General features: G+C 45.6%; 2 long non-coding RNA genes and 1 pseudogene across 2 annotated transcripts; all 3 read left to right on the plus strand.

The window, feature by feature from the left end:
- The first annotated feature begins 1,087 nt into the window (after positions 1-1,087).
- On the plus strand, positions 1,088-1,659 carry LOC147982352 (uncharacterized). Its single transcript, XR_015600040.1, has 2 exons — positions 1,088-1,248; positions 1,395-1,659. It is a non-coding gene; the product is annotated as an uncharacterized LOC147982352 (long non-coding RNA).
- Positions 1,660-17,572: 15,913 nt separating this feature from the next.
- LOC147982353 (putative protein phosphatase 2C 69) lies at positions 17,573-89,801 on the plus strand (annotated as a pseudogene).
- A 30,797-nt stretch (positions 89,802-120,598) lies between these two features.
- Positions 120,599-121,791, plus strand: LOC147982354 (uncharacterized). Its single transcript, XR_015600041.1, has 3 exons — positions 120,599-120,709; positions 121,002-121,381; positions 121,527-121,791. It is a non-coding gene; the product is annotated as an uncharacterized LOC147982354 (long non-coding RNA).
- The last annotated feature ends 22,388 nt before the right edge of the window (positions 121,792-144,179 follow it).

Consider the following 144,179-nt stretch of genomic DNA (forward strand, 5'->3'; position numbering starts at 1 on the left):
TTTTTAAACACAGTACAGATGCAAGCAAAAAAAAGGAATTCGCATATCACCTGGGGTTGGGATCATGGGCTGGCTTTCACGTGGCACTCCCACCGGTTGTTGCTGACAGCCTCCTGCAGACAAAGGCATCCTCTACAGGATCGCCGTTCGTGACCAAGTCCATTATTCCAGCTCCTCGGAGGGCAGCACCGAGCTTGTCGGAGGGGACAATGAGACCGTGCCCAAGCCCAAGAGTGCCACATCCAACCAAGCCCAGGAGCTCTTCTCTGTTCTACCATTGAAGACACTAAACTGAAACTTTCTCTCTCTCTGAAAAAAGACTAAACTGAAACTGCACAATCATAAGACATCCAAACAACCACAGTGTCGGTGCCTGGTCATAGTCTATTTGACACAAGGGGTGGGAATCAACAGCAACAGATGGATCAATGAATGATCTGCCTACCATGTGTCAGTTTCGTTCTATATTGCTTTTGCCATATTTCGGCAGAATATCCAACCATCCTTTAAGAATTTTAGATAGACTACCGCTTGAGTTGGACTGATTCCTCTACAGGGTCTTTGATTTTTTTTTCTTTCGGTGCATAATTGCAATGTTAACTGCATGACTGCAAGTCTACAAAACTACAACCCAAAAACTGGGATCAAATATTCCTTTCACGTATAACTATCTGTGTAAACATGCCAGTTCAGTGCATGATTTCCCAGTGTAAACATGCCACACTAATACCTACAGGTTTTCCATGACATCATTTGTGTAGAGAGCTAGATTTTTGTGTGTGCAGAATTGACAGGTGATGGTGTAGCAACATCATCCCATACAAGAGAAAACTGGCAGGTGATGGTTAGCTGTACTCTATACCATGTCCAATGTGCTAGTACTCAAATGATATGGTATTTAATACTAGATTTGAGATGATATCGCATTTAATGACACAAACTTAAGAATATCTTCTAAATTTATATTTGCATAGATGGAAAGATAACATCCATGAAATGGATACCATCTTATAGATAGAACCATATTTTACAAATTAAGTATAGTGAGACGGCCAAATCTTTGTGATCTCATTTTGAGTAAGATGGGAGTAAATATTCTCTAGCCATTAGTCTATATATAAAGATACAATGCTTCTAGATGCCCAAACCGAGTCAGGAGTAAGAAGTTTGTGTCTTCTCTTATGGAAGGGAAAGCTATTCTTCTTTGCCTTATGGTGCTTGTGCATATAGGAAATTCCATTCATATTGGTAAGAAATCGATCTCCCCATCCATATATATGTTTCCGTTCTCCTATCAACCAAAGTAGGATAATAATGTCACTTAAACATCATGAATATTTTCATATTTTTTTCCAATTTGGACTTCTTTTTATGGTGTGTGTTTTTCTTTACAGGTAAATGCAAGTATCTAGTCCACCCGCAAAGAACAACATGCAAGGATGTAACTGCTTCTATCGGCCGTGAGTGCAATCTGTCAAAATGCTAGGGGACCTGCAAAGATTTGTTTGGAGCGGAACTCACTGCCTCATGGTGTATCAACCCCGTCCCATACTATTGGCATTGTAGGTGCCGTATCTGTTTGTAGAGTTGCACTGAACAATCATGTCGAAAAATGGACAAATGATGTGATCCAATAATAAAATCTTCCAGTGACATGCATCTAAGAATACATAACGATTGCCAAATTTAGGTCTTCTATTCGATTTTGTCATGTGCAATATTGATCTGGTAATTTTAGGTTTGCATGGCCTCGTGATTTATAAGTTAAAAAAAACAACCTTATACGACATGAATGAATCGACCTAACTGTACCGGCAGTCCCATTTTTGATGGGCCCAGAACACAAGGAAGTAGTATACATTTCTCTAGTCGGTGAGTATGTTTAGTGGTAGAAACTTGTAGGATCAGATATCGACCAGAGCAATGTCCTAAAAAATGATCTCGACCGAGGGGGTGAATGTGAATTGAATAATTTTAGCAATTTCTTCAAAACAAATAGAAGACCAAAGACATAGATTATTAAAATCAAAAGGATATTGGCGCATGGAATAATAACTCAATAAGAAACTATACAACTTAGTAGCATGCGAGGCAAACTAGTAAGATACAAGTGCATAAATGCCAACTAGCGGCGTTCAAAAAATGTATTTAGTGGCAGTAGATGCCGTTGCCGCTAGTGTAACAGCAGTGGTAAGTTGGTACTAACATCCACACCCAACGCCAGTTGCATATCTCTCATCTGTGGCGTTTGGCATGCAACGCCACTAACTAACAAATTATAAGTATTGCACCATGGACAGTAGATGCCAGTAATAGAAGTCATGTGCCATGTGGCTGATGCTGGCTTTGTCCTGTGGGTCCATATGTCAGTAAGCACCTACTGTCAGATAACCCCAGCATGTTACACTAATCTAGTTAAAACATTAATTAAACTAAACCTTACTCAAACATTAATGTTAAACTAGTTGGCATCCACATTTTACACAGATTTGAACAACAGTATTGAAATCACAAAATTAAATCTAACTAAAACTAAAAGGTGCGCCCGATTCCTCTCTTGCACATCGTCATCCGAGATGACGACAACGGCTTAATGGTCATAGATGGAGCTTAAGTGCACCACATTGGATGGAGGAGCAGCCGGAGCAGGAGTTGGCTGGCTCAGCTCCTATAGCATCTTGTTGGGAGGAAGCGACTTGAATATCGCCTGAACCTAAGGAAGTGTGGGCGACATCGACAGCTCCTTTGCATTGTGGCATGTTGGAGCCTGTGGCGGAGGTAGCACTGCTAGGAAAACCCCTATAGGAAACCACTTAATAGTGCTGCGGGTTAGTAAGGCAGCGCTACTGCTACTTAGTAGTAGTGCCGATAAAAACAGCACGCTATCGGTAGAGAATAGTAGCAGCGCGGGCACAGATAAACGACGCTACTACTAAGTGATCCCCACCGTGCCCCCAACACAGGTCAGTAGCATGGGCTGTTGAAGACCAACAAGTATAGGGGATCAATTGTAGTCCTTTCGATAAGTAAGAGTGTCGAACTCAACAACGAGCAAAAGGAATTAATAAGTGGTTTTCAGCAAGGTATTCTCTGCAGGTGATATAAAATAGTGGTGACAGATAATTTGATAGCAAGATAATTTGTAGAAACTAACAAGTAACGATAGTAACATGGTGCAACAAGGTGGCATAATCCTTTTTATAGCAAAGGACAAGCCGGAACTGTTTCTTATAGTGAGCAAAGTGTTCTAGAGGACACATGTGAATGTTGTCTAGTCAAGTTCATCAAGATTCACACGCGTTCACTGTTTTGATAAGTTATTATGTGGGTAGACTGGTGGTAGTGTGTTGTTCTTACTTGAACAACCCACTTATCACTACTAGCGAAAACTTTATACACAGAACTTTAGCAGTAGCATTGGTTAAAAAAGGGCACTACTGCTTCATAGCAGTAGCGCGTGCACATGAACCGTGCTACAGATACGGATGTAGCAGTAGCATTTCTTTAGGGAAAAGCGCTACTACTATAATTCCCACTACTAAGCCGATAGGCTAAAAATAGTAGTAGCAATCTTAGAAAAACCACGCTACCGCTATGATTATTGTAGCAGCGCGTTTACCATGAAAAACGCTACTGCTAATGAAAATAAAATAAAATGAAAAACAAATAGAAAAGGAAATGAAAATGAAAGATATAGAAAAAGGAGAAAGGAAAAAAATAAAATGTATAGAAAAAAAGAAAAACAAAAAAAAGGAGAAAGGCATAGTAGTAGCGTATCTTCATGACAGTCGCTATACACAATAGACAGCAGCGCGTTTTTTAGACCACCGATATAGGATGGGGAAAGGAAATAAGAAAAGAAAAGGAAAATAAATAGCTATAGCAGTAGCGTGTTTTCTAAAAAGCGATGTACCTAACTTAATAATGGCGCATTTTTACTTCCAGCGCTACTCTACTTGACTTAACCCCCGCGCGATTCCCCCCAGGCCAGCACTTCTCCCAAATCCCTCGCCACACTTCACCACCGTCTCCTGCCGACATCGGCGCCCCCGGAGCCACTAGAGCCGCGCGCCGTCGACACCACCGGAGCCGCGCGACCTCATCAATGCCACCGGAGCCACCCTCGACGCCCCTGCCTCCCTCGCTACAACTTCCTCCCTCGCCGTCACCGGAGAGTCCCTGCGTCCCTCGCCACCACTGCCTCCCTCCACTGGTGCACGTCGGTCCTAAACAAACAGTTTTTAACCCTTTCCGCGACGGCATTTGGAACCGTCGCCAAGTGAGTGTGGGCAATAGGGGGTCCTTCCCACACGACCCAGAAACCGTCGGGGTTAGGGCCCCTATAGTACTCCTACTCGCTTATGCTCGCATTGCCACCGCAGTCGGTATTCTGTGGTGCTACATTTATGATGCGCGGCCCATCACAAACGGTTCACTATTATAGAACGTGTATGATGCACAGCTCATCACAAACGGCTCACTGTTAATAAGATTAGCTAATCGTCATACGAGTGTCAGATAGGATTACCAAACGTCGGACCGTCATATACGACAACTATCACACACGCTATTCTGTGGTGCAACGTTTACGGTGCATACTTCATAAGAAATAGTTCATGGTTGCGAATCATGTACAATAAGGAAACTAACACAAACATTTAGTGTGCCCGCACCGTTTGTGATATTGTCTGACATCGCACACTCTTTATAAATGGCAACTGTGTGCATGCTTGCACACGTTTCCTCTCTCTGAACCGTCTCGGACTATGGTGTATATCGCAAACATTTGTGTTTCACCAATCGTCTGTGCCGTAACAACCTGGAGAGCGTAATTTCATCGAAATTTAATTGCTGCTATTTCAAATTGTACTGGATTTGAATTTGAATTTGAATGTATGCTGCAGCTTTATTCATGTCCATCAGGTTCAAACAACCAATGCATTATTTGATTCATGCATACATATGTTCAAGAATTACATAGGAACCAAATAAAGAATGATGAATCACAGTTGTATAATTGTACTATTAAAGACGGTAAACAAAGATGTGAAATATATTCTGGTGGCTGAACAAGGTGAAGCAGAATGCCCATATTGTGCCCTCCTCCATGCAGAATGCACGCATGACTCTAGTCCAACCCCTTGTGATGGGCGACCACCCATCCTTCATGGTCTTTATGAAAACATCTAGATAATCATCATGTTCTGGTAGAAATACTTTAACCTTTGCATGCCACCAATCATGTAGTTTGAGATGTAATCTTGAGTAAACTGCTTTGGCAACCACTGCTGAGGAAAAAGATTCAGACATTGTCCTCTAATACAACTCATTATGGACGGTAAAAAGAAGGTTGCAGAGTTCTTACTTACCATCCTGCAGTTCGATGTTGTCTTGGATAAAGTGTAAATAAATAGTTTAATTGCCATCTTTGGACCCAGTTTACTAAGAATCTTTATAAGATTCCTCACTTCATGCTAGTTCATTGATATCTCATTGCCCCATACGTAGAAAGGGTCGAAGCGTGGATCTTTACCAAAGACATATGTACCTAAAAGCACCAAGTTAATGTTAGAAGTTAAACAGCAATGGCACAATGATGTAGTACAACACTCTTTTTATAATATGTCTATATACATCCATATGTGGTAGTCCATTTGAAATCTCTAAAAATACAAATATTTAGTAACGGAGGGAGTATCTTATAACATCCAATATACTCGCATATTAGATGACTTAACATATTATATTATGGGCCGGAAGGGGTTTAGTGCATTCTTACAAATTATCGGCTGATTAACTGTTGCTGTATCTATGGGTTACAATTAGTTTGAGCTAGTTCGGGCTCAAATAGCCCTAAAGTATATCTAAACATGAGGGCTAGTTTGATCTAGTTGAATCTATAACCCACCCAAAAAAAATATCCAACCCAAGAGGTGCTAATTGGAGCTAGTTCTCCTATTGCATTTATTGTCAATCTAACCCTGCCACCCAAACAACTCTTTGGATGGAGTTAGTTCATGGTTAGTAATGAGCTAGAAACTAACTATACCCTCTAGCTAAGTTGAGTATCCAAACATGGATGTGTTGTTCTTGTTGCTGCTGCTACTCTTCTACGTATATCTAGACATCATTAGGACATTAATTTAACACTCTTCCTTGTTGCTATGTAGCCTAGGATTGCATATTTAGACATTAAGTACAATGCTTGTTGCTATGTAGCCTCAGATATATTACATATGATCCTAGTTAACCTAACAATAAATGGTTTGCAGATATATTCAGTTAAAAGTCTGATTCACCGATTAGTCCCTTATCAGCTCCCGGCCTATATGGTACCAGCTACCAATATCCTGAACAGTGAGCAGATATAAGACATGGGATGAAACTAACCTCGATGGAAAACAACAGTCGTTCCCAAAATTGTCCTGTGTAGGTACATCAAGAAGCATGTTGAGCACAACAGGCTAAACATCGACCAAAATTATACATGACAGACAAAATAATCTCCAAAAGATAGCTTTAGTGTGCAGGTTTAAGCACGCTAGTAAAGCAAAACAAGTGGAAAGGTGTACTAACTGCAACAGGCCTAATGTTTAACAACAAGCAAACATAGTCATTCAAACTGGTACTGTGCCAGTCTAAGTACACTGGTTATTGGTAAATAAAAATGGAAAGGCGTGTTAACTACAAGATGGAGCAACCAAATGTAGTCATTCATAGTGGTATTGTTGAAACTTGTACTGATGAAATTGAACGCATAGTTCGTACTTGCACATATAGAACATCACGTTGCAAATAATTGGAATAAACAAGGCATACTACGAACAACCAAAGATAGCATTTGAATCTGAACATATGCTAACTACAAACAATCAAACAATCAAAAAACTTTAAAAGAGGCATATGCTAGCTATAACAAGCTTAACAGCAAGCAAATATATGCATTCCAATCGGTATGTTTAAAAATGGATTGATGAAATGTACTGCACAGTAAATAATTGCACATATAGAGCATTACATTGTGAACAACTGAAATAAAGAAGGCATACTACAAACAACTAGATATAGCAATTAAAACTAGACATACTCTCACTACACTACAAAAGGGACTTGACATAACAAATCATGGGTTTCCCCCTGTGAAGAGGCATGACAAAAAAATCACGGGTTTCCTCACTTGTCACAGATGGGCTCGTTTCCGTGGGAAGAGCACGAACCCTAGATGCGCTCCATGTTGTCGCAGATGGGCTCCTCCCTTTGGAAGAACACAGCTGTAGGGTGCCCTCCCTGATGTCGCGGACGGGCGGTATCCCCTTGGAAGAGCAGATGGGCTCTTTCCCCTTAGAAGAGCCGGAGAGGGTGCCCTCCTCGTGGTTGCCATTGATGAGGTCTGACTTGGAAGCTATGGATCCCAAGCCAGCATCGCAGAACATGTCCTTCAGAAATGACAAAAGGGGCTCAATGGCGATGTAGAATGGCAAATTGTTGATAGCGAGCCAAAGGAGATCGGCGGCGGGGCCATGGATGAGATCGACGGTGGTTGAACCCAAGGGGTTGGGGGTGGGCCACTTAACCTGTGACATAGCCTGCCTCAAGCCGTCTCTGTCGATGACCTCGATATCGTAGCCGACGGCCGAGACATGCCTGCATACTCTAGCCTGCTGCTTGAGTGCCTGCCGCCAGTAATGGTCGTCAGCTTCCTCGGCGACGTCGGGCGAAGAGACCGCTATACACCTCTTTTGGGCTAGTTGCTCCTCGAGCTCCACGGGTAGCGTAACCGGGCTTAGGCTGCGATGCTCATGAGTGGGGGATGGGGATCTGTGGGAAGGGGGCGTTTGGCAGGCATCATCTAAGAAACTCAGGGCGGCCTGGGTATGGAGATCAGTGGATAAGCTGCACGGGCAAACCGACAGATGTTGACAATGGAGGCCTTGTGGTGGTGGCGGGGACCTTGCTAGGGTTTCGAGCGAGGTTTTAGTGTGTGTGTGTGTGTGTGTGTGTGTGGAGGGGGGCGGGGTGTTTGAGGAAATTAAATGACACGGGTACTGAAAATTTTAGTACGCGGGAGTGAAATGCCGGGCTATTGAAAATTTTGATGATAGTGCATCGCACATGGTCCGGAGATAACAACCGCGTGTTATGAAAACAGAAAAACCCTCGAGGCGTGTAGATATTTTCTAGGGATGCAGGCGGGATTGGGAACAAGAAACATCACACACGGTCCAGAGATAACAATCGTGTGTTATGAAACAGAAAAACCCTTGAGGCGGGCAAATATTTTTGAGAGGGGGAGCCTCGTGGAGCCCAATGTACTGTGCGAATGTGTGCGTGACAGGTGCACCGGCATGGCACACTGTTAGTTTGAGTGAACCGTATCTGTTGCGTCATCCGACTTGTCTACTGTTCATAAATTTGGTGAAAAATGACGCGGGAGAGGGTCAGAATACAAACACACTTGCATGTGGACCAAATTTATGTATCAAAAGGGTGGTTTGATTTTTAAATACCAAATGCAACTTCAATGTGGCACCTCTCTCGCAAAGAGCATGGTATTGCTTGCTCCCGCCCCTCCTCATGTCTGCATGAAGTGAATCCTAAGCTATGAATGCATGCCCCCTCCCCCCACCCCCCAACCGAGGTTCACCTACAAAGTGCGAAGTAGCTAGCAGCCCCCCTCCTCCCTCGTGTCGGCACGAAGGGAATTCTAAACTATGAATGCATGGCCCCAACCGAGGTTCATTCACCTAGCAAAGTGCGAAGTAGCTAGCAGCCCCCGTCCCTCGTGTCGGCACGAAGTGAATCCTAAGCTATGAATGCATGCCCCCCCCCCCCAACCGAGGTTCACCCTAGCAAAGTGCGAAGTAGCTAGCAACCCCACTCCTTCGTGTCGGCACGAAGGGAATCCTAAGCTATGAACACATGCCCCCCCCAACCGAGGTTCACCCTAGCAAAGTGCGAAGTAGCTAGCAGCCCCCCTCCCTCGTGTGGGCACGAAGGGAATCCTAAGATATTAATGCATGCCCCCCAACCGAGGATCGCCTAGCAAAGTGCGAAGTAGCTAGCAGCCCCCTCCCTCATGTCGGCACGAAGGGAATCATAAGCTATGAATGCATGCCCCCCCCAACCAAGTTCACCTAGCAAAGTGCGAAGTAGCTAGCAGCCCCCCTCACTCATGTCAGCACGAAGGGAATCCTAAGCTATGAATGCATGCCCCCCCCAACCGAGGTTCACCCTAACAAAGTACGAAGTATCTAGCAGCCCCCTCCCTCGTGTCGGCACAAAGGGAATCATAAGCTATGAATGCATGCCCCCCAGCCGAGGTTCACTAGGAAAGAGTGAAGTAGCTAGCAGCCCCCTCGTGTGGGCACAAAGGGAATCGTAAACTATGGATGCATGCCTGATACATATCTAACATATCTATAATTTTTTATTGTTCCATGCTATTGTATATTCTGTTTTGGATGTTAATGGGCTTTATTTTGTACTTTTACATTATTTTTGGGACTAACCTATTAACCCAAGGCCTAGTGCAAATTGTTGTTTTCTTGCCTATTTCAGTGTTTCGTAGAAAAGGAATATCAAACGGGATCCAAATGGAATGAAACATTCGGGACAGTTATTTTTGGAACAAACGTGATCCAGGGGACTTGGAGTGGACGTCAAGAAACAATCGAGGAGGCCACGAGGCAGGGGGAGAGCCTACCCCCTAGGCGCACCCTCCACCCTTGTGGGCCCCTTGTTTCTCCACCGACCTACTTCTTCCTCCTATATATATTCATATACCCCGAAAACATCCAGGAGCACCATGAAACCCTATTTCCACCACCGCAACCTTCTGTACCCAAGAGATCCCATCTTGGGGCCTTTTCCGGAGCTCCGCCGGAGGGGACATCGATCACGGAGGGCCTCTACATCAACTCCATGGCCTCTCTGGTGATGGGTGAGTGGTTTACTTCAGACCTTCGGGGCCATAGCTAGTAGCTAGATGTCTTCTTCTCTCTCTTTGGATCTCAATACAATTTTCTCCTCGATATTCTTGGAGATCTATTCGATGTAACTCTTTTTGCGATGTGTTTGTCGAGATCTGATGAATTGTGGATTTATGATCAAGTCTATCTATGAACAATATTTGAATCTTCTCTGAATTCTTTTATGCATGATTGGTTATCCTTGCAAGTCTCTTCGAATTATCAATTTGGTTTGACCTACTAGATTGATCTTTCTTACAATGGGAGAAGTGCTTAGCTTTGGGTTCAACCTTGCTGTGCTCGATCCCAGTGACAGAAAGGGAAACGACACGTATTGTATTGTTGCCATTGAGGATAAAAAGATGGGGTTTATATCATATTGCTTGAGTTTATCCCTCTACATCATGTCATCTTACCTAATGCGTTACTCTGTTCTTATGAACTTAATACTCTAGATGCATGCTGGATAGCGGTCGATGTGTGGAGTAATATATAGTAGTAGATGCAGGCAGGAGTCGGTCTACTTGTCACGGACGTGATGCCTATATTTATGATCATGCCTAGATATTCTCATAACTATGCTCAATTCTATCAATTGCTCGACAGTAATTCGTTCACCCATCGTAATACTTATGCTATCTTGAGATAAGCCACTAGTGAAACATATGCCCCTCAGGTCTATTCTCCATCATATAAGTTTCCAATCTATTTTACTTTGAAATTTTTACTTTCAATCTATATCATAAAAATACCAAAAATATTTATCTTATCATTATCATATCTATCAGATCTCACTCTCGTAAGTGACCGTGAAGGGATTGACAACCCCTTTATTGCGTTGGTTGCGAGGTTCTTATTTGTTTGTCTAGGTACGAGGAACTTGCGTGTGTATCCTAATGGATTGATAGCTTGGTTCTCAAAAACTGAGGGAAATACTTACACTACTTTGCTGCATCACCCTTTCCTCTTCAAGGGAAAGCCAATGCAGTGCTGAAGAGGTAGCAAGAAGGAATTATGGCGCCGTTGCTGGGGAGTCTACGCACAAGTCAAGACATACCAAGTACCCATCACAAACTCTTATCCCTCGCATTACATTATTTTCCATTTGCCTCTCGTTTTCCTCTCCCCCACTTCACACTTGCCGTTTTATTCGCCCTCTTTCTCCGTTCACCTTTTCTTTTCTAGTTCGTCTCTTTTTGCTCGTTTCTTGTTTGTTTGTGTGTTGGATCGCTTGCTTGTCACGATGGCTCAAGATAATACTAAATTGTGTGACTTTGCCAATACCAACAACAATCATTTTATTAGCACTCCGATTGCTCCTCTTACCGATGCCGAATCTAGCGAAATTAATGTTGCTGGCCTGGGAAGCAGGGGAGAACCCTCGTTGACAAGCCACGCGGGCTGTGATTCTCCGGTGAGAGCATGCGGCATGGGCAACGCCCCCACAGATGGGGGTGCATGGGGTCCCGGTGGTGGTGGTGGTGCCGGGTGATGCGGTCCCTCCTTGGGCGGCAGTGTGTGGAGCACGGCGGTGGAAGGGTTTTCGATGCCGAACCTGGCGGACAGAGCAGACGAGGCCGAGGGAGATGCCGCCTAACGCACATCATCGATATCGGCTTGAGTGATACTGATCTGTTTCGACAGACTCTGCAGCTCTTGACACACCTGATGATTGAACTTGGTTTGCACATGCGCATTTGTCTGCCTCCGCCTTCTCCTCGTCGAATCGCGAGAGGAGCATCTCCATGAGATCCGTGAGGTTGGATGTCTGATTCTCTATGGCGGCCATGAGTTGCCGCATCTGCACAGAATCCTTGGACGGCGCAGTTGCTCCCGCTCTGAGCAAATCGAACCCTGCACATGATTTCGTGCGAATTCACTGAAGCGAATCCGCACCTGATGCGGTGGATGTTACCGATTTACCAAGAGGACACTACTACGGAAAACTCTAGTAGTAGCACGGGTTTTGAGGCTATCAGCAGCGCGGGCAGCCACGCTACCAATAAGGCGCTACAGCTAACTGTTAGTAGTAGCGCGGTCTGTACCCGCGCTACTACTATGGACTGTATCAGCAGCGCTTTTCCGGAACGCGCTACTATTAATTAGGTGTAGCGATTTCCTGGCCCCGCGCTACTGCTATATCTTTCATCATTTCCCCCCAGCTTCCTACCCCGTTTCAGCTTCAATAAATAGCAATTTCTAGATACTAGGTACTACTAGATATCAATTTCATAAAGCATTATAGGTACTAGGTAGTACTCCCTTGGTTCCAAATTACTCGCCGTGGTTTTAGTTCAAATTACTAGATAATAATTTCATATATACTCCACATGCATCCTCAAGCAGTACAAGGTGATATCGATGATGATCATCATATGTAGTTCTAGATAATATCGACGACGATCATCATATGTAGTTCTACATGATATCGACGACGATCATCATATGTAGTTCTACATGATATTGACGACGATCATCATATGTAGTTCTAGATGATATAGCCACACACACACATATGTAGTTCTAGATGATATCGACGACGATCACCATTCTCAAGCCTGGATGGTGGATGTTCCTGATAGTAATTAGGATGTCCTGTCCAACACGATGATTCTTGTCAACGAGGAATCTCTTCCACCCAACCGAGTTTAAGTTTGTGCGACCGTCTGTGTCCATGCGGTAAGTACAGATGGTGACGGAGCCCCTTGCGGTAAGGCGTAGTCCAACTGAGCCTTCGTCATCAGGCTCGATACCACAACTCACAGATAGGTTCTTTGGCAATTTCTGAATAAGAAAAACATATCAATTAATTAATAGCCTAGCACATACACTTGGAAATATATTTCTATTAAGTCTAGATTTCTACACTATCAAAAGACACAGTACTATGCATTTGTACTAACTAATCATGAATTCTACTAATAAGTATATATGGATTATCTACACTATTAATAGTTTCTTGGATTCTACACTAATAAGAGCATGTGATCAGACTCTACACTAAAGCATATCATCGACTAGATTCCACAAAGCATATCATTGGACTCTACACTAAGCATATCATCGGATTCACTAAGCATATCATCGAATAATTTGCATTTGTAAGTATAACAATAAAGCATATATATATATATATATATATTATATATATATATATATATATATATATATATATATATATATATATATATATGACTACAATATGGGACACCTAGGTGCCTGGGCACCTTGCCTATAAACCGTCGGATTACGCTGAGATATGTGCACTTGTACTAGTACTAGAGTGTTTCATTAGGAAATAGTTATTGCTAATTATTGCCCACATTAGAATGGAAAGCGAGACTGAACAATTAATGGTCACATGCATGGTACGTGCAGTATTCTACAGAGAACAAGAATTCATATTTTATTAATGTTGTATACCTTTTTGGAGAAACGTATGTCACATGGCACCATATTCATGTTATACTTTTGAAGAAAATAGTTTGTGCGTATAATATCTTAGGTACATATACATACCAAAAAAAGAGAGTATATAATTATTAGGTATGTCTCCATTAAAACTATATTATTTTTGGATATGTCATCAAGGCATATACATGTACTAAAAAATGAGTTTGTGTGTACAATATCTTAGGTATATGTACATACCCTATATATTAGGTATATGTAAATTATACAATTTTTGGGTATATCTCCAGTATCAGTTACAGGTATGTCTCAACAGAATATACGTGATAAAAAATATGTTCGGGTATGTACCGTCCAAAGTATATCAATTTTGTTTATATCTACAAAGCATGCGTATAATGAAAAAGGGTATGCGGGTATAAAATCCTAGGTCCACATACACATGGGAAAAATCATGTGTGGGTATTGGCACGCAATGTGCATTCCTAAAACTAAAAATAATCGTGTATGGGTATGCATCATATTTTCCTAAAAGTAAAATAATAATTTGGGTCACATTTTATATTATATGGTCATCTTAATTTGTATAAAAACATTAGGCATTAAAAAGTGTGACCCGGCCTTATATTATTTGGTGGTATCTGATACCTTAAAAATAAGAGCATACATACATACCCTCTTTGTTTGGAAAGAAATCATTGCTAGGAAACAATAGTATATTTGTTTTTTGGAAAGCAATCAATGACCGTTGATGGTTGTAGTGCATGCAAACAAATTTGGAAAGTCATTTTGTCGTGCATTCTACATCATGCACTACAAATGTGAGTTGCCATATAATGGGTCTAGGTGCCCCAAACAATTTACCTATATATATATATATCATCAAATTACTACAGGTAGTACGTATAACATAACATTTCATGCCGATCGACCATGGTACTTGTCAGGTGGGTCACGAATGGCACCCCGACAAAGTCATCACATGGCGGAATTATGTCCCATAGGTTGCACACCTCCTCCTCGCTCAGCCTCATTCTTTGAGCTACGATGGCTTCATGAAGTGGGTTCTCATCATCTTCATCGAGTGGGTCCTCATTATCTGCATCATCTTCGTCACCTTCATCATCTTCCACCAGGTTGATATAAATGACAGCCAGCTTGGGTCTTTCTTCTCCGAAGGAGAATCTGATCAACTCACCACCAGTAAGACCCATGCGGGCGAGGAAACAGGCCCATCCATCTCCTCCAATCTGTGACATATTGCGTCCTTTCTCGACCTCCATAGTGTATGGGCCCCAGGAGCCTCAAATGTCACAGTGTCTCTTGTCAGCTTGTTGAATTTCAACCTCACATTGCATGGGACGATCTGTGTAAAAAAAAGCAAAATGACACAATGCAGTAATGCCAACACTAAAAATTTCAACCTCACATTTTATTTAATTTCTTACCGCCGCATGAAGAAAACTCGGCTGGAAGTAGATGCCGAACAGCTTGCTAGTTGCAAGGCTGCTGGCGCACCTTGACTTGCACAGTCGACATAGTGGTAGTGATGGTGGTGCCATTTTCCTAAAGCAATATGAGCAAAGGATTAGCGATTCACTTCACGGGAAAGAAAAACAGTAGCATGTGATATTTTTGGTTCTTCCGTGAGAAGCAGTTTTATGGACAAAGCATTTCGGTGGCACCTATTGACAAAAAAACTTTTCACAAATATGTACCAAATAAGGGTACCACCTACCAAGACATTTCATCTCATTTAGCCCCTATTGCCTAAGATAATTGATTAAAAGAACAAGTGGCAAAATTAACTAAATTGGCACCTACATTTTTCCAAAAAATATCTTATTACAAAAACACAATTGGATCTACCTATCCATGTACAGAAAAAATAACAATAAAATGGTGGATACTAAATCAATTAAATCAACTAGCATACTAAATCAACAAAATCAAAATGTTTTAAATCAACTAAATCAACTAGCCTACTAAATCAACTAAATCAAGATGTTCTAAATCAACTAAATCAACTACATAATAAATAAACTAAATCCAACTAGATGGAGGAGCGAGGAGGGAGAAGGAGGGGTGACTCGAGGAGGGAGAAGAGAGTAGGACGAAGGAGGAATATGGAGTGAGGAGGGGCCAGCCAGCAGCGAGTGGAGGGAGGACGGAGGAGGAAGATGGAGCGAGGAGGGACTGGCCAGCGGCGACTAGAGGGAGGACGGAGGAGGAGGCCGGTACCGAGTCCAGCGAGGAGGAGGAGGTGGTCGCGGCGCAGACCGGGGTGGGGGATGAGGGCGAGATCGAGCGAGTGTGAGTGTGAGTGGATCGGATAGGTCCGAGAGTGGGGGAGATGGAATGGCTTAGCAGTAGCGCGCTATATCAAAAGGCGCTACTACTAAACGACCTAGCAGTAGCGCCTTTCACAAAGAGCGCGCTACTGCTATGTGCCAGCATGTAAAATTGACATAAAAAATACATTGACCATCAATGATCTTTTTGTATACAATCTGATTTGTCAATAGAGTTCAATGAAGACCAAGTGGTTGTGAAAGTTTGAGAAGTAGCATATTTAAGGTGGTATAAACTCTCTTCACGAAGCGAGGTGGGACTTAATTTTTTAGTAAACTTAGCAGTAGCGGTTATTGTGTAAATGCGTTACTGCTATGGTCCCTAGTAGTAGCGTTCTTCATATTAGCGCGCAGCTACTAGAACTAGCCTCGCGGCGGCGTCGTGGCAATTATAGTAGTAGAGCGTCTTAGAGTAGGCGCGCTACTGATACATTTATTTCAGCAACAAGGTTCGTGCGAGCGCGCTACTGGTAAGATTCTGTGTATAGGCTTTTCCCTAGTAGTGGGATGTGGGCGACGGCGCTGATCGGCAGTGGAGAAGAAATTTTTTGGGGCCTCTCATACCAATTGTGACGACCGATGAACCCTAGGAAAGGGGATCGATCGCACAGAGGGGAAAATGAGTAGGTGAGGAGAGCAGGAGGGAGATAGACGAAGGAAGATGATAAAGAGTTGTTGAGTATTCTCTCATTGCATAACCAGTCCATTGATACAGAGGAAGTAGTATACTTTTCACCCCCAAATCCTCTTCAACAGAGCCATAACACCCTCAACTCGAATTTGGTATGATTTCAACCCTAAAAATGTCAAAACCGGATAATCAAGTCCTGAGTGGTTTCATGCCACATCAAAAGTGGTTTTGCAGCTCATGGTGTTGATTAGGCACTGATTTTTCGTGACGTGCCACTGAGGTGGTAGTAACTCGGAAATAACTCTGTACGGTCCCTTATATCGCTACCTCTAGCATACCTTGCCATCACTGCCTCCTCCAGTGTTCAGATTGCCACCATAGATCGTGATGATGAAAGCGAGTTGGACCAGTACCCTGGCACGATGATGCCGTACACCATTGAAAACTACTCCATCTCACGTGATGATCGGACATGGTTCAGTTGATATGGATCACGTGATCACTTAGATGATTAGAGAGATGTGTATCTAAGTGGGAGATCTTAAGTAATTTGATTAGTTGAACTTTAATTTATCTTGAACTTAGTACCTGATAGTATTTTGCATGTCTATGTTGTTGTAGATAGATGAGGCGTGTTGTTGTTCCGTTGAATTTTAATGTGTTCCTAGAGAAAGCTAAGTTGAAAGATGATGGTAGCAACTACACGGACTACGTCCGTAACATGAGGATTATCCTCATTGCTGCATAGAAGAATTATGTCCTGGAAGCACTGCGCCTGGCCAGCCGGGCCGGCTGCCTCTCGGGTTCTCAGACCCCCGACTCCACCTATCCACGCACGCATCCAGCTCGTGCGCACCTAGCCCCACCTTGCCCGGAACAAGAGAGAGAGATACACAGCAGAGCAGAAACTAGCGGAACACAAACAAAAAAGAGCTGGCACGAGTCAAATCATAACTGCACTGCGCGTCTCTGCCCCGATAAAATCGCAACGCATTCGTGCCTCTTCCCTCCCTCGATTGCCCCCTTCTGCATGGCGCCCACTATCGCTTGTGGCCCATCGGCGGCGCCATTCCGCATGGATTTTTTTCCTCCCTCCCTCCCACTTTCCGTTACGGGGGCGAAGCGTGGGGGGCGAGCCGTTGGATTGAGTGGTCTTGCTGGGAGGAGGAGGGGGAGGGTTTGGGGGAGGCAGGCGATCGGTGCGGCGGTGCCATGGCGATGGCAGCGGTGCCGCTCGGCGTGCTGCAGCGGCGGGAGGTCACGAGCGAGCAGATGGAGCGCCCGGACGTGCTCCGCGGGGAGGCCAGCCGCAGCCGCAAGGGCGAGGACATCACGCTGCTCCTCGCCGACACCGGCCAACGCGTCGCCGCGCCCGCTTCCCCTGCCTTGTCTCTCGAGAAGGTTCTAGAATACCCAAAAAAGAGAGACAGAAAGTTCTAGAATACGCGCCTGGAATTGTGTGACATGGAGGCCACTCCTCCAATCTCCTGTAAATGATTGACACCCACCCAGCATGTTTTTCTCTGTCGCGCTTGGTAGAGCGGCGATGAGTTTTTGGTAGGGTTCAGAATATTTGTTGGTTATCTGCACGTAGGTTGCTAGTTCATGACCAAGAGTGTTGGGAGCCTGCTACGTATGAAAAATTACTCGTAGTAAGAAACATAGTAGGAACGAAATATTACCTTTGATCCAAATGATCTCGTGTCTTAATCTTGTTGTCGGGTTGACCGACTCTATCTGAAGGAAATATGCCCTAGAGGCAATAATAAAGTTGTTATTTATATTTCCTTATATCATGATAAATGTTTATTATTCATGCTAGAATTGTATTAACCGGAAACTTAGTACATGTGTGAATACATAAACAAAGAGCGTGTCACTAGTTTGCCTCTACTTGACTAGCTCGTTGAATCAATGATGGTTATGTTTCCTAACCATTAACATGAGTTGTCATTTGATTAACGGGATCACATCATTAGGGAATTATGTGATTGACTTGACCCATCCGTTAGCTTAGCACGATGATCGTTTAGTTTGTTGCTATTGCTTTCTCCATAACAATACATGTTCCTATGACTATGAGATCATGCAACTCCCGAATACCAGAGGAACACTTTGTGTGCTACCAAACGTCACAACGTAACTAGGTGATTATAAAGGTGCTCTATAGGTGTCTCCGATGGGGTTTGTTGAGTTGGCATGGATCAAGATTAGGATTTGTCACTCCAATTGTCGGAGAGGTATCTCTGGGCCCTCTCGGTAATGTACATCACAATAAGCCTTGCAAGAAACGTAGCTAATGAGTTACTTACGGGATGTAGCATTACGGAACGAGTAAAGAGACTTGCCGGTAACGAGATTGAACTAGGTATTGAGATACCGACGATCAAACTCGGGCAAGTAACGTACCGATGACAGAGGGAATAACGTATGTTGTTATGCGGTTTGACCGATAAAGATCTTCGTAGAATATGTAGGAACCAATATGAGCATCCAGGTTCCGCTATTGGTTATTGACCGGAGATGAGTCGCGGTCATGTCTACATAGTTCTCGAACCCATAGGATCCGCATGGTTAATGTTCGGTGACATTCGGTATTATGAGTTTATGTGTTTTGATGTACCGAAGGTAGTTCGGAGTCCCGGATATGATCATGGACATGACGAGGAGTCTCAAAATGGTCGAGACACAAAGATCGATATATTGGACGGCTATATTCGAACACCGGAAGTGTTTTGGGTGATTTCGGAGAAAACCAGAGTGCCGGAGGGGTTACCGGAGCCCCCCGGGGAAGTATTGGGCCTTAGTGGGCCTTAGGGAAGAGAGAGGGCAGCAGCCCAGGAGGTGGCGCGCCTCCACCCCCCCCCCCCCCCAAGGGGAGTCCAAATAGGACTAGGGGAGGGGGGCACGGCCCCTCTTTCCCTCTACCTCTCCCTCTCTTTCCTTCCCCCTCCTTCCTTCCTAGTAGGACTACACTTGTAGAAAACAGGGCTTTGGTCCAGGCCAGGTCAGGCCATTAGTCCCGGTTCAGTCCAGAACCGGGACCAATCTGGGCATTGGTCCCGGTTCGTGAGCCCAGGGGGCCGGCCGGGCCACGTGGGCCATTGGTCCCGGTTCATCTGGACATTTTGGTCCCGGTTGGTGGGATGAGCCGGGACCAATGGGCCTCGCTCCTGGCCCACCACCATTCGTCCCGGTTGGTGGCTTGAACCGAGACCAAAGGCTCCCCTTTAGTCCTGGCTCAAGTCACCAACCGGGACCAATGAGGTGCCTATATATACCTCTCGCTCGCGAGCAGAGCACCTCAGTGCTCTATTTTTCTCTGGCCGAGGGGGAGAGGGCTTGGTGGTGCTCTAGCTCACCTCCTATGCACACAAGGTGTTCGATGGAATGCCCGAGCCACACTACTTAAGCTTTATCCTCTCCAAGCTCGACCTCCAAGCTCCATTTTCCATAATATTTGTCTAGGTTTAGCGGTCTGTCACGCACCGTCCCCGTCTTCACCGCCGTTGATCACCCGCGCCGAGCTCATCGCCGGCACCACCGTGGTGAGCCTCTTGTTCTTATCTTCTTTCTGAAAGGAAAAATATTCTTACTTGTATGTTTACATAGATACTTGTATTATTTTCTTACTTTTATTATTGCATCTTATATAGTGAATTGGTTTTGGTATCCGCCCCCGTCGGCCCTCGTCCTGTCTATGATTCGGATGTGGTATATATATTATCTTTATAACTATTGGTTCATTTATTGTTTATGAAAATTATGCCGACCAACGTGACATAGATTTTATTTATGTAGGATGTATGTGAATCGGAAATGCCAACCGACCCTATTGTCGAGAGGTTAAATTTAGTTGAAGAAGAAAACAATTTGTTGAAGGAAAAAATAAAAAAATTTGAGGAGAATATGATATTGGAGTTGCATGTTGCGGATGTCGTCGATGATCACAATATCAAGATGGATGCAATGCGCTTGAAGATTAGAAAGATTAAAAAATATGCCATTCATACCGAGGCTTGGTATCATTATGCCATTGGATCAATTTTTACCTTGGTTGCGACTATGATCGCATTTGTTTTTGCATTGAAATGTTTTACATAGTTTCAATGTATGGTTTAATTAATTAGATGCTCTGGAGAGCTATATGTTGTTAGATGAGAACTATGTATGTACTTTGGTTTTAATGTGATGATGAACTTCTATTAATTTGGACACTTAATTATATATAATGCACGCAGATGAACCGGCAATGGATGTACGGTGACAGACACACCCGCGAGTACATTAAGGGCGTGCATGAGTTTCTCGATGTGGCTGAGGCAAACAAGCAGAATGTGGGAATACGAGGTATTACTCTAACCAGAAAATCCTTCACTCCCACCTGCTTTACAAGGGTTTCATGCCACACTATAATGTTTGGACGAGGCACGGAGAAATAGGGGTTATGATGCAAGACGGCGAAGAAGAAGAGTATGATGACAACTATGTGCCCCCTGAATACGGTGATGCTGCAACGGGGGGAGCTGGTGAAGATCAAGAGGAACCAGACGATGTGCCCAATGATGCTGCAACGGGTGAAGCTGCTGAAGATCAAGAGGAACCAGACGATGTGCCCAATGATGATGATCTCCGCCGGGTCATTGTCGATGCAAGGACGCAATGCGAAAGTCAAAAGGAGAAGCTGAAGTTCGATCGCATGTTAGAGGATAACAAAAAAGGGTTATACCCCATTTGCGAAGATGGCAACACAAAGCTCAGTACCGTACTGGAATTGCTGCAGTGGAAGGCAGAGAATGTTGTGGCTGACAAAGGATTTGAGAAGCTACTGAAAATATTGAAGAAGAAGCTTCCAAAGGATAATGAATTGCCCGACAGTACATACGTAGCAAAGAAGGTCGTATGCCCTCTAGGATTGGAGGTGGAGAAGATACATGCATGCCCTAATGACTGCATCCTCTACCCCGGTGCATACAAGGATCTGAAAGCATGCCCGGTATGCGGTGCATTGCGGTATAAGATCAGACGAGATGACCCTGGTGATGTTGACGGTGAGCCCCCCAGGAAGAGGGTTCCTGCGAAGGTGATGTGGTATGCTCCTATAATACCACGGTTGAAACGTCTGTTCAGAAACGAAGAGCATGCCAAGTTGATGCGATGGCACAGTGAGAACCGAAAGAAAGATGGGAAGTTGAGAGCACCCACTGACGGGTCGCAGTGGAGAAAAATCGAGAGAAAGTACTGGGATGAGTTTGCAAAGGACCCAAGGAATGTATGGTTTGCTTTAAGCGCGGATGGCATTAATCCTTTCGGGAAGTTCATTATGATGCCAGTTCTCATCCAATGCCCTAAGCAACCCGGCAATGAAATTGATGTGTACCTAAGGCCATTAGTTGAAGAACTTTTACAGCTGTGGAATGGAAATGGTGTACGTACGTGGGATGATCACAGACAGGAGGAATTTAACCTTAAGGCGTTGCTGTTCGTGACCATCAACGATTGGCCCGCTCTCAGTAACCTTTCAGGACAGACAAACAAAGGATACCACACATGCACGCACTATTTAGATGACACTGAAAGTATATACCTGGACAAATGCAGGAAGAATGTGTACCTGGGCCATCGTCGATTTCTTCCGACCAACCATCAATGTCGAAAGAAAGGCAAGCATTTCAAAGGCGAGGCAGATCACCGGAAGAAGCCCGCCATGCGCACCGGTGATCACGTGCTTGCTATGATCAATGATTTACACTACGTAATCTTTGGAAAGGGTCCCGGTGGACTAGCTGTTCCGAATGACGCTGAGGGACACGCACCCATGTGGAAGAAGAAATCTATATTTTGGGACCTACCCTACTAGAAAGACCTAGAGGTCCGCTCCTCAATCGACGTGATGCACGTGATGAAGAACCTTTGCATGAACCTGCTAGGCTTCTTGGGCATGTATGGGAAGACAAAAGATACACCTGAGGCACAGGAGGACCTGCAACGTTTGCACGAAAAAGACGGCATGCCTTCGAAGCAGTATAAAGGTCCTGCCAGCTACGCTCTTACGAAAGAAGAGAAAGAAATCTTCTTTGAATGCCTTCTTAGTATGAAGGTCACGACTGGCTTCTCGTCGAATATAAAGGGAATAATAAATATGCCAGAGAAAAAGTTTCAGAACCTAAAGTCTCATGACTGCCACGTGATTATGACGCAACTGCTTCTGGTTGCATTGAGGGGGCTTCTACCGGAAAACGTCTGATTAGCCATTATGAAGCTATGTGCATTCCTCAATGCAATCTCTCAGAAGGTGATCGATCCAGAAATCGTACCAAGGCTAAGGAGTGATGTGGCACAATGTCTTGTCAGTTTCGAGCTGGTGTTCCCACCATCCTTCTTCAATATCATGACGCACGTCCTAGTTCATCTAGTTGACGAGATTGTCATCCTGGGGCCCATATTTCTACACAATATGTTCCCCTTTGAGAGGTTCATGGGAGTCCTAAAGAAATATGTCCGTAACCGCGCTAGGCCAGAAGGAAGCATCTCCATGGGCCATCAAACAGAGGATGTTATCGGGTTTTGTGTTGACTTCATTCCTGGCCTTAAGAAGATAGGTCTCCCTAAATCGCGGTATGAGGGGAGACTGACTGGAAAAGGCACTCTTGGAAGAGACTCAATAATATGCAGGGACGGATATTCTTGGTCTCAAGCAAACTACACAGTTCTACAGAACTCTACCTTGGTGACCCCGTATGTCGATGAACACAAGAACAGTCTGCGCTCCAAACACCCGGAGCAGTGCAATGACTGGATTACATGTGAACACATCAGGACTTTCAGCAGTTGGTTGGAAACACGTCTCAGAGGTAACAACACTGTTTGTGATGAGTTGTACTTGTTGTCCAGGGGACCATATGTGACTCTATTGCCTTACAAAGGATACGACATAAATGGGAATACATTTTACACGATCGCCCAAGATCAAAAGAGCACCAACCAAAACAGCGGTGTCCGCTTTGATGCAGCAACCGAGAGCGGAAAGGACACATATTATGGTTACATAGTGGACATATGGGAACTTGACTACGGACCAGATTTTAAGATCCCTTTGTTTAAGTGCAAATGGGTCAATCTGTTAGGCGGCGGGGTACAGGTAGACCCACAGTATGGAATGACAACAGTGGTTCTGAAAAATCTTGGGTACACTGACGAACCGTTCGTCCTAGCCAATGATGTGGCATAGGTTATCTATGTGAAGGACATGCCTACCAAACCGAGAAAAAGAAAAGATAAGGAAGCGAATACATCATACGATGAGCCAAAGCGCCACATAGTTCTTTCAAGAAAAAGGGACATCCTAGGAGTGGACGGCAAGACAGACATGTCTGAAGATTATGAAAAGTTTCATGAAATTCCTCCCTTCAATGTCAAGGCTGACCCAAGCATCATGATAAACAATGAAGATTATCGATGGTTACGACGCAATAAGCAAATGACACATGCGAAGAAAAAGTGAAGACTTTCTCCCGCAACTATTATGGTGATACCATGCCAACTTTGTAACACACGAACATGCTACCATTGTCCGTTTTATACATGCACATGCTATGTGGGTGAAATTATGATACCATGCCAACTTTCAACTTTTTCAGAGTTCATTTGAAATGCTTTCATGTCTTATGGTTCGGCCCTCGTAATACCATGACCATTAGTCCCTGGCCCATGCCAACTTTCAACTTTCAACTTTCTAAAACTAATGGCACTAACAGAAAGTTTATAATTTTGCTCCTCGCCCCTGGCCCATGACCATTAGTCCCGGTTTCTGCCACAAACCGGGACTAAAGGGTTGGTCCTCGTTGCGGGCAGAGTTTAGTCCCACCTCGCCAACCGAAGGGGGCTCACACCGGTTTATAAGCCCTTCCCTCTCTGCCTTGTTAAGCTCCTGTCAAAGTGAAATAGATGCCTTGTTGAGCTCCTCTTTTCAGTAGCCCAAAGGGCGGGAAGCGGCAGCCTTTGTCCCGGTTGGTGGCACCAACCGGGACTAAAGGGGGGCATTGGTCACGGTTGGTGCCACGAACTGTGACCAATGCGCTGTCTATATAAGCAAGACTTGTGAAAAATTTCGTTCAGTTCTTCCATCACGCCCCGACGACGCTGCCCGGCTACCCCTCTGCGCCTCGCCGTCGCCGTCGTCGCACTACTAGGAAAAGGGCTATAGATAGGATTGATACTAATGGCGCACCATGGAAGAAGTGCGCCACTACTATATACTAATGGCGCACCAGAAACAGGGTGCGCCACTAGTATTAATTTTTTTTCCATTTTCCATACAAACTAATGGCGCATCAGGTCGAAGTGCGCCATTACTAGTTCTAACTAGTAATGGCGCACCAGGCAGACAGTACGCCATTACTGTAATTTTTTTATTCTTTTTTTTGCAAAACTACTAATGGCGCACCGTTTCACAGTGCGCCATTACTAGTTTAAACTAGTAATGGCGCACTATTACCCGGTGCGCCATTAGTATATATATTTATTTTTTTACTTTTTTGCAAAACTACTAATGGCGCACCACCTGCAGGTGCGCCATTAGTAACCAGGGTTACTAATGGCGCATTTGCTGGTGGTGCGCCATTAGTAACCCGGGACCCCAACAAGATATTTTGGACAGCCCCACACCTACCCACTCACTTTCCCCACTTCATTCCCTCCACCTCCTTCTCCAACTTTTGGCTGCCTTCTCCTCCTCACCTCATTTCCACCATAGATTCATCAAAATTAAGTGGTGAAATTACCTTTTTTTTGATAGGTAAGTAAGGGGAAAGCTATCTTCATGATGTAGATCTACTTTTTTTCTCCCTAGCTCGCTCCAACAACGTGCACATGCACTTTTTGTGGCCTAGCTAGATCTATGTATGTTTGTGGTGTTGCATGTGTTTGTGGTGTTGCATATATGTTTGTGTTTGAAGGTACCGGTATTTGAAATGCGATAGTTGCCAATATTTTGCCAGAATGTTTTGATTCATTTCCGTTTCGGCGAGAATTTTGGCACTATGCATTCTTTTTGGTCCTATTTTTAGGGAAGGTCATGCCAAATTTTTTCTTGGTTCTAAAATATCGTTTTGCTCTACCCCGCAGGCGATCATGGTCCGCACGATGACTGAAGGCATCGTGAATAGGTTTTTGAGCTCCGCGAAGGCCGAGATGCTTCAAAAGAACGAGACAGAGATAAGATGTCCATGTCGAAGATGCAAGCTGAAGAGCCTTATTGCGGACCCGGATTCCGGGCAGGTGCGGGACCACCTGCTCTTGCGTGGTTTCATGGATGGCTATCGGTGGCAAGGTGATGAAGATGACTATGAAGTTGTCCATGGGGGCCGGGCAAGAAATGAGGAAGGACAACAAGACAAGTACCACCACGGCGAGGGCGGGCGAGAAGACGAAGAATCTCCAGGACATGATCACGACGGTGATGCTGTACACAGTCATCATGTAGAAGATGTCGTACATGATGATGAGGAAGATCAAGACGAAGGGCATGATCATGAAGATGAAGATGCCGAAGCAGACGACGATGGAGGCTGGGTGCAGGACCCTCATATTCAAGAGCTGCTTCTCAAGTAGACGGATAACGCAAGAGCTGCCGCCCGAGAGAAAGCCAAGTTGGATCAACTTGAGTTAGACGCGGTTACTCCATTGTATGAAGGATGCAGGCCCGAGGATACCCGCCTGAAAGTAACGCTCATGGCTCTGGAGATGAAGGTAAAACACAAAATGACCGACGCATGCTTCGACGAGAACATGTCATTCTGGGACGAACGTCTTCCCAAGGGGAACAAGTGCCCGACCAGTTTCGAGGAGGCGAAGAAAATCGTGTTTCCTCTGGATTTACCGCATGTGAAATACCATGTGTGCATGAACAATTGCATCATTTATCGGGACGAGCACGCGGAGTCTACCATATGTCCGGTGTGCGGCGTCACTCGATACAAGAAGAGGAAGAAAGCTCCTCGAAAATCGGTGTGGTACTTTCCGATCACTCCTCGTCTGCAGCGGTATTTCACGGACCCTAAGTTAGCAAAGCTCCTGCGTTGGCACGAGGATAGGGAGGAGAAGAAGCCGGAAGATGACGGAAATGATCCGGAGATAAATAAAAAAGACAAGATGCTGAGTCACCCTAAGGATGCGAGCCAGTGGCAAGCGTTGAACTTCGAATACCCAGAATTTGGGAAGGATCCAAGGAACATCGTGCTGGGCGCGAGCACCGATGGAGTCAATCCGTTTGGCAGCCAGAGAAGCACACATAGCACCTGGCCTGTGTTTGTGTGGATGTACAACCTTCCCCCCTGGTTGTGCATGAAGAGGAAGTACATTCACATGAGTATGCTAATTGAAGGGCCGAAACAACCAGGGAACGACATCAATCTGTATCTGGGGCTGCTGAAAGAGGAGCTAGACACGCTGTGGAAAACACCAGCCAATACGTGGGACGCCGCATTGAAAGAATATTTCCCTATGAGAGCCGCACTGCTCACGACGGTGCACGACTATCTCGGTTACGGATATCTCGCGGGGCAGGTAGTCCACGGATTTTCTGGATGCGTAAGGTGCATGGATGACACAACGTATCGCCAGCTAGATAGAGATCCCGGGTCTACGAAAACCGTGTTCATGGGACATTGAAGGTGGCTTCGCGACGATGACCCGTGGAGGAAACGAGGAGCGGCGAGGAAATAGACGAGCTGTTGAAAAATTGGAAAGATTCCCCACTGCCGGGAAATAAGCAAAAGGTGCCAGAGCCGGGAAAGAAGCGAAAGGCGCCAGAGCCGCTGCTGAATTTATGGAAAACGAGGTCTGTTTTCTGGGACTTGCCGTACTGGAAGATCCACCGTGTGCCTCACAGCCTTGATGCCATGCATATCACCAAGAACGTGTGCGAGAGTCTGCTTGGTACCCTACTCAACATGCCAGAGAGGACCAAAGATGGGCCGAAAGCAAGGGCAGACTTGAAATCAATGGGCATCAGGTAGGAGCTTCACGCTAATGATGATGATGATGATGAGGCGAAGCAGGACACAGAAACTCGTCGCAAAGGCAAAAAGGCCAAGAAGACCGGAAGTGACTACCCTCCCGCGTGCTTCACTCTAAGTCAGGAGGAGATCGAGCAGTTTTTCACCTGCCTCGTAGGAGTAAAACTTCCTTACGGTTACGCGGGGAAGATAAGCAGATACCTAGACCCAGCGAAGCAGAAGTTTAGCGGGATGAAGTCTCACGGCTGTCACATGCTGATGACGCAGATACTTCCAGTTGCAATCCGTGGGATCATGGACGCGCACGTCCGTGAAACGCTATTTGGCCTATGCAACTTTTTCGACGTCATCTCTCGGAAGTCGATTGGCGTGAGGCAACTCAGAAGGCTACAGGAAGAGATTGTGGTGATACTATGCGAGCTTGAGATGTACTTCCCGCCCGCATTCTTCGACGTTATGGTGCATCTGCTGGTCCATATTGTGGAGGATATCATCCAACTCCGGTCGACGTTCCTGCACAGCATGATGCCGTTCGAAAGGATGAATGGTGTCATCAAAGGATACGTTCGCAACATGTCACGTCCAGAGGGAAGTATAGCCAGGGGCTTTCTGACCGAAGAGTGCATCTCCTACTGCACGAATTATCTAGGCATCGAGAATCCCGTTGGTCTGCCCGTCAACAGGCACCTTGGCAGGCTCGCTAGATGGGGTCACCGTGGGGGTCGCCGCGAAATGCATGTCGACTTCGAGGGTCGACTCGCCGACTTTGAAAGAGCAAACCTAGTCGCGCTACAACACATAGACGTGGTCGATCCTTGGGTGGTAGAGCACAAAACCTTTATTGAGAAGACGTACAATGACCAAGGCCAACAGAGGACGGACGGATGAAAGTGCAACTATCCCTAGGTGGTTTTGGTAATTCATAACAACATATAGCTCATTGAGCTAATTCTATTCCAAGGTGATTATTCCAGGAAAGCTCAATGATTGGCATGGCATGGATGTGAAAGTGGAAACCTCAAAATGCTAAGGACAAAGGATTGGCTCAAGCTCAAAAGCTCAAGACTCTTCATTTTATATTTTAGTGATCCAAGATCACATTGAGTCCATAGGAAAAGCCAATACTATCAAGGAGGGATGAGGTGTTGCTTAATGAGCCTCTTGCTTCATGTGCTTAATGATATGCTCCAAAACCCTCAACTACTTTCCCATATCCACATATGACCTAAAATCTAAGCCAAACTCGCTCCTACCGATTCTTCCTATCCGGCGCCACCGAGTTTCACTTGTCATTAGCCACTGCCAAACCCTAGCAATTCGGTTCTACCGATAAGGATCTCGGTCCCACCGAGATGGGGTTGCAAACTCTCTGTTTCCCTTTCGTAACTTTCCGGTCCCACCGAAAGAGCGAATCGGTCCCACCGAGATTGCAATGTAAACTCAGTGTTTCCCCTTTGTAACTTTTCGGTCTCACCGAGTTCCACTCGGTCTCACCGAAAGAGCAAATCGGTCCCACCGAGTTTGCCTGACCAACTCTCTGGTTAGCTAATTACCAAATTCGGTCTCACCGAGTTTGTGTAATCGGTCTCACCGAGATTACGTTATGCCCAAACCCTAACCGAATCAGTCCTACCGAGTTGCATGTCAGTCCCACCGAAATTCCTAACGGTCACTAGGTTTACTACTTCGGTCAGACCGAGTTTTCTGATTTGGTCCCACCGAGATTGGTAAATTGTGTGTAACGGTTGGATTTTGTGTGGAGGCTATATATACCCCTCCACCTCCTTCTCATTCGATGAGAAAGCCATCAGAACACACACACCATTCCAACTCATATGTTCTGAGAGAGAACCACCTACTCATGTGTTGAGACCAAGACATTCCATTCCTACCATATGAATCTTGATCTCTAGCCTTCCCAAGTTGCTTTCCACTCAAATCTTCTTTCCACCAAATCCAAATCCTATGAGAGAGAGTTGAGTGTTGGGGAGACTATCATTTGAAGCACAAGAGCAAGGAGTTCATTACCTACACACCATTTGTTACTTCTTGGAGAGTGGTGTCTCCTAGATTGGCTAGGTGTCACTTGGGAGCCTCCAACAAGATTGTGGAGTTGAACCAAGGAGTTTGTAAGGGCAAGGAGATCACCTACTTCGTGAAGATCTACCGCTAGTGAGGCAAGTCCTTCGTGGGTGATGGCCATGGTGGGATAGACAAGGTTGCTTCTTCGTGGACCCTTTGTGGGTGGTTGCTTCTTCATGGACCCTTCGTGGGTGGAGCCCTGGGTGGACTCGCGCAACCGTTGCCCTTGGGTGGAGCCCTGTGTGGACTCGCGCAACCGTTACCCTTCGTGGGTTGAAGTCTCCATCAACGTGGATGTAGGATAGCACCACCTATCCGAACCACGGGAAAAACATCCGTGTCTCCAATAGCGTTTGAATTCTCCAAACCCTTCCCTTTACATTCTTGCAAGTTGCATGCTTTACTTTCCGCTGCCTATATACTCTTTGCATGGTTGCTTGAATTATGTGATGATTGCTTGACTTGTCCTAAATTAGCTAAAATCTGCCAAGAACTAAAATTGGGAAAAGGTTAAGTTTTTATTTGGTCAAGTAGTCTAATCACACCCCCTCTAGACATACTTTCGATCCTACAAGTGGTACCAGAGCCAGGTTTCCATTTGCTTGATCTCCATAGCTTTTGGTGGTCATAGCCTTGGTTTCACAACCTAGGAGAGTATGGCGTCTAGCGAGGGAAATTATCACCGTAGAGGTCCTTACTTTGATGGTACTAATTTTGCTAGTTGGAAGCATAAAATGAAAATGCATATTCTTGGACATAACCCCGCCGTTTGGGCTATTGTGTGTGTTGGTTTGCAAGGTGACTTATTTGATGGGAGAGAACCAAACCGTGAAGCTACCGCGGATGAGTTGAAGATGTTGCAATACAATGCTCAAGCTTGTGATATTCTCTTCAACGGATTGTGCCCCGAAGAATTCAACAAAATCAGCCGCCTTGAGAATGCAAAGGAAATTTGGGACACTTTGATTGATATGCACGAAGGTACCGACTCCGTCAAGGAATCCAAGTTGGATGTGCTTCAAAGCCAACTTGACAAGTTCAAGATGAAGGATGGTGAAGGTGTCGCTGAAATGTACTCTAGGCTTGCTCTCATCACAAATGAGATTGCCGGCTTAGGAAGTGAAGAGATGACCGATAGATTCATCATCAAGAAGATCCTAAGAGCCTTGGATGGAAAATATGATACCGTGTGCACATTGATCCAAATGATGCCCAATTACAAAGATCTCAAGCCAACGGAGGTGATTGGAAGAATTGTTGCTCATGAGATGTCACTTAAGGATAAAGAGGAACTTCACAACAAGTGAAGTGGTGCCTATAAAGCCTCATGTGAAGCCCCTACATCATGAAGTGAGAAACAAGACTTCAATGAAGAATTGAGCTTAATGGTGAAGAACTTCAACAATTTCTACAAGAGTAGAAGCAAAGATAGAAGCTCCAAGTCAAGGTCCTACGGTGATAAAAGATCTTCTAGTCGAGAGCGAAACTGTTACAATTGTGGAAGACCCGGAGACTATTCCAATGAGTGTACAGCTCCCTACAAGAGAAGAGAAGATTCTCCAAAAAGAAGAAGCAAAGGATCACCACCAAGAGAGAGAAGGAGTAGAGATGATCGTTATGAACGAAGATACTCACGGAGAAGCAAGGATTCGGAAAGGAAGGAAAAATCATCAAGGAGCTATATAAGACGAAGACATCAAGCTCATGTTGGTGAATCGGTATCCGGCTCCGACTCCGACAGCCACTCCGGGAGAAGTTATCACTCCGACTCCGAAGATACTCAAGATGAAGGTGTTGCCGGTCTAGCACTTGTGTCAACCAACTCCTACGACATATTTGACTCACCAAATGAAGGAATTGGAAGATGCTTCATGGCCAAAGGTCCTAAGGTAACACACCCCGAGTATGTTGATTTCAATAGTGATGAAGATGACTTGTGAGGTGATGATTTGCTTGGTGACAACTCTAGTGATGAATACTATGATGAAAGACCAATTAATCATGCTAATCAAGATAAAACGAATGACAATGATAAGGAGAAGATTGAGGCTCTAACTAAAGAACTAAAAACTCTTAAGTTAGCTCATGACACTATCTTCGAAGATCATCGAGAACTTTTAAGAGCTCATGAGAAGCTACGCTTTGAAAAGCTCAATCTTGAGCAAGAGCATGAGTTCTTAAAGGCAATCAATGATGATCTCCGCAAGAAAAGTTCTTCTTACATTGCCAAGCGTTTACTCTTATCCACTTACATGCCTCAAGTCAAATCTAACAAGAAAGATTCTTCCTCTAGTAGTAACAATGATCATGCTAAATCCAATATTGTTGCTTCTAGTAGTTCTCTTGATTCCACTAATGACTCTCTTAGCCAAGTTACACTTGAGCAAGAAAATAGCTTATTGAAGGGAATTATAGAGAAAGGAGTGTACGAGAGCCTTGCCGGGAGTAAGCAATTCGAGGAAATTGTGCGCAAGCAAGGAATGCACCGGAAGAATCAAGGTGTTGGTTTTTAATGAAAGTTCAATGCCAATGGAGTTGAATGGGAAGAAGATCAATACCCCAAGACGAAGTTTGTCCCTCAACAAGAGAAGTATACTTCTTTCAAGGGGACAAGCTCAAGATGATCTTCCACCACAAGACTACGAGCAAAAAGGCAAGGACAAGCTTCAAAAGGAAATTGATGCATTTGAAGAAGCTCCTAAGACCTTAGTCAAGTGGATTCCCAAGACTACTTCAAGTTCCACTTCATCAAGTACGACTACAACTCCAAGGATTCCCATCAAGATGATGTGGATCCAAAAGAAGAAGAACTAGAAAGTTCTCGAGGGTGACTCCGCCAACATACTTCATTCTTATCATTTTGTCAAGAACAAGTGCAATAAACTTCCACATCTTGCACTAGTTCAAGGAGTCACAAACCCTCTTGTTGGTAAGACAAGGGACAAGGTAACCTAAAAGTTTTCATGGACATCACCTTTTGTGTGCATCACTCTATGTCTATGGATATCCTTGTTTGTTCCTTGTGGGACTAACCCATGTAGGTATTGAAAGTGCAATTCACTCAAATGGATAGCTCCAAGAGATCTACATCAATATTGAGCATCCACATCTTCAATATCTACATGAAGTCATCATCGACAAAACCCAAGGTTAGTTCATCCCTCTTAGGGGGGATATCACATCTAGGGGGAGCTTTACTCTAAGACTTGACCTAAAGCAACTCTAAAGATGTGAACAAAACAGTGCTTTATGTAAAAGTGGTAACCCCACTTGAGCTTAAACGATGAGTATGACCTATGATCAAGTGTTCTCACTTGACTCCTAAGTCAATATACTCATATATAGATGACCTAGTCATCGCAAATTGCTTGATAGATGCTAGAATTGGTTGTGCATGCCTTGCCACATATTTCATTTGCCATCTTATTGTGTGAGCATGCTGATTGCATATTTTACTCATTCGAGGACATCCACTTGTTGTTTTGACTGTTTGGCTTTATGCTCTTTTGCCAAGTGGATGGACAAGAATGCCTAAGAACCTCCTCTAGCTATCTATGCTTTTCTCGTCTCAAACTCTATTCATGCTGCATCACAAAATTTGATCAAGTCAGATTCGAACCACTCTGTGTGAGGAGCGCTCGGAGTCCCCGATTCGTCATAGACTTAAACTTCCAAAACCTCTTTATGAATCTCGGTCTGACCGATACTCCATTTTCGGTCCTACCGAGTTCATTAAGTTGATCTAGGTTTTCGATCTCGGTGCAACCGATTTGAACTTTTCGGTCACACCGAGTTGCAATAACTGCACACAGTTTTGCATCTCGGTGCCACCGAATTGATCCACTCGTTCACACCGACAGGGTCGGGCTATATATAGTGACGGGCAAAATTTTGGAAATTTCTCCGAAACCTCTTCGCCCGCGCGATAGCCTGCTCTGCCTTCGTGGTCTCCGGATCGTCTTCTCACCGCCAGCAGCCTCGAGTCGCTGGTCTCCGCCGCCGTCAATGGAATTCTGCCCCGCGGTTGCCGCCGTAGCGAGTCTCCGCCGAACTAGGGTATGGACTCGATCTTTGTGCTATTCTCCACCCCGATTCCTAGCACATTGTGATCATCATGATTCTTGCCACGATTGAAACACTCCTATCCAGTCAATGAACTCGTAGATTAGGCTTAATTCGAAACTTTTAGGGTTAGGTTTCCGCCGAAACCATCTCGGACCCATCGAGTTGAAAAACTCGGTCCCACCGATCTGGCTTTTGCCATTGCACAAGTGAAACTCGGTCTGACCGAGAATAACTTATCGGTGCGACCGATTTTGGAGTTCTGTGAAACCCTAGCAGTCTCGGTGCCACCGAGCTGTGACTTGGTCTGACCGAGTTCACCAGTTCTGGTGCCAAAACTGCTTCGGTGTCACCGAGTTTGAAAATCGGTAGATCCGAGATGCTTTCTGTGGAAAACTAAAACTAAGTTTTTGAATTAATCTTTTGCAAAAATCTCTGCTTTTTGTGATGCTCATCCACTCAATCTTATCCGTAATCTATTCACAGGGTCAGCAGTCAGTTTGCAACATGTCTGATCAAAGTGACAGCCAGAATGTGTCTGAGCAGCAAGTTGTGATGAGTGAGGGCACTAGCCCCTCAAGTTCTTCTGATGATGGCAGCAGGAGCACCCCCAGCAATCTGCCTAAGGCTGCCACATGTCAAAGGAAGAAGAGAACGTCTGATTCTGAAGATGAGGACTATGTGGCAGAGAAAGAGGCCACTTCCAAGAGAGTTGAGCCAGCTTAAGGCTCAAAGCCAGGCCTGAAAATCAAGGGGCCAGCAGGCAGGCAGCCCATGTCAAAGGCTAGAGCCTCAAGTGAGAAGCCTGCTCCCATTGAGCCCGTTGCAGCTGAGAGCAAGAAAAGGAAGGAGAGGGTGAAAAATACTGTGGCTAGGGTGCTTGGCAAGGCCTCCATCATGGTAGAAGAGGATGAGGAAGAAGAGGCAGCTGCACCTGCGCCCAAGGCAGCCAAACTCATGGGAGATGCTATAAGGTCAGGAACAGCTGCATCCAAGCCCAAGGAAGCACCTAAGGCTGCATCTAAGCCTAAGAGTGCACCAAAGAGAAACACACGAAGCATCCCAGCTGCAGAAAAGAACAAGGCCCCAGTGCCTGAAGCTATCGAGGAAGAGGAAGAGAGTGTCCTTAGGAAGCTCAAGCCCAAGATCCCAGACCACAACAATGCTCATCCTGTGGCTGAGGATATGAAGCTCAGGAGAGATTCAGGGCAGAGGAAATGGAGAGAAGCAGATCCATACGCTTGTAGGAGAAGGACTGCAGTGGACTACAGGATTCATACCAAGGAGCAGCAGGATTTCTATGAGACAGTGCTACTTGACAAGAAGCCAATTGTATGTGACATGAGATGGGTCGACTGGACCTATATCAAGGACAATGAAGAGTACTTCCCAGGAGTTCAGGACAGCTTCAGAGCGTGTGGAGTAGAGGACTTTGTTGGGCAGAAGCTCACAAAGTGGAACGAGGAACTCATCATGCAGTTCTACTCCACAGCTCACTTTTATCCTGATGGGAGGATTACATGGATGTCTGAGGGTACGAGGTACCACTCTACTGTTGAGGAATGGGCGAAGCTGATCAATGCCCCAGAGGAGCAAGCAGATGACCTGGACATTTATGGCAAGAAAAAGATGGACCACAACTCCATGTCCAACATGTACAAGGAGATTCCAAATGAAGCACTTGACACGTTCAAGTTTGGCTCAGTGCATTATCTGCTATCAAGATTGCCTACGATCAACTGGATCCTTAAGCACACCCTTCTGCCCAAGTCTGGAGATCACAAGATGATCAGAGGTCACGCGATCAACTTGCTTCATGTCTTTGACGTGCCTCAGAAATTCAAAGTCATGAGCCTCATAGTGGAAACGATCAAAAGGACTACGGCAGATCAGAAGAGGAGCTGTGGATATGCCCCTCAGATTCAGGAGCTCATCAACTCCAAGATGGGCACGGGCGTATATTTGTTGGATAAGGAACACCTGCCCATCCGTCCAGATTTTGAGAACAATGAAGTTGTTATGACTGAGAATGAACCATCATCTGCCCATGCACAAGCACAGAAGGAGAAGGCAAAGAAGGAGAAAGCTGCCAGGATGCCTACTCAAGCGGAGGCATCTGATTATTTCTTGAAGACCAAACAAGAGCAGCTCAGTTACTTGATTGCGTCCACCCTGCGGATTGAGCAGAGTATAGCCACCCTGACTCAGAACCAGGCGAGTTTATAGAGGATCATGGAACAGAGGTTCTATGACTTGGACATCAAGGTAACAGAAGTTCAGTCTGCAGTGGAGCAGCTCCAGGAGGACATGAATGAGAGGAGAGGCAGGACCACGACTCATGCGTTTGCGAGGGTGCCACGAGGTCCGAGGTCGTCTGCACTGCCAGTTGCTAACACCAGAGCTACAACGTCTGCACCAGCCACAGCCTCAGTTCCACCGGCTCCGGCATCCACTTCAGCCTTGACTCCGACCACATCTACCGAAGGCTTCGTCCTTGGAGTGATCCGGACTCCACCACCACCTGAAGATCAAGCCTGAGCGACGACTTAGAACTATGCATTTTCTAGGAACTTTTTGGTAACTTGTTGCCAAAGGGGGAGCAGATGTATAGATAATAGGCTTCGAGAGAGAGAGTGTTGCTTTTCTCTCTTGCTTTATTTGGTGGTTCTTCGAACTTTGTCTGCTTGTGTGTGAGATACTACGTCATTATTTGTGAGACATCGATGATCATGTGTTTGATCATAAGCTACACTTAATGTTTGCTTAATGCTTGCTTAAATATTATCATTCTATCTATCGTTTGTGATCATCCACTATTCTTGGTGATGAGTGCATGTATTTCATTCTTATCATTTTGAGCGCTCCACCAAGATGTATGTGACATGGAAGAGTAACCCATGACTCTAACTCTTTGTGCATTTGCAGTCCAAAGAAAATTTTAAATATGCACAAATTTAGGGGGAGCTCTTACTTATCACATACTTCTCAAAGCGACGATATACTTCATGCTTATTATCATTTGTCGAAGCTTTGATCTATATGTTGTCATCAATTACCAAAAAGGGGGAGATTGAAAGTGCAACTATCCCTAGGTGGTTTTGGTAATTCATAACAACATATAGCTCATTGAGCTAATGCTATTCCAAGGTGATTATTCCAGGAAAGCTCAATGATTGGCATGGCATGGATGTGGAAGTGGAACCCTCAAAATGCTAAGGACAAAGGATTGGCTCAAGCTCAAAAGCTCAAGACTCTTCATTTTATATTTTAGTGATCCAAGATCACATTGAGTCCATAGGAAAAGCCAATACTATCAAGGAGGGATGAGGTGTTGCTTAATGAGCCTCTTGCTTCATGTGCTTAATGATATGCTCCAAAACCCTCAACTACTTTCCCATATCCACATATGACCTAAACTCTAAGACAAACTCGCTCCTACCGATTCTTCCTATCCGGCGCCACCGAGTTTCACTTGTCATTAGCCACTGCCAAACCCTAGCAATTCGGTTCTACCGATAAGGATCTCGGTCCCACCGAGATGGGGTTGCAAACTCTCTGTTTGCCTTTCATAACTTTCCGGTCCCACCGAGATTGCAATGTAAACTCAGTGTTTCCCCTTTGTAACTTTTCGGTCTCACCGAGTTCCACTCGGTCTCACCGAAAGAGCAAATCGGTCCCACCAAGTTTGCCTGACCAACTCTCTGGTTAGCTAATTACCAAATTCGGTCTCACCGATTTTGTGTAATCGGTCTCACCGAGATTACGTTATGCCCAAGCCCTAACCAAATCGGTCCTACCGAGTTGCATGTCAGTCCCACCGAAATTCCTAACGGTCACTAGGTTTACTACTTCGGTCAGACCGAGTTTTCTGATTCGGTCCCACCGAGATTGGTAAATTGTGTGTAACGGTTGGATTTTGTGTGGAGGCTATATATACCCCTCCACCTCCTTCTCATTCGATGAGAAAGCCATCAGAACACACACACCATTCCAACTCATATGTTCTGAGAGAGAACCACCTACTCATGTGTTGAGACCAAGACATTCCATTCCTACCATATGAATCTTGATCTCTAGCCTTCCCAAGTTGCTTTCCACTCAAATCTTCTTTCCACCAAATCCAAATCCTATGAGAGAGAGTTGAGTGTTGGGGAGACTATCATTTGAAGCACAAGAGCAAGGAGTTCATTACCTACACACCATTTGTTACTTCTTGGAGAGTGGTGTCTCCTAGATTGGCTAGGTGTCACTTGGGAGCCTCCGACAAGATTGTGGAGTTGAACCAAGGAGTTTTTAAGGGCAAGGAGATCGCCTACTTCGTGAAGATCTACCGCTAGTGAGGCAAGTCCTTCGTGGGCGATGGCCATGGTGGGATAGACAAGGTTGCTTCTTCGTGGACCCTTTGTGGGTGGTTGCTTCTTCGTGGACCCTTCGTGGGTGGAGCCCTGTGTGGACTCGCACAACCGTTGCCCTTGGGTGGAGCCCTGTGTGGACTCGCGCAACCGTTACCCTTTGTGGGTTGAAGTCTCCATCAACGTGGATGTAGGATAGCACCACCTATCCGAACCACAGGAAAAACATCCATGGCTCCAATAGCGTCTGAATTCTCCAAACCCTTCCCTTTACATTCTTGCAAGTTGCATGCTTTACTTTCCGCTGCCTATATACTCTTTGCATGCTTGCTCGAATTATGTGATGATTGCTTGACTTGTCCTAAATTAGCTAAAATCTGCCAAGAACTAAAATTGGGAAAAGGTTAAGTTTTTATTTGGTCAAGTAGTCTAATCACCCCCCCTCTAGACATACTTTCGATCCTACAATGGAGATATACTCAAAGAGCACAACTCATGTTTCACGTGTTGGTTCAAGCAGAAGCTTCTGTCGTACCCTTTACATGAGGATTCTTCCGCGGAAGAACAACTCATATTCGCCTTGTCACAGGGCGCCGAGCAGAACCTGATGACCTATGAGGCGTACGATATCAACGGCTACACATTCTACACCGAGAACAAGGACATGAAGAGCGATGGTTATCAGAACTCCGGGGTAACGATGGAATCCTACACCGGTAACGACAAGGACAGATACTACGGAAGGATCGAGGAGATCTGGGAGCTGAGCTACGCTGGAGAGAAGGTCCCGATGTTCCGTGTCAGATGGGCCAAGAGCGTCCTAAAAGAAGACCGGTATTTCACCACCATGGTTATACCCGAAGCCAAATCCAAGACCGGGGGCGCAAACGTCACCGCGAAAAATGAGCCATGGGTACTGGCTTCCCAAGTGGACCAGTGCTTCTTCATTACTGACCCGTCAAAGCCCAGTCGTGTTGTCATGAGGAGAGGCAAAAGGAAGATCATCGGAATGGATGGAGTAGCCAATGAGCAAGACTTCGACAAGTACGACGACCCGAAGATCAAACATGACGACGACGATGAATTAGCAGCACACACCACAAGAAGAAGCAGGACCACCCTACCTAAAGGACGTCCGTTCCATAGAAGAACTCCATTTGCGAAAAAGAAGGGCAAGAAGATTGTGAACAGATAGCTAGCCAAGATCGATTGTATTTAAATCATAGTCTTCATTTCTCGATTGTATTTCATGGGCACTTTTTGATATCATGAATATTTTTAAATTTCATGGGCACTTTTTGAATTCATGAGGACACTTGATCTCGATCTCCATCTCGATCTCGATTCCCCCCTCCATCTTGATCTCGATCCCCCTCCATCTCGATCCCACCCGCACACTCCCCCGCTAGCTCCACCGCCGCCGACGACCCATGCAACCCTCCCCCGCTCCACCGCCGCCGACGAGCACCTGGCCCCCCGCACCCTTCCCCGCTCCACCGCCGCCAACGGGCACCCCCCGCCCCTGTTCCACCGCCGCCGATGATGATATTTTCAAGTAACAAATTTGAACATATTTTCTAAAAAATTATTACTGTTTTTATAAAAAAATATTACTGTTATGACTTAAACAATTTTGAACATATTTAAACACAAATAAATATCAAACAGCATTTAAAATGCATAAAAAAATATTGGGGAGCCTCGGAATCGAACCCAGGACCTCCTAGTGTGTGTGTTGGGTGCTGACCAGTCGGGCTAGTGGGGGGCCTCTATTGTAGATAGAATTAGGTTGTAGATAGGGCTAGTGGGCTAGATTAAAACAAAATTCTAATGGCACACCGAGGGGTGGTGCGCCATTAGAATAGTCGTACTTATGGCGCACGAGGGGGTGGTGCGCCATTAGAACCCTCCCCCACTCCACCTACTGCCCTCGCACTGTGTCCTCCCTCCCTCCCTCGCCAGATTCCCCTTGATCGACCACCGCCATCCGCCGCCGCCGCAGCCGCCCACGCGCCCCCGCCATCCGCCGCCTCCGTCCGCCGCAGCCGCCCACGCGCCCCCGCCGCCTCCCTCTCGCCTTCCTCCCCCTTGAGCACCACCTCCCCCCGAGCCCCGCCTCCCCCGCGAGCGCCGCCCCCTCTGTCCCCTCCGTCCGCCGCGCCTGCACGCCCTAGGGTTCCGGCTCCAAGGTGGGTGGCAAGGTCGACACGCCGCCTCCTCCTCGACGCGCCGCCGCCCGCCGCCTCCTCGACGTCGGCGCCCTCCTACGGCAGCATGCCGTTATCCCACAGGTGATTCCTCAGCTCTCACCCCTTCCCCTCCTCCCCCTAGGCTACCTCCCACGAGTACCACAGCCCTCTTCCCCCGTGTTCTAGGGTTGGTGAATTACGCATCTCTATTAGTCTGTCTGTCGACTAGCTAGTGTACTGATTTTGGTATAATCTATCTAGCTATGGTGGTGTTCTGGTTCTTGCTTGTTTATTCTCCTAGGCCTTGTTTGTTAGCGATCAGTAATGTAGACATTCTATGACTATTTTGCTTGTCTATTTACAGTAATGATTGTAGCTTATTCATGCTAGCCATTTCACTTCACTACAACCGGCACTGTTTTACATTCTAGTTTGTGCTTTAGGATGCTATTCATTGCCTATGGAGAGTCTTGTATTTAGTTCCCTGTGTACTTGTACTTCCTATATAACTTTGTTGGCTTACAAATTACAATGCTAATACATAAGTGGTATCTTCTGGTTATTGCTTTGATACAATGCTTACAATGTACTTGTTTCTTACATAGTGAATGAAGCAAGGTATCACTTACAAGTGCTGTGCTCTTGCCAACTTTATTAGAATGTAGTGTAGCATCACATCCTCGCAACTTTATCAGTATCCAGTTTAGCACCACATCAGCTGTGCTTTGTTTATGTCATAGGTCTTAGTACAACATTAGTCATGTGTTGTCTTCGATGGGTCTCTTGTATGCCTCTTTTTTATATTTTGGCATATTGGCACCCAGTGAACATGTGTTGTTATATGGCAATATTATATAGTGGTGAAAGGCTCAGCTCTGTCAGACTAATGCTATGCAATGTTATAAAATGGCATCCATTTTGGGCTGAAAAAAATGTTATTTCATGAGTTGACAAACTATCTGCTAATACTTCTTCATTGTGAGTAGTTCCACTTTCAGTTTATAAGAAGAATACTATGCTTATAACTAAGCCAAATGTTTACATTATTCTTATTACTGTGCATGCTGTGATGTTCTAGACAGTTAAGTATTTGCAACCTGCTGCTAAACTAGATCATGAATATGTCTACATTACTGATCACATTGAGAAAGAGATGCAAAGATGATGATCAAAGATGGGCTGCTGTAGAACTGTTCTTCATCTTTACAGTGCTGTTGTATAGAAATATGATGAATTTTCTGCTCTGATTGTTGCTCAAAGAAATTTAGCAAAAAAATGGGGTCCTGGGAGACGCCGCTGCTGCTTGAGGTCCTTGAGAGGCCCTTCATGTCATGATGATTTTGCAGGTACCCCGTGAGGCCCTTGAGTTTGCCGGAATGTCGATTAACTTCCGTTCCGGCAAATTCGGGTACTCCATATGTCCTATTTTCAGCAAAGGTCATGCTGAAATTTTCCGTGAATTTTAGCATGACTTTGCTAAAAATCAGACATATGAGGTACTTGCTACTAATGCATGGGCCGGGGTATCTTAGTACTTAATTAAGTAGGATCAACTGCCCCTTTATTCTTGCTGCATTAAACCATAGGTGGCAATAGAGCCAAGTGATTAGGCCCAACTTAGAAATTCTCCTCAGCATCGATAAACCCTAGATGATAAACCCAACATAGGTGGCAATAGAGCCAACTGATTAGTGCCAAGTGATTAGGCCCAACCTAGGGTGCCTCGGCATCGATAAACCCTAAGTGATGAAAACTTAGCATTTAGGGTGCCTCGGCGTCGACAAACCCTAATTGATGAAACCTTGGCTTTTAGGGTGCCTCGGTGTCGATGTGAACCTAAATGATGTACGCTTAGGCTTTTAGGGTGCCTCGGCATCGACAAACCCTAAATGATAAAAGCTTAGCTTTTAGGATGCCTCGGTGTCGACAGACCCTAAATGATGAGACCATGATCTTGTTCCTTGACAATAACCAACTTTATGACCAAACTTTTTTCCTATTTAGAGCGAAACATGGCCCACAACGATGAGGCCGGCAGTTCGGGCGGCAAGCAATTCTGGGAGCTGTCCCAGGAGTTGGAGGAACAACCTCACCGCTATGAGGACGCCATGGAAGACACCGATCCTGACTACACAACCCCTAGTGGCGTCGGGGATGACAACACTGATGATGGTGCCGCCGAGGATGCCACCACTGATGATGGCGGCGCACGCAAAGATGGCAGCCAACCGAAGAAGCAACGGAAGGACCGGCGCCCGAACGCGCTCCACACCGTCAGGGAGGAATTTACTGAAGTGAACTCCGACGGGCAACCGACGGCGCCCAAACAAGTAGTCAAGGGGTACTCGGTTCAGCTCGGGTGCATTCTCCGAAGCACCGCCTCGATCAACACCGAGAACCTAAGGCATAAGGACCGAGGGAATTTGCGCAGCCTCCTCTTCACGAAGCTGCACGAACGATACAAGTTCCCCGCTGAGTTTGCAAACACACGCCTCGCAGGGAATAAAGTGAACAGTGCCGCCCTCACGAAGATGAGCACGGCCCTGTCTACTTGGAGAAGCACGGTGAAGGAAATGATTGATAAAGGTGATAGTTATGACAAGATCAAGGCAAAATATCCTTTGATGAGTGAAGATGACTACAAGGAGTTCAAGATCAAGTGCCAGAGCCCCGCAACCTCCGAATATGGTCAGTGGGGGAAAGAAATGCGGCAGTTGAACTTAGGGGTCCACCAACTCGGTCCCGGCGGTTATAGAGTGGCGGAGCCTGTATGGTGCAAGGAGGACGCGGAGCGTGCCGAGCAAGGCCTACCGCCCCGCTTCGAGAAATATAGTGACAAGCAGACCAGGAACTTTCTCAGGTCCCGATACAAGGAGGACCCGGTAACAATGGAGCTTACCACGGATCCAAAGACCAAGGAGCTTGAGCTTGTTCTGGTAAGGAATACAGCCCCACGTAATTAGCTCCATATGGTTGCACTCTAATTAATCCCCAATATTTCTAAATGGTTCACGTTCCTTCCACAGGACAAAGAAAGCAGTAGCGCGGGGTCGTCTCACAGCTCCCCTTTCGACACCCCTTTGAATAGGGCGCTGAACATAATGAAAAACAGGGATAAGCTCGATAAGCCGACGTCAACTGGTCGTGTGGCCGGCAAAGGCTTGTCCACAAAATGGTCGTCATACTATACCGCTGGTGGGCGAAAGGAGAAAAAGACTAGCTCGGAAAGCCAGTCGCGCGAGGTTGAAGCACTCAAGGCACAGGTGGCACGGATTCCGGAGCTTGTCCAAGAGCAAGTGCAACAACAACTTGGAACGATGCTCAACGCCATGGTGCCTAAGTTGGTTCATGGGCTGACGACGTGGATTGCTGGCGGCCAACAGGGGCCTCCCCCGGTTCCCAGCTTCACGGCCAGCAACTCGCACAGCGCGCAGGCGGCGCCATTGGTGTCTCCGGCAGAGGCGGTATTCGTGTCTCCAGCGCCGGCACGGGCATTGGAGCTTAATGCACCTGGGTGTTCGCCGGCCGGCACCTCGCCAGCAAGCGGCCCCTCCGTCAATTGCACGCCCACCGTTGGCGGTGCCTCGACATTAGCCGAGCTCGACGGCATCACGGTAACTAAGCCTCTAGGCCGATGACTTCATCTCCTTGCCTTTGACTGGGCATCCTTGATGCCCTACATGTTTTCACAGGGCGCCACCAACGTTCCTCGCACTCTTCTGCACTTCGTGGGCGTTGAGTTGGTCGATGTCGCCAAGGGCAGAATCGTTCAACCGGGCAACCCCGTGTTCCACGGTAATCCGATACCACCAACAATGTATAGGGTTGAAGTGGTTCGGGTGCTGCCCGGCTGCGACGAGCTGTTACCTCCGATTCGACCTGCTGGGGCCGACGAAGAAGATGAGATGACCCTCTGTGCCTGCGTAAACTGGCCCCTGCTTTGGCCGAAGAGCCAGATTCGTTTGGGGGCGGGGGACACCACCCCACAGACAAGACAGCCAGTCGTGCCGGCGCCAAGCCATGGCAAGAACGCCGCAACGCTACCGGACCTGCCGGACATCCCTATGGCACAGGATCCGGACAGCCCTATGGCACAGGATCCGGACGGCGACGACAATGACGATGGTACATTTACCAAAGTTGATAAGTACTTTGCCGAACATGGGTACGCTGACGAGTTCTGCGGGCCTCTTTCTCAAGAACCCAACCAAGACGACCGCGATCTAGCTGGTACGACGGAGAAATCCAATTGCAACAGGCGTCGTCTAGCATTCTGTTCTCAGGACACGCCTCCAGCTCCCGCCTTCACCAAGCCTCAGATAGCTGAGGTGCGAAATATTATCAGCCCCAACACGGTCAAGAAGGTGGTCTGTGAGCAGAACTCAGTCCCATTACAGGAGATCAAGAAGAAGGGACGGAAACGAAAGACTAACAAGCGCGCCGGTGCGAGCCAGCCGGCACCGAGTTCGATCCGTGCTCAGGACGGGCCACCTTCACCTAAGGATATCCCGAGGAGGGTGCATGTGGCGGGTAGGGCAATGCTACCGCCAAATATGCTCAATGCTGCAACCGGTGCTATGCGGAGTCTGCACGACAGTGTTCTTTCTTTGGAGAAGCGGCGTCTCAGAGAGAAGGATGTGGCATACCCGGTTTTCGTGGCCAAGGTGCCAGAGGGCAAGGGCTTTGTGGATGGCGACATCGGGGGTACGATCGTCCTGCGGTTTGATGACATCTTTGCTATGTTTAACCTTCATCCGCTACACTACACCTTCGTTTGGCTGTTTTCGCTGAGTATGGAGATGTGGATCATTAGAGACAAGACCCCGGACATCGTGATAGTCGACCTCTTCTGCATGCCTGCCAAGCACTTGAGCAGCGCTGGGGACCGCCAAGTTGCGAGTTCACACCTCGAAGGCGTCATTCCGGCAAACGAAGATAAGGATAACTTCCTTGTGCCTTACTTTCCCGAGTAAGTCATCCCTTAACCGCCCCGTAACATATGATTTCTTAGATTTCGATCGTTCTTTTTTTTTCTAACATTGCGTGTTCTGTGCAGTGACACACATTGCACACTCATCCTCTTAAGCCTGAAATATTCCATGGCCACGTATTTCGACCCCAACCGTAACTCCAACATAGACTACACAAATGTTAAGAAAGTTCTTGATGATGTTCTCCCCGGCTACACCCAATCTGGAGGCACCTTCACCAGGGCAGTTCGTAAGTACAGCAAGCACATGTTCTCACACAACACGAAGTTCTGCTGCGTCAAGCAGCCACCTGGCGGACAGAAGGATGCCTACTACGCCCTCCATCACATGCGGGCGATCGTAAGGGACCATCATCAACTTCTTCTACCAGATAATCTCAAAGATTGGGCCGCGAGCTTGTCGGCAGTCTAGGACGCGGACCTTAGTCGGAGTTTGCGGACATCATCCATCAAGATGTCCTTCATACCTCGGGGCAGTTCTTCCTTAGATATCAACCGTCCAACAATGAGATAGATGAAACGCTACAAATGCAGGGTGACAACAACCGCGATTTCATGACCATCACGATAGACGGCGGCTTCATCCATGCTCCTGTCCAATGAGTTGAGTCGAAAGTAGTGATGTGTAGTTCTGAAACATTGATTGGCTCATGTTGTAATTATACTTTAATGAATTCGTATGTCTCTTTGCTTTGGACAGTCGTTCAACTTAGTTGTAATCGATGCTATTTATTAGTAGGACCATGAATCGTGCTATTAATGTCTTGCTTTTCTCTTTCGATCCTTTTGTTGCGTACTTACATATTGCTTATGTATTGTCTGTTGTTTGGCTTGTGCATAGAGATGCTGTCGTATGTCGTGTACAAGGGTAAGGTTCCCAGAGTCTACGACTACTGGGAGGAGTGTCGGAGACAGGTTCACCGTTTCAGTGGTAACAGTTACAAAGGGTACACCACTAGGGCGGAGGCCGAATGTAGATACGCCCGCTATCTAGCGGGAGAGAGGAGGGAGCGTTGGAGGAACCGGATGAAGACCAGTTTGATCGCGATGATGCTCATCGTGATGACCACAGCTCTCTTCTATGTGATGGTAGTTTAGATGATCGATATCGACTTGTAATGTGAAGGCAAACTCGATACTCCACTACGTGAAACAGGTAATTTGCCGTCAGGAGGCGTCTTTGCCGTCAGCTTTTCGTTGGGAAGACGGCAATGAGTGGGTTTGCCGTCATCAGTAGACGGCAAAGAAAAACTGACGGTAAAAAAAACTTTGCCGTCTGGGAAAATAAATACAGACGGCAAAAAGCTCGCTTTGCCGTCTGCAGCAAAAATCACAAACGGCAAAGAAACTTTGCCGTCTGTATTTGTTTTGATAGATGGCAAAGATTTGTTACCGTCTGTATTTATTTTCGCAGACGGCAAAGAAGAAGCACATCACGCGGATCAATCACGCGGATTGATGACTTGGCAATATCTCAAACGCACATCCCACGCTGTCGGACGCACGCCTCCACCCACCACCCCACGACGCACGCCTCCACCAACCCCACGATGCACGCACCCCCACGCACGCCCCCACCCATGAGGCCATGACCCCACCTGCTCCACCCACGACTCCCATCTCCTCCCCCGTGCTCCCTCTTCTCTCCAGCCTCCACCTCCCCGATCGAGCAGTAGCACCCAGCCGGCCAGCGCCCTCATCTCTCCTGCTCCCTTCTCCCTGCTCCCTACTTCTCCCCCGAGCTGCCACAGGCCGCAGGGCAACGCCCGCCCGCCCGTAAGGCGCCCCGAGCAGCCGAACGCTGATCCCAGCGCTCGCCCCCCCCCCCCAAGCAGCTGCACGCCGCGGCCAGCGCCCTCCCGCCCGTCCGTCCGCCGTCGCGCCCAGCATCCTCCGGCCGCGGCCCTCTGGCCCGCCCCCCCCCCCCCCCCCGCCCGTCCGCCGCCGCGCCCAGCATCCTTCGGCCGCCGCCTCGCACCACAGCTCCTCCGGTCGCGTGCCCGAGCTCCTCCTCACCCGCTGGTCGTGCTCTCCGCCTCGCGAGCTCCGCCACAAGAGCAGCCGGGCGCTCCACCTCGCGAGCTCCGCCGGTCAAGCAGCGCCCATCCCCGACCTCTCTCGCTGCCTCGTCATGGCGTCGGAGCGAGTCAGCTCCCGAGCGCGGCTAGGCCGGAGCGACATGGCTGAGCAGGTCCTGGAGACGGCGCAGTGAGCAGAGCACGGCAGAGCAATGCGGCGAGCGTTGGGGCCGGGCGGCGGGGCGAACAGAGCACTTCAGGGGAGAGGAAGGACCCGATTGATTTTTAGATTTAATTTTTAAGGTCCTTTGTGTTAATTTCCAGGATTATTCTGTAGCTTTAGTTTTTTTTGGGTCATGTTTGCATTATGTACTGACAGCAATGTCATGGAATGAAAGCAATAAAAATGGCCGAGCCTTTGCCTTTTAAAAGAAGAAGAAACATGGGCAGTGCACTGCGTGCGTTAACCGCATCCCTTGGAAACAACACTGATGTGTTTTTTTATTTGATCCTTTTCTTTGCCGTCTGTGTATATGAGGCTAATGGCAAAGGCAAAAATAGCTGACAGTAAAGATATAGTCTGGTTGACGGCAAAAGTACTTTTCTTTGCCGTCTGTGATTTATAAGGATGACGGCGAAGTAGATTTGGCTGATGGCAAAGTCTTTGCCATCTGTTTGATGAAAAGCTGACGGCAAAGTATTCTTTGCCGACTTATCTTTGACGTCTGACTTTGCCGTCTGTTTGATGAAAAGCTGACGGCAAAGTATTCTTTGCCGACTTATCTTTGACGTCTGACTTTGCTGTCTGCTTCCTGACGGCAAACTCTTTGCCGTCTGGCTTTAGGCCTTTGCCGTCTGTGATCCACAGACGGCAAATTACCTGTTTCCTCTAGTGCTCGCGGTCTTGAGACTTGTAATGTTTTATCTTTGTTCGGTCTTTTGAATTCGGAGTCTAATATGATGAATTGTATTCGGAGACTAATCTTCTATTGTATTCGATGAATCTGATGTTGTTGTGTGCTGCTGTCTATATTCTGTCCAATAATATATTTTGTAACCTGTGCAAAAATCAGAAAAGCAAAACAAATAAAACCTAATATTCATACTAATGGCGCACCACACAAGACACTAATGGCGCACTGTGATCATCACACTAATGGCGCATTAACTGCTGGTGCGCCATTAGAATGCCAAAGCACATGGGTACATATGGCCCCCTGGGAGGCATTCTAATGGCGCACTGCAGGCTATACTAATGGCGCACTACGTGGTGCGCCATTAGAACACCAGATACTAATGGCGCACCAGTGGTGCGCCATTAGAATTTAATTCTAATGGCGTGATGCCAGTGGCGCACCGGTAGTGCGCCATTAGAAGGTAAATTTGGTGCGCCACTAGCATGCCTTTTCCTAGTAGTGTCGCCCTGCCTCCGGCACCGTCCCGCGCCGCCCCGACGCCGTCGCCACCCCGCGCCGCCCCGACGTCGTCGCCGCGCGCCACCCCGCGCCGTCGCGGTCTCTCCATGCTGCCCCGACGCCGTCGCCGCCCCGCCTCTGCCTCGCCCTCGCCTCTGCCTCGCCGCGCCCCAGCTGCCCCGTGCCACCGCCGCCTCTGGCTCGCTGTGGTCTGGGCCGGCACCGCTCCCCTCTTCCCCCTTTTTTTTGCAAACAAATATATGTTTTTTTCCTGCAGATTATATGTATATGTATGAGTATATGTATGTGCTGAAAAGATAGATTTTTAGAAAAAATACTATTTTTTCTGTTGATGATATGATGATGTTTTTTTTCATATATGTATTAATTTTTTTAAGTTGTTAGTAGATATCGATTTTAGGTTAGTGCATTTTATCACTGATTTTAGGTTAGTTGATCGATTTAGTGCATTTTATGTTTGTTGCATTTTATGTTTGTTGCATTTTAGGTTAGTGCATTTGCTAAGTGGTATTAAGAAAGGAAGGAAAAGAAGGATAGGAAAGAAGAAAATAAGAAGAGGAAAGAAAGAACAAGAGGAGAGGAAGAAAAGGAGAAATAAATAAGAAGAAGAAAAAAGAAGAAAAAGAAGAGGAGAAGAAGAAAGGAATAGTGGAGAAGAAGAGAAAATAGAATATTCTCTATTTTCTCTTCTTCTCCACTATTCCTTTCTTCTTCTCCTCTTTTTTTTTCTTATTTTTTTTCTTCGATCTTCTCCTCTAGCTATTCCTTTCTTCGAGGGTTCTATAGGGTCGAGGGATCGAGGGTCGAGGGTTCCAGGGTCGTGTAGGGGTCGAGGGTTCCAGGGTTGTCGAGGGTTCAAGGGGTCGAGGATTGCCGAGGGGTCGAGAGAGGTTTCCTAGTGTCAAAGTATTGAAGAAATCCATGGCTTCATCATTAGCCGGAAGTAACCAGGGCATGTTGGTACGAAGTTCTACAAAGTTGTTCTAGAATGGAGTCCCGGATAGAATAATCCGCCTTTTGGTACGAATTCAGCAAAGACCTTCCAAATAGCGATATTCGGAAGGCTCTTTCTAAACATTGTACCAAAAAGCGAATTATCCTATCTGGGACTCCGTTCCAGAACAACTTTGAAGAGCTTCGTACCATCATGCACATGTTACTTTCGCCTAATGATGAAGACATGGTTTTGTTGAATCCTTTGACACTAGGCAACCTCCCGACCCCTCGGCGATCCTCTCGAACATGAGAGGAAGAAGAGGATAAAAAAAGAAGAGCAAGAAGAAAAAAAAAGAGGAGAAGAAAGAATAGAGGAGTTCTTCTCCTCTATTCTTTCTTCTCCTCTTTTTTTTTTCTTCTTCTTCCTCTTTTTTTATCGGGAACGAGGGTCGTCGAGGGTCGCCCAACGGTAGAGGGGAAACCCTAAATAGAAAGTATCATTGGTGTGAGATACATGTACCGTCGGTGTCGGACACTACATCCATGTCCCACAAGTGGCGCGGGCTTCGACGCCCACGTCACTTGTGGGACGTGGATGTAGTGTCCGACACCGACGGCCACATGTATCTCACACCCACGATACTTGCTATTTAGGGTTTCCTCTACCGTTCGGTGACCCTGACCCTCGACGACCCTCGTTTCCGATAAAATAAAGAGGAAGAAGAAGAAAAAAAAGAGAAGAAGAGAAGAAGAAGAAAAAAAAGAGGAGAAGATTCTCCTCTTTTTTTATCCTTGAAGCATTGTCGAGGCCACCCCAAACCCTAGAGAAGCAGCATCGAGGCCACCCCAAACCCTAGAGAAGCAGCGTTGAGGCCACTAATTAATATTAGTTCTACGTTTTTGCCACTAATATATCCATCTGTCATGTTTGAATAATAATTTCCATGTTGTCAATATTTGTAGAAACTATGGATACCGCCCGAGACGAAGTACAAGAAGAGTTGTTGGGGGACATAATCGCACGAGGAAGTGATGCCATCTGCTCATTGTTTCTCAACGACACCGATGGTCTGGAAGCAGATGGCTATAATTATGATGGCTCCGGTGACCTAATGCCGGTGCAAGAAGGAGACTGTGATGACGTCTCCGGTGACCGAACCGAGTCCGGCCAGGTATATATATTAGTTAAGCTTCTGATGACTAGCTAATTGATACACTCATTGTTTTGGTATGTACACATATTAATTAAGTCTTTGTTCTTTTTTCTAGCCCTTCGGATCGAGCACAACTTCGGTAAAGAGACGAGGCCCGAAGAAAAAGTTGAGCTCAGATGAAAAGTTTGAGATCATAGCGATCGCGCGCGACAGCCAACCGATTGAACCCCTCCGGACAAAGAGCGCATTTGTTGCTCAGTGCGGGGTTTTGGTTAGGGACAAGATCCAGATCAGCATCCAGCAATGGTTTAAGCCGGCTACAGAAGACCCTGAGGTGTCTTATGTCAATGATATGCAGAAAAATAATCTTTGGACTGAGCTGAAGTCAAATTTCACCCTACCGCCAGAGGATAATCCAGAGAAGCTAGTTAAAGAGCAATTAATCAAGTCTTTTGCTCTTAAGAGGATGGCAAAACTATTCAGGAGGTGGAAGAAAGAGTTGAATAAGTTTGTGAAACTAATGAGACACCAGAATTCAAGGGCAGATATGAGAAGATCAGAGATCACTGGCCAGCATTTGTGGCCCACAAGACATCAGAAAAGAGTAAGAAGATGTCGGCGACAAACAAGAAAAATGCTGCGAAGACGAAGCATCACCATCGCACGGGGTCAGGTGGCTACCTCGTAGCCCGGCCTAAGTGGGCCAAGACTGACAATGATCTGGTTGATGAAGGGATCGAACCAGAGACAATTAACTAGCCAGACCGTTGCCGGACTTGGTTCTTTGGGGCTGGCAGAACCTTGGACCCTGTAACAGGGAAGTGCATTTGGATGAATGATCAAATGGACATACCAGTCAGGAAGCTTCAGCACTATATCGAAGCAGCACAGCAAGGGACGTTCTTTCCAGACAGAGAGAACGACGAGCTCACAATGGCCCTCGGGAATCCTGAGCAACCTGGACGGACACGAGGCACGCCAGGCTCCATTCCATGGAAGGTTGGGTTTCCGGACGCAGGCGGTTACAAATCCCATGAGAGGAAAAAAGTGCAGCAGACCCAAATGCAGGCGCTGCAAGCAAGGGTACAAGCGATAGAGGAACGAGAAGCAAATCGCAGCAAACATACTGCTCAAGCTTCCCCCGAAGCTACCCCATCATCTCAGCGGAGAAGCAGCGTGGCTTCCACCGAGCTGCTTCAGCCGGAGCATGCCTTGACGGCTCCTGCCAGCTATCCCGTGGAAGCTATCACGGAGTCTCAAAATTGCCACCTTATGACGCAATGGATGAATTTGAAGGTCAAGGCGGCTGTTGGCTCTGTTTATCCTACTGAACCCGGCGCAACTTTTCACTGCCGGCCGATTCCAGAAGGATATGCTAGGGTGATGGTGGATGAAATAACAGAGGGATTTGAGGACCTCCAGCTTGACCACCCTACCAGTGAAGGGGAGACTAGGCTGGGGTCTGCTCTGAAGACTCCATGCCTATGGCGGAAGGAGCTCATCAACCTTCCGAACTGGACGCCTCTGCCTCCTCCTCCTCCTCCTCCGGCAAGTCAGGGCACTCCGCCTCCTCCACCGCCTCCTCCTCCGACGAGTCAGGGCACTCCGCCTCCTCCACCGCCTCCTCCTCCGGCGAGTGACGATCAGGGCACTCGACCGGCTCCTTCTCCAGCGCGTGCCGGCACTCCGCCTCCTTCTCTGCCTGCGTCGACGCGCCCGAGCAGCCAGCCTCCTCCTTCTCCGCCTCGTCAGCAAGGGCGGAAGAGACCTGCCGCCGCTCCGACTGCTCCGGCGCGTCGTAGTCCTTCTCCTCCGCCTCGTAAGCAAGTAAAGAAGACAACCGTTCCGTCTGCTCGGCCGGCGTCTAGCAGTACAGCCAGAGGCGGGAGGACATACAGATTCGGTCCTTCTTTGAAGACTCCAGAGAAGTTACCATACGAGAGGACCCCGGAGGAGAACGCCGAGATCGCACGAACCGAAGTGGATGACTGGTTTCAAGGGTTGAAAGCAAAGAGACATCCACTTCCGGAGGAGAAGGTAGATCCGGTGAAAGCGAAGCGCACTCTGGCTGCCCTGACAAAACCACCCAAGTCTCCGCCGAAAGGAAACTATGAGCACATTATTGGAAAGGAATTTGCCGAAGCGGAGCGGTCGGGAAGTACTGTCAGTGATCAAAGGCTGAAAGAACGAAGAGCTGGGAAACAAATTGCCCAGCTCGGCGAAGAAGCGAAGCAATCGTGCCCCCCGCTCAAGGTGCCTAGCGACAACGTCGCTAATGATCCGAGGATGGTGCCCGGTTATAGCAATCTTGTAGATTACCTGCCCGACGATGTACATTATGAACCCATGGATGTGCAGATACAAAGATACGAGTACGGGAAGCCTCTCGTCAAAGATGAAAGATCTCTATCAACGATGATGCGAAGATTGCATGATTGGTACTTGAAAATCTGCAGAGACTCTGGGGGGAGGAGTACTTTGTATGTGAAAGTTAAAAAGGAGCATGACCTCGTTGGAATTGAACTGTTGCCTATTCCATTTGAGGAGTTCTTTCAGTTTTTCAATCAATTGGCCCTCGATAAAACAACGGTCGCCTGCTATTGTCTGTAAGTAGTACTACTTCTGTCATTAAGTCTCTCTATATAGCTCAGCTCTTTCATTGCATGTATTTATAATCATCCTCACTATATTATGCAGATTGAAGATCGCCGAATTGAAAAGACAAGTCAGTGATATTGGGTTCATTAACACATATCTCATAGATGCAACTTAGGTTAAATTTCATGCCGCAGCTACCGAGGCCAACTTTCTACGATCGTTGGTAATAAATGAAAACAAAGATATAATACTCTTTCCTTACAACTTCAAGTGAGTGTTACTGTCTTGTTCGTATTCGGTTTCCCTTATGTATTAGTCAAGGTTATAGTAATGTAATTGATGAGTTATGCATGCGTGTGCAGTTTCCACTATATTATCCTAGAGATTAAGCTTGAGCAGGGACTAGTAACCGTCTTAGACTCAAGACGAAAAGATCCCCAGGACTATGCAGACATGACTCAAATACTCGAGAAGTAAGTTAAATCGATCATTATCCACCATATCAGCAACTTTGTTCATTTCCTGATATATCAAGTAATTGTTTTCTTTGTCCGGCATGGTTTGGAGAAAATTCACCAGAAAAGCTCTGGGACTGCCGAAGGAACTGCAATTTAGACACCCGAAAGTAAGTACTATAGTCGCAAGTTCCGCGCATCTACTAGTGATTCAAGCGCTAGTTTCATCAATACCATTTGGCATTCTTGCTTATCAGTTTGATTGACCTCTATTTATTGTAAAGTGGTTGTGGCAGGAACAAGGGAATGATTTCTACGGATACTACATTTGTGAGTCCATCCGCCACATGACCTGTGAGTGGGGCTACACTGGCGAACAATATGAAGTACGTAAATAACAACATTTACAATTTTATTTTATTACCATCATTTGTGTTGAGTTTCATTCATTCATATATATATGTATTGACCCCCTTCTTTAAATTAGATGTTTCGGAAGCGGGATGAACTCCTAGCACCAGCTCGCATGTGAGCAATTCAAGAGGAATTGGCGGCATTCTTTTTTGACCACGTGATCGCTGAAGACGGAGAATACTATGTGGACCCTGAGTCCGTATGATTATATTTGTAAGTGATAATTATTGTATATATGTAGCCGGTAGTGTCGGATAGATATACGAGAACTTGTTGTTCGACCAATCTCTCGGAGAAGGATTGGTGGTCGATATCACTTCTCTCTGTATGCATATATGTTCATGACGATCTTCTGTTTCCTTCGTTTGCTTACTAGCTAGCTAGCGTGTCTAGTCCTCTCTATACGTATGTATAGTACGTAGCGTCGACCAAGCACGGACATAAGAGAGGACACTTCTCTCTATTAATTATAGCTAGCTAACACAATATATGAAACACCTAAATTAACCCCCCAAAACCCCCACAACCCCCTTTCAAAAAAAACCCCAGCCACAGAAATGCTGATGCGTGGATGCCTATTGGTCCCGGTTGGTGCCACCAACCGGGACCAAAGGGTCTCCTGCCTGGGCTCCGCGCACAGGCCACGTGGAGGCCCGTCTGTCCCGGTTCTGGATTGAACCGGGACTAAAGGGACAGGGCATTAGTACCGACCCTTTAGTCCCGGTTCCAGAACCGGGACAAAAGGCCCTTACGAACCGGGACAACAGGCCCTTTTTCTACCAGTGCTAGGAAAGGATGAATCCTACTCCTACTAGGAGGAGGATTCCTCCTCTCCTTGGGTGCCACTAAGGCTGGTCGGCCTTCCCCCTTGCTCCTTTCAATACGGGGGCACCCTAGAACACACAAGTTGATTGTTCCAAGCCGTGTGCGGTGCCCCCTCCACCATAATCCACCTCGGTCATATCATAGCGGTGCTTAGGTCAATCCCTGTTCCGGAAGCAACATCATCACCGTCATCATGCCGTCGTGTTGAGGAAGCTCTCCCTTGAAGCTATACTGGATCATGAGTTCGCGAGACGTCACCGAGCCGAACGTGTGCAGATCGCAGAGGTGTCGTACCTTCGGTGTTGGGAACGGTCGATCGTGAAGACGTACGACTACATCAACCGCATTGTCATAACACTTTCGCTTAGTGTCTACGAGGGTACGTAGATGATACTCTCCCCTCTTGTTGCTATGCATCACCATGATCTTGTGTGTGCGTAGGATTTTTTTTAAATTACCCCGTTCCCCAACAATGGCATCCTTGCTAGGTTTATGCGTAGATGTTTTATGCACGAGTAGAAAACAAAGGATTTATGTGTTGGAAATATGCCCTAGAGGCAATAATAAATTGGTTATTATTATATTTCCTTGTTCATGATAATCGTTTATTATCCATGCTAGAATTGTATTGATAGGAAACTCAGGTACATGTGTGGATACATAGACAACACCATGTCCCTAGTAAGCCTCTAGTTGACTAGCTCGTTGATCAATAGATGGTTACGGTTTCCTGACCATGGACATTGGATGTCATTGATAAGGGGATCACATCATTAGAAGAATGATGTGATGGACAAGACCCAATCCTAAGCATAGGACAAGATCGTGTAGTTCGCATGCTAAAGCTTTTCTAATGTCAAGTATCATTTCCTTAGACCATGAGATTGTGCAACTCCCGGATACCGTAGGAGTGCTTTGGGTGTGTCAAACGTCACAACATAATTGGGTGGCTATAAAGGTACACTACAGGTATCTCCGAAAGTGTCTGTTGGGTTGGCACGAATCGAGACTGGGATTTGTCACTCCTTGTAAACAGAGAGGTATCTCTGGGCCCACTCGGTAGGACATCATCATAATGTGCACAATGTGATCAAGGAGTTGATCACGGTATGATGTGTTACGGAACGAGTAAAGAGACTTGCCGGTAACGAGATTGAACAAGGTATCGGGATACCGACGATCGAATCTCGGGCAAGTATCGTACCGATAGACAAAGGGAATTGTATACGGGATTGATTAAGTCCTTGACATCGTGGTTCATCCGATGAGATCATCGTGGAACATGTGGGAGCCAACATGGGTATCCAGATCCCGCTGTTGGTTATTGACCAGAGAGTTATCTCGGTCATGTCTGCATGACTCCCGAACTCGTAGGGTCTACACACTTAAGGTTCGATGATGCTAGGGTTATAGGGAATAGATATACGTGGTTACCAAATGTTGTTCGGAGTCCCGGATGAGATCCCGGACATCACAAGGAGTTCCGGAATGGTCCGGAGGTAAAGATTTATACATGGGAAGTCTTGTTTTGGTCACTGGAAAGGTTTTGGTTGCTATCGGTAATGTACCGGGACCACCGGGATGGTCCCGGGGGTCCACCAAGTGGGGCCACCGGCTCCAGAGGACAGCATGGGCCAAGTGTGGGAGGGGACCAGCCCCAGGTGGGCTGGTGCGCCCCCCCACAAGGGCCCAAGCCGCCTAGGGTTTAGGGAGGGGGGGCCTCCACCTTACTTGGGGGGCAAGTCTCCCCCTCTCCCCTCCTTGGCCGCCGCCCAAGATGGGCTATGGGGCTGCCGCACCCCTTGGGGTGGAAACCCTAAAGGGGGCGCACCCCTTCCCTCTCCCCTATATATAGTTGAGGTCTTTGGGGCTGCCAACACATGAGTTTTGACCCCTCCCTGGCGCAGCCCTACCTCTCTCTCTCTCCTCGTCTCTTGCGGTACTTGGCGAAGCCCTGCTGGAGTACCATGCTCCTCCACCACTACCACGCCGTTGTGCTGCTGCTGGATGGAGTCTTCCTCAACCTCTCCTTCTCCCCTTGCTGGATCAAGGCGTAGGAGACATCACCGGGCTGTACGTGTGTTGAACACGGAGGTGCCGTCCGTTCGGCACTAGGATCATCGGTGATTTGGATCACGACGAGTACGACTCCGTCAACCCCGTTCACTTGAACGCTTCCGTTTAGCGGTCTACAAGGGTATGTAGATGCACTCTCCTTCCCTCGTTGCTAGATTACTCCATAGATTGATCTTGGTGATGCGTAGAAAATTTTGAATTTCTACTACGTTCCCCAACAGTGGCATCATGAGCTAGGCTATGCGTAGTTTCTATCCACGAGTAGAAGACAAAGTAGTTGTGGGCGTTGATTTTGTTCAATATGCTTACTGTTACTAGTCCAATCTTGATTTGGCGGCATTGTGGGATGAAGCGGACCGGACCGACCTTACACGTACTCTTACGTGAGACTTGTTCCACCGACTGACATGCACTAGTTGCATAAGGTGGCTAGCGGGTGTCTGTCTCTCCCACTTTAGTCGGATCGGATTCGATGAAAAGGGTCCTTGTGAAGGGTAAATAGCAATTGGAATATCACGTTGTGGTTTTTGCGTAGGTAAGAAACGTTCTTGCTAGAAACCATAGCAGCCACGTAAAACATGCAAACAACAATTAGAGGACGTCTAACTTGTTTTTGCAGCATATGCCTTGTGATGTGATATGGCCAAGAAGAATGTGATGAACGATATGTGATGTATGAGATTGATCATGTTCTTGTAATAGGAATCACGACTTGCATGTCGATGAGTATGACAACCGGCAGGAGCCATAGGAGTTGTCTTTATTTATTGTATGACCTGCGTGTCATTGAACAATGCCATGTAATTACTTTACTTCATTGCTAAAGCGTTAGCCATAGTAGTAGAAGTAATAGTTGGCGAGCAACTTCATGGAGACACGATGATGGAGATCATGATGATGGAGATCATGGTGTCAAGCCGGTGACAAGATGATCATGGAGCCCCAAGATGGAGATCAAAGGAGCTATATGATATTGGCCATATCATGTCACTATTATTTGATTGCATGTGATGTTTATCATGTTTATACATCTTATTTGCTTAGAACGACGGTAGTAAATAAGATGATCCCTCATTAAAATTTCAAGAAAGTGTTCCCCCTAACTGTGCACCGTTGCGAAAGTTCGTCGTTTCGAAGCACCACGTGATGATCGGGTGTGATAGATTCTTACGTTCACATACAACGGGTGTAAGCCAGATTTACACACGCGAAACACTTAGGTTGACTTGACGAGCCTAGCATGTATAGACATGGCTTCGGAACACAAGAGACCGAAAGGTCGAGCATGAGTCGTATGGTAGATACGATCAACATGAAGATGTTCACCGATGATGACTAGTTCGTCTCACGTGATGATCGGACACGGCCTAGTTGACTCGGATCATGTAATCACATAGATGACTAGAGGGATGTCTATCTGAGTGGGAGTTCATAAGACGAACTTAATTATCTTGAACATAGTCAAAAGGTCTTCGCAAATTATGTCGTAGCTCGCGCTTCAGTTCTACTGTTTAGATATGTTCCTAGAGAAAATTTAGTTGAAAGATGATAGTAGCAATTATGCGGACTAGGTCCGTAAACTGAGGATTGTCCTCATTGCTTCATAGAAGGCTTATGTCCTTACTGCGCCGCTCAGTGTGCTGAACCTCGAACGTCGTCTGTGGATGTTGCGAACATCTGACATACACATTTTGATAACTACGTGATAGTTCAGTTAAACGGTTTAGAGTTGAGGCACCTAAGACGTTTTGAAACATCGCGAAACATATGAGATGTTTCGAGGGCTGAAATTGGAATTTCAGGCTCATGCCCACGTCAAGAGGTATAAGACTTCCGACGATTTTCTTAGCCCGCAAACTAAGGGAGAAAAGCTCAATTGTTGAGCTTGTGCTCAGATTGTCTGAGTACAACAATCATTTGAATCGAGTGGGAGTTGATCTTCTAGATGAGATAGTGATGTTTCTCCGAAGTCATTACCACCAAGCTGCTAGAGCTTCGTGATGAACTATAATATATCAGGGATATATATGATGATCCTTGAGATATTCGCGATGTTTGACACCACAAAAGTAGAAATCAAGAAGGAGCATCAATTGTTGATGGTTGGTGAAACCACTAGTTTCAAGAAGGGCAAGGGCAAGAAGGGATACTTCATGAAACGGCAATTCAGTTACTGCTCTCGTGAAGAAACCCAAGGTTGAACCCAAACCCGAGACTAAGTGCTTCTGTAATAAGGGGAACAGCCACTGGAGCAGAATTACCCTAGATACTTGGTAGATGAGAAGGCCGGCAAGGTCGATAGAAGTATATTGGATATACATTGTGTTAATATGTACTTTACTAGTACCCCTAGTAGCACCATGGCATTAGATACCGGTTCGGTTGCTAAGTGTTAGTAAACTCGAAATAAAAGGTTGCGGAGTAAATGGAGACTAGCTAAAGGTGAGCTGGCAATATGTGTTGGAAGTTTTTCCAAGCTTGATGTGATCAAGCATCGCACGCTCCCTATACCATCGAGATTTGTGTTTGCGTTGAGCATAGACATGATTTGATTATGTCTATCGCAATACGGTTATTCATTTAAGGAGAATAATGGTTACTCTGTTTATTTGAATAATACCTTCAATGGTCTTGCACCTAAAATGAATGGTTTATTGAATCTCGATCGTAGTGATACACATGTTCATGCCAAAAGATATAAGATAGTAATGATAGTACCACCTACTTGTGGCACTGCCACGTAAGTCATATCGGTATAAAACGCATGAAGAAGCTCCATGTTGATGGATCTTTGGGCTCACTCGTTTTGAAAAGTTTGAGACATGCGAACCATGTCTATTGGTGTATATGCATGAAGAAACTCCATGCAAATGGACCGTTTGGACTCACTTGATTTTGAATCATTTGAGACATGCAAATCATACCACATGGGCAAGATGACTGAAAGTCTCGTTTTCAGTAAAATGGAACTAGAAAGCAACTTGTTGGAAGTAATACATTTTGATGTGTGCAGTCCAATGAGTGCTGAGGCATGTAGTGGATATCGTTATGTTCTTACTTCACAGATGATTTGAGTAGATGTTGAGTATATTTACTTGATGAATCACGAGTCTAAATTATTGAAAGGTTCAAGTAATTTCAGGGTGAAGTTGAAAGATCGTCGTGACAAGAGGATAAAATATCTATGATATGATCATAGAGATGAATATCTGAATTACGAGTTTGGCACAGAATTAAGACATTGTGGAAATTGTTTCACAACTAATACAGCCTGAAACACCATAGTATGATGGTGTGTCCGAACATCATAACTGCACCCTATTGGATATGATGCATACCATGATGTTTCTTATCGAATTACCACGATAGTTTATGGGTTAGGCATTAGAGACAACCACATTCACTTTAAATAGGGCACCACGTAATTCCGATGATATGACACTGTATGAACTATGGTTTAGAGAAACCTAAGTTGTCATTTCTTAAAAGTTTGGGGCTGCGACGCTTATGTGAAAAAGTTTTAGGCTGATAAGCTCGAACCCAAAGCGGATAAATGCATCTTCATAGGACACCCAAAACAGTTGGGTATACCTCCTGTCTCAGATCCGAAAGCAATAAGGGATTGTTTCTAGAATCGGGTCCTTTCTCGAGGAAAAGTTTCTCTCAAAAGAATTGAGTGGGAGGATGGTGGAGACTTGATGAGGTTATTGAACCGTCTCTTCAACTAGTGTGTGGCAGGGCACAGGGAGTTGTTCTTGTGGCACCTACACCAATTGAAGTGGAAGCTTATGATAGTGATCATGAAACTTCAGATCAAGTCACTACCAAACCTCGTGGGATGACAAGGATGCGTACTACTTTAGAGTGGTACGTAATCCTGTCTTGGAAGTCATGTTGCTAGACAACAATGAACCTACGAGCTATGGAGAAGCGATGGTGGGCCTAGATTCCAAAATGGCTCGAGGCCATATAATCCGAGAGAGGATCCATATATGAAAACATAGTGTAGACTTTGGAAGAACTACTTGATGGTCGTAAGGCTGTTAGGTACACATGGATTTTAAAAGGAAGACAGACAATGATGGTAAGTATCACCATTAAGAAAGCTTGACTTGTCTTTAAGATGTTTTCCGACAAGTTCAAGGGGTTGACTACGATGAGACTTTCTCACTCTTAGCGATGCTAAGAGTCTGTTGGACTTATATTAGCGATTACTACATTATTTATGAAATCTTGCAGATAGGATGTCAAAACATTGTTTCCTCGACGATTTTCTTGAGGAAAGGTTGTATGTGATACAACCGGAAGGTTTTGTCAATCCTGAAAGATGCTAACAAGTATGCAGAGCTCCAGCAATCCTTCTAAGGACTGGAGTAAGCATCTCGGAGTTGGAATGTATGCTTTGATGAGATGATCAAAGATTTTGGGTGTATACAAAGTTTATGAGAAACTTGTATTTCCAAAGAAGTGAGTGGGAGAACTATAGAATTTCTCATAAGTATATGTTGTTGATCAGAAATGATGTAGAATTTTTGGAAAGCATATAGGGTAATTTGGAAAGTGTTTTTCAATGGAAATCCTGGATTAAGCTACTTGAACATTGAGCATCAAGATCTATAAGGATAGATCAAAACGCTTAATGGTACATTCAAATGAGCACATACATTGACATGATCTTGAAGGTGTTCAAGATGGATCAGTCAAAGAAGGAGTTCTTGCCTGAGTTGTAAGGTATGAAGTTAAGACTTAAAGATCGACCACGGCAGAAGAAAGAGGAAGGACAAAGGTCGTCCCCTATGCTTTTGTCATAGGCTCTCTACGGTATGTCATGATGAGTACCGCACCTGATGTGTGCCTTGCCACATATCTGGCAAGAGGGTACAAAGGTAATCTAGGAGTAGATCACCAGATAGTAGTCTAAATTATCCTTAGAGGAATAAGGATATGTTTCTCGGTTATGGAGGTGATAAAGAGTTCAACGTAAAGAGTTACGTCGATGCAAGCTTAACACCTATCCGGATAGCTCTGAGTAGAGATACCGGATACGTATAATGGAGCAACAATTTAGAATAGCTCCAAGTAGAACAGTTATTTGAAATGGCTCCAAATGTAGCGTAGTAGTTGCATCTACAAGATGACATAGAAATTTGCGAAGTACATACGGATCTGAATGTTGCAGACCCGTTGACTGAAACCTCTCTCACAAGCATAACATGATCATACCCAGAACTCTTTGGGTGTTAGTCACATGGGGATGTGACCTTGAGTGTTAATCACATATCGATGTGAACTGGATTATTGACTCTAGCTAGTGCAAGTGGGAGACTGTTGGAAATATGCCCTAGAGGCAATAATAAATTGGTTATTACTATATTTCCTTGTTCATGATAATCGTTTATTATCCATGCTACAATTGTATTGATAGGAAACTCAAGTACATGTGTGGATACATAGAAAACACCATGTCCCTAGTAAGCCTCTAGTTGACTAGCTCGTTGATCAATAGATGGTTACGGTTTCCTGACCATGGACATTGGATGTCATTGATAACGGGATCACATCATTAGAAGAGTAATGTGATGGACAAGACCCAATCCTAAGCATAGCACAAGATCGTGTAGTTCAGATGCTAAAGCTTTTCTAATGTCAAGTATCATTTCCTTAGACCATGAGATTGTGCAACTCCCGGATACCGTAGGAGTGCTTTGGGTGTGCCAAACGTCACAACGTAATTGGGTGGCTATAAAGGTACACTACAGGTATCTCCGAAAGTGTCTGTTGGGTTGGCACGAATCGAGACTGGGATTTGTCACTCCGTGTAAACAGAGAGGTATCTCTGGGCCCACTCGGTAGGACATCATCATAATGTGCACAATGTGATCAAGGAGTTGATCACGGGATGATGTGTTACGGAACGAGTAAAGAGACTTGCCGGTAACGAGACTGAACAAGGTATCGGGATACCGATGATCGAATCTTGGGCAAGTATCGTACCGTTAGACAAAGGGAATTATATACGGGATTGATTAAGTCCTTGACATCATGGTTCATCCGATGAGATCATCGTGGAACATGTGGGAGCCAACATGGGTATCCAGATCCCGCTGTTGGTTATTGACCAGAGAGTTATCTCCGTCATGTCTGCATGACTCCCGAACCCGTAGGGTCTACACACTTAAGGTTCGATGACGCTAGGGTTATAGGGAATAGATATACGTGGTTATCGAATGTTGTTCGGAGTCCTGGATGAGACCCTGGACATCACGGGGAGTTCCGGAATGGTCCGGAGGTAAAGAATTATATATGGGAAGTCTTGTTTTCGTCACCGGAAAGGTTTCGGTTGCTATCGGTAATGTACCGGGACCACCGGGAGGGTCCCGGGGGTCCACCAAGTGGGGCCACCGGCCCCAGAGGACAGCATGGGCCAAGTTTGGGAGGGGACCAGCCCCAGGTGGGCTGGTGCGCCCCCCCACAAGGGCCCAAGGTGCCTAGGGTTTAGGGAGGGGGCGCCTCCACCTTACTTGGGGGGCAAGTCTCCCCCTCTCCCCCCCTTGGCCGCCGCCCAAGATGGGCTTTGGGGCTGCCGCACCCCTTGGGGTGGAAACCCTAAAGGGGGCGCACCCCCCTCCCTCTCCCCTATATATAGTTGAGGTCTTGGGGGCTGCCAATACATGAGTTTGGACCTCTCCCTGGCGCAGCCCTACCTCTCTCTCCCTCCTCGTCTCTTGCGGTGCTTGGCGAAGCCCTGCTGGAGTACCACGCTCCTCCACCACTACCACGTCGTTGTGCTGCTGATGGATGGAGTCTTCCTCAACCTCTCCTTCTCCCCTTGCTGGATCAAGGCGTAGGAGACGTCACCGGGCTGTAGGTGTGTTGAACACGGAGGTGCCGTCCGTTCGGCACTAGGATCATCGGTGATTTGGATCACGACGAGTACGACTCCATCAACCCCGTTCACTTGAACGCTTCCGCTTAGCGATCTAAAATGGTATGTAGATGCACTCTCCTTCCCTCGTTGATAGATTACTCCATAGATTGATCTTGGTGATGCGTAGAAAATTTTGAATTTCTGCTACGTTGCCCAACATTATGGGCGTGGGTATATACATATTGCTTGCCGTCACTAGTTGATTCTTGATTCGGCGGTATTGTTGGATGAAGTGGCCCAGACCGACATTACGCGTACGCTTATGCGAGACTGGTTCTACCGACGTGCTTCACACACAAGTGGCTGGTGGGTGTCAGCTTCTCCAACTTTAGTTGAATCGGATTCAATGAACATGGTTCTTTCTGAAGATCAAAAATAAATCACTATACCGCGATGTGGTTTTTGATGCTTAGGTAAGAACGGTTCTTGCTCAGCCCGTAGCAAGCACGTAAAACTTGCAACAACAAAGTAGAGGACATCTAACTTGTTTTTGCAGAGCATGTTGTGATGTGATATGGTAAAGACATGATGCTAAATTTTATTGTATGAGATGATCATGTTTTGTAACATAGTTATCGGCAACTGGCAGGAGCCATATGGTTGTCCCTTTATTGTATGAAATGCAATCGCCAAGTAATTGTTGTACATCATGACTAAGCGGTAGCAATAGTCATAGAAGCAATAGTTGGCGAGACGACAATGATGCTTCGATGGAGATCAAGGTGTCAAGCCAGTGATGATGGTGATCATGATGGTGCTTTGCAGATGGAGATCAAAGGCACAAGATGATGATGGCCATATCATATCATTTATATTGATTGCATGTGATGTTTATCCTTTATGCATCTTATATTGCTTAGTTCGGCAGTAGCATTATAAGATGATCTCTCAATAAATTTTAAGGTATGTGTTCTCCCTGAGTATGCACCGTTGCTATAGTTCGTCATGCCGAGACACCACGTGATGATCGGGTGTGATAAGCTCTACGTTCACATACAACGCGTGCAAGCCAGTTTTGCACACGTGGAATACTCGGGTTAAACTTGACGAGCCTAGCATATGCAGATATGGCCTCAAACACTGGAGATCGAAAGGTTGAGCGTGAAACATATAGTATATATGATCAACATAGTGATGTCACTACTAGGAAAAGGCCTACTAATGGCGCACCTAATTTGGCCATTAATGGCGCATTAGTGGTGCGCCATTAGTGCCAAGCCATTAGTATATTTTACTAATGGCGCACCACTGGTGCGCCATTAGTATCTGGTATACTAATGGCGCACCTCAGATGCGCCATTAGTATATACAACAGTGCGCCATTAGTATGCCTCCTAGGGGGGCATGTATACCCAGGTGCTTTGGCATACTAATGGCGCACAACAACAAGATGCGCCATTAGTAACTTCGGCATACTAATGGCGCACTGTTTAATGATGCTCCATTAGTATCCTTTGGCATACTAATGACGCACTGTGATGTGATGCGCCATTAGTATGAATATTAGTTTTTTTTTTAATTTTTTAATTTTCTGTTTTTTGCACAGGTTACAAAATGTATAATTGGACAAAATATAGACAGCACACATCAACAACAGATTCATCGAATACAATAGAAGATTAGTCTCTGAATACAATTCATCATATTAGTCTCCGAATACAATTCATCATATTAGTCTCCGAATTGAAAAGACCGAACAAAGATAGAACATTATATTACAAGTCTCGAGACCGCGAATAGCGAGTTTGTCTTCACATTACAAGTCGAGATCGATCATCTAAACTACCATCACATAGAAGAGAGCTGCGGTCATCACGATGAGCATCATCACGATGAAACTCGTCTTCATCCGGTTCCTCCAGCGCTCCCTCCCCTCTCCCGCTAGATAGCGGGCGTATCTAGATTCGGCCTCGGCCCTAGTGGTGTACCCTTTGTAACTGTTACCGCTGAATCGGTGAACCTGTCTCCGACACTCCTCCCAGTCGTCGTAGACTCCGGGAACCTTACCCTTGTACACGACATACGACGGCATCGCTATGCAGTAGCCAAACGAAACGTTAGTACCAATTCACAGACAATACATAAGCAATATATAAGTATGCAACAGAACGATCGGAAGAGAAAAGCAAGACATTAATTGCATCGATTACATCTAAGTTGAACGACTCTTGAAACCAAAGAGACATACTACAAGTTCATTAAAGTTTAATTACAACATGAGCCAATCGATGTTTCAGAACTAGACACAACATCACAGCTTTCGACTCGACTCAAGGGACCGGAGTGTGGATGAAGCTGCCGTCTATCGTGGGAGTCATGAAACAACGGTCGTTGTCAGCCTGCATTTGTAGCATTGTGTCGATGTCACCGTTGGACGATTGATTTCTGAGGTAGAACTGCCCCGAGGTACGAAGACATCTTGATGGATGATTTCTGCAAACTCCAACTGGATGCGAAACAATTCTTGTTTGATGTCTGCGTCCTGGATTGCCGACACGCTCGCGGCCCAATCTTTGAGTTTACTCGGTAGCAGAAGTTGATGATGGTCCCGTACGATCGCCCGCATATGATGGATGGCGTAGCAGGCACCCTTCTGACCTCCAGGCGGCTGCTTGACGCAGCAGAACGTCGTATTGTGGGAGAACACGTGCTTGCCGTACTTACGAATAGGCCTGGTGAAGGTGCCTCCAGATTTGACGTAGCCAGGGAGAACATCATCAAGAACCTTCTTGACATTTGTGTAGTCTACGTTCGACTGACGGTCTGGGTCGAAATACGTGGCCATGGAATATTTGGGGCTTAGGAGGATGAGCGTGCAATGTGTATCACTGCAGAAAACACGGAATGTTAAAAGAAAAATGATCGAAATCTAAGAATTCATATGTTACGGGGCGGTTGAGGGGAGGACTTACTAGGGAAAGTAAGGCACGAGGAAGTTATCCTTATCTTGGTTTGCCAGAATGACGCATTCGAGGTAAGAAGTCGCGACTTGCCGGTCCCCAGCGCTGCCCAAGATCATGGCACACATGTAGAAGGGGTCGACTATCACGATGTCCGGGGTCTTGTCGCGAATGATCCGCATCTCCAGACTCAGCGAAAATAGCCGAACGAAGGTGTAGTGCAGCAGATGAAGGTTCAACATAGCGTGGATGTCATCAAACCGCAGGACGATCGTACCCCCGATGGAGTTATCCACAAAGCCCTTGCCCTCTAGCACCTTGGCCGCGAAAACCGAGTATGCCACATCCTTCTCTGCGAGACGCCGCTTCTCCAAAGAAAGAACACTGTCATGCAGACTCCGCATAGCACCGGTTGCAGCATCGAGCATATTTCTCGGTAGCATCGGCCTACCCGCCACATGCACCCTCCTCGAGATATCCTCAGGTGAAGGTGGCCCGTCCTGAGCACGGATCGTACTCGGTGCCGGCTGGCCCGCACCCTTGTTAGTCTTTCTTTTGCGTGCCTTCTTCTTCTCCTGTAATGGGACCGAGTTCTGCTCACAGACCGCCTTCTTGAGTGTGTTGGGGCTGATAATATTTCGCACCTCGCCTGTCTGAGGCTCGGTGAAGTCGGCAGCTGGAGGCGTCTCCTGAGAGCTGAATGGCAGACGATGCCTGTTGCAACTTGGCTTCTCCGCGGTACCAGCTAGATCGCGCACATCTTTTGTTGGGTTGGGTTCTTGAGAAGGAGGCCCCATGAAGTCGCCACCGTACCCATGATTGGCAAAGTACTGATCGACGTTGGCAAATGTATCGTCGTCGTCGTCGTTCTGATCCTGTGCCATATGCATGTTTGGATCCAGTGGCATAGGGATGTCCGGCACCGTTGCGGCGGTCTTGCCATGGGGCCGACTTGGCGCCGGCACGACTGGCGGTGTTGTCTTTGGGGTGGTGTCCCCTGCCCCCAAACGAATCTGGCTCTTCGGCCAAAGCAGGGGCCAGCTCAGGCAGGCGCTGAGGGTCATCACGTCATCATCGTCGGCCCCGACGGGTCGAATCAGAGGTAACAACTCGTCGCAGCCTGGCAGCACCCGAACCAGTTGAACCCTAAACAAGTTGGGTGGCATCTGCGTACTGTGGAACAAGGGGTTGCCCGGTTGAACGATTTTGCCCTTGGTGACATCGACCAACTCGTTGTTCACGAAGTGCAGGAGAGTGCACGGAACATCGGCGGCGCCCTGCGAAAACATGTTGGGCGTCAGGGATGCCCAGTCAAAGGCAAGGAGATGAAGTCCTCAGCCAAGAGAGGCTTAATTAGTTACCGTGATGATGGCGTCGAGCTTTGCTAATGTCGAGGCACCGCCAACGGCGGGCGTGCAGTTGACGGAGGGGCCGCTTGCTGCAGAGGTGCCGGCTGGCGTACACCCGGGTGCATTAAGCTCCCGTGCCGGCGTCGGAGACACCAATGGCCCCGCCATCGCGTTCTGCGAGTTGCTGGCCGTGAAGCTAGGAATCGGGGGCGGACCCTGTTGGCCACCCGCAATCCACGCACTAATCCCCTGGATCAAGGTAGGCACAATGGCGGTGATCGTCGCTCCGACTTGTTGTTGCACTTGCTCTTGGACAATCTCCGGAATCCGCGCCACCTGTGCCCTGAGTTCTTGAACCTCGCGCGCCTGGCTTTCCGAGCTGGTCTTTTTCTCCTTTCGTCCACCAGTGTTATAGTATGACGGCCATTTTGTCGACAAGCCTTTGCCGGCCACACGACCAGCTGACGTCGGCTTACTGAGCTTATCCTTGTTCTTCATTACATTCAACGCCCTATTTAGAGTGGTGTCCCAAGGGTTGCTCTTAGTCAACCCCGCGCTACTGCTTTCAGTCGCCTGCGGAAGGAATGTGAACCATTTAGAAATTTGGCTTCATTAATTAGAATGCAACCATATGGAGCTAATTATGCAGGGGTGTATTCCTTACCAGAACAAGCTCAAGCGCCCGGGTCTTCGGATCCGTGGTAAGCTCCTTTGTTTTCGGGTCCTTCTTGTACCGGGCCCTGACAAAGTTCCTAGTCTGCTTGTCACCGTATTTATCGAAGAGGGGCGGTAGGCCTTGCTCGGCACGGTCCGCCTCCTCCTTGTCCCATATAGGCTCCGCCACTCTATAACTGCCGGGACCGAGTGTGTGTTCCCCTAAGTTCAGCTCCCGCATTTCTTTCCCCCACTTACTTGATTCGGAGTTTGCGGTGCTCGAGCAATTGATCTTGAAGTCGTTGTAGTCAGCTTTGGTGATCGAAGGATTTTTCTCCTTGATCTTATCATAACTCTCACCTTTCTCGATCATTCTCTTCACATTGCTTTTCCAAGTAGACAGGGCCTTGCTCATCTTCGTGAGGGTAGCATTGTTCACTTTACTCCCTTTTAGGCTTGTGTTTTCAAATTCAGCGGGGAACATGTATCGTTCGTGTAGCTTCGTGAAGAGGAGGTTGCGCAAATTCCCTCGGTCGGGATGCCTCAGGTTCTCGGTGTTGATCGAGACGGTGCTCCGGAGAATGCACCCGAGCTGAAGCGAGTACCCCTTGACTATTCGTTCGGGCGCCGTTGGTTTCCCGTCGGAGTCCACTTCAGTAACTTCCTCCTTGAGGGTGCGGAGCACGGTCGGGCGCCGGTCCTTCCGTTGCCTCTTCGGTTGGCTGCCATCTGTGCGTGCGCCGCCATCATCAGTGGTGGCATCCTCGGCGGCACCATCAGTGGTGGCATCAGTGGGGTCATCCTCGGCGGTACCATCAGTAGTCTCAGGATCGGTGGGGAAGGCGGCGTCCTCATACAAGTGAGGTTGTTCCTCCATCTCCTGGGACAGCTCCCAGAATGCCTTGACGCCCGAACCCCCGGCCTCATCGTTGTTGGCCATGTTTCTCTCTAAATAGGAACAAAGTTTGGTCAAAAAGTTGGTTATTGTCAAGGAACAAGATCATGGTCTCATCATTTAGGGTTTGTCGACACCGAGGAGAATTCTAAGTTGGGCCTAATCACTTGGCTCTATTGCCGCCTATGGTTTAATGCAGCTAGAATAAAGGGGCAATTGATCCTACTTAATTAACTACTAAGATACCTACCATAAATTCCTACCATCATCCATGAGCAGCACCACATAGCAGTTCACAGAGCAGAACATGAGGCAGTTAGCTACTGACAGAGCTTTTTGGCCAACACTCATAACACTGATCAACATTTCTCTAACTCAGACTACTTTACACTGATCAACTGTTCTAAGGGAGGAGAGGAGGAACAGCTGAGGTGGCTACTCACATCTACTTCTGGTGGGTGCTGATGTAGGACTTCTCGCAGTACACAGAGGCGGAGTAGAGCTGCGGCCGCAGGTTCTTGAGATCCTGCATCAAGCATGGCCACAACGCTCAGTTTATCTACCATAGACAGTTTAGCAGAAACAAAAGCAACACACACATGTCTATGAAGTATCTGAATTTTGCAACTTTATTGTGTCTGAAATAGCTTTACTCGATGGTGTACATGCAGATCTCAGTTTCAAACTGGAATAATTTACAAGCAGGTCTAGAGTACTGTCAAAATTCAGAATGGTGACTGAATTTAACTGACAAACACATATGACTGTGCCATTCTAAGATTAAAAGGAAGACACGAAGAACTTAATTAGATAAAGAAGTGTCAGCTTTCCTAAGACAAGTATCAGCAAAGCATACACAAAAAGTATCCAAAGCAATAAGCACCAAACCATTACTACACAGAGCAATACTGAAAACAGAGCAATGACTTTCCCTATATATATAGCAAGCAAATAACCCCCCCCCCTAAATAACTGCACCGAGAATCTAAAAATACTTCGCGCGTAGATCATGGAGCAAACACTCATAAGATTTTACAATTAACCAAACTGATAAAAGCCTTACAAAAAATACGAATGGACCAGGAGAGGTCCATGTGAGTTATCACAAAAAAGAAGAAGAGATAAGACCATGTGTTGGGTATTTTGTATGGAACACCCTATGCCCAAAACAAAGCTACTGAAGAAACCTGTACCTGTAGTGCTGCACAAGTGCCTACACACAAACTGCCCAGAAATCAGTATGAACCAACTCAGAGAACATGGTAATAAATTCCCAACAAGTACCATCTCAGCAGCACAAATTGGGAAAAAAATGAATGCTTTCTCTCCGTAAGATCGTCGTGTACACCCTACCCATGAGAGCAATAGTGCTATCTAAACTCGGAAGTCCTTCCTTCCTTCTCTGTAGAAGCAAGAGAACATGCTAGTACTAATACTAACTGTACCACTCTACCAAGTGGAGTCCATTGCTTAGGATGCACTGCCACTGAAGCATTGGGTACAAGACTGTTACATGAAAGTAAATGCAGCAGTTGAAGTAGAGATTGGTGTACAAGCAAGAACAGAGCTAGGGAATAATGGGCAGCCAAAAAAGGAAGAAGTTAATTGCATTCATCACCGGCGGCTTAAAGAGTGTATCATCATCGCTTTGATGCGCCTGCCTTTTGACACGGCGGTTAAAGGAGGGAGGAATGAGGATGAAGCCCATGCGCAATGACACAAAGGAGGCTACAAAGGTGGCGCTGCTGGCTATCTTTTTCTCACGCAAGCACACAAAGGCTTGACTTGCTTTGCAACAGCAGCCGCCAAGTCTTCTCTAATTTCAGAAAAAGAAGAAGTAGAAGAAGAGAACATATGCTCGTTTTCAAAGTCTGCCATTCTAATAATGGAGCTAAACTACACAGCACATGGCAAGTCTCTGGCAATTAACTTCAGTTTCCATCCTATCTCAAGCATCACTCAAAAACACATTTTTCAATGAACATGGTTATTTTAAATACCTTGTACAATATAGATACTAAAAACCTGCATCCGTATTATTCGATCCCAGAAGTGGCTACGCTTGACAACATAGAAAATTTAACAAGCAGGACAGATATACATTTGTAATTTCACACATCAGAATCATCCATCCTAAGCTACGGCGGGGGAGGATCCGCACGAGGACGGATCCGGGGCCGCGCGGCGACGGGAGAGGATGGGAGGGGAGGGGAAGGGAAGGGCGGCGGTTGCTCACCTGCGCTTGGCGGCGGGAGGGGAGCGGCGATGAGGAGGACGACGAGAGGGAGCGGGAGCGCGAGCACGAGCGGGAGGAGCTCGAGGACGCGGAGCGGGAGGAGGAGCCCGACGAGGTGGACGGGGTGGTGTGGACGGGGCGGCGTCCGGGCCGCCGGCGACGAGGGGGAGGAAGGGGAGAGGGAGGCGGCGGGGGCGCGTGGGCGGCTGCGGCGCAGTGGGTCGGGGCAGCGGCGGCGGCGGCGCGGTGGAGGGAGGGACGAGGGAAGGAGCGGCGTGGTGGATCGAGGGAGAGGGAACTGGCGAGGGGGAGAGGGAAGGGGGGATCGGGCACAATACTAATGGCGCACCACCCCTCGGTGCGCCATAAGTACACCCATACTAATGGCGCACCTCACCGTGGTGCGCCATTAATAGTTTTTTTTCTTATAGCAATGGCACAATACTAATGGCGCACCACCCCTCGGTGCGCCATAAGTACATCCATACTAATGGCGCACCTCACCGTGGTGCGCCATTAGTATTTTTTTTTATTTCTGCTCGAGCCAACAGGTTATCTTCCACCTGACCTGATCCACACCAAGTTCCCTCTACTAGCTTGATTGGTCAGCAGCCAGTTCTCACACTAGGAGGTCCTGGGTTCGATTCCTAGGCTCCACAAATTTTTTTTTATGCATTTAAAATGCTGTTTGATACTTATTTGTGTTTAAATATGTTCAAACTTGTTTAAATCATAACAGTAATATTTTTTTATAAGACAGTAATAATTTTTTAAAAAATATCATCAAACAGTAATGCCGGTGGAGCGGGGGAGGGTGCGCGGGATGCGGGGGGTCAGCGGCGGCGGTTGAGTAGGGGAATCGAGGGTGCGGGGGGTCGGCGGCGGCGGCCGGTGGACCGAGGGTGCTCGGCGGTGAGGGGGACCGGATCTGGCGAGGTGGGATAGCGATCGAGATGGAGGGGGATCGAGATCGAGTGTCCATGAAATTTAAAAATATTCATGATAGTTGAAAAAGTGCCCATGAAATACAATCGAGAAATGAAGGCTACGATTTAAATACAATCGATCTTAGCTAGCTATCTGTTCACAATCTTCTTTCCCTTCTTTTTCGCAAATGGAGTTCTTCTGTGGAACGGACGTCCTTTAGGTAGGGTGGTCCTGCTTCTTCTTGTGGTGTATGCTGCTACTTCATCATCGTCGTCATGTTCGATCCTCGGGTCGCCGTACTTGTCGAAGTCTTGCTCATTGGCTACTCCATCCATTCCGATGATCGTCCTTTTGCCTCTCCTCACGACAACACGACTGGGCTTTGACGGGTCGGTAATGAAGAAGCATTGGTCCACTTGGGAAGCCAGTACCCATGGCTCATTTTCGCGGTGACGTTTGCGCCCGCGGTTTTGGATTTGGCTTCGGGTATAACAATGGTGGTGAAATACCGGTCTTCTTTTAGGACGCTCTTGGCCCATCTGACATGGAACATCGGGACCTTCTCTCCAGCGTAGCTCAGCTCCCAGATCTCCTCGATCCTTCCGTAGTATCTGTCCTTGTCGTTACCGGTGTAGGATTCCATCGTTACCCCGGAGTTCGGATAACCATCGCTCTTCATGTCCTTGGCCTCGGTGTAGAATGTGTAGCCGTTGATATCGTACGCCTCATTGTTCATTAGGTTGTGCTCGGCGCCCTGTGACAAGGCGAATATGAGTTGTTCTTCCGCGGAAGAATCCTCATGTAAAGGGTACGACAGAAGCTTCTGCTTGAACCAACGCGTGAAACATGAGTTGTGCTCTTTGAGTATATCTCCGTCCGTCCTCTGTTGGCCTCGGTCATTGTACGTCTTCTTAATAAAGGTTTTGTGCTCTACCACCCAAGGATCGACCACGTCTATGTGTTGTAGCGCGACTAGGTTTGCTCTTTCAAAGTCGGCGAGTCGACCCTCGAAGTCGACATGCATTTCGCGGCGACCCTCACGGTGACCCCATCCAGCGAGCCTGCCGAGGTGCCTGTTGACGGGCAGACCAACGGGGTTCTCGATGCCTAGATAATTCGTGCAGTAGGAAATGCACTCTTCAGTCAGAAAGCCCCTGGCTATGCTTCCCTCTGGACGTGACATGTTGCGAACGTATCCTTTGATGACACCATTCATCCTTTCGAACGGCATCATGCTGTGCAGGAACGTCGGCCCGAGTTGGATGATATCGTCCACAATATGGACCAGCAGATGCACCATAACGTCGAAGAATGCGGGCGGGAAGTACATCTCCAGCTCGCATAGTATCACCATCTCTTCCTGTAGCCTTCTGAGTTGCCTCACGCCAACAGACTTCCGAGAGATGACGTCGAAAAAGTTGCATAGGCCAAATAGGGTTTCATGGACGTGCGCGTCCATGATCCCACGGATTGCAACTGGAAGTATCTGCGTCATCAGCACGTGACAGTCGTGAGACTTCATCCCGCTGAACTTCAGCTTCGCTGGGTCTAGGTATCTGCTTATCTTCCCCGCGTGACCATAAGGAAGTTTTACTCCTACGAGGCAAGTGAAAAACTGCTCGATCTCCTCCTGACTTAGAGTGAAGCACGCGGGAGGGTAGTCATTTCCGGTCTTCTTGGCCTTTTTGCCTTTGCGACGACTTTCCGTGTCCTGCTTCGCCTCATCATCATCATCATCATGATCATCATATATAGCGTGAAGCTCCTGCCTGATGCCCATTGATTTCAAGTCTGCCCTTGCTTTCGGCCCATCTTTGGTCCTCTTTGGCATGTTGAGCAGGGTACCAAGCAGACTCTCGCACACATTCTTCGTGATATGCATGACATCAAGGCTGTGAGGCACACGGTGGATCTTCCAGTACGGCAAGTCCCAGAAAACAGACCTCGTTTTCCATACCTTCAGCAGTGGCTCTGGCGCCTTTCGCTTCTTTCCCGGCTCTGGCGCCTTTTGCTTCTTTCCCGGCAGTGGGCAGTCTTTCCAATTTTTCAACAGCTCGTCTATTTCCTCGCCGCTCCTCGTACGCGGGCGTCCTCGGGGTTCGGTTTCACCATCGAACAGATCCTTGCGTTTTCTCCACAGGTCATCGTCGCGAAGCCACCTTCGATGTCCCATGAACACGGTTTTCGAAGACCCGGGATCTCTATCTAGCTGGCGATACGTTGTGTCATCCATGCACCTGACGCATCCAGAAAATCCGTGGACCACCTGCCCCGCGACATATCCGTAACCGAGATAGTCGTGCACCGTCGTGAGCAGCACGGCTCTCATAGGGAAATATTCTTTCTCTGCGGCGTCCCACGTATTGGATGGCGTTTTCCACAGCGTGTCAAGCTCCTCTTTCAGCAGCCCCAGATACAGATTGATGTCGTTCCCTGGTTGTTTCAGTCCTTCAATTAGCATACTCATGTGAATGTACTTCCTCTTCATGCACAACCAGGGGGAAGGTTGTACATCCACACAAACACAGGCCAGGTGCTATGTATGCTTCTTTGGCTACCAAACGGATTGACTCCATCGGTGCTCGCGCCCAGCACGATGTTCCTTGGATCATTCCCAAATTCTGGGTCTTCGAAGTTCAACGCTTGCCACTGGCTCGCATCCTTAGGGTGACTCAGCATCTTGTCTTTTTTATCTATCCCCGGATCATTTGCGTCATCTTCTCGCTTCTTCTCCTCCCTATCCGCGTGCCAACGCAGGAGCTTTGCTACCTTAGGGTCCGCGAAATACCGCTGCAGACGAGGAGTGATCGGAAAGTACCACACCACTTTTCGAGGAGCTTTCTTCCTCTTCTTGTATCGAGGGATGCCGCACACCGGACATATGGTAGACTCCGCGTGCTCGTCCCGATAAATGATGCAATTGTTCATGCACACATGGTATTTCACGTGCGGTAAATCCAGAGGACACACGATTTTCTTCGCCTCCTCCAAACTGGTCGGGCACTTGTTCCCCTTGGGAAGACGTTCGTGCCAGAATGACATGTTCTCGTCGAAGCATGCGTCGGTCATTTTGTGTTTTACCTTCATCTCCAGAGCCATGAGCGATACTTTCAGGCGGGTATCGTCAGGCCTGGATCCTTCATACAATGGAGTAACCGCGTCTAACTCAAGTTGATCCATCTTGGCTTTCTCTCGGGCGGCAGCTCTTGCGTTATCCGTCTGCTTGAGAAGCAGCTCCTGAATATGAGGGTCCTGCACCCAGCCCATCGATGGTCCAGCGTCGTATGCTCCGCCGGCACCATCATCTTCATGATCATGCCCGTCGTCTGCTCCGGCATCTTCCTCATCATCATGTCCTGCATCTTCTACATGATGACTGTGTACAGCATCACCGTCATGATCATCTCCTGGGGATTCTTCATCTTCTCGCCCGCCCGAGCCGCGGTGGTTGTCTTGCTGCCCTTCCTCATTTCTTGCCCGCCCCCCATGGACGACTTCGTAGTCATCTTCATCACCTTGCCACCAATAGCCATCCATGAAACCACGCAAGAGCAGGTGGTCCCGCACCTGCCCGGAATCCGGGTCCGCAATAAGGCTCTTCAGCTTGCATCTTCGACACGGACATCTTATCTCCGTCTCGTTCTTTTGAAGCATCTCGGCCTTCGCGGACCTCAAAAACCTATTCACGATGCCTTCGGTCATCGTGCGGACCATGGTCGCCTGCGGGGTAGAGCAAAACGATATTTTAGAACCAAGAAAAAATTTGGCATGACTTTCCCTAAAAATAGGACCAAAAAGAATGCTTAATGCCAAAATTCTCGCCGAAACGGAAATGAATCAGCATTCCGGCAAAATATTGGCAACTATCGCATTTCAAATACCGGTACACCTCCAAACACAAACACATATGCAACACCACAAACATATGCAACACCACGAACATACATAGATCTAGCTAGGCCATAAAAAGTGCATGTGCACATTGTTGTAGGGAGAACAACATAAATATAGCTTCCCCCCTTACTTACCTATCAAAACAAGGTAATTTAACCACTTAATTTGAATGAATCTATGGTGGAAATGAGGTGAAAAGGAGGAGGCACCCGAGACAAGGAGGAGGTGGAGAGAATGAAGTGGGGAGAAAGTGAGTGTGGGTAGGAGAGGCTATCCAAAATATCTTGTTGCTGCCCACTTACTAATGGCGCACCAACTCTAAATGCGCCATTAGTAATCCAGGTTACTAATGGCGCACCTTCTGGTGGTGCGCCATTAGTAGTTTTGCAAAAAAAACATACTAATGGCGCACTGTCCCACAGTGCGCCATTACTAGTTTAAACTAGTAATGGCGCACGGTGGAACAGTGCGCCATTAGTAGTTTTGCAAAAAAAGGAATAAAAAATATAATAAAAAAACAACATTAGTGGCGCACTCTCCGACAGGTGCGCCATTACTAGTTACAACTAGTAATGGCGCACTGTGTCTGGATGCGCCATTAGTATGTTTGGACAGGCACACTAGTTCAAAAAAAAATTTGATACTAATGGCGCACCCTGGGCCAGGTGCGCCATTAGTAGTTTCAACTCTAATGGCGTATACTAATGGCGCACCGCTTGTCTGATGCGCCATTAGTGTCAATCCCATCTATAGCCATTTTTATAGTAGTATGTTGACCATTGAAAACTACTCCATCTCACATGATGATCGGACATGGTTTAGTTGATATGGATCACGTGATCACTTAGATGATTAGGGAGATGTCTATCTAAGTGGGATATCTTAAGTAAATTGATTAATTGAACTTTAATTTATCATGAACTTAGTACCTGATAGTATTTTGCATGTCTATGTAGTTGTAGATAGATGGCCCATGTTGTTGTTCCATTGAATTTTAATGTGTTCCTAGAGAAACCTAAGTTGAAAGATGATGGTAGAAACTACACGGACTAGGTCCGTAACTTGAGGATTACGTCATGGAAGCACCGCTAGGTGACAAACCCGCTGCAGGAGCAACGCCAGCTATTGTGAACACCTGGCAGAGCAAAGCTGATGACTACTCGATAGTTCAGTGTGCCATGCTTTATGGCTTAGAACCGGGACGTCAATGACGTTTTGAATGTCATGGAGCATATAAGATGTTCCAGTAGTTGAAGTTAATATTTCAAGCAAATGCCCAGATTGAGAGATATGAAGTCTCCAATAAGTTCTACAGCTGCAAGATGGAGGACAATAGTTCTGACAGTGAACATATACTCAGAATGTCTGGGTACCACAACCACTTGACTCAACTGGGAGTTAAGCTTCCCGATGATAGTGTCATTGACAGAGTTCTTCAATCACTACCACCAAGCTACAAGAGCTTCGTGATGAGTTATAATATGCAAGGGATGGATAAGATGATTCCTGAGCTCTTCGCAATGCTAAAGGCTGCAGAGGTAGAAATCAAGAAGGAGCATCAAGTGTTGATGGTCAACAAGACCACCAGTTTCAAGAAAAAGGGTAAAGGGAATAAGGGGAACTTCAAGAAGAACAGCAAGCCAATAGCTGCTCAAGTGAAGAAAACCAAGTCTGGACCTAAACCTGAGACTGAGTGCTTCTACTGCAAAGGAAATGATCACTGGAAGTGGAACTGCCCCAAGTATTTGGCGGAGAAGAAGGATGGCAAAGTAAAAGGTATATTTGATATACATGTTATTGATGTGTACCTTACTAATGCTTGCAGTAGTGCCTGGGTATTTTGATACTAGTTCAGTTGCTAACATTTGCAACTCAAAACAAGGGCTACGGATTAAGCAAATATTGGCTAATGACAAGGTGACAATGCGTGTGGGAAATGGTTCCAAAGTCGATGTGATCGCCGTCGGCACACTACCTCTACATCTACCTTTGGGATTAGTATTAGACCTAAATAATTGTTATTTGGTGCCAGCGTTTAGCATGAACATTATATCTGGATCTTGTTTGACGCGAGACGGTTATTCAATTAAATCAGAGAATAATGCTTGTTCTATTTATATGATTAATATCTTTTATGGTCATGCACCCCTGGTGAGTGGTCTATTTTTACTAAATCTTGATAGTAGTGATACACATGTTCATAGTATTGAAGCCAAAAGATGCAGAGTTGATAATGATAGTGCAACTTATTTGTGGCACTGCCGTTTAGGTCATATTGGTGTAAAGCGCATGAAGAAACTCCATTCTGATGGACTTTTGGAATCACTTTATTATGAATCACTTGGTACATGCGAACCATGCCTCATGGGCAAGATGACTAAAACGCTGTTCTCTAGAAGAATGGAGCAAACAACAGATTTGTTGGAGATCATACATACTGATGTATGTGGTCCGATGAATGTTGAGGCTCGCGGCTGATATCGTTATTTTCTCACCTTCACAGATGATTTCAGTAGATATGGGTATATCTACTTGATGAAACATAAGTCTGAAGCATTTGAAAAGTTCAAAGAATTTCAGAGTGAAGTGGAAAATCATCGTAACAAGAAAACAAAGTTTCTACGATCTGATCGTGGGGGAGAATATTTGAGTTATGGGTTTAGTCTTCATTTGAAACAATGCGGAATAGTTTCGCAACTCACGCCACCTGGAACACCACAGCGTAATGGTGTGTCCGAACGTCGTAATCGTACTTTAAAGGTATGGTGCGATCTATGATGTCTCTTACAGATTTACCGCTATCATTTTGGGGTTATGTTTTAGAGACGGCTGCATTCACGTTAAATAGGGCACCATCTAAATCCGTTGATACGACTCCTTATGAACTGTGGTTTGGCAAGAAACCAGAGTTATCGTTTCTTAAAGTTTGGGGCTGCGATGCTTATGTGAAAAAGCTTCAACCTGATAAGCTCGAACTCAAATTGGAGAAATGTGTCTTCATAGGATACCCAAAGGAGACTGTTGGGTACACCTTCTATCACAAATCCGAAGGCAAGATATTCATTGCTACGATTGGATCCATTCTAGAGAAGGAGTTTCTCTCGAAACAAGTGAGTGGGAGGAAAGTAGAACTTGACGAGGTAATTGTACCTTCTCCCTTATTGGAAAGTAGTTCATCACTGAAATGAGTTCCAGTGATTCCTACACCAATAAGTGAGGAAGCTAATGACGATGATCATGAAACTTCTGATCGAATTACTACCGAACCTCATAGGTCAACTAGAGTAAGATCCGCACCAGAGTGGTGCAGTAATCCTGTTCTAGAAGTCATGTTACTTGACCATGATGAACCTATGAACTATGAGGAAGCGATGATGAGCCCAGATTTCGCAAAATGGCTTGAGGCGATGAAATCTGAGATGGGATCCATGTATGAGAACAAAGTATGGACTTTGATTGACTTCCCATTGATAGGCAGGCCATAGAGAATAAATGGATCTTCAAGAAGAGGACTGACGCTGACGGTAATGTTACTGTTTACAAAGCTCGACTTGTTGCAAAAGGTTTTCGACAAGTTCAAGATGTTGACTATGATGAGACCTTCTCACCTGTAGCGATGCTTAAGTCCATCCGAATCATGTTAGAAATTGCTGCATTTTATGATTATGAAATTTGGCAAATGGATGTCAAAACTACATTCCTTAATAAATGCCTTAAAGAAGAGTTGTATATGATGCATCCAGAAGGTTTTGTCGATCCAAAAGGTGCTAACAAAGTGTGCAAGCTCCAGCGATCCATTTATTGACTGGTGCAAGCCTCTCAGAGTTGGAATATACGCTTTGATACTTTGATCAAAGCATATGGTTTATACAGACTTTTTGAGAAGCCTGTATTTACAAGAATGTGAGTGGGAGCTCCGTAGCATTTCTGATATTATATGTAGATGACATATTGTTGGTAGGAAATGATACTGAATATCTTAATAGCATAGAAGGATACTTGAATAAGAATTTTTCAATGAAAGACCTCGGTGAAGCTTCTTATATATTGGGCATCAAGATCTATCAATATAGATCAAGATGCTTGATTGGACATTCTCAAAGCACATACCTTGATAAAGTTTTGAAGAGGTTCAAAATCAATCAGGCAAAGAAAGGATTCTTGCCTGTATTACAAGGTGTGAAGTTGAGTGTGCCTTGCTATAAGTTTAGCAGGGAGGTACCAAAGTAATCCAGGAATGGATCACTGGAAAGCGGTCAAGAACACTGTAGAAGAGACAGAGAAAATGAAAGGTGTTCCCTATGCTTCAGCCATAGGCTCTATCATGTATGCAATGCTGTGTACCAGACCTGATGTGTGCCTTGCTATAAGTTTAGCAGGGAGGTACCAAAGCAATCCAGGAATGGATAACTGGACAGTGTTCAAGAACATCCTGAAATACCTGAAAAGGACTAAGGATACACTACTAGGGAAAAGCCTATACACAGAATTTTACCAGTAGCGCTGTACAAAATCAAGCGCTGCTGCTACTTAGTAACAGCGCGCGTAAATAAACCGCGCTACTGCTATGACTTTAGCAGTAGCGCGTACTAGCGAAAAGCGCTGCTGCTACGTTTAAACTGGGCGCACATGGCTAGCCCAACCTAGCAGTAGCACGTATAATGGCCCAGCGCTACTGCTAATCTCCTTAGCTGCAGCGCGCTTACGTGTAAAGCGCTACTGCTAACGGAAATAAAATAAAGTGAAAAACAAGTAGAAAAGTAAATGAAAATGAAAGAAATGGAAAAAGGAGAAAGGGAAAAAATAAAATGTAAAGATAAATAAAAGAAAAAAGGGAAAAACGAGAAAGGAATAGCAGCAGCGGGTTTCAGTAAACGCGCTATAGCTAACTTAGCTATAGCGCGTTTCCGGAAACGCGCTACCGTTACGTTTCACTTAAACAGCGGTTTCCCCCCACCCTGCCCCCCGGCCACCAATTCTTCCCCAAATCGTCCCTCGCCCTCGCCGCCGTCTCCTCACCGCCGCCGCCCGAGGCTGCCCTCAGCCTCACCGCCGCCGCCCAAGGCCGCCCTCAGCCTCACCGCCGCCGCCCGAGGACACCCTCAGCCTCACAGCCGCCACCCAAGGCCGCCCTCCACGTCACCGTCGGCGCCCTCCACCTCACCGCCGCTCGAGCCCGCCCAGGACCGCCCTTGCCCGTGCCCGAGCCCGCCCTCTCCGCCCCTGCCTCCGTCACCGAGCACCTCCCCGCCACCATATCTCTCCTCTTTGTAAGTCCCCCACCCCTCCCCCTCACTCATCTCTCTCTGTATTTTAGAGAAAAAATTAGATGTTAATTAGATGTTTTTCAGTTATGGCACTAGAGTTTTGCTAGGTTAATTAGGTTAGTAGTACTGCTAGTAGTAATTGTACAGTAGGTTAATTAGGTGATGTTAAATGAATAACCTAAATGAATGAAATTAGTAGTTAACTGAATTTTTTTTTCCTTTCATCATTATAGACCACTAAAGTCAACTGAATTTTGTTCTGTTAGTAGTTAAATGAATTTTCTTCTACACTATTTGCACATGTGGTTGCTCGTGTATATTTGGACACTGTTTGCAGGGAATGATGCTTAGTGGCCTATGTTTTGCCGGAATGTTGATTCATTTCTTTTCCGGCAAATTTCAGGTTCTCGATTTGTCCACTTTTTAGCAAAGCTCATGCCAAAATTTTCCGTGAATTTCGGCATGACTTGTGCTACAAACTAGGACATATCGAGTGCCCGTGATTTGCCGCACCAGGAAGGAGTCAACATTCCTGCAAAACAATAGGCCTTTTTATGTCATTATTCATTTTATTAGGTCTAGAATTAATTGACTAGATTTAATCATAGGAAACATGGCTAGCAACGATGAAGGACAGGGTTCTGGTGATTGCGACGACGCCTACCGGCGGCAGACGAATTTTTTAGCCTAACCGATGATCAACCGATGTTATTGCTGGGCCCACCGGTGGCATCGGGGACTGAGACCGACACGCAGACCGGTGCTGAGACTGAGACCGGCGCTCAGACTCAGACCGGCATCGAGACCGGCGCTGCCTCGGGGAGCGGAGCCAGTGTAGAACCGAGAGCAAAGAGGCAACGGGTTCCTAACAAACTCAGGACTACTAGAGTGGTGGTCACGAAGGTGGACGACGGCAATTTTGAGCCAACGGCGCCCGAGGAAGCGCGTCGATGCTACGGCAATCAAATATGCTGCATCGTACGGACAACCGCCACCATCAACGATGAGAAACTACAGAAGATAGAAAATATGAGGAGCTCCCTCCTAAAGAAGTTTCACCAGATATTCTTGTTCCCGGGCCGGAATGAGAAGGATTATAAAGATCCAGATGAGGACCCGGCAATGAAGAAGATAAACAAACACGCCATGACCAAGTTTAGCGACGCGTTGACCACCTGGAAAAATCGAGTGAAAGCAAGGATCATCGACAAGAAGGAACCCTACTTTAAGATTGTAAAGGATAATCCGACAATCATGGAAGAGCAGTTTCAAATATTCAAGGAGGCTTGTGAGGCCGATGCCAAAAAAAGTCTAAGTACATGAAGGGGCTTCAAGAGAGGAACATTGGGAGCCACCACCTCGGAAGCCATGGTTACGGCGGAAAGAGGTCCAAATGGGCCAAGGAGGACGCAGAAGCCACGAGTCTGGGCATCCCAGAAGCCTTGGCGGAGTTCACCGTCCCGCAGGAGCGTGACATCCTCAGGGCCCGGCACCATTGGGACCCAGTGAAAAAGGTTTACGAGAAAACACCGGTCATTACGGAGTTCATGAGACGGCTGGTAATTTTAGTTTCTGACCAATTCGACTGCACATGTTAGTCATATTTGTAAACGATCGTTGTGCCTTTTGCAGAGAGAGCAGCACAGGATTGTGGCCGAAAGCGACTCGCCGTCTGAGGCATTGGCGAGGCCCAAGTGGGACACTCCATTCAACCGGGCGTTGAACATATTGAAACAACAACCGGTGGATACTCGACTGTCATATGGACGCGTGCACGGTTTCGGAGACGGCGCCACCTGCAAGAAGTACTACCATGAGACCACGGAGGAGAGAAAGGAAAGATGGAGGTTAAATGAAGAAAACATCGACAAGAGGGTTGAGATTGCGGTTGAGAAGAAATCAAATGAGACAGTCGCAACAGCGGTAGCTGCCGCAAAACAGGTGGCTTTAGATATTTGTACTACCTTGGTTCCGGCCGTTTTCAATTGGACCAGGCAAAACCCAAAAAAATATGCAGCGGACTTTCCCCTTGCTGACTTCTTGGCGGGGAGCAGCTCGACTAGCGTTGCACCTGCAGCTGCACCTGCTCCCGCACCGGACGTGCTAGGCGGTGCTTCGTCTTTCGCTGAGCTCGACGCCCTCACGATATCTGTCACACTGGCCCCCTTCAATATATATGTATAATCTCCCGTTTTCGATGCCTTTCGGATGTCTCACGTCGCAGAGTTTTCTTTGCGGGCCGACGAAACCCCGTGCACCATATTGTACACCATCGGCGACCAGAAGGTGGACGTGGGGAAGGCGACGATAATGGAGCCGAAGGAACCATTGTTCCACAGCCGGCCGATCCCCCCGAACGTCTTCAAGGTTTCCGTGGCCAGTGTCAAACCGGGCCACGAGAATTTTTGCCAAGTCTGTTTCTTTCTGTTGCTCAACTATATATGTTGCATATCATCGACTCATGTGATGATGCAGGTGCATAGATCATAGATGGCGAAGAAGTGCTATGCCAGGAGTATATATACGACAAGTGGCCGGAGTATCAGGCCCTTCCGGTTTCCGAGCGATGGGCAGTAGTTAGTTTAGAGGTTCACGCTAATGCGAAAGAGGGATACGAACTCATGTTCTCAAAGTGATAGCTCTTCTCGCGTATATCATTGTTTAGATGGATGACGATGTATTTGCATATCATTCGAGAATTGTATCGCTATTTTTGAGATGATGACGAGAGACCACTTTGTGTTGGATGATGATTATGATGATGACATGATTTGATGAGACTAATTGTATGTATATGCTATGATTACATTTGTATGTGTATGATATGCTAAAGATTATTGTATAAAGCCTATTCAAATACAAAACAAATATGCAGGAAGAAAACTAATAAATAAACTAGTAGTAGCGAGGGGGGAAATTTAGCAGTAGCGCCGCATTGTCAGTAGCGCGTCCCAGCAAACAGCGCTGCAGATAATATAAGTAGCGCCCTTTCCCAAAGAGCGCTACAGCTATTCATGTATAGCAGTAGCGTGGGACAACCGGCGCTACTGCTATACGTTAATTGTAGCACCTTATTAGTAGCGCCGGTGCCCGCGCTACTGAGAGGCCCAAAACCCTCGCTGCTGGTAGGCTTTTCCCTAGTAGTGATATGTTTCTCGTATATGGAGGAGACAAAGAGCTCGTCGTGAATGGTTACGTCGATGCAAGCTTTGACACTGATCCAGATGACTTTAAGTCACAGATCGGATACATGTTTTTATTAAATGGTGGAGCTGTCAGTTGGTGCACTTAAAAGAAGAGCGTCGTGGCGGGTTCTATGTGTGAAGCAGAATACATAGCTTCTTCAGAAGCAGCAAATGAAGGAGTTCTTATCCGTTCTAGGTGTCATACCTAGTGCATCGGGTCCAATGAAAATCTTTTGTGACAATACTAGTGCAATTTCCTTGGCAAAGGAATCCAGATTTCACAAGAGAACCAAACACATCAAGAGACGCTTCAATTCCATCCGCGATCAAGTCAAGGAGGGAGACATAGAGATTTGCAAGATACATACGGATCTGGATATTGCAGACCCGTTGACTAAGCCTCTCTCATGAGCAAAACATGATCAACACCAAGACTCCATGGGTGTTAGAATCATTGCAATGTAATCTAGATTATTGACTCTAGTGCAAGTGGGAGATTGAAGGAAATATGCCCTAGAGGCAATAACAAAGTTGTTATTTATATTTCCTTATATCATTATAAATGTTTATTATTCATGCTAGAATTGTATTAACCATAAACTTAGTGCATGTGTGAATACATAGACAAACAGAGTGTCACTAGTTTGCCCCAACTTGACTAGCTCGTTGAATCAATGATGGTTATGTTTCCTAACCATAGATATGAGTTGTCACTTGATTAACGGGATCACATCATTAGAGAATGATGTGATTGACTTGACCCATCCATTAGCTTAGCATGATGATCGTTTAGTTTGTTGCTATTGCTTTCTCCATAATTATACATGTTCATATGACTATAGATCATGCAACTCCAGAATATCAGAGGAACACATTGTGTGCTACCAAACTTCACAACTTAACTGGGTGATTATAAAGGTGCTCTACAGGTGTCTCCGATGGTGTTTGTTGAGTTAGCATGGATCAATATTAGGATTTGTCACTCCGATTGTCGCAGAGGTATCTCTGGGCCCTCTCGGTAATGTACATCACAATAAGCCTTGCAAGAAATGTAGCTATAGTTATGGGATGTAGCATTACAGAACGAGTAAAGAGACTTGCCGGTAACGATGTTGAACTAGGTATTGAGATACCGATTATAGAATCTCGGGAAAGTAACATACCGATGACAAAGGGAACAACGTATGTTGTAATGCGGTTTGACCGATAAAGATCTTCGTAGAATATGTAGGAACCAATATGAGCATCCAGGTTCCGCTATTGGTTATTGACCGGAGATGAGTCTCGGTCATGTGTACATAGTTCTCGCACTCGTAGGGTCCGCACAATTAACATTTGGTGACGATCGGTATTATGAGTTTATGTGTTTTGATGTACCGAATGTAGTTCGGAGTCCCGGATATGATCACGGACATGATGAGGAGTCTCGAAATGGTCGAGACATAAAGATCGATATATTGGACGGCGATATTCGGATACCGGAAGTGTTTTGGGTGATTTCGGAGAAAACCGGAGTGCCGGAGGTGTTACCGGAACCCCCCGGGGAAGTATTGGGCCTTAGTGGGCCTTAGGGGAGAGAGAGGGCAGCAGCCCATGAGGTGGCACACCCCCCCCCCAAGGGGAGTCCGAATAGGACTAGGGGAGGGGGGCACGGCCCCTCTTTCCCTCTCCCTCTCTTTCCTTCCCCCTTGATCCTTCCTAGTAGGACTAGGGAAGGATGAATCCTACTCCTACTAGGAGGAGGATTCCTCCTCTCCTTGGGCGCCACTAGGGCCGGCCGGCCTCCCCCCTTGCTCCTTTATATACGGGGGCAGGGGGCACCCTAGAACACACAAGATGATTGTTCCAAGCCGTGTGCGGTGCCCCCTCCACCATAATCCACCTCGGTCATATCGTAGTGGTGCTTAGGCAAAGCCCTATTCCGGTAGCAACATCATCACCATCATCACGTCGTCGTGCTGACGAAGATCTCCCTCGAAGCTCTAGTAGATCGTGAGTTCGCGGGACGTCACCGAGCCGGACATGTGCAGATCGCGGAGGTGTCATACCTTCAATGCTAGGATCGGTCGATCGTGAAGACGTACGACTACATCAACCGTGTTGTCATAACGCTTCCGCTTATGGTCTACGAGGGTACGTAGACGATACTCTCCCCTCTCGTTCCTATGCATCGCCATGATATTGCGTGTGCGTAGGAATTTTTTTGAAATTACTGCGTTCACCAACACTATCATATGATCTATTTAATGGCTTTGCTGGTCATTTTTTAATCGGGGTGGTGCGTTTCTGTTGATTGATCATGATCACCGATTACTGTGTCACTTGTTTATAGCTGTTTGATGGCCACCATCGATCTAGAGCAGCCAAATACGCAAAGAACAATCTGCTGAACAATGTCCCGCATGCTACCCCTTCAGGTTTGACCAGGGATGAGTGGCTTGCAGTGCTTCCACATTCACTCGTTGCAGCATTTGTCGAGATAGATAAGTATTTGCAAACCGCAGGTAAATGGGTCCTATCCTTGTTTACCATGTAGACTTCAAGTTTCCAGTTCCTTAAGGAAATAGGAATACACCGTAGTTTTTCATATGACTGTTCGTTATTGCACATGTTGTTACTATTTATTTAGGCCATCTTGTGAACTTGGAAATGTTCCTGATCCTTATGGCAATCGAACTATTCCTGTCATCCTGTGGAATTCATGTATTCCAAGCGGGACTTAGCACTTTGTTTGTTGTCAAGGACGAAGTAAAGCTGTATGAACCATTCGTAGTCATTCTAGTTGGTTGATTAGATATTACACCATCAAATATGTTCTTCAGTTAATTGTAGTGATATGCCGCCTAGTTGAGACAATCGTGCTTTTGTTTAATTTCTCTTTCTTAACACCTTGAGTGATGCCTCTCTTTTATCTTCGGAAACAGTCTTTTTGCTGTTTCACCTGAAAGTTCTGGTACAACTGTGACATTCGTGATAATAGATGAGTGGGTTGTAACAGTACCATCGGTTGGTGATCCGCTCTGCATACTAGAGTCAATTGATGGTTCCCTATACCATTTGTCAGCTGATCATCGCTTTGACTTCAACCGAGATGAGTAAGTCCTACCTTTGACGTAATTTGTTGAGAATTGTGCAATTTATGACCTGTTCATTTTACAGGGTGGAACGTGTAACTGCATGGGGAAGCAAGGTTGTACAACTAAATGTTGTTGGTGGTCCAGAGATTCATCTCTTTTACCTTTATAATCCGTCGTGCTCTTGAGTTGGGATGTGCGGTGTGGATGCATGGTGTTACATGTTATCAATCTGATAGTTCTCATTTTCTGCAGTAATCTGCTAACCATCTGTTTCTTAATTCTCAAATATGTTGTGTCGTACGTTCACCTGACATCACTGTTAAATTAAGTGCCTACCAAAAAATGTCTTAGCTTATGATATGATGGACTAAATTTCTTGTGCTGCTAGTTTTTTCAGTCATAAGGTAATTCCTATTTTTGGCTGCGCCCTGCAGATTTTGTTTAACAACTCCTGTTGTTCTTCCCTGTCTGTATTTTGCGTGGGGATTGATGAATTTTGAATACTTTGATCTGGGTGTAAAACTCTACCGTGTTCGTATAACAAATTTGTTTAATTTAGAGAATGTTCATCTTACATCCATTATATCATCAATGTCTAACTCAATTCTTATGTTTTTTTATCTACTCTTTTATCGGATAACCTGGTCACTATTTGTTTTTCTTGCTATAATCATTTTTGTTATTGAAATTTATCATGTACCTTTTCAGGTTGGTCCTTTAAGGTGCTGGCCAGGTGGTTTGTGCCTATCTAGATCAATCGTGGATATAGATGTTGGTGAATGCATCATCCCGTTCCCCATGTGAAGCAAGTGATGGTTTGCTCATATAAAAATCCTTCTGCAGCGCTTATCTCTTTTTTATTTTCACAAATGTTTTTGTTTGGGTGCCTATTTATCATAGATTTCCTTTTAGATGACGTCTTCTATAATATTCCACAACATCTGCAGTTCATGGTGTGATTTGCTTCTACATCTCACCACTGAAGAGCATAGTTCGTTGTGACACTATTTTGATTTTCTATTGCATTTTTATTGCAGCGACCCAATGCTGGAGGCAGAATTATCATTGCAAGCGATGGTGTATGCGATGATTTGACTTTTGAAATGGCTCTTGAATGTTCTCGTGGATACCCTTCTGATATATATGACAATCGAATTGTCAATGTAACTAACTTTCGATCATTTCCATTGGTTAATAGACTCAAACTTCTGGCCCCTCATTTCGTGTTATATTTTCTTATTTGAAGGAAGAAATCCTACCTCAAGGACTAAGAGATGATACTACGTACCTGCATCGTGGTGGACATACTACCTCCAGAAACACTAGCTCCAAGTCCTCCAATAAAGTGGCAGGGGAAAACCATACTCAATAATATGTTCCGCGTTGATCTGAAAAATAACATGTTCCGCCGAAAAAATTCGGATGCATGTTTTAAACTAGGTTGAGAATATGGTGAGCTGGATGTGGTGGAAGAAATATTCGTGGATGCGTTTGCCATGCTTTCAAGAAGATATATTTTTTAACCAACATTCTAGGCTTTTTTCACATGGGGTGCTAGATAGGAGCTCAATAACAGTTCTAAGAGAGAAGGACATAAATATACCATTGCATAGCATTAGGATTGTTCATTGTGTTGCCAGACATGTATATTAGTATATACACCAACTTGAAATTAACTGAATTCTCAGGTAAATCATATTTTAATTAGTCGTCATTTTGTCGGGTGCTTCTGATGGCCTGAGTTTTCTCGATTTGATGGCCTTAAAAGCATCAATATAGCACGGTAGATCTGTAACATACTAGATGCCACTAAAAGAAACATTCGTTCTGTGTAGGCTTATTAGTCTTGGATTTGTAGCTTATCCAGTTACCTATATCTTGTATTTGATTGTCTCATATGGGCAAGAAGCTGATATTGTTGTCTGCTGATAGTAGGAACTGAATTACTGGAAGTAGGAGATGAGTTGGCACTGCTGATTGATGGTGTCAGCCAAGCAGCCCATTTATGTTCCATTGCATATTTTCATTTTAATGCTCAATTTGTCTAGTTTTTCTTTTCCAATCTCCACTACATTAGACCCCCTTCTTTTCTCTGGTCATCTACATATTGATCTCCTCGATCAAGGCAGACTGGCTTGGTTGATGTGTATGAGTGGCATAGCCTAGTATCAATCACTCGTGCTAGCTTAGTAGTGAAGCTAAAAGTGTTCAATAGATGACTAAAATTCAGAGTGCTTATATTAGATGGGATGGTCACTTGCTTAGTTATGCAGCTGGCAGTTTCATGCTGATTTCAACGCAGTGTAGCTCTTCAGCTCTGAGATAAACAGGAATGCACTAGCAACTATAGTTGATAGTTAAATTCTTATTGGGGTTATAGAAGTTAGCATTTTCTTTGCTCTAGTTTACGAGATGATTCTAAGCATTTCACCAAACTGATACTACATGCCCTCTTTATCATACTAACCTATCTCACGAAGTTCCGTTAAGTTTTGTGTCATTGAAGTTTTCAAGTTTCGGGTGAGATATCGATATGAGGAGAATAAGGATTGACAATAACCTAATATTGGGCATGCCCAAGGCACTCCAAGGTAATATTCAAGGAAGATCCAAGCAACTAAGCTTGGGGATGCCCCGGAAGACATCCCCTGTTTCATCTTCAACATTATCGGTAACCTCACTTGGAGCTATATTTTCATTCGTCACATGATATGAGTTTTTCTTGGAGCATCATTTTCTCTTGTTTTTATTTGCTTGATGTTATTTCGAATAACGTTTTGCATCTTTATTTTCAATAAAAATGTCAAGTGTAGCCTTTACCATCCTTATTTTGCAAGTATATGAGTTGCTGTTTAAAAAACAGAAAGTTTGTTAGTCTTGCGAAAATTCCCTAGAAACGTAAGAATGTGATAAAATGCTGAAACTTTTTTCAAAATAAGCTCTGATAAATTTTCTACGGTGTGGTAATTTTTTATAATTTTTGGAGTTGAATAAGTATTGATACTCTTGCATTCTTTACAAACTGTACTGTTTTGCCGGATTGCTGTTATGTTTGCATTGTTTGCATATGTTTGCTTGTTTAATGATTCTATTTGAAGATAGGAGTACTAAATATGAAGAGGCATTTAGTATGCAATGTTGAATGATAATTTTAGTCATTTGCTACAGTAGAGAATAGTAAGGTTTTTGCATTGGTTTATACTAACTTATCTCACGGGTTCTTGTTTAGTTTTGTGTGTATGAAGTTTTTAAGATTTGTGTAAACCGTGATATAAAAGGAGTTAAGGAGACACAAAAGCTCAATCTTGGGCATGCCCAAGGCATCCCAAGATAACATTTCAAGAATTCTCAAGCATCTAATCTTTGGGATGCACCGGTAGGCATCCCAAATTTCTTCATCAACAATTATCGGTTAGTATTGGTTAAACCTAAGTTTTTCCTTCTTCACATGAGTTGTGATGTTCTTGGAATATTATTTTGTTTTGTTTTGCTTGATGTTTTAATAAAATACTTAGATATGAAAGTTTTTAAATAATAGAGATGTTGGGGAACGCAATAGTTTCAAAAAAATTCCTACGCACATGCAAGATCATGGTGATGCATAGCAATGAGAGGGGAGAGTATCGTCTACGTACCCTCGTAGACCGTAAGCAGAAGCGTTATAACAACGCGGTTGATGTAGTCGTACGTATTCACGATTGACCGATCTAGTACCGAAGATATGAAACCTCCGCGATATGCACACGTTTGGCTCGGTGACGTCCCGCAAACTCACGATCAAGTAGAGCTTCGAGGGAGAGCTTCGTAAACACGACGGTGTAATGACGGTATTGATGTTTTTGCTGGAACAGGGCTTCGCCTAAGTGCCGCTACGATATTACCGAGGTGGATTATGGTGGAGGGGGCACCGCACACGGCTAAAAATCAATGATCAACTTGTGTGTCCATGGGGTGCCCCCCTCCCTCGTATATAAAGGAGTGGAGGAGGGGGAGGGGGCCGACCTCTCTAGGCGCGCCCCAATGGAGTCCTACTCCCACCGGGAATAGGATTCCCCCCTTCCCTTTGTTGGTTCTAGGAGAGAAGGAAGGAGGAGGACGAAGGAAGGAAAGGGGGGCCGGCCCCCCTCCCAATTCAGAATGGGCTTGGGGGGGGGAGCCCCCTCCTTTGCTTCTTTTCCCTCTCTTCTACTAAGGCCCAATAAGGCCCATATACCTCCGGGGGGTTCCGGTAACCTCCCGGTGCTCCGGTATACTCCTGATTTCACCCGGAACCATTCTGATGTCCAAACATAGGCTTCCAATATATCGATCTTTACATCTCAACCATTCCGAGACTCCTCGTCATGTCCGTGATCAAATCCGGGACTCCGAACTACCTTCGGTACATCAAAACACATAAACTCATAAAACCGATCGTCACAGAACGTTAAGCGTGGGGACCCTACAGGTTCGAGAACTATGTAGACATGACCGAGACATGTCTCCGGTCAATAAGCAATAGCGGAACCTGGATGCTCATATTGGTTCCTACATATTCTACGTAGATCTTTAACGGTCAAACCGCATAACGATATACGTTGTTCCCTTTGTCATCGGTATGTTACTTGTCCGAGATTCGATAGACGGTATCTCAATACCTAGTTCAATCTCGTTACCGACAAGTCCCTTTACTTGTTCTGTAATGCTACATACCGTAACTAACTCATTAGCTACATTCCTTGCAAGGAATTTAGTGATGTACATTACCGAGAGGGCCCAGAGATACCTCTCCGACGATCGGAGTGACAAATCCTAATCTTGATCCATGCCAACTCAACAAACACCATCGGAGACACCTGTAGAGCACCTTTTTAACCACCCAGTTACGTTGTGACATTTGGTAGCACACAAAGTGTTCCTCCAGTATTTGGGAGTTGCATTATCTCATAGTCATAGGAACATGTATAGTTATGGAGAAAGCAATAACAACAAACTAAACGAGCATCGTGCTAAGCTAACGGATGGGTCAAGTCAATCACATCATTATCGAATGATGTAATCCTACTTATCAAATGACAACTCTTTGTCCATGGATAGAAATTTAACCACCTTTGATTAACGAGCTAGTCAAGTAGAGGCATACTAGTGACACTCTGTTTCTTTATGTATTCACACATGTACTAAGTTTCCTTTTAATACAATTCTAGCATGAATAATAAACATTTATCATTATATAAGTAAATATAAAAAACAACTTTATTATTGCCTCTAGGGCGTATTTCCTTCAGTCTCCCACTTGCACTAGAGTCAATAATCTAATTCACATCGTCATGTGATTTAACACGAATAGTTCACATCTTTATGTATTAGTTCACATCTCCATGTGACTAACACCCAAAGGGCTTACTAGAGTCGGTAATCTAGTTCACATCGCTATGTGATTAACACCCAAAGAGTGATCATGTTTTGCTTGTGAGAGAAATTTAGTCAATGGGTCTGCCACATTCAGAGCCATATGTGTTTTGCAAATTTTCTATGTCTACAATGCTTTGCACGGAGCTACTCTAGCTAATTGCTCCCACTTTCAATATGTACCTAGATCGAGACTTAGAGTCATCCAGATCAGTGTCAAAGCTTGCATCGATGTAACTCTTTATGACGAACAGTTTGTCACCTCCATTATCGAGAAACATTTCCTTATTCCACTAAGGATATTTTTGACTGCTGTCCAGTGATCCACTCCTGATCACTATTGTACCCTCTTGCCAAACTTATGGTGAGGTACACAATAGGTCTGGTACACAACATAGCATTTTTTATAGAACCTATGACTGAGGATAGGTAATGACTTTTCATTCTATTTCTATTTTCTGCAGTGGTCGAGCATTGAGTCTGACTCAAGTTCACACCTTGTAATATAGGCAAGAACCCTTTCTTTGCCTGATCCATTTTGAACTTCTTCAAAACTTTATCAAGGTATTTGCTTTGTGAAATTCCAATCAAACGTCTTGATCTATCTCTATAGATCTTGATGCCCAAAATATAAGCATCTTCACTGAGGTCTTTCATTGAAAAATTCTAATTCAAGTATCCGTTTATGCTATTCAGAATTTTAGTATCATTCCCGATCAACAATATGTCATCTACATATAATATCAGAAATGATACGGAGCTCCCACTCACTTTCTTGTAAATACAGGCTTCTCCAAAAGTCTATACAAAACCATATGCTTTGATCACACTATCAAAGCGTATATTCCAACTCCGAGAGGCTTGCACTAGTCCATAAATGGATCGCTGGACCTTGCACACTTTGTCAGCACCTTTTAGACCGACAAAACCTTCTGGTTGCATCATATACAACTCTTCTTTAAGGTATCCATTAAGGAATGCAGTTTTGACATCCATTTGCCAAATTTCATAATCATAAAATGCGGCAATTGCTAACATGATTCGGACTGACTTAAGCATCGTTACGGGTGAGAAGGTCTCATCGTAGTCAACTCCTTGAACTTGTTGAAAACCTTTTGCAACAATTCGAGATTTGTAGACAGTAACATTACCGTTAGCGTTAGTCTTCTTCTTGAAGATCCATTTATTCTCTATGGCCTGCCGTTCATCGGGCAAGTCAACCAAAGTCCATACTTTGTTCTCATACATGGATCTCATCTCAGATTTCATGGCCTCAAGCCATTTTGCTGAATCTGGGCTCATCATTGCTTCCTCATAGTTCGTAGGTTCATCATGGTCAAGTAACATGACTTCGAGAACAGGATTACCGTACCACTCTGGTGCGGATCTTACTCTGGTTGACATACAAGGTTCGGCAGTAACTTGATCAGAAGTTTCATGATCATCAACATTAGCTTCCTCACTTACTGGTGTAGGAATCACTGGAACTGATTTCAGTGATGAACTACTTTCCAATAAGGGAGAAAGTACAATTACCTCGTCAAGTTCTACTTTCCTCCCACTCACTTATTACGAGAGAAACTCCTTCTCTAGAAAGTATCCATTCTTAGCAATGAATATCTTTCCTTTGGGTATCCTATGAAGACACATTTCTGCGATTTGGGTTCGGGCTTATCTGGTTGAAGATTTTTCACATAAGCTCGCAGCCCCAAACTTTAAGAAACAACAACTTGGGTTGCTTGCCAAACCACAGTTCATAACGTGTCATCTAGACGAATTTTGATGGTGCCCTATTTAACGTGAATGTAGCCATCTCTAAAGCATAACCCCAAAACGATAGCGGTAAATCATTGAGAGACATCATAGATCACACCATATCTAATAAAGTGCGGTTACGACGTACGGACACACCATTACGTTGTGATGTTCTAGGTGGCGTGAGTTGCGAAACAATTCCACATTGTTTCAAATGAAGTCCAAACTGATAACTCAAATAGTCACCTCCACGATCAGATCGTAGAAACTTGATTTTCTTGTTACGATGATTTTCCACTTCACTCTGAAATTCTTTGAACTTCTCAAATGTTTCAGACTTATGTTTCATCAAGTAGATATAGCCATATCTGCTCAAATCATCTGTGATGGTGAGAAAATAACTATATCCGCCACGAGCTTCAATGTTCATTGGACCACATACATCAGTATGTATGATTTCCAATAACTCTGTTGCTCGCGCCATTGATCTGGAGAACGGAGTTTTAGTCATCTTTCCCATGAGGCATGGGTCGCAAGTACCAAGTGGTTCATAATCAAGTGATTACAGAAGTCCATCAGAATGGAGTTTCTTCATGCGCTTTACACCAATTGTTGGGTAACGTTGCAGAAAACAAAATTTTTCCTACTCGTTTCACCAAGATCCATCTAGGATTTCATCTAGCAACGAGTGATTAGATGCATCTACATACCTTTGTAGATCGCGAGGGGAAGCTTTCGAAGAACGGGGTTGATGTAGTCGAACACGACGTGATTCAAATCACCGGAGATCCTAGCACCGAACGGACGGTACCTCCGCGTTCAACACACGTACAAAGCGGATGAAGTCTCCTCCTTTCTTGATCCAGCAAGGGGGGAGGAGAGGTTGATGAAGATCCAGCAACACGACGGCGTGGTGGTGGATGCAGGGCGTCACAGTAGCAGGGCTTCGCCGTGTACTACGAGGGAGAGATGTAACAGGGGAGAGGGAAGCACCAAAGGCTGAGGTATGAAGTCCTCCCTCTCCTCAACTATATATAGGAGGGCCAAGGGGGGTGGTGCGCCAGCCTAGGAGATCCAATCTCCTAGGTGCGGCAGCCAAGGGGAGGTTTCCCTCCCCCCCAAGGCACCTAGAGGTGCCTTCCACCATTGGGACTCTTCCCTTAAGTGGAACCCTAGGCGCATGGGCTTTTGGGGCTGGTGCCCTTGGCCCATCTAGGCCAAGGCGCACCCCCTACAGCCCATGTGGCCCCCCGGGACAGGAGGCCCCACCCGGTGGGCCCCCGGGACCCCTCCGGTGGTCCCGATACAATACCGATAACCCCGAAACTTGTCCCGATGGCCGAAACAGCACTTCCTATATATAATTCTTTACCTCCGGACCATTCCGGAACTCCTCGTGACGTCCGGTATCTCATCCGGGACTCCGAACAACGTTCGGGTTACTGCATACACATATCTTCACAACCCTAGCGTCATCGAACCTTAAGTGTGTAGACCCTACGGGTTCGGGAGACATGCAGACATGACCGGGACGACTCTCCGGTCAATAACCAACAGCGGGATCTGGATACCCATGTTGGCTCCCACATGCTCCACGATGATCTCATCGGATGAACCACGATGTCGAGGATTAAACAACCCCGTATACAATTCCCTTTGTCAATCGGTATGTTACTTGCCCGAGACTCGATCGTCGGTATCCCAATACCTTGTTCAGTCTCGTTACCGGCAAGTCACTTTACTCGTACCGTAATGCATGATCCCGTGATCAACCATTTGGTCACCTTGATCTCATAATGATGATGCATTACCGAGTGGGCCCAGTGATACCTCTCCGTTATATGGAGTGACAAATCCCAATCTCGATCCGTGTCAACCCAACAGACACTTCCGGAAATACCTGTAGTGCACCTTTACAGTCACCCCGTTACGTTGTGACGTTTGATACACCCAAAGCACTCTTACGGTATCTGGGAGTTACACGATCTCATGGTCAAAGGAAAAGATACTTGACATTGGAAAAGCTCTAGCAAACGAACTACACGATCTTGTGCTATGCTTAGGATTAGGTCTTGTCCATCACATCATTCTCCTAATGATGTGATCCCGTTATCAATGACATCCAATGTCCATAGCCAGGAAACTATGACTATTTGTTGATCAACGAGCTAGTCAACTAGAGGCTTACTAGGGACATATTATGGTCTATGTATTCACACATGTATTACGATTTCCGGATAATACAGTTATAGCATGAATAAAGACAATTATCATGAACAAAGAAATATAATAATAATACTTTTATTATTGCCTCTAGGGCATATTTCCAACAGTCTCCCACTTGCACTAGAGTCAATAATCTAGTTACATTGTGATGAATCGAACACCCATGGAATTTTGGTGTTGATCATGTTTTGCCCTAGGGAGAGATTTAGTCAACGGATCTGCTATATTCAGGTCCGTATGTACTTTACAAATCTCTATGTCTCCATCTTGAACATTTTCACGAATGGAGTTAAAGCGACGCTTGATGTGCCTTGTCTTCTTGTGAAACCTGGGCTCCTTGGCAAGTGCAATAGCCCCAGTGTTGTCACAAAAGAGTTTGATTGGCCCCGACGCATTGGGTATGACTCCTAGGTCGGTGATGAACTCCTTCACCCATATTGCTTCATGTGCTGCCTCTGAGGCTGCCATGTACTCCACTTCACATGTAGATCCCGCCACGACGCTCTGCTTGCAGCTGCACCAGCTCACTGCTCCACCATTCAACATATACACGCATCCGGTTTGTGACTTAGAGTCATCCAGATCTGTGTCGAAGCTAGCGTCGATGTAACCCTTTACGACGAGCTCTTCGTCACCTCCATAAACGAGAAACATTTCCTTAGTCCTTTTCAGGTACTTCAGGATATTCTTGACCGCTGTCCAGTGTTCCTTGCCGGGATTACTTTGGTACCTTCCTACCAAACTTACGGCAAGGTTTACATCAGGTCTGGTACACAGCATGGCATACATAATAGAACCTATGGCTGAGGCATAGGGGATGACACTCATCTCTTCTATATCTTCTGCCGTGGTCGGGCATTGAGCCGAGCTCAATTTCATACCTTGCAAAACAGGCAAGAAGCCTTTCTTGGACTGATCCATTTTGAACTTCTTCAAAATCTTATCAAGGTACGTGCTTTGTGAAAGACCTATGAGGCGTCTCAATCTATCCCTATAGATCTTGATGCCTAATATATAAGCAGCTTCTCCAAGGTCCTTCATCGAAAAACTCTTATTCAAGTAGGCCTTGATGCTGTCCAAGAGTTCTATATCATTTCCCATCAAAAGTATGGCATCTACATATAGTATGAGGAATGCTACAGAGCTCCCACTCACTTTCTTGTAAACGCAGGCTTCTCCATAAGTCTGCGTAAACCCAAACGCTTTGATCATCTCATCAAAGCGAATGTTCCAACTCCGAGATGCTTGCACCAGCCCATAAATCGAGCGTTGGAGCTTGCACACCTTGTCAGCATTCTTAGGATCGACAAAACCTTCCGGCTGCATCATATACAATTCTTCCTTAAGGAAACCATTAAGGAATGCCGTTTTGACGTCCATTTGCCATATTTCATAATCGTAGAATGCGGCAATTGCTAACATGATTCGGACGGACTTTAGCTTCGCTACCGGTGAGAAAGTCTCATCGTAGTCAACCCCTTGAACTTGTCGATAACCCTTAGCGACAAGCCGAGCTTTATAGATGGTCACATTACCATCCGCGTCTGTCTTCTTCTTAAAGATCCATTTATTTTCTATGGCTCGCCGTTCAACGGGCAAGTCAGTCAAAGTCCATACTTCATTTTCATACATGGATCCTATCTCGGATTTCATGGCTTCTAGCCATTTGTCGGAATCCGGTCCCGCCATCGCTTCTTCATAGTTCGAAGGTTCACCGTTGTCTAACAACATGATTTCCAAGACAGGGTTGCCGTACCACTCTGGTGCTGAACGTGTTCTTGTGGACCTTCGAATTTCAGTAGGAGCTTGATCAGAAGTATGTTGATCATCATGAATAACTTCCTCTCTAGTCGGTGCAGGCACCTCAGGAACATTTTCTTGAGTTGCGCCATTTACCGGTTCAAGAGGCAATACTTCATCAAGTTCTACTTTTCTCCCACTTACTTCTTTCGAGAGAAACTCTTTCTCTAGAAAGGATCCATTCCTGGCAATAAAGATCTTGCCTTCGGATCTAAGTTAGAAGGTATACCCAGCAGTTTCTTTAGGGTATCCTATGAAGACGCATTTTTCTGACTTGGGTTCGAGCTTTTCAGGTTGAAGTTTCCTGACATAAGCATCGCATCCCCAAACTTTTAGAAACGACAGCTTAGGTTTCTTCCCAAACCATAATTCATACGGTGTCGTCTCAACGGATTTCGACGGAGCCCTATTTAAAGTGAATGCGGCAGTCTCTAAAGCATAGCCCCAAAAAGATAGCGGTAAATCGGTAAGAGACATCATAGATCGTACCATATCTAATAGAGTGTGATTACGACGTTCGGACACACCATTACGCTGAGGTGTTCCAGGCGGCGTGAGTTGTGAAACTATTCCATATTTTCTTAAGTGTGTGCCAAATTCGGGACTTAAGTATTCTCCTCCACGATCTGATCATAGAAATTTGATTTTCCTATCACGTTGATTCTCAACCTCACTCTGAAATTCCTTGAACTTTTCAAAGGTTTCAGACTTGTGTTTCATTAAGTAGACATACCCATATCTACTCAAGTCATCAGTGAGGGTGAGAACATAACGATAGCCACCGCGAGCCTCAACACTCATTGGACCGCACACATCAGTATGTATGATTTCCAATAAGTTGGTTGCTCGCTCCATTGTTCCTGAGAACGGAGTCTTGGTCATTTTTCCCATGAGGCATGGTTCGCACGTGTCAAATGATTCATAATCAAGAGACTCTAAAAGTCCATTTGCATGGAGCTTCTTCATGCGTTTGACACCTATGTGACCAAGGCCGCAGTGCCACAAGTATGTGGGACTATCATTATCAACCTTACATCTTTTGCTACTCACACTATGAATATGTGTAGTAATACGCTCGAGATTCATTAAGAATAAACCATTGACTATCGGAGCATGACCATAAAACATATCTCTCATATAAATAGAACAACCATTATTCTCGGATTTAAATGAGTAGCCATCTCGTATTAAACGAGATCCTGATACAATGTTCATGCTCAAACATGGCACTAAATAACAATTATTGAGGTTTATAACTAATCCTGTAGGTAAATGTAGAGGTAGCGTGCCAACGGCGATCACATCGAAGTTGGAACCATTCCCGACACGCATCGTCACCTCGTCCTTCTCCAGTCTCCGTTTATTCCGCAGCTCGTGCTGTGAGTTACAAATATGAGCAACGGCACAGGTATCAAATACGCAGGAGTTACTACGAGCACTGGTAAGGTACACATCAATTACATGTATATCAAATATACCTTTGGTGTTGCCGGCCTTCTTGTCTGCTAAGTATTTGGGGCAGTTCCGCTTCCAGTGACCCTTCCCTTTGCAATAAAAGCACTCTGTCTCAGGCTTGGGTCCATTCTTTGACTTCTTCCCGACAGCTTGCTTGCCGGGCGCAGCAACTTCCTTGCCATCCTTCTTGAAGTTCTTTTTACCCTTGCCCTTCTTGAACTTAGTGGTTTTATTCATCATCAACACTTGATGTTCCTTCTTGACTTCTACCTCTGTTGATTTCAGCATAGCAAATACTTCAGGAATGGTCTTTACCATCCCCTGCATATTGAAGTTCATCACAAAGCTCTTGTAGCTTGGTGGAAGCGACTGGAGGATTCTGTCAATGACTGCGTCATCCGAGAGATTAACTCCCAGCTGAGTCAAGCGGTTATGTAACCCAGACATAGTGAGTATGTGCTCACTGACAGAACTATTTTCCTCCATCTTCCAGCTGAAGAACTTATCGGAGACTTCATATCTCTCGATCCGGGCATGAGCTTGAAAAACCATTTTTAGCTCTTCGAACATCTCATATGCTCCATGTCTCTCAAAACGCTTTTGGAGCCCCGGCTCTAAGCTGTAAAGCATGCCGCACTGAACGAGGGAGTAGTCATCAGTACGTGTCTGCCAAGCGTTCATAGCGTCTTGGTTCTGTGGGACGGGTGGATCACCTAGCGGTGCTTGTAGGACATAATCTTTCTAGGCAGCTATGAGGAGGATCCTCAGGTTCCGGACCCAGTCCGTATAGTTGCTGCCATCGTCTTTCAGCTTGGTTTTCTCTAGGAACGCGTTGAAATTGAATACGACGTTGGCCATTTGATCTACAAGACATATTGTAAAGATTTTAGACTAAGTTCATGATAATTAAGTTCATCATCTAATCAAATTATTAATGAACTCCCACTCAGATTAGACATCCCTCTAGTCATCTAAGTGTTACACGATCCGAGTCGACTAGGCCGTGTCCGATTAACACGTGAGACGGACTAGTCATCGCCGGTGAACATCTTCATGTTGATCGTATCTTCCATACGACTCGTGTTCGACCTTTCGGTCTCTGTGTTCCGAGGCCATGTCTGTACATTCTAGGCTCGTCAAGTTAACCCTAAGTGTTTTTGCATGTGTAAAACTGTCTTACACCCGTTGTATGTGAACGTAAGGATCTATCACACCCGATTAACACGTGGTGCTTCGAAACGACGAACTGTAGCAACGGTGCATAGTTAGGGGAGAACACTTCTTGAAATTGTTGTAAGGGATCATCTTATTTACTACCGTCGTTCTAAGTAAACAAGATGCAAAACATGATAAACATCACATGCAATCAAATAATAATAGTGACATGATATGGCCAATATCACATAGCTCCTTTGATCTCCATCTTGGGGCTTCATGATCATCCTGTCACCGTCATACTCATCGACATGTAAGTTGTGATTCCTTGTACAATAGCATGAACATCTCATACATTACATATAGATCATTCATCATTCATCACAACTTTGGCCATATCATATCACAAAGCACTTGCTGCAAAAACAAGTTAGACGTCCTCTAATTGTTGTTGCAGATTTTACGTGGCTGAAGTAGGGTTCTAACAAGAACGTTTTCTTACCTACGTGAAAGCCACAACGTGATTTGTCAACTTCTATTTACCCTTCATAAGGACCCTGTTCATCGAATCTGCTCCAACTAAAGTAGGAGAGACAGACACCCGCCAGCCACCTTATGCAACTTGTGCATGTTAGTCGGTGGAACCGGTCTCACGTAAGCATACGTGTAAGGTTGGTCCGGGCCACTTCATCCCACAATACCGTTGAAGCAAGATAAGACTAGTAGCGGCAAGAAAGTTGACAACATCTACGCCCACAACAAATTGTGTTCTACTCGCGCAAGAGAACTACGCATAGACCTAGCTCATGATGCCACTGTTGGGTAACGTTGCAGAAAACAAAAATTTTCCTACTCGTTTCACCAAGATCCATCTAGGAGTTCATCTAGCAACAAGTGATTAGATGCATCTACATACCTTTGTAGATCGCGAGCGGAAGCGTTCGAAGAACGGGGTTGATGTAGTCGAACACGACGTGATTCAAATCACCGGAGATCCTAGCACCGAACGGACGGTACCTCCGCGTTCAAGACACGTACAGAGCGGATGACGTCTCCTCCTTTCTTGATCCAGCAAGGGGGGAGGAGAGGTTGATGAAGATCCAGCAGCACGATGGCGTGGTGGTGGATGCAGGGCGTCACAGTAGCAGGACTTCGCCGTGTACTACGAGGGAGAGATGTAATAGGGGAGAGGGAAGCACCAAAGGCTGAGGTATGAAGTCCTCCCTCTCCTCAACTATATATAGGAGGGCCAAGGGGGGTGGTGCGCCAGCCTAAGAGATCCAATCTCCTAGGTGCGGCAGCCAAGGGGAGGTTTCCCTCCCCCCCAAGGCACCTAGAGGTGCCTTCCACCATTGGGACTCTTCCCTTAAGTGGAACCCTAGGCGCATGGGCTTTTGGGGCTGGTGCCCTTGGCCCATCTAGGCCAAGGCGCACCCCCTACAGCCCATGTGGCCCCCCGGGACAGGTGGCCCCACCCGGTGGGCCCCCGGGACCCCTCCGGTGGTCCCGATACAATACCCATAACCCCGAAACTTGTCCCGATGGCCGAAACAGCACTTCCTATATATAATTCTTTACCTCCGGACCATTCCGGAACTCCTCGTGACGTCCGGGATCTCATCCGGGACTCCGAACAACATTCGGGTTACTGCATACACATATCTTCACAACCCTAGCGTCACCAAACCTTAAGTGTGTAGACCCTACGGGTTCGGGATACATGCAGACATGACCGGGACGACTCTCCGGTCAATAACCAACAGCGGGATCTGGATACCCATGTTGGCTCCCACATGCTCCACGATGATCTCATCGGATGAACCACGATGTCAAGGATTAAACAACCCCGTATGCAATTCCCTTTGTCAATCGGTATGTTACTTGCCCGAGACTCGATCGTCGGTATCCCAATACCTTGTTCAGTCTCATTACCGGCAAGTCACTTTACTCGTACCGTAATGCATGATCCCGTGATCAACCACTTGGTCACCTTGAGCTCATAATGATGATGCATTACGGAGTGGGCCCAGTGATACCTCTCCGTTATATGGAGTGACAAATCCCAGTCTCGATCCGTGTCAACCCAACAGACACTTTCGGAAATACCTGTAGTGCACCTTTATAGTCACCCAGTTACGTTGTGACGTTTGATACACCCAAAGCACTCTTACGGTATCCGGGAGTTACACGATCTCATGGTCAAAGGAAAAGATACTTGACATTGGAAAAGCTCTAGCAAACGAACTACACGATCTTGTGCTATGCTTAGGATTAGGTCTTGTCCATCACATCATTCTCCTAATGATGTGATCCCGTTATCAATGACATCCAATGTCCATAGCCAGGAAACTATCACTATTTGTTGATCAACGAGCTAGTCAACTAGAGGCTTACTAGGGACATATTATGGTCTATGTATTCACACGTGTATTACGATTTCCGGATAATACAGTTATAGCATGAATAAAGACAATTATCATGAACAAAGAAATATAATAATAATACTTTTATTATTGCCTCTAGGGCATATTTCCAACACCAATATGACCTAAACGGCAGTGCAACAAATAAGTTGCACTATCATTATCAACTCTGCATCTTTTGGCTTCAGTATTATGAACATGTGTATCACTACTATCAAGATTTAGTAAAAATAGACCACTTACAATGGGTGCATGATAATAAAAGATATTACTCGTATAAATAGAACAACCATTATTCTCTGATTTAAATGAATAACCGTCTCGCATCAAACAAGATCCAGACATAATGTTCATGCTCAACGCTGGCACCAAATAACAATTATTCAGGTCTAAATCTAATCCCGATGGTAGATGTAGAGGTAGCGTGCCGACGGCGATCACATCAACTTTGGAACCATTTCCCACGCGCATCGTCACCTCATCCTTAGCCAATCTTCCATTAATCTGTAGCCCCTGTTTCGAGTTGCAAATGTTAGCTACTGAACCAGTATCAAATACCCAGGCACTACTGCAAGCATTAGTAAGGTACACATCAATAACATGTATATCAAATATACCTTTCACTTTGCCATCCTTCTTCTCCGCCAAATACTTGGGGCAATTCCTCTTCTAGTGACCAGTTCTTTTGCAGTAGAAGCACTCAGTCTCAGGCTTAGGTCCAGACTTGGGTTTCTTCACTTGAGCAGCAACTGGCTTGCTGTTCTTTTTGAAGTTCCCCTTCTTCCCTTTACCCTTTTTCTTGAAACTGGTGGTCTTGTTGACCATCGACACTTGATGCTCTTTCTTGATTTCTACCTCCGCAGCCTTTAGCACTTCGAAGAGCTCAGGAATCGTCTTATCCATCCCTTGCATATTATAGTTCATCACGAAGCTCTTGTAGCTTGGCGGCAGTGATTCAAGAACTCTGTCAATGACACTATCATCAGGAAGATTAACTCCCAATTGAGTCAAGTGGTTGTGGTACCCAGACATTCTGAGTATATGTTCACTGATAGAACTATTCTCCTCCATCTTGCAGCTGTAGAACTTATTGGAGACCTCATATCTCTCAATCCGGGCATTTGCTTGAAATATTAACTTCAACTCCTGGACCATCTCATATGATCCATGACGTTCAAAATGTCGTTGAAGTCCCGGTTCTAAGTCGTAAAGCATGGCACACTGAACTATCGAGTAGTCATCAGCTTTTCTCTGCAAGGTGTTCATAACATATGGCGTTGCTCCTACAACGGGTTTGTCACCTAGCGGTGATTCTAGGTTGTAATTCTTCTATGCGGCAATGAGGATAATCCTCAAGTTACGGACCTAGTCCGTGTAGTTGCTACAATCATCTTTCAACTTAGCTTTCTTTAGGAACGCATTAAAATTCAACGGAACAACAGCACGGGCCATCTACACTAGTAGAAAACGGACCATTAGCACCGGTTTGTAAGGGCCTTTAGTGCCGGTTATGGAACCGGCACTAAGGTTTCGGCACTAAAGGCCCCCCCCCCTTTAGTACCGGTTCGGCACGAACCGACGCTAAAGTGCCACCACGTGGCGTGAGCTCGCGCCCTGGTACGGGGGACCTTTAGTACCGGTTGGTGTTACCAACCGGTACTAAAGGTTTTTTTTGAATTTTTTTTTTTGAAATTTTGGAAAAAAATTTGTTTTTTTTATTTTTAATTTTTCTGAATTATTTGATGATTTAGTCTCTAATCACCTCTCTTAACTGCTCAAGTGTGGATCACTCATTCCAAATCATCTAACTTCCCGACCGGTCACCCATCCCTCTCACTACTCCAGCCCGAGCATGCTTAACTTTCAGGTTCTATTCTCCTTCGTTTCCGAGTCTGCACTTGTTGTTTTCCTGACAATAGTAAGATGTCAATCCTATTAACCTTCAGGAATTTTGCTTGAGCATGAAGTGACACATTTCACTGTTTGAGTTTGAAACTATTGTTTTAAAAAACAATAATTATTTAGTAACACTAATATTTCTTAAATAATTAGTTTGACCATTGTTTGTCCACAGTTTGACCACAGTTTGACCAGATTTGACCAAAATTGAAATAACTAAAATAATTATTTAGTAACACTAATATTCTAGAATAATTAGTTTGACCATTGTTTGACCACAGTTTGCCCACGGTTTGAATATTTTTCAATTTTTTCCACTCTAGATCTTAAAAGCCCCGTAACTTTTTTTCTATTAGGTTTTTGAGGATTTTGCAAATGTTTAACGGGGTTCCCCCGATTAAATTCGGATGTAACTTTTCGAGTAGATGATTTTTCATATAAAAAACTTTTTCATCCGAGTTAGTATGCAAAAGTTATGCCCATTTTTACAAATTTCAGAGAGATTTTGCAAATAAAGTCAAAATTCACATTTGCAAATTTTCCCAACAACTAGACCACATATCACATGAGAAACTTATTTTCTTTTATTTTTTTGTCATTTCCATTATTTTCTTTTATTTATAGGTTAGACCCCTTTAGTACCGGTTCGTGGCACGAACCGGTACTAAAGGTTAGACCTTTAGTACCGGTTCGTGCTACGAACCGGTACTAAAGGTGATCGTGGGGCCCCGGCCTGACGCCAGCCTGCCACCACCCCTTTAGTGCCGGTTCGTGCCACGAACCGGTACTAAAGGTTCAACACGAACCGGCATTAATGCAAATCCGTTCGAACCGGCACTAATGGTACCATTAGTACCGGCTCAAATACAAACCGGCACTAATGTGCTTCACGTATGACCCTTTTTCTACTAGTGCTATCTACAACAACATAGACATGCAAAATACTATCAGGTACTAAGTTCATGATAAATTAAAGTTCAATTAATCAAATTACTTAAGATATCCCACTTAGATAGACATCTCTCTAATCATCTAAGTGATCACGTGACCATATCAACTAAACCATGTCCGATCATCACGTGAGATGGAGTAGTTTTCAATGGTGAACATCACTATGTTGACCATATCTACTATATGATTCACGCTCGACCTTTCGGTCTCCAGTGTTCCGAGGCCATATCTGCATATGCTAGGCTCATCAAGTTTAACCCGAGTATTCCGTGCAAAACTGGCTTGCACCCGTTGTATGTGAACGTAGAGCTTATCACACCCGATCATCACGTGGTGTCTCGGCACAACGAACTGTAGCAACGGTGCATACTCAGGGAGAACACTTATACCTTGAAATTTAGTGAGAGATCATCTTATAATGCTACCGTCAAACTAAGCAAAATAAGAGCATCTCCAGCCGTTGGCCCCCCAGGGGGCTCCTAAAATCGCCACCTGGGGGCTAGCCGGCGCAAAAAAAAGGGTCTAGGGCGAGTTGGTCCCCAGTCGCCGGCCCAGGGCCGCCCCCAGACGCGTCTAATTTAAAAAAACGTTCCGTGAAGTTCGGTTAAACACGGCTAAATTTTGGCAACTTTGGCATATATTAGACATGTTAGCGACGTGCTACATAGCAAATATAACTAAAAAAGAAATTGCTAAATGTCAAGTAGTCGCCGTCGTCGCCGCCATCCCCGCCGTCGTCCTCGTCATCGGCCTTCTCCTCCTTGACGCGTCCGTCCCTGTTGGACCCCTTCCCGGCATCGCCATGGCAGGCTAGTGGCAGCGGCGGTGGTGCGTCGTTGTCATCGCTGTCGTCGAGGACGACGACTCCTCCTTCGCCACGGCCCCGACAGTGCTGCTCGAAGCGCCGCAGGGTGGCGCACTGGCGCTCCCTGTCCATCTTTAGGAAGTCCTCGCGCGCCCATTTCAGGGACGCCTCGTCGTCGAGCTCCACGTCGCCGTGCTCCATCTTCATGGCGGGGAGCCCCGGCTCCGTCTTTGGCTTGACGAAGCGCGGAGGAGCCGACGACGAGGCGCGCCGGCCACCCTCATTGATGACGATGCCGGTGCTGCGAGTGCGCGGGCCGAGCGGCGTCTCCGCCGCGGGCTCGACGTTGACGTCGAGCAGCACCGGAGAGCTGGAAGAGTGGGAAGAAGACCGTGAGGAAGAGTTCGAGGACCAAGACGAGGAGGAGCCGAACCTCCTGGACATCCATTGCCCGGCGCGTCGGTGGTGGGCGGGGGCCCCGCCGAGGGAGGGTATGCCAGTGGCGGCTTCTTGCCGCCCTCAAGGTGCGTCAGCACGCCCTCGAGCGTGCGGCCGGGGACGCCCCACCACGCACGGCGCTCTCTATTCTTCGTGCCGCCCACTACCCGTGCCCCGTTGGTGGACGCCAACCTATGCTCCTGACAACGCTCGAAGTACGCCGCCCAGGCCGCGTGGTTGTCGGCAGCGTACTGGGGGAGGGCAAGCTGCTCGTCGGTGAGGGAGGCTTGCATGAGCTCTACCTCGGCGGCGAAGTAGGGGGCACGCGCCACGGCGTCGGGCAGCGGGGGAATGGGCACTGCCCCGTTGCTGAGCCTCCACCCCGTTGGCCGCCGCCTTGTCGCCGGGGAAATGTTCGGCCATCGTCAAGGATGTCGGAGTGCTCGGAGGGCTCGGAGGCGGCATACGGGAGAGGGAGGACTCAGCGGCGGTGCACGGGAGAGGGAGAGGGAGAGCTCGGCGGCTAGGGCTGGTGTGGCCAGAGGCGAGGGAGGCCACCAGCTTATATAGCCGCGCCCGTGTGTACGCATGCGCGGGAGGGGAGGCGTCGCCGCACCGCCCAGTGACGCGCCGCCCATGAAGAATCAATGGCAAGGCTGACCGGCGGCGGCAACGCGGCAGCCTTGGCATTGATTCCCGCGGGAACCGAGGCGATAAGGGCGACGAAGCGCCGGTCTTGCTGACTCGGTGGGCCCGCGGCTGCTTCCCGCCAAAACAACTCGCCCGGGCGCCCCTAGCGCGCCGGGTTCAGCCTAGGTCCGTCGGTGCTCATTTAGGCCCAGGATGGCGAAAATCAGGCTCCTGGGGCGCATCTGGGCCGTTTTTCGGTGCCGGCGTGAAAAAATCGCCCTCGGAGGCCTTTCTAGGGGCGGGGCTGGAGATGCTGTAAGATGCATAAAGGATAAACATCACATGCAATCAATATAAGTGATATGATATGTCCATCATTATATTTTTCCTTTGATCTCCATCTCCAAAGCACCGTCATGATCACCATCGTCACCGCCTTGACACCTTGATCTCCATCGAAGCATCGTTGTCGTCTCACCAACTATTGCTTCTACGACTATCGCTACTACTTAGTGATAAAGTAAAATAATTACATGGCGATTGCATTTCATACAATAAAGCGACAACCATATGGCTCCTGCCAGTTGCCGATAACTGTGTTACAAAACATGATTATCTCATACAATAAAATTTAGCATCATGTCTTGACCATATCACATCACAACATGCACTGCAAAAACAAGTTAGACGTCCTGTACTTTGTTGTTGCAAGTTTTACGTGGCTGCTACGGGCTGAGCAAGAACCATTCTTACCTACGCATCAAAGACCACAACGCAGTATAGTGATTGATTTTCGATCTTTAGAAAGAACCCTATTCAGAGAATCCGATTCAACTAAAACTGGAGAAACAGACACCCACTAGCCACCTGTGTGCGATGTACGTCGGTAGAACCAGTCTCGCGTAAGCGTACGCGTAATGTCGGTCTGGGCCGCTTCATCGAACAATGCCGCTGAATCAAGAATCAACTAGTGAGGGCAACCAATATGTATATACCCACGCCCACAACTCCTTTGTGTTCTACTCGTGCATATAACATCTACGCATAAACCTGGCTCGGATGCCACTGTTGGGGAATGCAGTAATTTCAAAAAAATTCCTACGCACACACAAGATCATGGTGATGCATAGCAACGAGAGTGGAGAGTATCATCTACGTACCCTCATAGACCGTAAGCGGAAGCGTTATGACAACGCGGTTGATGTAGTCGTACGTCTTCACGATCGACTGATCTAGTACCGAAGATACGGCACCTCCGCGATCTGCACACGTTCGGCTCAGTGACGTCCGGTGAACTCATGATCCAGTAGAGCTTCGAGGGAGAGCTTCGTCAACACGACGGTGTGATGACGGTGATGATGTTGCTACCGGAACAGGGCTTCTCCTAAGCACCGCTACGATATTACTGAGGTGGATTATGGTGGAGGGGGGCACCGCACACGGCTAAAGATCAATGATCAACTTGTGTGTCCATGGGGTGCCCCCCTCCCCCGTATATAAAGGAGTAGAGGAGGGGGAGGGGGTTGGCCTCTCTAGGAGCGCCCCAAGGGAGTCCTACTCCCACCGGGAGTAGGATTCCCCCTTCCCTTTGTTGGTTCTATAATAGAAGGAAGGAGGAGGAAGAAGGAAGGAAAGGGGGGCCCGGCCCCCTCCCAATTTGGATTGGGCTTCGGGGGGCTCCCCCTCCTTTTCTTCTTTTCGCTCTCTTTCACTAAGGCCCAATAAGTCCCATATACCTCCCGGGGGGTTCCGGCAACCTCCCGGTGCTCCGGTATACTCCCGATTTCACCCGGCACCATTCCGATGTCCAAACATAGGGTTCCAATATATCATTCTTTACGTCTCGACCATTTCTAGACTCCTCGTTATGTCTGTGATCAAATCCGGGACTTCAAACTACCTTCGGTACATCAAAACACATAAACTCGTAATACCGATCGTCACCGAACGTTAAGTGTGCGGACCCTACGGGTTCGAGAACTATGTATACATGACCGAGACATGTCTCCGGTCAATAACCAATAGCGGAACCTGGATGCTCATATTGATCGTCTACGTTAAGTTGTTCCCTTTGTCACCGGTATGTTACTTGTCCGAGATTCGATCGTCGGTATCTCAATACCTAGTTCAATATCGTTACCGACAAGTCTCCTTACTCGTTCTGTAATGCTACATCTCGTAACTAACTCATTAGCTACATTGCTTGCAAGGTTTATAGTGATGTACATGACCGAGAGGGCCCAGAGATACCTCTCCGACAATCGGAGCGACAAATCCTAATCTTGATCCATGCCAACTCAACAAACACCATCGGAGACACCTGTAGATCACCTTTATAATCACCCAGTTACGTTGTGACGTTTGGTAGTACACAAAGTGTTCCTCCAGTATTCGGGAGTTGCATGATCTCATAGTCATCGGAACATGTATAGTTATGGAGAACACAATAGCAACAAACAAAATGATCATCGTGCTAAGCTAACGGATGGGTCAATTCAGTCACATCATTCTCTAATGATGTGATCCCGCTTATTAAATGACAACTCTTTGTCCATGGCTAGGAAACTTAACCATCTTTGATTAACGAGCTAGTCAAGTAGTGGCATACTAGTGGCACTCTGTTTGTTTATGTATTCACACATGTACTAAGTTTCCGGTTAATACAATTCTAGCATGAATAATAAACATTTATCATGATATAAGGAAATACAAATAACAACTTTATTATTGCCTCTAGGGCATATTTTCTTCAAGAGAATCCTCAAATAGCTACCTATTTCCTTAACTACTCGCTTTATCTTCACTTATATCTTTTTGGACTAGCTTGTCATTTACTCTTGTGCTTCACTCGTATCCTATGAGTAAACTGTTGAATGAATTGAATATAATGAAGTTGAAATTATATGTTCATAGCATACCTAGTAGTAGCTTCACATTGGGTTTAGAATGTTAAAGTTGAAATCTTTTGAAGCTTGGCAATCACAATATTGGTCATACAAGCAATTCATGAATGATTACTATAAGGAAGGGAACTTTCGCATGCAAATACACTATCTTGGAAATCTTTTGTGATTGTGAGCCCCCATCAAAATAGTATATGCCAAAATTGTTGACGTTGGACAAGGAAGACAACATAATGATTTATATTTGTTCATATTCACATAGAATCTATTTTCTCATAGATCCTTCCACATGTGGTGCTTGCCCCCCATCTTTGGTAGCCAAAAATTCCGCACCAAGTAGAGACACTACTTGTGCATCCAAAAAACCTCAAACACAAATCTTATTTTCAAGAATCCACCATACCTACCTAAGGATTGAGTAAGATCCTTCAAGTAAGTTGTCATCGGTGCAATAAGGCAATAAAAATTGCTTCTAAAAAGTGTTAGATCATTTAGTGTAAGACAAAATTGAGCGTTGTACGAACTTGTGATGGCAAAGAATAAAAGCGACAGACTGCATAATAAAGTTGCTATCATAAGTGGCAATATAATGTGACGTTCTTTTGCACTAAGGGGTTGAGTATACAAACAAATAAGTTCATGGCACCCTCTGCTTCCCTCTGCGAAGGGCTTATCTTTTACTTTTATATATTCACTTTCATGCAAGAGACAAAGTTTTTCTCTCTATTCCTTTTTATTTTTATCTTTTGGCAAGCATCATGTGGTGAGGAAAGATCTAGGCAGATATATCCAGTTGGATATGGGTAGCATGAGTTATCATTGTTGACATCACCCTTGAGGTGAATACGTTGGGAGGCGAAACAATAAGCCCCTATATTTCTATTTTCCGGTTGAAACGTTTTGCTCATGTGTACGCAGTGAGTGTTAGCAACCATAGAAGACTATATGATGGTTGAGTATGTGGAGCTCTTTCTTAGACTTCGTTGAAGACTTTGTTGAATAAGTTGAATTACAATTGCTTGGTGACTGAGAACATAGGTTGTTGAGTTTCAAGAGGATTCATTGTTTGAACCTTATCATGTGAATTGGTTGCTACTCTGTCATGATGAGTTTTATGAGAAACAATTGCTGTTATGATGCTAGGAAAAGTAATTGAAATTTTCATTGATCAAACTTGTGCACATTGCTAGCATTCACACTTCAAAATTATTTTCTTTATCATCTACCTACTCGAGAACGAGTAGGAATTAAGATTGGGGATGCTGATACACTAGTAGAAAACGGGCCTTTTGTTCCAGTTCTAGAGGGCCTTTAGTCCCAGTTCTGGAACCGGGACAAAAGGGTTGGGACTAAAGCCCCCCCCCTCTTTTGTCCCGGTTGTGTTAATAACCGGGTCCAAAGGCCCTCCACGTGGTCGCTCTTTGTGCATGGGCTGGAGAACCTTTAGTCCTGGTCGTGTTACCAACCAGTACTAGAGGCACCACCTTTAGTCCCGGTAGGTGTTACCAACCGAGACTAGAGGAATTTTTTTAAAAAAAATTCAATTTTTTTTTTCAAATTTTTAGTTTGTTTCTCATGTTCTTCCGATTTTCAAATCTTTGAATTATTTGACAATTTAATCTCTAATCACCACTCCTCTGATCTCTAATCAACACTCATTCAAAATCGTCTAACTTCCCGACCGGTCACCCATCCTCTCACTACCCTTAGGTCTTGATGTCACATGATTTAATTTTTTGAATTCCAGACAATTATTAAAATAAACAACAAGGATAGACAAACAACAATGATTAATTTAAAAACTCAAAAAATACTTCAAAAAATGGAAAAAAATTACAAAACAATTCTTTGAAAAACAGAAAAAAATCCAAAATAATACAAAAAGTTCAAAATAAAGTAAGTAATAATAATATTGAATTTCAATGAAAATAAAGTAAGTAATAATATTATTAACATTATTATGCCATTTTTTGATTTAATATCTTTAAATCTGTAAATCGAAATTCGACAAATAATATATCCATTATTACCAGAAAAATATGACCATGATGTCACACGCTTCACTGTTTGAGTTTGAAATTATTATGCTAAAAAACATTAATTATTTAGTAACACTAATATTTATTGAATAAGTAGTTTGACCATATTTCATTTTTTTAACTTATATTAACTGAAGAAGTTTTGTGTGTTCAATATGAACCATTCAAAGCCACATCCTTTAATTTCAACTCTTTTTGACTTCATTTGCTATTTTTTCATGCATTTAATGATTCTTTGAGCTAAATTTGCCTGAAATTGAAAAGCACTATAAATGAACTCTGAAAAGGTTGGAAGTCGGCATGGTATCATCATTTCACCCAACTAGCTTGTGCTAAAAAGTTGAGAGGGTTATGGAAAAAATTGAATGCACTTCGTGTCCAAACTGGACCATCTCTTTCAAAGTAACAAGGTTTAGGACGAAAACTCAGTTGTTACAAAGACATTTCATTTTTTTAATCTTATTTCAACTCCGGAATATTTGTGTGTTAATATGAACCATCCAAAGCCACATCCTTAAATTTCAACCCTTTTTGACTTCATTTGCTATTATTTCATGCATTTAATGATTATTTGAGCTAAATTCGCCTGAAATTGAAAAGCATTGCAAATAAACTCTGAAAACCTAAAACCCGGGACTTAAAACGTCTAAAACTCTATTCTAAACAGTAAACACTAAAGGTTCAAACCCTACAACATAACCCTAAACTTGGAAATCTAAACCCTAGCCCCAAACCCTAAAACGTCCAAAAACTCCATTTTCCTTTTAGAATATTGTCATTCCAAAAATTGTCCTAAACCCTAAACCCAGGACTTATAACGTCGGAAACTCTATGCTAAACAGTAAACACTAAGGGTTTAAACCATAAAACCTAACCCTAAACTCTGAAATCTAAACCCTAGCCCTAAATGGAAAACTTAAAAAATTGTCGAAACGGAAAACTTGTTCTGCAAATTTTGATATATTATTTGTATTTTTCTGAATTAGGATGATTTAGTTATGATTTTTCCAAGTTTAATGTGGTAAAAGGCTTTTGTCCCGGTTGGTATCTCGAACCAGGACTAAAGATAGACATTTAGTCCCGGTTAAAGACACCAACAGGGCTAGGAGAAAAAACATTTGAAAAAAATGGAAAAAAATGAATTTTGATGGACCAGAAGAAACCTTATGGGCCAGAGCTGCACCTGGGGGTGCCCCCCGGGGGGCACAACCCACCAGGGCGTGCCTGGGCCCCCAGGCGCGCCATGGTGGGTTGTGCCCACGTCGGTGGCCTCTGGCACCCTCTCTTTGCACTACAAATCACCAAATATTCCCAAAACCCTCGGGGTTAACCTAGATCAGAAGTTCCACCGCCGGAAGGCTCTGTAGCCACCGAAAACCAATCTAGACACCGTTCCGGCACCTTGTCAGAGGGGGAATCTTCACCGGTGGCCATCTTCATCATCCCAGCGGCCACCACGATGAGGAGGGAATAGTGCACCCTCGGGGCTAAGGGTTTGTACCAGTATCGATGTGTTTAATCTCTCTCTCTCTCTCTCGTGTTCTTGAGATGCATAATCTTGATGTATCGCCGGCTTTGTTTTCCGGTCTCTATCTTGTTGTGATGAATTGAGTTTTCCTTTGAGATTTCGTTTTATCGGATTGAATACTTTTATGGATTTGAGAAAACTTGATGTATGTCTTGCATATGAATACTCGTGGTGACAATGGGGCATCGTATTGATTCACTTGATATATGTTTTGGTACTCACTCGCTTATTCCCGAGGTGGCATTGGGGTAATCTATGCATAGGGGTTGATGCACGTTCTTGTCTTTGTTTCTCCGGTAGAATTTTGGGGCACTCTTTGAAGTTCTTTGTGTTGGATTGAGTATTATGAATCTGAAATTCTTTGATGCATATCGTATAATTAACTCATGGATACTGGTGGTGACATTGGAGTATCTAGGTGACATTAGAGTTTGTTGATGTGTGTCATATGGTGTTATTTTAGTATGAACTCTTGATTAGATTGATTAGAAAGAATAGCTTGCTGTTATTTTAGTATGAACTCTAGGATAGATTGATCGGAAAGAATAGCTTTGAGGTGGTTTCGTACCCTACAAACAATTCTTCTTATGTTCTCCACTAGATAGGAACTTTGGAGTGATTCTTCATTGCATATTGAGGGATGGTTATGTGATCCAATTATATTAGCATTGTTGAGAGATTGCACTAGCGAAAGTACGGACCGTATGCCTCATTTTCAAGTATTGTAATCTTTTGTTACTTGCTACCTTGCTCTTTTTTATTGTTCCTGTTACAAAAACCAATATCTATTATCATTACTACAATCTTATTACCATCTCTACGCCGAACTAGTGCACCTATACAATTTACCATTATATTTGGTGTGTTGGGACACAAGACACTTTTTGTTATTTGGTTGCAGGGTTGCTTGAGAGAGACCTTCTTCATCCTACACCTCCCACGGATTGATGAACCTTAGGTCATCCACTTGACGGAAAATTGCTAGTATCGTACAAAACTCTGCACTTGGAGGCTCAACATGAGTCTACAAGAATAAAGTTGCGTATCAGACATCATGGGCCCACAGGCCTGACCGGGCCCTCCTAGGCCTGTAAAGCTTCCGCTTTTGCGATGCAGAAGGCACGCCGTCGGCGTCGCTGCCCCCGGTCCGAGCTGCTCCTCTACCTCACCACGCAGAAGACAACGAAGCCACGTTGGGAACTGACCTGCTAAGACCCAGATAGGGCCCGCAGGACCCAGATCTGAGCTCGGGACGCGCCACCGGCCACCCCGCGCCACCACGCCGCCCTGCCACCACGGAGTAGCACTACCACCACGTACGCCACCGGCCACCCCGCTGGGTCACCGGACCGCTGCCTTGCCGAGCGACACCGCCACCTCCCCCCGCCCCGAGGTGGGAGGACACGCGCGGGAAGAGGAGATCCTGCCGCCGGCGACAGCATGGGAGAGGTGGAGGGAAGAGAGGCCGAGGGCCGAGGCGAGGGAGCCACCCCGGCCGCCTGTCGAAGAGGCAGCGCGAGGGCAGAAAGAGAGAAGGGGAAGGAAGGGCGGGGGAAGGGGGGCCCGGATCCGATCCGCAAGCTGGCGAGGGCCACCGGATCCCGCCGGATACGGGCTAGGGAGGTGGCGGCTGCGAGGGTTTCGTAGGGAGGGAGAGTCGCGAGAGCACGAGCTTGTCTATCTGGATAGCCTCAAAACCTCCATTCCACCTCCTTTCCCAGGTACTCCTCCACAAGGGTTGGATAGATAGGATTGAAAACAGAAAATACTCTTTTCCACACATTGGGTTGTTAGCAGATCTGGTCCGGAGAGACCTGTACCGTTTGCCAGAAAGCCCACGGAGAGGCCTTTAGCTGAAAGGCAACACTGGTCGGCGGAAGAGCGAATGCACAATTAGCACTAGGGGGCGCCTGAGGTCATCTCATGCAGTGGGCGGCGGAGTGGCTCGCCAAGGTCACATGTGGCGGAATCAATGGGGACGCGTGGTACTATCGATGGGGTCAGGGCGGTGTCACCGAGATTGTCGGTCGATTCCCTGGGGTAGAACCGGATGCGACACAGGGTACCGTCGATGAGGTCAGTGCATCACTCGGCATGGGTGGTTGACCAGTCTCGCATGGCAGCGTTGCTGCGCTCGCCAGATTACTCTCGATCGAGGAGGGTCGGGCTAATGGATATAGGCTGCTGGTGGACTTTCTATTTTGATTAGGGTGAATAGTCTGTTACGGATGGCAGAAGGGGAAGCGAACAGAGGATGTACGCGGGAACTGTGCCTTTAAAGATTTTTTTCTCTACTAGGGTTGATGTGGCAACTTGTGGTCGGGCTCTCCAGTAACCTGGTAACTGAACAATGATGTGGCAGGGCCGCTGAGATGAATAGGCTGCATGTCAAGAGATATAACATAGTGAAGATGTGCTATTTAGTTATTATATATTGGAGATGACCATGTTTTTGTCTGTCCACTCTGCTTTCTGGTTGGCACGCTCAACATTTCTACATTCATGGATTGTTTCCTCATCTGCTTGATAGGCCCTGAACTGAGTCCGGTAGGAAGAACATGTAGTATAGTACTATGCACACCCTGTCTGCCATCCATTTTCCACCTGACCTGATAGAGTCAGGCACCCGGCCCGTTCACGATTTTTTTTAAACACAGTACAGATGCAAGCAAAAAAAAAGGATTTAGCATATCACCGGGGGTTGGGATCCTGGGCTGGCTTTGATGTGGCGCACTGGCGCTCCCACCGGTTGTTGCTGACAGCCTCCTGCAGACAAAGGCATCCTCTACAGGATCGCCGTTCGTGACCAAGGCCATTATTCCAGCTCCTGGGAGGGCAGCACTGAGCTTGTCGGAGGGGACAATGAGACCGTGCCCAAGCCCAAGAGTGCCACATCCAACCAAACTCAGGAGCTCTTCTCTGTTCTACACAATAATAAGACATCCAAACAACCTCAGTGTCGGTGCCTGGTCATAGTCTATTTGACACAAGTGGTGGGAATCAACGGCAACAGATGGATCAATGAATGACCTGCCTACCATGCGTCAATTTCGTTCTATATTACTTTTGCCATATTTCGGCAGAATATCCAACCATCCTTTAAGAATTCAGATAGACTACCGCTTGAGTTGGACCAATTCCTCTAGAGGGTCTTTGATTTTTTTTCTTTCGGTGCATAATTGCAATGTTAACTGCATAAATGCAAGTCTACAAAACTACAATCCAAAAACTGGGATCAAATATTCTAAATTTATATTTGCATGGATGGAAAGATAACATCCATGAAATGGATACCATCTTATAGATAGAACCATATTTTACTAATTAAGTATAGTGAGACGGCCAAATCTTTGTGATCTCATTTTGAGTAAGATGGAGTAAATATTCTCCAGCCATTAGTCTATATCTATCTATATCTATACCTACTATTAAAGGGAATAGGTATTCTTGGTTTGGTTTAGTCCTTTTCGTTTGGTTTACACATGTTAAGCGATCTGGGCCAGGTACTTGTATGTTGATGGGCCTTTTATGGGCTTTCATAGAGAGACCGCGAAAAATAATTGGGTCAAAATAAATCAACATTGTGGGAATTGAACACAAGGCCTCTTGTCTATCTCTTAGATGTAACTAATCCTTACTCACTCTAAATATACGAGCGGCAGTCATCATGTTTAATTTTTTTTGCGAGAAAAGGAGTTGATATTAAAACAGCCAAATTACAGAAAGGTCCACACAAAAAAGGAAATTACAGCCAAGCCCCTCTGCAACCCGATTACGCCGGCACCGTGGACGAGCCGATGACGCGTCGTTTGCGGCTGCTCGCTGACGCCTTGGATCAAAGCAGCCCCCAGGCAAAATGGGAAGTCTCCGATCAACGGTCCCTGAGGACCTACACCCATGGCTGTCGTCGTTGTCGCACCGCTCAACATCGCCTTCCTTCTCCAGATTTTCAACCGTCGGAATTGCCATCCCTCGATCTCTAGCACGGGGAAACCATGCACGGCCGCTTCACCGAGCAGCGAGCACAAAGAAAGGAGCTGGTCCACAGCGGAGCTCCACCGGAATTTCGCCGTCAAAGGGGAGACCAACACCTGCAAAAAGCCGATCCAGTCGTGCCACCGCCTCCATGACGCCACCGGCTGGCTCCCTAGGCACACCTACACTATGTACACGTTGCAAATAGGGCCTCCCCCGTCCTCTCGCCGCCGGAGCGGCTGGCGGAGGGCGACGGAGCCGCCGATTCGGCAACGGCAAGGTGGAGAGCCTGGGGTTCGCACAAATCGCCCTTCGTTCATGTAGATGGGAAAGGGTGAGGTCCAAGACTCATGTTTAGAGAGAGGACTAAAGCGGGTGAGGACTTCATGGTAATTAATGAAAGGGTTATGCTTAAATGCCATTAAAAATGATTGTACTTAAACTGAATCAGTGGGGGATTATGCCCCGCAAAGAAAATATGAACACGACTAAATTGCAACGTATTTTTTTATGTTCATTTTGTAGAACGGCGATGTTGCGTTGCAACATATTCTTCATAATGAATCCGATGTTGTTGGACATTATGCTTGTGCAAAATATCAATTTTCTCCGTTGCAATGCACGGGCATATTTACTAGTCTATACATAAAGACTAGAAAGCATGGACACGGCAGGAATTGCCGATCTGCCGTTCTGATACGGCGGGATACGGGGACACGGCCGGATACGGCAGGATACGCGTGTCCGCCAGTATCCCCTGATTTTCGATTAAAAAGAAAGAAAGAAAGAAAATGAGGGGATACGGTGGGATACGTCCGTGATACGGTTGGGATATGGCCTGGCCCAATAACAGGCCCAAAACCAAACCCTATGTTTTACATGAGTCGCACGCATCTCTTCCACACAAAAGCGATGTGCTCCCAGGTCGCAGCCTCTCCTAGATCGAAGACGCCACCGCCGCCTAGACTCAACGCCGCCGCCGGCGGAGACACCTGCACTCGACCGGCGACTGCTACCCCACAGCACCAGCAGGCAGCAGTCTCTCCTCCCAACGGCAGGTAACCCTCCCCAATCTCCAAACCCAGCAGCCTCTCCTCAACTTCTTCATCTCTTTTATTCTGATTCCTTCCATTGAACTAATGGATGGTGTGCTTGCTGCTCTTTGAATGATTGTAGTAATCATGCTGCTATTTGAATGCTTGTGCTGCCGGCCTGCTGCCGCTGCTGCTGACTTGATGTTGCCTGTTGCTACCCATGTCATGTTTGCTAGTTACTAGTTGAATGCTTGTGCTGCTGTTGAACTTGAATGATGATTGATGAATACTTGCTCCTTGTACTGCTTGATGTTAGGTTGCATGGCATGGGAGGACGAGGATCAATCAAGGACTTGATAAAAAGAGACACCAAATGGGGCAGGATTCTCTATTTTGATTTCTTTCTCATTAATTTTCTGTCTTAACTCTATATTACATGGCATATTTTTATTTTATTTTATATATACTTGCCGTATCCCCGAAGGGCTGTTTCTGAAAAATGCCGTATCCCGTATCCCCGTATGCGTATCCCCGTCTTTCCGTCCCCGTGTCCGTGCTTTTTAGCATAAAGATACAATGCTTCTAGACGCCCAAACCAAGTCAGGAGTAAGAAGTTTGTGTCTTCTCTTATGGAAGGGAAAGCTATTCTTCTTTGCCTTATGGTGCTTGTGTACATAGGAAATTCCATTCATATTGGTAAGAAATCGATCTCCCCATCCCTCTAAATATTTCCGTTCTCCTATCAACCAAAGTAGGATAATATTGTCACTTAAACATCATGAATATTTTCATATTTTTTCCAATTTGGACTTCTTTTTATGGTGTGTCTTTTTCTTTACAGATAAATGCAAGTATCTAGTTCACGCGCAAAGAACAACATGCAAGGATGTAACTGCTTCTATCGGCCGTGAGTGCAATCTGTCAAAATGCCAGGGGACCTGCAAAGATTTGTTTGGAGCGGAACTCACAGCCTCATGGTGTATCAACCCCGTCCCATACTATTGGCATTGTAGGTGTCGTATCTGTTTATAGAGTTGCACTGAACAATCATGTCGAAAAATGGACAAATGATGTGATCCAATAATAAAATATTCCAGTGACATGCATCTAAGAATACATAACGATTGCCAAATTTAGGTGTTCTATTCGATTTTGTCCTGTGCGATATTGATCTCGTAATTTTAGGTTTGCATGGCCTCCTGATATATAAGTTAAAAAAACAACCTTATACGACATGAATGAATCGACCTAACTATACCGGCCGTCCCGTTTCTGATGGGCCCAGAACACAAGGAAGTATTATATGTTTCTCTAGTCGGTGAGTATGTTTAGTGGTAGAAACTTGTAGGATCAGATATCGACCAGAGCAATGTCCTAAAAAAAGATATCGACCAGAGGTGGTGAATGTGAATTGAATAATTTTAGCAATTTCTACAAAACAGATAGAAGACCAAAGAAATAGATTGTTAAAATCAAAAGGATATTGGCGAATGGAAGAATAACTCAACAAGAAACTATACAACTTAGTAGCATGCGAGGCAAACTAGTAAGATACAAGTGCATAAATGCCTACTAGCGGCGTTCAAAAAATGTATTTAGTGGCAGTAGATGCCGTTGCCGCTGGACTAACATCCACACCCAACGCCAGTTGCATATCTCTCATCTGTGGCGTTTGGCATGCAACGCCACTAACTCACAAATTATAAGTATTGCACCATGGACAGTCGATGCCAGTAATAGAAGTCATGTGCCATGTGGCTGATGCTCGCTTTGTCCTGTGGGTCCCAATGTCAGTAAACACCTACTGTCAGATAACCCCAGCATGTTACACTAATCTAGTTAAAACATTAATTAAACTAAACCTTAGTCAAACATTAAATATTAAACTAGCTGGCATCCACATTTTACACAGATTTGAACATCAGTATTGAAATCACAAAATTAAATCTAACTAAAACTAAAAGGTGCGCCCGATTCCTCGCCTGCACATCATCATCCGAGATGGCGACAACGGCCTAATGGTCATAGACGGAGCTTAAGTGCACCACATTGGATGGAGGAGCAGTCGGAGCAGGAGTTGGCTGGCTCAGCTCCTATAGCATCTCGTTGGGAGGAAATGACTTAAATATCGCCTGAACCTAACGAAGTGTGTGCGATATCCACAGCTCCTTTGCGTTGTGGCATGTAGGAGGCAGTGGCGGAGGTAGCACTGCTAGGAAAACCCCTACAGGCAACCACTTAATAGTGTTGCGGGTTAGTAAGGCAGCGCTACTGCTACTTAGGAGTAGTGCGGATAAAAACAACGCGCTATCGGTAGAGAATAGTAGCAGCGCGGGCACAGACAAACGACGCTACTACTGAGTGCTCCCCACCATGCCCCCAGCACATGTCAGTAGCGTGGGCTGTTGAAGACCCACAAGTATTGGGGGTCAATCGTAGTCCTTTCGATAAGAGTGTCGAACTGAACAACGAGCAAAAGGAATCAATAAGTGGTTTTTAGCAAGGTAGTCTCTGCACGTGATATAAAATAGTGGTGACAGATAGTTTGATAGCAAGATAATTTGTAGCACCTAACAAGTAACGATAGTAACATGGTGCAACAAGGTGGCATAATCCTTTTTATAACAAAGTACAAGCCGGAACTGTTTCTTATAGTGAGCAAAGCGTTCTAGAGGACACATGTGAATGTTGTCTAGTCAAGTTCATCAAGATTCAGACTCGTGTTCACTGTTTTGATAAGTTATTATGTGGGTAGACTGGTGGTACTGAGTTGTTCTTACTTGAACAACCCACTTATCAGTACTAGGGAAAACTTTATACACAAGAATTTTAGCAGTAGCGCTGGTTAAAAAAGGGCGCTAGTGCCTCATAGTAGTAGCGCGTGCACGTGAACCGTGCTACAGATACGGATGTAGCAGTAGCACTTCTTCAGGGAAAAGCGCTACTACTAAAATTTCCACTACTAAGCCGATATGTTACAATTAGTAGTAGCGATCTTAGAAAAACCGCGCTACCGCTAAGATTATTGTAGTAGCGCGTTTACCGTGAAAAACACTACTGCTAACGAAAATAAAATAAATTGAAAAACAAGTAGAAAAGGAAATGAAAATGAAAGAAATAGAAAAGGAGAAAGGAAAAAAATAAAATATTAAGAAAAAAAGCAAAAAAGGAGAAAGGCATAGTAGTACCGTATGTTCATGACAGTCGCTATAGATAATAGAACAACAGCGCGTTTTTTAGACCACCGATATAGAAAGGGGGAAGGAAATAAGAACAGAAAAGGAAAATAAATAGCTATATCAGTAGCGCGTTTTGTAAAAAGCGTTATAGCTTACTTAATAATGGCGCATTTTTAATTCCAGCACTACCTCTACGTTTGACTTAACCCCCGCGCGATCCCCCCCAGGCCACCACTTCTCCACCAAATCCCTCGCCCCACTAGGTCGTCATCTCCTGCCGACGTTGACACCCCCGGAGCCACCAGAGTCGTGCGCCGTCGACGCCACCAGAGCCGCACTGCCGCATCAATGCCACCGGAGCCACCCTCGACGCCCTAGCCTCCCTCGCCACAACTGCCTCCCTCGCCGTCACCGGAGAGCCCCTGCATCCCTTGCCACCACTGCCTGCCTCCACTAGTGCACGTCGGTCCTAAACAATCAGTTTTTAACCCTTTCCGCGACGGCATTTGGAACCGTCGCCAAGTGAGTGTGGGCGATAGGGGGGTCCTTCCCACACGACCCAGAAACCGTCGGGGATAGTGCCCCTACAGTACTCCTACTCGTTTCTGCTCGCATTGCCATCACAGTCGGTATTCTATGGTGCTACGTTTACGTTGCACGGTCCATCACAAACAGTTCACTATTATAGAACGTGTATGATGCGCGGCCCATCACAAACGGTTCACTGTTAAGAAGATTAACTAATCGTCGTACGAGTGTCAGATAGAATTACCAAATGTCGGACCGACGTACATGACAACTATCACACACGCTAATCTATGGTGCAACGTTTATGATGCATACTTCATCAGAAATAGTTCATGGTTGCGAATCGTGTACAATAAGGCAACTAACACAAACGTTTAGTTTGCCCGCACTATTTGTGTTATTGCCTGACATCGCACACTCTTTGTAAATGGCAACTGCGTGCATGCTTGTACACGTTTCATCTCTGTGAACCGTCTCGGACTATGGTGTATATCGCAAACGTTAGTGTTTTACCAACTGTGTGTGCCGTAACAACCTGGAGAGCGTAATTTCACCTAAATTTAATAACTGCTATTTCAAATTGTACCATATTTGAATTTGAATTTGAATGTATGCTACAGCTTTATTGATGTCCATCAGGTTCAAACAACCAATGCATTATTCGATTCATGAGTACATATGTTCAAGAATTACATATGAACCAATGCTAGTTTGAGCTAGTTGAATCTATAACCCACCAAAAAAACTGTCCAACCCAAGAGGTGCTAATTGGAGCTAGTTCTCCTAGTGCATTTATTGTCAATCTAACCCTGCCATCCAAACACATTTTGGATGGAGTTAGTTCAAGGTTAGTAATAAGCTAGAAACTAACTCTAACCTCTAGCTAAGTTGAATATCCAAACAAGGTTGTGTTGTTCTTGTTGTTGTTGCTGCTCTTCTACGTATATCTAGACATCAATAGAACATTAATTTAACACTCTTCCTTGTTGCTATGTAGCCTAGAATTGCATATTTAGACATTACTAGGAAAAAGGCCCGTGCGTTGCAACGGGTCCAACTCTCTCTCCCAACATCAAGATATCGAGTTGAAACAACTCGTCATTGCTCATAATTGGGAAACTTGGTGCAAACCTATAACATCCTAAATGTTAGCAAAACTTTCTCATATGGTTGTATTTTGGTTCTTAAACTATTAAACAATACAATATAATACATGTTTGATTATGTGAAAGATTCATCTAATTTTTCTTTTATGATTGGTTGTGGTACATTCTCTTTAATGAACTATTCCAGTTGCAATTTTGATGTTTTTTCTTATATATTTCAATTATTTTGATTTAAATTGCAACTGTACAACTCCCACAAAATAAAATGGCATATTATTTAAATCTAATCATATAGTGATTGATTATGCATATTAGTGGAATCCAACTGTCGTGGGTTTGTCACGGCAGATGTCCTCGTGAAAGGACTTAGTCGTGGAGCCATCGCTACGGGTTAGCTTAAAGGGGTTAAACCGGACAAGGGACACGAGGGTTTTTATACTAGTTCGTCCCCTTCGATGAAGGTAAAAGCCTACGTCTAGTTGTGTTTGGTATTGCTGAGGATTCGATGACCAGGGGTGAATCCGCTTTGCCTGGCTCTCGAGTTATTGTGTGTTGTATTATCCCTAAACCGCTACCGGGTCGTCCCTTTAGGCCGGATCATAAACGTGTCTGACTCGGTCTATCCTTCCTATCTTACAATGCAAGTTACATATAAGGTCGGTTTACATCAAAGGCCTTAACTCCCTTTGGGCCTTGGGCCTTCACAAAGCGCCATCATTCTTACGTCTTCATGGGCTTCTAATCTTCATAAAGTTAATCCGGCTACTCCTGGCCGGTTTACGTCCAGTAGTAATATCCCCAACATTAGGCCCCAGATTGGTTTGAACTTGTTCATGTCAATCTTCAACACTTAGAAAAATTCTTCCCTTGCATCTTCACCTTGCTCTTGTAAACCGCCGTGACATCATATTCAAGGATCATGTTAAATCACCATGACGTCATCTTGTTATTAAAAATGATACATCTCACCTTTAGTTAATGAGCCTCCAACAATCGAGGCGACTGCTCCTGTTAGGCATCAATATTCCGGCTCCTTGATTTTCGCGCCTATCTCCTCCCCCCCTTTACATTATAAATAGGGCCAAGGGTCATTTCCTTTTTTCCCCTCCGTTCTCTTCGCTTCTTCTTCCTCCTCGCGACGCCCCTGTACCCGAGTGCCGCCGCCGTCACCAAGCCCCGCCTCTGCATCTCCGTTTGGCCGCTGCATCGACCTGGTTGCACTAGAGAACCGCGACGTATCTCCGCTTGTTTCAACAGGCGCTGTAAGACCTTCCCTTTCCTCCTCTATAGATCTACCTAGGGTTTCAGTGTTCATCGAAGTTCATTAAAGCTCCGGCAACTGTTCCTCCCTATTCTTCCTTAGTCCATGGATAAAAGCCTCAAGCTTGATGTATTCCGTGTAGTAGCTATAGCATTCCTTATCCTTTGCTATCATAATAACTCTTATACGCATAAAACTGATCTGGACCTTTGTGAGTCACTTCGGGACCAACCTTTTTAGGTCTAAATATTTTTGCTTTTCCTGTCTTACGGTAGATCCAAAATTTCCATGCCATCTTGTGAAACCTGTTTTACCTTGTTTAGTCGTTCTTGCCTTAGATCTATACCTTCTTTATCACATAGACGATTTACCTTTGTAGAAAGCAAGCTATCACATACCATTAGTCCCCTTGTAAACCGGCAATCCCTCTATCTCCGTTTTTATACTCCGGTTTAACAACATGTGTATACCTCTGTTTCCGTTTACCGCTTTGTCATTCATAATTGTATCAGCCTCCGGTTTAGGAAATTTACATACTTGGATTCCTTTGTCCTGTTGCACCTTATGCATTACCATGAATAAATTGTAAACCGGCATTTCTTTCCAGCTTTTCACTTGCAATGGCCAAGCAGTTTTATTCCTGCAACTGGGCTCCTTCCCGGGTTACAGAGGAGCAACTTGTAACACCCTCGATGCGACTATATCTCCCACATGTCGAGGCACGACTTAGAGGCATAATCGCATTGAAGGCATATGTCGCAAGTGAGGTAATCTTCACACAACCCATGTAATATAATAAGGGAAAGAGATACATAGTTGGCTTACAATCGCCACTTCACCCAATTACATGAATAAAGCATTACATCAATCAGATACAATCAAGGCCCGACTACGGAGCCAAAATGAAAGAAGAACCCCAAATGTGACAAAGGTCCCGGATCGACCCCAACTGGGCCCCACTACTGATCAACTGGAAACGGAACAACACAAAGGACAAGATCTTCAACGAGCTCCTCCTGAGCTGGGTTGCGTCATTTTCACGGTCTCAATGGCACCTACAAACTGGTTTTGGAAGTAACTGTGAGCCACAGGGACTCAGCAATCTCGCACCCTCGCGATCAAGACTATTTAAGCTCATGGGTAAGGTAAAGGTATGAGGTGGAGCTGCAGCAAGCGACTAGCATATATGGTGGCTAACATACGCAAATGAGAGCGAGAAGAGAAGGCAAAGCACGGTTGATAAAAGTATGATCAAGAAGTGATCCTAGACTACCTACGTCAAGCATAACTCCAACAACCGTGTTCACTTCCCGGACTCCGCCGGAAAAAGACCATCACGGTTACACACGCTGTTGATTCATTTTAATTAAGGTCGACTTCAGGTTTTCTACAACCGGACGTTAACAAATTCCCATCTGCCCATAACCGCGGGCACGGCTTTCGAAAGTTCAAATCCCTGCAGGGTGTCCCAACTTAGCCCATCACAAGCTCTCACGGTCAACGAAGGAATAGACCTCCACCCGAGATGTTCCGATCAGACTCGGTATCCCGGTACAACAAGACATTTCGACAGGGTAAAACTAAAACAGCAACACCGCCCGAATGTGCCGACAAATCCCGATAGGAGCTGCACATATCTCTTTCTCAGGGCACACTCAGATGAGACTAGCTACGAGTAAAACCAACCCTCAAGTTTCCTCGAGGTGGCCCCGCAGGCAGCTCAGTTCGGACCAACACTTAGACAAGCACTGGCCCGGGGGGGGGGTTAAAAAAATAAAGATGACCCTTGGGCGCGCGACCCCCAAGGGAAAAGAAAAGGCTAGGTGGCAAATGGTAAAACCAATGTTGGGCATTGCTGGAAAAGCTTTACTTAAGGCGAACTGTCAAGGGGTTCCCATTATAGCCCAACCGCGTAAGGGACGCAAAATCCGGGAACATAACACCGATATGACGGAAACTAGGGCGGCATGAGTGGAACAAAACACCAGGCATAAGGCCGAGCCTTCCACCCTTTACCAAGTATATAGATGCATTAATTAAATAAGATATATTGTGATATCCCAACAAGTAAATAAATGTCCCGACAAGGAACGGTCTCCAATCTTCACCTGCAACTAGCAACGCTATAATAGGGGATGAGCAAAGCGGTAACATAGCCAATCAATGGTTTGCTAGGACAAGGTGGGTTAGAGGTTCAACATGGCAATTGGGAGGCTGGCAAGCAAATGGTAGGCATCGTAGCATTGGCATAGCAAAAGAGCGAGCAACTAGCAAGCAAAGATAGAAGTGATTTCGAGGGTATGATCATCTTGCCTGAAATCCCGCAAGGAAGAAGAATGAGTCTATGAAGAAGATAAACGGACGTAGACGAACGGATCCTCACAACACGACGTTACCGGAACCAACCCGAAGAAGCAACACCGGAAAGAAGCAAACAATCATGGTAAACAACCACCACATAGACATGGCATGATGCACAAACAAGTATGATGCATGTCCGGTTTAATGATACATGTCATGGCAAAGTGCACAAACAATCCTACAAATTAAGTGGAGCTCAATATGCATCGGGATGCATATTGAAAAAACACCACATCAATTATTTAGTTCTCTCTCGTTTATGTACCCAACAATATTAAATGTTATTAAACAGGGCAAGAGGGTGAAGCAAATGAAAACTACCTATCTAGTCAAGGTTAAATGAGGCCGGAAGCAACGAACAACAATTCCGGAAACTCCCCATGAGCATATTATAGATTTGGTACTGTTCTGCCCTAAACACAATTTTAGAGTTTTTAAACATGCAAGATGATGCCACCATGTTAAACTAGGCAAAACTCTACCCCATTTACATATAAAGTTTATTAAAATCCGAGTTACGGTTATTTAGTTATGAATAAAATCATTTTAACACGGCATAGGAGCAAATTAATGCAAACAGCATTTTAAATATTTTAAACATAGAAGAAAGTTGGATATTATTAATCTACACAAAATTCTGAGCAAGTTTCATATATAAAACATTTTAATCCGATGCACCAATTGTGAGTTATTAAATGCATGAACATGAGGGTCTAATCTGCAAAACTGGCAAACTCTGGATAAATAGCTAAATTCGTAGAACTGGGAAAAACATGGCACGGGCCGCATCTGAACAGTGCACTGGGCAAGCCCAACGGCAGGGGAAAAAAAATAACAAGAGGAGGGGGCGCTGGGGCGGCTCACCCTGGGCCTGGCCCGGTTCGGTGGGAGGAGGGAGGCACGCCGCGGATCTGGCATGGAGATGGGCCGGACTCGGGCGAAGGGGAGGCAGGCTAGGCCTGCTGGATCTGCTCAGGCCCACGAGGCGCGAGGGCGTCCTCCTCCTCGATCCCGCCTGGATCGAGGGAGGCAGGGGGGCGGCGGCGGCGCCGTTCGCCGATGGGCAGCGGCAAGGAGGGGCGGAGGAGGCCGGCGAGTGCAGGGAACGCGCGGATCCGGGCGCGGGGAGCGGAGGCCGAGGCTGCGGGGCCCGTTCCCGAGGTCAGCAGGGCTCCGCGACGCCGGCGTCGAAGATCGGAGAGGCGGCGGCGCAGTGCTCCGGCGTGGGCGGCGCGGCCTGGGCGCGGCGAAGCAAGCGCGGGGAGGCGGGAGCCTCGGAGTGGCCCGGTTCGGCCCCGGGGCGGGCCGAATGTGGGCCCCGGGAGGATGGCGGCAAAGTGCGCTCAGGGGAGGTGAGGTGGCGGCTCGGGATAGGCTGGCGGCGGCGGCGAGGTGACGTGGCATCCTCTGGTTGGCTGGAGCGGCGTGGAGGGGCACGGACATGTCCGGTGAAGGTGGGGATTTCGTCCGGCGGCGCGGATCTGAGAATTTTTAGGGTTAGGGGACGAATGAACCGGGAATTTCGGAGGGGGATTGTATATATAGGGATAGAGGGAGCTAGGAGAGTCCAAATGAGGTGCGGTTTTCAGCCACGCGATCGTGATCGAACGACCGAGATGATGGAGCAGAGTTAGGTGGGTTTTGGGCCAAATTGGAAGGGTGTTGGGCTGCAACACACACGAGGCCTTCTCGGTCCCTCGGTCAACCGTTGGAGTATCAAACGAAGTCCAAATGGTACAAAACTTGACAGGCGGTCTACCGGTAGTAAACCAAGGCCGCTTGGCAAGACTCGGTCCAATCCGGAAATGTTTAATCCCCACACATGAAACAAAGGTAGAAATGACCACCGGAGAAGAACGGAACGCCGGATTGCAAAACGGACAACGGGGAAAATGTTCGGATGCGTGAGACGAACACGCATGCAAACGAAATGCGCATGATGACATGATATGCAATGCATGACACGCAAGCAATGACAAGGCAACACCAGCGAATAACTGAACGACACCTGGCATATCGGTCTCGGGGCGTTACAACACTCCACCACTACGAGAGGATCTCGTCCCGAGATCTAGAATGGCACCGGAGGGAAACGGAGGAGAAAGAGAATAGGTAAAACTAAGTTGCTTCTTTGACAAACGAGTGAAACCACATAACCTTGCGAGGTTGAACAAATTCGAGAAAAGAATACAACGAAGGTGAACTAGGTCGAAAACACTCCATTAGAAACGAGGGGCAAAGAGCATTGCGAAAACCTTGAGGTTGAAGGGAAGATATATATATATAGAAAAAAACACTCCGGTTAAGACAAGATAGAGAAGGAATAAGACTGATATAATTTGGACAGCACTCCGGTTGAGAAGGGATGCAAAATTTGATAAGATGTGAGATCCCGAAAGAAAAACACGACAGTCCGGTTGAATGGATAAGCAAAGAAAAGAATACTATCATGACAAAACAAGAAGATGGGTAGAAGAGAGCAACATCACAATGCCTCCGGAACAAAAGAATAGAAGATAGATAATTGAGATAGGGGAATGGAGAAGAAAATGCCAACTTCTGCCACAAAAGAGCTTGACAAGGCATCTTTAGGAGAAGGGTTGAACGGGGTTGTTGGAAAACCACCAATGAAAAGAATAAGGTAGATATGGTCTTATGGAATACATCTCAAATTATGAGGTTACAACCTGCCACTCACGGGAAAAGGATTGGATTGATATCAACATGGAGACGAGAACTTATTTTGCCGGGAGGATAAATGAAGAACTTGGGTCATTTATAAGCACCATAGATAGCAACAAACCTTAGGGAAGGCTTTAGGTGGAATATAACCCAAGATAATTCCAATGGCAAGATTGATGAATTTAAAATACCTCATTCTTAACAACGTGTGAATCATGAAACATGAACTCAAATTATCAAGAATGACATAATACCATCTCCAATGATACGGAAGAAAGAATTGCACTCCGGATTACAATATGAAGAAAGCTTGAGCTCCCTACAAATGAATCTTGATGAAAACTTTGAGAAGGAATTAAATCATTGATGAATCGTCCTGTAGAACATCCATGAAGAACTCCAGTAAACAAAATGAATGAAAAGAAAGAGAAATTGAAAGCACAAGGTGAATCCTTGCAATGATTCGGATGAACCTCCGTGGTGATATAATTCCGAGAGGTAGGAACTCCGGGAAAAGATAAGATGAACAATTGAGATCAAGAATTTTTATGAGCCTCCGGAATAGGGAATTAATCATTAGGATGAAACAAGAATAAGAATTACATTATGCGTATCCTTCACCAATTAAATTGATGACAAACAACGGCTTCCACATATTACTTATACTCTTTGAAAAGGATTAAGATAGATATAGCATAAACTCAATGGACCACCGGTAGGATTTGAAAGAACAAAAGAATGCATTGATATGATAACGAATGACGAGAGCTCTTGAATGAACCACCATAATAATTTAAATGAACTAAGTAAAGATAAAGAAATATCGGGAAGAATTAGAAAATAAACGAAGATGCTTGAGAGAATTTCGATCCATGAGAACGAAGAGATCACGAGCTGATTAGAGATCACTTGAACAAAGCACCGGTAAAATTGGAGAACGAGAGCTGAAAGCTGAGAATGAATAAATCTGACTTGATGGACTCCGGATGACAAACTGAGAAGACTCTTAAATTGCTCTGGAAGGGTGAAAAGAATTCTCACGATCAAAACAATTACGAGAGGATGGCAGCAACCTAAAATCACGAATCTTGAAGAGAATGGAGCAAGATTAAAGAGAAACTCTTCTTCGGTCTTCAAATGACAACGAGAAACACCACCGTGAATTGTTGAGGCACTCCGGAATGAATAATGGAAAGGTTTAGCCAACGATGAAAAGAATTTGAAAGGTTTTAGAGGAGGACATTTGATTGATGGCAATTCGTTCTTACGTCAAAACTTTGAAAAGAATTTTAAGGATATCTCCGGGAGAATTAGAAGAGTCAGGTAAGATCCTGGGAAAAGACCTGTGGGTTAGGGCCCACTCAAAAGGAACACCGTTGAACGATTACTTGAGAAAGGAGATTGCACCGGTTGAATTTAATGGCTTGAATGAGATAAACAACCTCGAAATAGTTTGAACGAATGTAGAGTGTAAGCACGAATCTTCGGGATTTCTTGAGCACTCCGGAACAAAAGAATAGAAAGCGGAGAATGATTATGAATTGCACCGGCATGAGAAAACATTGAAACGAGGAAAGGATATGATCAACACCAACAACTTGAATTGGTTCCACCTGAGAAGAAAACGAGTGATGAGAGACGAACTTGAAGCTCCGTTAGAATCTTCATGAGAATCACCAGATAAGAATATTTATAGAAAAGAATGGAGAGACTTCACATGAATAGGATGGACACTTGATTACGAAATCTGAGTCCTTGAATAAAAAAGGGTGGGAAGGTGGGAAAAACAAATGCAACTTGAGATGGAAGAAACAAACACCGTTGAGAAGAACTGATACTTGAACTTGTGAATGTTGAAGTGAACGGATCCACTTGAGGAGAAGCACATCGGTGAAAAGGATTGACATGACAATCTCGATTATCATGACGGATTAGTATTCACATAGAAGTATGAGAACACCACTTGGAAAAGGTATGGGATCAACATTTGACTTCGAAGCAACTCAAATACCACAACTCAAAACAAAACAAAGGATTGGCTTGCAGAATCAGCCAGAACAAACATATGATAGAGATTTTGCCCAAAGTTTTCGTGGTGGGGCCTACACGGGCTCGATCGTACAGCACGATCATGTACAAGGCAGTGCACATCACATAAGAAACGTCCCCGAGTCGGCATAGCCAAGGACTCTTTAAGACACAACGAGACCACTGTAAAACCGACCGTGAATAGGCGGACCACGAGACGTCGAACCCCAATTTCATATCATACATCCGTCGGAAAGATATCCTAAGAGCTACTTGATTTCCCACCTATGAAACTCCCAAAATTTTCCGGTTATGCAATCAGGTGTTGGGGATACAGGGGAAGCATAATATCTCACCCAAACTAGCAAATCCTACATCCAGCTGTATCCATCCTTCAACACATAACCAAGAAAACTTCGGAAACCATCTACCTCAACCTTCGAAAAGCATCCGTTATACAAGTTATGGCGATACTCCCGAACTCCCGCCCCAGTACTGGGTGGCGTCGAGGTTATCTCACCAACGAACTGCATAAAAGAGATTTTCGATGTTGGCGTACTAAACTCAGGTATTCCAGAACTGCAATGATAAAATTATGACGACAACACCTCAGAGCTCAACTCCCCGGGACACTTCCACAAAACCCCTGACAGGAGGCACCAAGACAATGTTGTCATCATAAAACCATCGGAACGATTCCAAGATACCCGTGTGATCCTAAAAAAATTTAGTGAAATTTGAGAAGAGAAGAGTGAAAACTCTACGTCAGGATGCCTTACCAGAGCGATGAGGAGACTGGGAAGTAAAAAGAATTCCTAAATTCTCCGATATATAATTCCTAAATGACTCAAAACATTTTTTTTCTAGACACAACTCGGCCGCTAAGAACGATCAAGCAATGGGGCTCCTAATGTCGGGGAAGGCTCTGATACCAACTTGTAACACCCTCGATGCGACTATATCTCCCACGTGTCGAGACACGACTTAGAGGCATAATCGCATTGAAGGCATATGTCGCAAGTGAGGTAATCTTCACACAACCCATGTAATATAATAAGGGAAAGAGATACATAGTTGGCTTACAATCGCCACTTCACCCAATTACATGAATAAAGCATTACATCAATCAGATACAATCAAGGCCCGACTACGGAGCCAAAATGAAAGAAGAACCCCAAATGTGACAAAGGTCCCCGATCGACCCCAACTGGGCCCCACTACTGATCAACTGGAAACGGAACAACACAAAGGACAAGATCTTCAACGAGCTCCTCCTGAGCTTGGTTGCATCATTTGCACGGTCTCAACGGCACCTGCAAACTGGTTTTGGAAGTAACTGTGAGCCACAGGGACTCAGCAATCTCGCACCCTCGCGATCAAGACTATTTAAGCTCATGGGTAAGGTAAAGGTATGAGGTGGAGCTGCAGCAAGCGACTAGCATATATGGTGGCTAACATACGCAAATGAGAGCGAGAAGAGAAGGCAAAGCACGGTCGATAAAAGTATGATCAAGAAGTGATCCTAGACTACCTACGTCAAGCATAACTCCAACAACCGTGTTCACTTCCCGGACTCCGCCGGAAAGAGACCATCACGGTTACACACGCTGTTGATTCATTTTAATTAAGGTCGACTTCAGGTTTTCTACAACCGGACGTTAACAAATTCCCATCTGCCCATAACCGCGGGCACGGCTTTTGAAAGTTCAAATCCCAGCAGGGTGTCCCAACTTAGCCCATCACAAGCTCTCACGGTCAACGAAGGAATAGACCTCCACCCGAGATGTTCCGATCAGACTCGCTATCCCGGTACAACAAGACATTTCGACCGGGTAAAACTAAACCAGCAACACCGCCCAAATGTGCCGACAAATCCCGATAGGAGCTGCACATATCTCTTTCTCAGGGCACACTCAGATGAGACTAGCTACGAGTAAAACCAACCCTCAAGTTTCCTCGAGGTGGCCCCGCAGGCAGCTCAGTTCGGACCAACACTTAGACAAGCACTGGCCCGGGGGGGTTAAAAAAATAAAGATGACCCTTGGGCGCGCGACCCCCAAGGGAAAAGAAAAGGCTAGGTGGCAAATGGTAAAACCAATGTTGGGCATTGCTGGAAAAGCTTTACTTAAGGCGAACTGTCAAGGGGTTCCCATTATAGCCCAACCGCGTAAGGGACGCAAAATCCGGGAACATAACACCGATATGACGGAAACTAGGGCGGCAAGAGTGGAACAAAACACCAGGCATAAGGCCGAGCCTTCCACCCTTTACCAAGTATATAGATGCATTAATTAAATAAGATATATTGTGATATCCCAACAAGTAAATAAATGTCCCGACAAGGAACGGTCTCCAATCTTCACCTGCAACTAGCAACGCTATAATAGGGGATGAGCAAAGCGGTAACATAGCCAATCAATGGTTTGCTAGGACAAGGTGGGTTAGAGGTTCAACATGGCAATTGGGAGGCTGGCAAGCAAATGGTAGGCATCGTAGTATTGGCATAGCAAAAGAGCGAGCAACTAGCAAGCAAAGATAGAAGTGATTTCGAGGGTATGATCATCTTGCCTGAAATCCCGCAAGGAAGAAGAATGAGTCCATGAAGAAGATAAACAGACGTAGACGAACGGATCCTCACAACACGACATTACCGGAACCAACCCGAAGAAGCAACACCGGAAAGAAGCAAACAATCATGGTAAACAACCACCACATAGACATGGCATGATGCACAAACAAGTATGATGCATGTCCGGTTTAATGATACATGTCATGGCAAAGTGCACAAACAATCCTACAAATTAAGTGGAGCTCAATATGCATCGGGATGCATATTGACAAAACACCACATCAATTATTTAGTTCTCTCTCGCTTATGTACCCAACAATATTAAATGTTATTAAACAGGGCAAGAGGGTGAAGCAAATGAAAACTACCTATCTAGTCAATGTTAAATGAGGCCGGAAGCAAAGAACAACAATTCCGGAAACTCCCCATGAGCATATTATAGATTTGGTACTGTTCTGCCCTAAACACAATTTTAGAGTTGTTAAACATGCAAGATGATGCCACCATGTTAAACTAGGCAAAACTCTACCCCATTTACATATAAAGTTTTTTAAAATCCGAGTTACGGTTATTTAGTTATGAATAAAATCATTTTAACACGGCATAGGAGCAAATTAATGCAAACAGCATTTTAAATATTTTAAACATAGAAGAAAGTTGGATATTATTAATCTACACAAAATTCTGAGCAAGTTTCATATATAAAACATTTTAATCCGATGCACCAATTGTGAGTTATTAAATGCATGAACATGAGGGTCTAATCTGCAAAACTGGCAAACTCTGGATAAATAGCTAAATTCGTAGAACTGGGAAAAACATGGCACGGGCCGCATCTGAACAGTGCACTGGGCAAGCCCAACGGCAGGGGAAAAAAATAACAAGAGGAGGGGGCGCTGGGGCGGCTCACCCTGGGCCTGGCCCGGTTCGGTGGGAGGAGGGAGGCAGGCCGCGGATCTGGCATGGAGATGGGCCGGACTCGGGCAAAGGGGAGGCAGGCTAGGCCTGCTGGATCTGCTCAGGACCACGAGGCGCGAGGGCGTCCTCCTCCTCGATCCCGCCTGGATCGTGGGAGGCAGGGGGGCGGCGGCGGCGCCGTTCGCTGATGTGCAGCGGCAAGGAGGGGCGGAGGAGGCCGGCGAGTGCAGGGAACGCGCGGATCCGGGCGCGGGGAGCAGAGGCCGAGGCTGCGGGGCCCGTTCCCGAGGTCAGCAGGGCTCGGCGACGCCGGCGTCGAAGATCGGAGAGGCGGCGGCGCAGTGCTCCGGCGTGGGCGGCGCGGCCTGGGCGCGGCGAAGCAGGCGCGGGGAGGCGGGAGCATCGGAGTGGCCCGGTTCGGCCCCGGGGCGGGCCGGATCTGGGGCCTGCGAGGATGGCGGCGAAGTGGGCGCAGGGGAGGTGAGGTGGCGGCTCGAGATAGGCTGGCGGCGGCGGCGAGGTGACGTGGCAGCCTCTGGTTTGCTGGAGCGGCGTGGAGGGGCGCGGACATGTCCGGTGAAGGTGGGGATTTCGTCCGGCGGCGCGGATCTGAGAATTTTTAGGGTTAGGGGACGAATGAACCGTGAATTTCGGAGGGGGGTTGTATATATAGGCATAGAGGGAGCTAGGAGAGTCCAAATGAGGTGCGGTTTTCGGCCACGCGATCGTGATCGAACGACCGAGATGATGGAGCAGAGTTAGGTGGGTTTTGGGCCAAATTGGAAGGGTGTTGGGCTGCAACACACACGAAGCCTTCTCGGTCCCTCATGTTAACCGTTGGAGTATCAAACGAAGTCCAAATGGTACGAAACTTGACAGGCGGTCTACCGGTAGTAAACCAAGGCCGCTTGGCAAGACTCGGTCCAATCCGGAAATGTTTAATCCCCACACATGAAACAAAGGTAGAAATGACCACCGGAGAACAACGGAACGCCGGATTGCAAAACGGACAACGGGGAAAATGTTCGGATGCGTGAGACGAACACGCATGCAAACGAAATGCGCATGATGACATGATATGCAATGCATGACACGCAAGCAATGACAAGGCAACACCAGCGAATAACTGAACGACACCTGGCATATCGGTCTCGGGGCGTTACAACACTCCACCACTACGAGAGGATCTCGTCCCGAGATCTAGAATGGCACCGGAGGGAAACGGAGGAGAAAGAGAATAGGTAAAACTAAGTTGCTTCTTTGAAAAACGAGTGAAACCACATAACCTTGCGAGGTTGAACAAATTCGAGAAAAGAATACAACGAAGGTGAACTAGGTCGAAAACACTCCATTAGAAACGAGGGGCAAAGAGCATTGCGAAAACCTTGAGGTTGAAGGGAAGATATATATATATATAGAAAAAAACACTCCGGTTAAGACAAGATAGAGAAGGAATAAGACCGATATAATTTGGACAGCACTCCGGTTGAGAAGGGATGCAAAATTTGATAAGATGTGAGATCCCGAAAGAAAAACACGTCACTCCGGTTGAATGGATAAGCAAAGAAAAGAATACTATCATGACAAAACAAGAAGATGGGTAGAAGAGAGCAACATCACAATGCCTCCGGAACAAAAGAATAGAAGATAGATAATTGAGATAGGGGAATGGAGAAGAAAATGCCAACTTCTGCCACAAAAGAGCTTGACAAGGCATCTTTAGGAGAAGGGTTGAACGGGGTTGTTGGAAAACCACCAACGAAAAGAATAAGGTTGATATGGTCTTATGGAATACATCTCAAATTATGAGGTTACAACCTGCCACTCACGGGAAAAGGATTGGATTGATATCAACATGGAGACGAGAACTTATTTTGCCGGGAGGATAAATGAAGAACTTGGGTCATTTATAAGCACCATAGATAGCAACAAACCTTAGGGAAGGCTTTAGGTGGAATATAACCCAAGATAATTCCAATGGCAAGATTGATGAATTTAAAATACCTCATTCTTAACAACGTGTGAATCATGAAACATGAACTCAAATTATCAAGAATGACATAATACCATCTCCAATGATACGGAAGAAAGAATTGCACTCCGGATTACAATATGAAGAAAGCTTGAGCTCCCTAGAAATGAATCTTGATGAAAACTTTGAGAAGGAATTAAATCCTTGATGAATCGTCCTGTAGAACATCCATGAAGAACTCCAGTAAACAAAATGAATGAAAAGAAAGAGAAATTGAAAACACAAGGTGAATCCTTGCAATGATTCGGATGAACCTCCGTGGTGATATAATTGCGAGAGGTAGGAACTCCGGGAAAAGATAAGATGAACAATTGAGATCAAGAATTTTTATGAGCCTCCGGAATAGGGAATTAATCATTAGGATGAAACAAGAATAAGAATTACATTATGCATATCCTTCACCAATTAAATTGATGACAAACAACGGCTTCCACATATTACTTATACTCTTTGAAAAGGATTAAGATAGATATAGCATAAACTCAATGGACCACCGGTAGGATTTGAAAGAACAAAAGAATGCATTGATATGATAACGAATGACGAGAGCTCTTGAATGAACCACCGTAATAATTTAAATGAACGAAGTAAAGATAAAGAAATATCGGGAAGAATTAGAAAATAAACGAAGATGCTTGAGAGAATTTCGATCCATGAGAACGAAGAGATCACGAGCTGATTAGAGATCACTTGAACAAAGCACTGGTAAAATTAGAGAACGAGAGCTGAAAGCTGAGAATGAAAAAATCTGACTTGATGGACTCCGGATGACAAACTGAGAAGACTCTTAAATTGCTCTGGAAGGGTGAAAAGAATTCTCACGATCAAAACAATTACGAGAGGATGGCAGCAAGCTAAAATCACGAATCTTGAAGAGAATGGAGCAAGATTAAAGAGAAACTCTTCTTCGGTCTTCAAATGACAACGAGAAACACCACCGTGAATTTTTGAGGCACTCCGGAATGAATAATGGAAAGGTTTAGCCAACGATGAAAAGAATTTGAAAGGTTTTAGAGGAGGACATTTGATTGATGGCAATTCGTTCTTACGTCAAAACTTTGAAAAGAATTTTAAGGATATCTCCGGGAGAATTAGAAGAGTCAGGTAAGATCCTGGGAAAAGACCTGTGGGTTAGGGCCCACTCAAAAGGAACACCGTTCAACGATTACTTGAGAAAGGAGATTGCACCGGTTGAATTTAATGGCTTGAATGAGATAAACAACCTCGAAATAGTTTGAACGAATGTAGAGTGTAAGCACGAATCTTCGGGATTTCTTGAGCACTCTGGAACAAAAGAATGGCAAGCGGAGAATGATTATGAATTGCACCGGCATGAGAAAACATTGAAACGAGGAAAGGATATGATCAACACCAACAACTTGAATTGGTTCCACCTGAGAAGAAAACGAGTGATGAGAGACAAACTTGAAGCTCCGTTAGAATCTTCATGAGAATCACCAGATAAGAATATTGATAGAAAAGAATGGAGAGACTTCACATGAATAGGATGGACACTTGATTACGAAATCTGAGTCCTTGAATAAAAAAGGGTGGGAGGGTGGGAAAACCAAATGCAACTTGAGATGGATGAAACAAACACCGTTGAGAAGAACTGATACTTGAACTTGTGAATGTTGAAGTGAATGGATCCACTTGAGGAGAAGCACATCGGTGAAAAGGATTGACATGACAATCTCGATTATCATGACGGATTAGTATTCACATAGAAGTATGAGAACACCACTTGGAAAAGGTATGGGATCAACATTTGACTTCGAAGCAACTCAAATACCACAACTCAAAACAAAACAAAGGATTGGCTTGCAGAATCAGCCAGAACAAACATATGATAGAGATTTTGCCCGAAGTTTTCGTGGTGGGGCCTACACGGTCTCGATCGTACAGCACGATCATGTTCAAGGCAGTGCACATGACATACGAAGCGTCCCCGAGTCGGCATAGCCAAGGACTCTTTAAGACACAATGAGACCACTGTAAAACTGACCGTGAATAGGCGGACCACTAGACGTCGAACCCCAATTTCATATCATACATCCGTCGGAAAGATATCCTAAGAGCTACTTGATTTCCCACCTATGAAACTCCCGAAATTTTCCGGTTATGCAATCAGGTGTTGGGGATACAGGGGAAGCATAATATCTCACCCAAACTAGCAAATCCTACATCCAGCTGTATCCATCCTTCAACACATAACCAAGAAAACTTCGGAAACCATCTACCTCAACCTTCGAAAAGCATCCGTTATACAAGTTATGGCGATACTCCTGAACTCCCGCCCCAGTACTGGGTGGCGTCGAGGTTATCTCACCAACGAACTGCATAAAAGAGATTTTCGATGTTGGCGTACTAAACTCAGGTATTCCAGAACTGCAATGATAAAATTATGACGACAACACCTCAGAGCTCAACTCCCCAGGACACTTCCACAAAACCCCTGACAGGAGGCACCAAGACAATGTTCTCATCATAAAACCATCGGAACGATTCCAAGATACCCGTGTGATCCTAAAAAAATTTAGTGAAATTTGAGAAGAGAAGAGTCAAAACTCTACGTCAGGATGCCTTACCAGAGCGATGAGGAGACTGGGAAGTAAAAAGAATTCCTAAATTCTCCGATATATAATTCCTAAATGACTCAAAACATTTTTTTTCTAGACACAACTCGGCCGCTAAGAACGATCAAGCAATGGGGCTCCTAAGGTCGGGGAAGGCTCTGATACCAACTTGTAACACCCTCGATGCGACTATATCTCCCACGTGTCGAGACACGACTTAGAGGCATAATCGCTTTGAAGGCATATATCGCAAGTGAGGTAATCTTCACACAACCCATGTAATATAATAAGAGAAAGAGATACATAGGTGGCTTACAATCGCCACTTCACCCAATTACATGAATAAAGCATTACATCAATCAGATACAATCAAGGCCCGACTACGGAGCCAAAATGAAAGAAGAACCCCAAATGTGACAAAGGTCCCCGATCGACCCCAACTGGGCCCCACTACTGATCAACTGGAAACGGAACAACACAAAGGACAAGATCTTCAACGAGCTCCTCCTGAGCTTGGTTGCGTCATTTGCACGGTCTCAACGGCACCTGCAAACTGGTTTTGGAAGTAACTGTGAGCCACAGGGACTCAGCAATCTCGCACCCTCGCGATCAAGACTATTTAAGCTCATGGGTAAGGTAAAGGTATGAGGTGGAGCTGCAGCAAGCGACTAGCATATATGGTGGCTAACATACGCAAATGAGAGCGAGAAGAGAAGGCAAAGCACGGTCGATAAAAGTATGATCAAGAAGTGATCCTAGACTACCTACGTCAAGCATAACTCCAACAACTGTGTTCACTTCCCGGACTCCGCCGGAAAGAGACCATCACGGTTACACACGCTGTTGATTCATTTTAATTAAGGTCGACTTCAGGTTTTCTACAACCGGACGTTAACAAATTCCCATCTGCCCATAACCGCGGGCACGGCTTTCGAAAGTTCAAATCCCTGCAGGGTGTCCCAACTTAGCCCATCACAAGCTCTCACGGTCAACAAAGGAATAGACCTCCACCCGAGACGTTCCGATCAGACTCGGTATCCCGGTACAACAAGACATTTCGACAGGGTAAAACTAAACCAGCAACACCGCCCGAATGTGCCGACAAATCCCGATAGGAGCTGCACATATCTCTTTCTCAGGGCACACTCAGATGAGACTAGCTACGAGTAAAACCAACCCTCAAGTTTCCTCGAGGTGGCCCCGCAGGCAGCTCAGTTCGGACCAACACTTAGACAAGCACTGGCCCGAGGGGGTTAAAAAAATAAAGATGACCTTTGGGCACGCGACCCCCAAGGGAAAAGAAAAGGCTAGGTGGCAAATGGTAAAACCAATGTTGGGCATTGCTGGAAAAGCTTTACTTAAGGCGAACTGTCAAGGGGTTCCCATTATAGCCCAACCGCGTAAGGGATGCAAAATCCGGGAACATAACACCGATATGACGGAAACTAGGGCGGCAAGAGTGGAACAAAACACCAGGCATAAGGCCGAGCCTTCCACCCTTTACCAAGTATATAGATGCATTAATTAAATAAGATATATTGTGATATCCCAACAAGTAAATAAATGTCCCGACAAGGAACGGTCTCCAATCTTCACCTGCAACTAGCAACGCTATAATAGGGGATGAGCAAAGCGGTAACATAGCCAATCAATGGTTTGCTAGGACAAGGTGGGTTAGAGGTTCAACATGGCAATTGGGAGGCTGGCAAGCAAATGGTAGGCATCGTAGCATTGGCGTAGCAAAAGAGCGAGCAACTAGCAAGCAAAGATAGAAGTGATTTCGAGGGTATGATCATCTTGCCTGAAATCCTGCAAAGAAGAAGAATGAGTCCATGAAGAAGATAAACGGACGTAGACGAACGGATCCTCACAACACGACGTTACCGGAACCAACCCGAAGAAGCAACACCGGAAAGAAGCAAACAATCATGGTAAACATCCACCACATAGACATGGCATGATGCACAAACAAGTATGATGCATGTCTGGTTTAATGATACATGTCATGGCAAAGTGCACAAACAATCCTACAAATTAAGTGGAGCTCAATATGCATCGGGATGCATATTGACAAAACACCACATCAATTATTTAGTTCTCTCTCGTTTATGTACCCAACAATATTAAATGTTATTAAATAGGGCAAGAGGGTGAAGCAAATGAAAACTACCTATCTAGTCAAGGTTAAATGAGGCCGGAAGCAACGAACAACAATTCTGGAAACTCCCCATGAGCATATTATAGATTTGGTACT

Source organism: Triticum urartu, chromosome 3A, assembly GCF_056163025.1.
Source record: "Triticum urartu cultivar PI428250 chromosome 3A, HENAU_Tu73, whole genome shotgun sequence".
Lineage (NCBI taxonomy): Eukaryota > Viridiplantae > Streptophyta > Magnoliopsida > Poales > Poaceae > Triticum > Triticum urartu.